The following is a 131,212-nucleotide window of genomic DNA, read 5'->3' on the forward strand; positions in this document are numbered from 1 at the left end:
CCACCAGAGCCCACCATGTCTTTTTCTTAATTAAAATGAGGATGTCAGCGTAGCGTTTAAAGTTGTCACTAGTAATAGATATGTATATTTATGCTATACTATTATGCTTAGACTAATTGATAGATTGGCAATACGTAGACGTGCAACTGAAGCTAAAATAAACCATTACGTTTGTATACCAAAAACAACGGACACAAAATACACGAACGCATCATACGTCGAAACAATAGCACATTAACAAATTAGTTGGTAAGCAGCCTCATTATCTTATACGTCGTCATACGTATACGAACAGAATAAACAGCCTCGGTGAAGCGGGCTCACTATTCCAAAGGTACAAAACTTTATTTTACCAGAAAAACATACTAATCCCCGCTTCATCGAGGCTGTTTAGAGCAGAATACAAACAAAACAAATTTTACAAAGAGGGCGGCGAGGTCCAGGGGGCGACAGTTTGCGACTGATGTCATAGTAGTTATTTTTTCTTGGTGTGAAAGTTAAACCGAAACTAGTTGTGTCAAAATTTGGTGGCGTTTTCATGTCTGATATACTATATGCTATTATCCTGTTAGAAGATTATAGATGTTGGAATGGCGTATAATATCTAATAAGATTTGTAATTGCATTCTGCTGTCTAACGTTACGTACATGTTAAATCATCACTTATTGGTTTAATATATAGCACAGAAAATAAGAATTTCAAACAAATGGTTTGAATTTAATGGAAAGGAAATCCTGCAACAAAATATTACTGACAATATTATACGGAACCTTTTCAATTCACCAACCATTCACATTATATCACCTTTTACCTTTTTCTTGGATACCAAAGTGATTTTCATAAAAACCGTATAAAACGTCGTTTTCTTTATATTTCTCGTACGTTTTCCTACATACACACATCTAGCCACACATGATATCCGGAAGAAGCGCTTCGGGTAGGAAATTTATATCTGATGGGTGCTTTATAGTAATCCTATCTAATGCGATAGCAGCTGTTTATGTCCATATAAGGGATTTTCATGTATAATAGGCTATATCGGTCTATGATATGTGAAATATGGTTGGTAATGTGAATGTATCCAATGAAAAGTCGACGTGAGATTGACTATTAGAGCATTCCGAGTGGCGTCTTTCAGTGTATAGCCGTGCTTTCATGTTTATTATACCATTAGCTGTGGCATATAGCTTGAATATCAATGGAACAATAACTTTGCCAATTTAATTGTGAGACTTTACTTGTTCAGATTTAAATATGAGACTTGTGGTTAATCTGTCAGAATAACGGCTAGTAATTTGTTATTGAGATGAGACGATTATGAAGACAGTTTAAGCAACAGAAGTTACAGAGTTAATAGTTAAATTCTCAGTAGAAAATAAATTTAGAAATTCCCTGCGTCTGGGGAATATAAAGCTGGACATGATAACAGGGATCGTTGTTGCCGTATTTTTGTTTATCTGAAGAACTATCAATTTGCCATATAATCGATTCGAAAGTTAATTTGGAAGAGAGGAATGACAGTGTTACAGACGACTGTCATATGTTATCGACAACGACAGCAATAATAAACGACAAACTTTGACTAATCGGTTATGATATGACGCGAAATCTGCTACTTACCTGCTACTGTGATAGTTGACTATCATGCATACAAAATTTCATCAAAGTAATCTTTTTCGATTGATTGAATTTCCAACAGTGTAAAATGACTTCCAGATCCTTAATCCCACATAGCCCATCTTCGAACTTAACATCAGGAATTTAATTCTGCGTCGATTAAGAAAAAAGTAATTGGTTGCTAACTACTCAAGTTATCGTGTTTACAAGCAAAAAGTTGGGACAAACAATTCCGTTTTTCATAACATTTTATACAACCTACAGGGAAAACATTTCAGGGTATTTTCTGCCATAAGACCCTGACTTACAGTCAAGGGAATAGTCATCTTTTCTACCTCTTTACACATTTGTTCCTGGACCCAATACCACATATGGGTTCAGATGGGCTACAGTTCATTCTTCATTCATCGGCGTCAGTTCTCTTAAGCCTCCAACACAACTCTTTTTACAGCATTCTAAATTCACGCAAACAACATCTTGGTATGATTGGGACTAAAACTATCTTGTTTCCCGTTTCTTTTCTATTTACTCATTGAAGAGTAAAGAGTATAACCTGAAAGTGAATCATAACTCACCAATCCATAAAATAATCGTCTTTTTTACCTCTTTCCTTTAATTAAGGTGATACTCTTCATTGAGAAACGGACAAGATAAGAGTAGCGTAAACATACCAAGATTCTCGACGGATTCTCGACCGGTGCAAATTTTCAGGTATAACTGAAACCTGACCTGACAGGTTTCAGAAATTCATGTTCAGGTCAGGTCAGTTAATCTTGAAGAAAATTACCTGACCTGATCTGAATTTTCAGATCGCTACAATTTTTGAATTTTTGCTTTGTTTGCTTGAGAGCTCGCTCTCTCACGGCTCTCACACGGAGTACTTTTTGTTGAGTGGAAACCATACTTAATTCCACACACTTTTCAAACATTTTTCAGCCAGTGGACCGTATGTTATTTTTCAGTCATTTTTCAACGATTTTTTAGGAACTGTGCACTCATCAAAAGGCAAGTTCTTCAGCCTCTCTGTCAATTTACTCATTAATGAAACATTTTTGAGTTTAACGGAATTTTTGCATATAATTCAGTGATATAATTCAAGTTTCAGTATAACAACGTGCAACAACTCGTACATATGTCTACCGAGTGTTTGTAAATAATTTTTGCTTATTATTAATCGTCTAGGAAATTGCAAAATGTAATTTCAATACATTTTAAACGTTAAAAACGTACCCCAGACAAGCTCCATAAACTGTTCGAGAAAAAGTTCGCAGAATTTGACGCACTCTGCAAATTATTTTCGAATAAGTGTAAGAGATCCTCTACTGTTATATTGCCATCGACGAACGATGACACTTTTTTGTTGTTGTCCATTCTGACAAGTTTTTCTTCAATCGTATCGGCCACCTGTTTATTTCATAAAAGAATTTAGCAAACCGGACATTATTGAGTGGTGGCATCACACTACTTACGTAAAATTTGTGCACAAATGTCTCTTTCCGTTGTCCCAACCGATGAATTCGTCCGATTGCCTGCTCCTCCATCGCCAGATTAAGATTGGGTTCAACCAATAATATGTGATTTGCTTGCGTCAAATTGAGACCCGTTGACGCGACGGCCAACGGCATTAGCAAAACCTGAGTGGTGTCAGTCTGTGAATGTTGAAAGCAGAAAAACATTTACAAAATTCTCGATTGTGATCACAGAGCGTTTACCCGGTATCGATGCCATGTGCCTGTCTTTGTTTTTCCTTTGTCTTTAGAATTGTACAAAATGTACGAAATGCCATTTTGCACAAACTCTGCAGCAAATACTTGTAACATTGCAGCACACTACCAAAACAAACAAGAAAAGGACATTAAAAAAGGACGACTGCAGAAATATACTCACGCTGCAAATGACCAGCGCCTTGTCGTTGGGATGATTTCGTTTAATTGTTAGCAAAGTGCGGACAACGCCTTCAACCTTTGTGAATGGATTTCTCCAGATCACCTCGTTTGTAATTTTCAATGATGGAATATTCGTTACACTGTGTCTGGAATTGCTAGAGATAAGAAATTATTGGTTTGAGTTTCGCATTTTCTCCAAGCAAAGTAATAATGTAACCGACCTCTGTATATCCACATTGATGGACAATCGCTTTTCTGTTTTTCTGTTGCAAATAGAACAGCTGAATTCGTCACTATCATTTTCGGCACAGCAGTTGGCGCAGAAAAAATGATTGCATGGAAGGAAGATCCACTTCTGCTGAGAATGTTTTACACGGCATTTTTGTTGATTTGAATCAACGATGGTCGAATTGGTACTGTAGCCATATGTCTTTAGCCCTTTCAGATACATAAGATCTCGAAGGCAATCTTTGAAATCCTGACTGGATTGGTCAATCGATCCCATGTGAGTACGAGTTGAAATCGGCAGTGATTGCACAACATTAGGTTTTGCTTCCTGAAGATATTTGTGCATTGCGCTCGTTCGTCTATCGATTTTGTTGAGCCATTCCCAAATGTCCTGGGCGAAAGATTGCATGCGAAGGGAGTGAAAATGGAACGAAACAAGAATCGAGATCGAGCTTACCCGGACTTCATTTTGTAGATCACAAAACTGTCCAATGTGCTGCTTACCATCATCCAGTATGGTCGCAGGGAATCCACTTTTTTGAGCAAAGCGACAGATCACGTTTAGTATACTCTCCGTCCATGATTTCATCCAGACTTCTTCAATCACAAAATCCGATTCCTGTGGTGGACGACTCAGTAGCGATTCGTACTCCGTGAGACTACTTTCAAAGAAGCATAGTCTACACGATGGTGAGCTGACCAAACCGTCATTCGGTGCTGGTTGGGAAAGGTGACCGCATTCCAACAGTGACCAGTTCAAATACGTCGGGATAGAGTTCATTGAACCGAGGTCTTGCCAGTTCGAAAATATTTCTTCTCGCTTGGTTGAAATCGCCAAAAGATTTTTCTTCAAAGTTTCTTGCAGGTTGGTTATCAAGGCATTTCTTGAAGTAATTCAAGAAAAAATTGAAATCCATGTCGATTGATCGATATAATGTACTTACAATGGTTCGATAGCAGGTTTCTTCAAGGTCATGTATTCAATGGGAATGGTTTTTTTCAGCGCGACGACGAGATTTTGGAATAGTTCTGTTGCATTTTCGTTGCACTTTATGTACTCAATCGTACGTTTCCACCATGTCCCCTCGTTGACGTCAAAATTTACCGTGCGATGTTTGTGTAAAATACCATTCGAAGTGGCAGTAATGTCATTGGTTCTGATTTGCATCAAATTTGCGAGCAGTTCATTGACTCTAGTGTCGTACGGTGTCAGTCTTAGTTTTTTGTGAATATCGCTTAAATTAATGAGAGCGTGCAGCAGCTGTAACAACAAGATTTTTGCTCAAATTCCATATAAATTCTGTGAATTCCTTACGTGAATATCTTCAGTTTTCAATAGATTTCTGTTTTGATCGGCAAGATCGATCGCATGTCTGTATCGTCTGGCTGCAATTTCCAACTCATTTTTCATCAAATGCAATCCGGCAAGATCTTGAACGTTTGATTTCAGTTACATCAATGGTATAACTACCAGAATTCAGTCAATACTGTACCATTCAATGCAACCATTTGCGTCTTAAACGCCTTCTGGCATTTCATCAGTGCTTGCTTGATGAGCCAGTCAACCAATTCGAAGACATTGAAAGTCAATTTTGCGCCTCGTTCGATAAATATGTCAACTGCCGCGAACGCTTCCTCATCTAATTGTGGATGAGTGCAAATCTCACGTAGTCTCCGGAATGGCAACAGTTGCTAGAGAAGACATTATTCGATTTTTACACGTTGGATCATTGGATCGTGACGAATGTTTATGTTCAGAAAATAGTTTGCAGTATTGGATATTGTTGTTAACGTTACGTCATACTTACACTGGTACTCAGCGTATGAATTGATTGATCGGGTTCAATATTACACACAGCTGCTTTGAACTTTTCAATCCAATACACAGCACGTTGATCGTAGAAATATCTTTCGGCCGGTGAGAATTCCAAACGATGAATCACCTCCGTTTGCCTCGGCAATCGCAACTAAATCAATGAAAATGAATTTAATTTGACAGACCGATCACACCGTAGCCTTCTCCATTACCTGGTCCTGAACGAATTCTTTCTCAGTTCGCCAAAATATTTTCCCAAACAGATTGGTAGTGATAGCGACCTGGCTGTTGTTTAGTCTAAATGGTTCCATGATTAAGGAATCCCACAATTTGATGTCGGTGATCGGATCGATGTCAAGGAAACAAACGATTCCATACAAATCTAAAAGTTCACATGGATCGTGTGTTTGTCAATGCAATCCAAATTATTATTTGATGCATACCTTGTAAGCCATCCTTAATCGGAGTTCCAGATACACACCAGCGATTGATAGCCGATACCATGCGAGCCAGTTTTGCATAATTCCAATTAACGTTTTCCACCATTTGAGCCTCATCAAGACATACTCTCCACCATTCAATCAGTATCAGTGGACATGGCAGGGCTGCATATCGTTTGCGATCACGGAGTCTGGCCAGAAGATAAGACAGAAAATTAGGAAATTAAAACTATCTTCAATGTCGTAAAGTCGTACCGTGTCTCTTCGGCTACATCGGCGAAATGGATTTCTTGTCGCAAAATTTCGTACGTTGTGAGAACAATATCGTGTTCAGACAACACAGCAGGGTGCACATACTTTTTTCCATTATTGAAACCACTTAAACATTTATTTAAATCAATCAATGGGACAAGGCTCAATGGATGGTGAAGGTTTTATCTCACCCGTAAATATGAATTTTCAATGAATCGTCCGAGACATTATTTCCTATTTCCTCTTCCCACTGCATTAGCAGACTGTTCGGCACTATAATAAGTGTCGACTTCGATGGTTTCGGAGGCTGTCGGTGCCAGTACAGTTAAGCGAAAAACGACTGAATTTACAAAGAAAAATCTTACCGATTTCGCAATGCAATGTGGACACAAATACTTGTTCCCTGGTTGAACGTCACTCGTTTCATCAAAGCCCAGGCAGCGACGATGCTGAGAATTGCCACAATCAGAGCACATGACACTCTACATTTAGTATTCAAATTAGAATTGTTCCAATTAGTTATAATCACGAGCCTTACGTTTCCTTTTTTTGGATCCAAAGTCCCACACGTACATTCGACCGATCCAATCTTAACACCACTGTCATCACCAACCTCTGTTTCGTTTTTCGGATCAGTCATAGCCGCTCTTGGATTCAAAAGAATTAGTGAGAGCAATTCAATCGTTTTGCCCAAACCCATCTCGTCCGTCAGTATGCCTCCAGTGCTGGGCAGTTTTTCAATTGATTGTTTCTGCCACGACAAGCAACCAGATGTTTTCGAATAATATGCGTCACGAACACATTTATTGCCGAACGCTTTCAAATTCACGCGCTTGTTGATATTCATCGACAGCATTTTTTGCAGCTGTTCAGTCGAGTGATTGTCGTCATTGCAGAATTCCAGCACACCTTCTCTAGCCAGCATCCAACCAACGGCCTCCTTCTGGTAGTCCAGAAGTTGTGACATCATCCGAGGATCCTGAACTGTATCCGGAGGATTCGGTCGACTTTCGTATAAATGATACTCCCGCATCATCGCAAAGAAACGCTGTGCATCTTCAGCTACTGAATGGCTTATTCCTGTGGATGAGCTGCATTCGCGTCTGTTCAAAAAATAATAATCGAAAAGTGGAATGCCATCCGTCATGTCGGGTGCAGTCTCTTCCACATAACTGATATCGCCTTTTATGGCCGACGAGTACACCTTGACTTGAAGGATAATTTCCTTGTAAATGGCGTCGTATTTTTCGAACTCGATTTTGAATATTTTTCGAGTGTCAAGTTTTCCTGGAAGCAGAAAATGTTACAGACACTCATTGAGACGAAACTTCTTTTGTTTACTTTTACAGTAGGAATTTTAGGACTTTCATGTCAACACTTACCTGGTTTGCCAAACAAAGCAGCAGGTATATTTAGCTGTTGAAAAGCGAAAACAAAATGTTTCACCTCAATATACTTTTGTTCGTGCTGCGATAGACGCTTGATGGTTTTAGATGACTTCAATATCAGCGAAGCATCTTCCTCCGAAATCTCTCTGCGAGTCTGCAATTCGATGACCTGCTATTAGGCCTTCGACTTGAATTTGAAACTTATCGAGTCCAGGAAAGCGTTGAACAATGTTCCCGTTGTCGAAATTGGTTTCGAATTTTTCCGAACCATTTGCTCCGTCCAATGTCAGCTTTAACACAATTTTGCCAAGATTGTAACCGTCGCCTTCATTTGAATGTCTGAAGAAAATTTTACACCAACGCTCATTGATTCGATTTGACTGCAAATGTCTGTCGTCGGAATCAACACGTATTATGGTTTCTCTCTGCGTTGTCTTTTCTGGAATGCAATGTAAACGTGCAGCGTCGGTAACAATAATATCTCATTGCGCACAATCTTGTTCTACGCGAACTTTCTTATTTGGTGGTTGAGACATTTTTTTTGTCGAGCACTCAGAACTGCAACTATTTGCGCAATAAATTTTTCACACGTGATCACTTGTAGAACACACTTGAGAATATGTCACGACTCACGACCTTTTGTCTTTTTTACGTCCTTATCCGAGCATGTAGACAGTACCCTGAGCCGCTGAGTCACTAACCCGCAGCTGCGCACATATTTAAACACTGAAAGCATGCCATGTTGTGTAGTCGGTTGCCCCTCGTATATCTTAACGGCATAAACACGAACGTTTTGTTAAATAAAGCTTTATCTCAACAAATTTGTAAAGTAAAAACAAAGTTAATACATAGCACTCTCAAGCGAAGATAACTTTGACATCACTCAAATAGAGGGCTTTCAGTGCTTGAAATTTTTGTTAGAAAATTTTCAAGCAGATCGACATCGGAGGTAAAATATTGGCTATGTTAGTCTCCTACGTTGGCTAGTCTTTGGCATACAGAACTCGCTAAGAATCGATTAGGACGAATTCCAAATAAAATGGACAGTCACGGTAGGTCAAAGTTCCCGAACAAAGACACTACTTACTTACTTACTTAGGCGGGCACTAAAACCTTCTATTGGTTTTGGCCCCCTCCAGCAATCTTCTCCAATCGAACCTATTCCGCGCCAACGTTCTCCAGTCGCTCACTCTTAGTACTTTCAGATCAGACTCTATTGCATCTTTACAACGCACTGACAGTGCGACTACCATCCAGATATGTATTTAGAAGTTTCGGTGGTACATGTTCCTCATTCATTCTTTGTTACATGATCTTAAACGAATGACTTTGATGAATTTGACTATATCGGGCTCATTGAAAAGCTGATACAGCTCATGGTTGTGTCTCCAATTGCCGTTCGCATTGACACCTCCCAAAATTGATCGAAGAATTCTCCTTTCAAAAACCGAAAGTGTCTGTTCGTCTTTTTGTGTCATGCACAATCTGGTCGAATCAGCGACCTGTACAATTCGCAATTAAGGTTGCGGGTGAGTGTTTTTGACCGGATGAGTTTGACTCGAACTGAAAATTTCACAATTCCATTCAAATTTTGTATCGGAAAAAACGTGACCTCTGCCTAATTTGTAGCTCTTGACAACATCTGTTATTTCCGATAATAATCACAACCGCATCACCCTCAAATTTTTAGGCTCAGAAGTTTTCCTCCGAAAAAAATTCCTGACTTTGGAATGTCGTAGCGAGTGATTTATATCCACAATAGATTATTAAGATTGGCTTGTTCGGTATGTGTTTTGTATGTAGATGGTAGCCGAAGCACAGGGTTTCGTTGGGTTTTGAAATTCTGTCTCTCAACACATTTCAATTTCAAACATATGTACTAGGTCTTTAATTTGTGCTAGGTGAAGTCGTTTTTCACCAAGCGATCAGCGTAACTTCTCAAATAATAGTAGATTATTCACCTCTGTCCACATGTTTATTTAGACACTTGGGGAGTTGTTGCATGAGCCGAAGGCGAATGTTATAACCTAAAGTGTCTAAATAAACTATAGTAGCTCTTTTGAATTGTTTAGTGCAAACTAGAGTTACGCAGGTCATGTAAACAGAACTTTTTTTAAAATGAAATAAATGAAATTAAATTAAATGAAACATTTGGACAGAGGTGAATACGCTATTTTATCTACCAACGGCGAAATAATAGCACTTTTTCACTGCTATTATTTCACCTAGGATAAAATATATTAAAATTATCAGTAACGTGTGGCAACGTGGAAAAAACAAAAACCAAAACACGCCAGAAACCAAGGTTCTGAAAGAACAGATTGAGACACCTCTGAGTTGATCACGAAGGCGGTGACACACAAATTCTGACAAATAGATGCTTTTTATTGAACAGACTCATTACAGATTGTTTGAAATGTGAACTTAATAAAATGGTTATTTGGATCACAAGGGACGAAAGTAAAAAAATTCAACCGTGTGCGAAGTTTGCAGCCCGTGGCCGAAGGCCAGGGCGGCAATCGCACAGGTTGAATTTTTTTACGTCGTGCCATGTGATCCATACAACTTTTCATTACAATAACTACGAAAATTGTAATTTGAGCTTCCTAAACACGTTCCAACTGATGAAATTTACCGAAATATGCTGAAATATGCGGGGGTCCAGGGGGCGGCAGCCCCCTGGTATAAGAAAAAATATTAAATTATTGACAACGTTCTTTTCTATCACAACAATCACAGCGATCACAACGACACCAGACTGAACACATGTTGTTGCTGTCATTTACTTTCGCATCTTCGTTTGAGAGCCGAAAGTACTTTCGCTCCTCTGTTGTTGCTGTCATTTGCTTTTTTTTGATACCAACATCGAAAGTTGATACTTTCGCCCTCGAAATCCGGGGCGAAAGTAAAAAAATGCAAGTTATGTGTTTTAGCGGGGAGAAAGAAAGAATACATAAAGCGAAAGTCAATATACATAATGCGAAAGTCGACTACATAATGTAATAGTCGACTCTTGTCAATAAGTGTACTGCGATCAAAATTGAAATAAAGCGTGCGCCAGTGCTCTTATTGAAATTAACATACGAAGTTGATACTTTTTGTTGCTGAATGATTTGTTAATTTTTGTGTGTGTTGTTGTTGTGATGGCTAAATAATTAAATTTTTGATATACCAGGGGGCTGCCGCCCCTGGACCCCCGCATTTTCTGGCTAAATGCCTTCATATTTCAACATTTTGTTCTGCTGTTTGCGATACGTATCAACTTTCGATGTTGGTATCAAAAAAAATAGTATGAACGACTCGGGGCAAAAGTAAAAAAATTCAACCTGTGCGATTGAGGCCCTTGCCTTCGGCGCGGGCATCAACTCTCGCACACGGTTGAATTTTTTTACTTTCGCTCCTTGTCATTCAATGTACTATTGCATCCTCGTTTGGGGGGCGAAAGTACTTTCGCACCTCTTGTGATGTCGTGGCTTACTGAGAGTTGAATTTTTAAACTTTCGCATCTCATTCGGGAAGCGAAAATTACAATTTTCGTAGTTAGTGTAATGAAAACTTCTTTTTTTTTTCTTTTCTTCAAGTTGACATTTCAAACAGTCTGTAATGAGTCTGTTCAACAAAATGTATATATTTGTCAAAAAGTGCCTTCGTGGGTTTCTTAATCTGTTCTTTCAGAACCTTGTCAGAAACCAGTGGCGATCCACTTGTCAACGGACAATACGTAAAAAAATTCCTTAAACTATTGGACTCATGATACTTATTTCATTCGTTGGACTCTCGGGCATCATTTGATTTTGCGCTATACCAACAAGCGGCTTATCCCGACTTTTTCATGCCGATCTTAGTTCCTCTCCATGGCCTTTCATAATTGCTTGAGGACCCAAATAAGCCATTAACAAAAACATTTCATACAAATTATGGGTGAGAATACCTAATGTAATCTCGATTTTTACTCGATCGTGAACCATTCAAATGCAGAAATTGGGTTTTACTAGATTTATCGATCAACGAGAAGTAACAGGTAAACATAGCTTGAGAGAAATTTTAATGGAATTAATTTGTCATTGAATGACGCTCAGTATGAATTCAACTAGAACAGTTGTGTTCTTGAACATTTATTATTGAAGCATCAACATTTCGGCATATCGTGCCAATCGTCAGTCAAGTCATTCAACTTGATATGTTGATATCGGTACTGAATCGAAAGTTGTAAGTTGTAATTTCATACAAATTTGGACCACCCTAATTAATCGTCATCTGCAAAGAATTCAACTCAACCTCTTTTTGAAGTTCTTCTTGCGAAAGAATTTGTTAGAGCGAGTTCACCTTTTGAAAAGAGCGTTGTCTTGGCACCAGATTACGAAAGAACTTTTGGACAAACATATTCACCAACTAAATTAAAGATTGTCCAATCATATTTTATCCATTAATTCACACCGCGGACTTACGGCGTCAATATAAGTACATTGCAAGTCGTTTTGAAACTTAAATCTGTTGTCACACCACTTCTTCTTTTACAGCTAAAAACGCAAGTAAAAGATAAATTTTTCGAAAAAAGACACAACTAACCATACAATTCAATGCGAACAATTCATCAAAATACTTTTCAATTTAAAGTTTTCCAATTATTATAATTTTCGCTCATTCATTCATCAGTTTTCTTGTCTATTTCATGCACCTCTACGATAAAATATATGAAATTAATTGTCTTCGCTTTTGTCTGGAAAATTAAGGATTCAAAAGTTATATATAGAGAAGCATGCCAAAGGAATCGAAACGTTGTGCAAATTAAGTCGTATTGTATTATTTCTGAAGCCATTCCCATTTTAGATATATCATGCCAAATATTTTCGGCAAAGTTTAAATCGAATAGTTGTACGAGTTTTGTACGTTCGGATTGTGTAGGTGAATATTTAACGACTGAGAAATACCTTTTCGATCAATCAAAATTCAAAAATTTTCCTCGTAGATTGATTTACGAAGCATGGGAATATAAAATAATTTTAAAAATAAATCTTCAAGCAGCGCGTACTTATTATACACCCATCGTTGTGTACATTTTAAAATAAGTCCAATTAACGAATTATCAATTTATCTAAGATCAAAGGAAATTAGCTTCGTTTAAAAATTAAAACGATGAGGATGAATTGAATTTGTTTACATGAAATTTCTCACAGTTACATGCTTTTGGATATAAATTTAATTTATGATGCACGAGACAAATTTGACTTGTCTCAAAAGACTTTCGTTTCATTTAGTCATATTCTACTCCATTCACAAACAGACGAAATGAATGAGTGGTAGTCGCTGTACTCTCCCAATGATTTACTTTAATTACCTGTAGGATGGTGCATCGTAAACATAAAATAATAAAACATAAAATGCCGTCAGTTATGCCGGTATGCTTCCGGAATCTTAAATGTTTTCATGTACGCTCAGTGTTTAAAGGTAACTTTATTTAATGCTTGAGTCAAAACCGAGTTGTGATCAGATGCACTCCTTTCGCTTGCATGCTGAAAACATTCTGAAACCTCAGGGTTTTCGCTTGCTTGATTAATAAATTCAAGCTTCAAATATTTGCACAACCAAACAACTGAATGAATCTATTGTGAGTATCAAGCTCACATACTCAGTGTGTGGCAGTATGCATCATTTATGCATTATATGCCAAAATGTACGGGTTATCGCAGCGGGACTCTGTTGAGTAATAAGTTTTGCAAATGTATACTTGAAACGGATATATCACATAACACCATAGGACATGTATTTTCATTAAATATTTGATATGTTCGTAAAACCACGTAAGTCTGCTGAGTAAAAGGGCACATATATTTGTTGTTTACGTCTGTACAGTGACACAGCGGAAGTAGCAGGCAAACATGTTTTATATACAGAGAGTCCAATGATCTCTCGAAACAAAAATAAAGCGAAACGAATGTGTGATTTTTTTCTTAATTATAAAATAATACAATTCATTTGTTACTGCCTTTGTTCAATAAGTGACCATACCAAGCACCAGTAATTAATTTTATCTCATACACACAATCAATTATATATACTCGGTAGTTGGTGTAATCACACACGATAACCATCATTCACCTTCGTTATATTTGCTTGGATCTTGGAAGGGATAGTTGTATACAATATGTTAGCCGGTGTGTATTAAGTTATATCTCGATTTGCTGTCTGAAGCGAAATTCTCCATTTCCAAAGGAATAATGAGAAAGCATTCATTCCGGTAGATAAAAGCTCGGATAAAAGTGATTGAAAGAGCTGTACTCGAAGTTCTGTTTTAACAAAAAAAAAGAAGAAAGAAAGTTATTCTCTTCAAGTGGCTATTATACGAGACTGACCTAACGAATGTAGCTAAATCTAATTAATATTTTGCTGATCTTTTGTGTCTTTATTTGAAGTTTGGAGAATTAGATAAAGAAGATTGTATTGATATTGAGATCAATTCATAGTTGACTAAACAGTTCGTGTAAATAAATATTACGCAAATTCACGAAACTAGTCCATTTGCTCGTCCACAATTCACCTCAATTTAGAAACCTACGGGTCATTCTCTAAATTTTCTAAATTAATCACAAAATTCTCAAAAAATTGTACAGTGGACGACTTTCAATTTTGTGCACTTTATTTCGATATAGATGTTTGGTCAGCTGGTCCACGTAAACAAAGAAGTATTATAAACAAACCTTTGTTGCCATTTTTATCTACTCCTGATTCTAAAATTAATTGACTTTGTTTTTTTTTCCATGGACCAGCTGGTCAAACAGCTGAATCGAAATAGTGCACAAAATTAAAAGTCGGTCACTGCGACAAATAAAAAAAAAATCAGAATTTCGAGAATTTTCCAATAATTTTGATCGTTTGTTTTGTTTGTATGATTGGACCACCTAGAAAACAGCTGAAGAAAATTCATGTCTTAGTTTCACTGACGTAGACTGTAATTTAGAGAGTTTAAATATTTTCAGTAATTTAAACTCTCTAAATTAAAAAATAGGCCCTGCGTATATATGTGTCGAATGATGTATGCGATTGTAAGCTAAGTACTCAAATTATCCGTTAATTTTACAACACAAGTTTCAAAATGTGTTTGCAAATCAAAAGGATTTTATCGCAAACTAAAACCATATGGTTTACGGTACACTTGCTACGCGCATTCAATTGCACTACGATACAAATGCATTCAGTCACAAATTTTCTACTTCCTGAACTAGATTGACCTGTCTCCTGTCTGTAACGTGATGGCGTTGGTGTCATTATATTAAATTTAAATTTATTTTCTATATTTTATACTGTTGAACAGTGATGGCGAATTTATATAAAATGTCCGCATTTCGGACGACAAACCGGCATCCCTATATCATGTCAGATTTATTGTTGTTTCACTCAATAAGTATATTACAAATTCGGTTTCTACTGATATAATTTAGATAAGGTATGGTTTTGACATGCATATATAACGAGAATTGAATAGTGATTGTTAAAACATTATTTATATATCACGATTCACCAGATCCACTAGATATAAATTACAGTTGAGAGAGCTTGAATTGAAATTACATAAATACACTTGAATGTGTACGTATGCCATGCCTGCAACACACGAATATTGTACGTAATTTATCGCAAAATCAATTTTTTATAATTGAATTTCGAGAATTAATCATATAAATTTGTATGATACGAGAACAAATCACATATAATTTTTAGCAATCTTTGATAGTGAAAGTAATAAATTATTTTTTAATAGCTGGTACGCTTTAATTGTCCAATTACGATTATATGTCCTTGGCACAGCACAATTTAAATAAATATATAATGGAGAAATGAAAATATTATCACTTATACCTTTTAACGAAATCAGAGGAGAAGAAGCGACGAGGTATTTTATCAGCAACAAATTTGACAGCAATCCATTGAAAAAATCTAAGAACGAGTGGAGCCAATATTTATGGGGTAAAACATCTAAATATGAGCCTCGCACAATTACGAGCCCTTCATTGCTAGCAATACACTTTTTGGGTATACTCTGCGAGAACTTTTTTTTGTTTGATGCGATTACCGTGAAAACCATATAAAATTCAGAACAAAATTGCAATTTTAAAAACATTCTATCGGGAGCAGTTCAGATATCCTGGAACAGTTTTTCTGTGTCGTCTCCTACTAAGGTTAACATGAATACTCCTAAAGTGCCTAAAATCAATCGTCCAAAAAAGATACTCAAAAAATTTTTCCTGTAAGGGGTCGAAAACCAGAGAAAAATCTCAAAACTCCCTCACTTTCGGCCCCGACACATGAAAATAGCTATTCTCGCTTCAGGGCTACCATGATTATGATTTCAAGTCTCCTGAACGAAAGAATTTGAAGGCTCTACTCGTAAAAAATAGGCTATCGTATTTAGAGAATGATTATGATTACTTATGATTATGATATGTTTGCGGTCTGTGAGGGGTAAATCGTAAAAGTTATGGTAATTGAGTGCTTTAGCATCAATTTCACTTAAATTTCATTTTTAGTCGGAAGTTCCAAATTTGTGTAAAATCCAACGGACGAACAAATTTCAACATTTGCATATTTCATCCCAGAATCACGTAGATTCATACTTTCTATCCCGAGCGAAAAAAGTTTTTGAAGTGAAGTATCCGAAAGTCTAAATCTGTCGAAATCAGATAAATCACGCCTCAAAATCTATTGTCTTCCTAGACTCAATGAGATTTGAGATATCTGATTTCGACAGATTTAGACATTAGTCACTTTAAACGAGACATGCAAAAAAAAAGTATCCTTCACTCTGTTGGACTGACTATTTAAAAACTGTAGGTAAATTCTTCATCCAAAATATATGGAGATAAAGAGTAGTTCTTCTAATTTGCAATTATTATGTCGACTCTAATAATAAGTTAAAATCGAGATCAATCTTAATATAGATCGATAATCTTTGTAGGCGTGTTCTTTTGGACGCACAATCGATTTAACAGGAAAATGGTTTTATCTTGTCACGGAGGAAGTACATTATCTATTAACAGGATTCAATCATCCCTCGCCTCAATCTAACAAATCCTTTTATCTAAATGATATTGCACTGTGGTAAACGGAGGATTTTTTTAAAATTATTCTCTCCCCTACACATAATGATTGTTGTGCATTTGTATCATGCGATCGATAATTGTCTATCTGTATAAATGCAGAAAAATAATGTTTTGTTTGGTCCTATCAAAAGCTTAATGGGTACGAAAGATTATTATTTAGGCTTTTATTGTTCACAATGTCGGTTTCAATGGACGGCATGCAATGACATTTTCCATTTCCTGTTTAGTTTTGAGGGATTTGCATTATATTTGCATTTGTATTTATTCCGTGTGTAGTGAAACCTATGCGTAATATCATGTACAGCGTATACGGATTCGGATTGTTTGATGATGTTTCATTGATTGGATGTGTCGGATATGTGTAAAAAAAGTTAATTTTAGATTTTTGTTGATTACCATTGTTTGTCTGTACACTATTGGAAGGCGCTCCCGTTAAATATTTAATAATTTTTATTTCAAATTTTGTTTTCTTTCGTTATATATCTGAAAGTCAACTCGCAAGATTGCACTGAAAAATCAACTGACAACACGAAAAACGACGACTTTTTGAAGAAACGGAGATTTCCTGAAAAAGAGGTGAGTAGTCGACGATTCTTCATTAATTCACCTTTACTTCAGGAAGTCGTCATTTCTACTCGCCCTTTTAACATTTCGTCCAAGGAATATTCCATTCTACAAAATGTTAAAAAAACGACAATTTCCTGATGAAGAGGTGGCTACTCACGGCTTCTTCAGGAACTCGTTCAGAAAGTCGTAGTTTCCTCGTGTCGTCATTTTTTCAGTGCAATACTTGCAAGACGAGAAGATTTCTTGATTTTCTAGAATTTTCTTGAATTCATTCAAATTTGAGAAAACTAAAAATTTTTCTCCATTTTCTTTTTATTTTCGTGAAATGTTCTCGAAAAGTTTTTACAAAGATGATAAGTTGGTATGCCAATTTTTTCGACATGCTCCTTCTATCTCGCCACAGGCGTACCAACTTATCATTTTTCTAGCAGTAGTATGATGAATGAATATACTTTATCTCACATGTCTCACATACATAGCGATAGGTAAAGTAGATTCATCACACCACTGCAGAGAGATGCTAATATGACGACTGGGTCGTCTCGACGGAAAGAGGGAGTATGTCGAATTCGTCATATTAGCAACTCTCTCCACCTCTGCGGTGCGACTAAACGTGTGTCACTGAAGAATTTATAACAATAAAACCGGTGAAAGTTCTGATTTCAGGAGAAAAGCATTCGTCTTTAATACTTCCATTTTGCAAAAATACTCTACGCCGTTGACTTTATTTACATAAAATATCTTTACTCTTTTCCCTATTCCTTATCTAACCAATTGATACCGATGCACAACACACTTGACAACACATCAAATTCAATTTTGAAACTCAAAAATCTTTTTGTTGATTTAATGGTATTTTTCAGATATTTCCATTTCATATGCACCTTAGTTCGAATGAGGGTACGTTGTGTGTATAGGAATATTGTGGGAGCAGTTTCTTTGTAATGCTTTTCATTTTTGCCGGTAGTTTTATGGTCTAATGGGAATATTTACGTACATCAATCGACAAAATGATGAAAAAGGAAATCCTTCTTACTTTAAAGCACAGCAAAGATTCTTCTGTATATTGCCAAGTCTTTTTAATTTACATCAAAGCCCCTCAACTTGCATAATCCGTAAAATATATAAAATGTACAATGACGGTCATGCAGAAAGTTGCTGAAAAATTTACAAAAGCATGGAGAGAAAAAAATTATGAAAAAAAGCTATTTACTTTCACAATGTTTAATGAAAAAAAGATCTCATTGTTGTATACTTTATAATAGGTGTGTTTTGTGCTTCAAATTCTATATCCCAATTAACCAAATTCTTCCTTTCCGAAAATTCGGAATTCCTTCGGAAAAGAACAAAAGCGACATCTATTGTTCTTTTTCCGAAGGAATTCCGAATTTTCGGAAAGGAAGAATTTGGTTAATTGGGTATGCAGATTGAAATGGAACAAAAGATCCCCCTTTTTCCCGGTCTTTTGTATGCGATTTTTTTTTTATTATTTTCGAAAGCAACAATTCGCTATGCTTTTTTAACAATATAACCATGCACTCTCAGATACATGAAACAAATCTCGAATTGAAGTTCCTGTGTAAATGACGGAGAAAACCCGTTGGTGAACAAAAGCCATGCAATGAACACGAGCAATTTACCAACTGAGCCATTATGTGCATATCCATGTTAGAAAATTGTTGAAACTCGACACATAACATACGACGACAAACTCTGTACTCTGTACAGATTTGATATGTAACAGGCAGAGTCGAGATGTGTCTTTTTTTGACATTCGTATAGGCACGCATTGTTCCGAACTGAATTAAAGGATTTTCCATGGAAAAGTTGTTGTGTCAACAGAGGAAAATATGAAATAATACAAATGTGTTTGGACTACGGATTAGATGATGTTGATGAAAGTGGCAAAAGAGGACAATTTATACGCCATGAAAATGTTGAGTATCATTTTGTACCGTTCTGCGAAGCAAAGATTAGCTGGAAAAAGTTTTAGTTTTTCGCGTTGTGGACATGGTCGGTCGATTAATTATATTTTCCTTAAATATTAGCTAGAACATGTTCCGTTTCGTTTTGTAGACATCGTCGGTCGATTAATCACTTCTATCATTGTAAAGCCTTAACCTGTTACAAACGGCTGTCATCTGCTATCGACAAAGCAATAATAAACAACAAGCATCTTCAAATGAGGTCTTATATAGCAAAAAGCGTGGTCAAAACAAATGAAGTAAAAGATTTCTGAAATCAATCTTAGAAAATCTTCGATCAAATGAGGTAATAGATCAGATAGTAAAACTGTTAATATGTCGTCTGTGACAGGTTAAGATAATTTTCCTGCCTTATAGAGCTGATGTCAGTGTAAGTTAGATAAGAAATAGCTTCATATCAGCTGATTTTTAGCTGTTTCAACTGAACAAAACTGTTTTACGTCTTTATACGCTTTTACCACGCGTGTCAGGCGCGCCGACTTCTAGGTAGCGTTGGGTGCCGAAGCACCCAACACCAGAATTTGGTAATGGAAATGGTAGACTTTATCCAGAACTGATATTCTAATTTAAAAAAAAAATGTCATATCTTAGGCAATTCTATGTATTTCTCTTTCAAAGCTATTCATTTTTTCTTTGAAATGACTTCTTCTACTCTAAACCGACAAATCAAACCAAGAGTACAGACTACAATTCGAATTTCTGTAGAAAGTAGAAAGCAATGACAAGAATTTTTCGACACAATCAACAATTTTAACTCCTAGAATATGCAGGTAGTATACTTATAGGTTGGCTATGTTTTGCGGTAACAATCAGTCTATTATTTTTCTTCATATTTTCATGCAAACGTGAATTTGAAGATGTAGACTACTGCTTCCGCTGAGTGCTTCATAATATACGATATTTCTAACTAACTTGAGAATGTCCCATATATTTATGTTTCCAATTCTATGCTGAGATTTTTGGGATATTCAATTACACTTTGTTCCATAAGTTTTCTAAAAAGCATCTAAAGATGTCAAAGGAGAAGAAGAGCGATTATTCTCACGATTCATGAAAAAAGCCAAACTAAAAAAGCATTTGAGTCACCATTCCTGACGTAATTTCAGTGAAAACTTTATTCACATTGAGAATGGTGACTCCTTTTCCATTGAGGTTTCCATTAAAGTTAAGTTATAGAACAAAGCATAAGTGAATGAATCCGAAAATCTCAGCATCGAAATGGTAAAATATAAGAGTAGTTGATTTTTGTTACAAACAGACTTGGACATACAGACCCAGGAACGTTTCTAGTGGCCTAAAACACGAAACAGACTTAAAAATTTCTCATTATTAGAGCTCAGCAATACAGTGGGTTCTTTTTAGTTCGGTACATATTTGAGATTTATTAGAGTCTTAAAAGTCATCGATGTTACCAGTCAACAAAGTGTTTCCAGTCTATGATATTTGGCACAAAATTTGAGAATACCTTAGCGAATTCAAATTTCACGAAAAGGTATCATAGACTGGGAAGGACTTAATTGAATAGGACCATCGATGACTTTTAAAACTCTAAAAAATCTAACATGGTGTTTTTTAAAGATGAACATATTGTATAACTCAAAATAACTTTAGGTCATTTCTGGAAAAGATAAAACAATTTCATCCTTTGTGATCTTGTGTTAGCTCGAGATTGTAAAAAATCTTGGTTGTGCTAACTTCAGCCACATAGAAAATCAGACCTACGCGATGGCACGCGAAAACTCAGCCAGCCCTATTTTTCTCTTCATTATCTTTTCTATAATAGATTAAGGATCGGAAGGAAAACAAACATAAAATCGAGTGATGGGTGTTCAATTTAAGAATTGGGGAAAGAATACTCAGACTCGCAGATTTTCGAATTTTAATTTTTCGCTGGTTGGTCCATTTAATGCTCGTAGTTCATATCGTGACGAGCTAGTAAATGGAAAAGTGATCATTTGCTACACGGTGTATGTTAGCAAAAACGCTTCAAGAGTTCTAGAAGAAAATCTAAGATTTTGTTAATCTTTATCAAGATTTTGTCATCCTAACAATTCGTCCTACAAAGAACGGATATAAAACCGCTAGCTCAAATAAATTGGAATAGGTCTGGTGACATCTTAATGTCATCATTGTATGTCACTATTCTCCGTGTAGGAAAAGTTCTAAATTTCCATTGTAAAAAATTCGCCTTCGGCGCTAAAGTATTCAATTTTATATCACTCATTTATCGGCTTTTATAATATTCAGAATATGCTATTATTGATGCGACGGTATGCCGTAATAGGAACACCTGTGTGTGTTGAAGTTTTAACTGACCATCGTTCTGCGCTTTCTAAGCGGCTTTGCAATGAAAATTTATCTTGGAGCATTAGCACCCAACACCCAAAACAAAAGTCGGCGCGCCTGACGCGTGTACGTGTAACTGTTCCACCATAGCGCTCGACAGTGCTATGGTTCCACCCGTATAAAAAAGTATTAGGATTTTTGTTTGTATAAGTCTAAAAAAACAGCTGGAGAGAAATCCTATCTAAATTTCAATGACGTCCACTGTAGTTTGTATATATGAAAGAAAAAGTCAGATCGTCTTTTTAGGCCAAACAAACAACGTTTCCGATTGACAAATGATCGATTGTATTCAATCGATAACCTTTATTGACCTGAATGAATCCGATTTTCTATTACATTTAGAAATGTAATGAAAACTTCTATTATCTTTATACTATTCTCGTGGTTATATCTCCTTAAGATCGTCAATGTTTTGAATCTCTCCCAGTTAAAGTGTGAACCTTATCGTCCAAGTGTGTAGTAATGTAATCAGTTGAGCATCGAAGATTTCAAAACATGTACGAAATTCAAATGGCATGATTAGATTAGCTTTAAATAAAAAAAACTCAAACTTTGCAAAAGTAAACCGCCTGTTTATTAAACTCTTATAACATTCCCATTCATTTCCATTTTAAAAAGGTATTTTGAACGGATAGTAAGGATGAGCTTCGTCTCTCAGAAGCGGAACCAAACGACCATTGCAATCGAATCCATTAATTGTTTGAACATCTTCCTCCGATAGCTCGAATCCGAATACATCAAAGTTGCTGACAATACGGTTCTTTGTCGTCGATTTTGGTATAACCACAACACCGCGTTGAATCTGGTATCTGATTAGAATTTGGGCAGGTGATCGGTTGTATTTGGTTGCGATGGCAACAATTTTTGGATCTTCCATCAGTTGTGGATCGCCCGGTTGTGCCCAGGGACGATTTGGAGAACCTAACGGTGAATAGCCTGTAACTGCAACATTCTTTGCTCGGCAGTGTTCAATCAAGCGGCTTTGATTGAGGTAGGGATGGCATTCGACCTGATTCATAACTGGCTTTATGCGAGAGTTGTTGTAAACGCGATCCAGTTGCCTGTAAAAGGTAATCAAGGTGCTACAAGTCCATTAATTTCTTCATTTTGCCGGTTCCTTACTCTGAATTAAAGTTTGAAATTCCGATCGAACGAATTAAGCCTTCATCGACAAGCACTTCCAGCGCACCCCACGTATCCAAATAATCGGTGTAATCATAAATCATGCTACCGTCAGCATTCTTGGGGAAATTTTCAGCACCTGAATACTTAAAACTGTGCGGCCAATGAATCAAATAGAGGTCGAGATAGTCCACTTTCAGATTCTTCAACGACTGTTCCACACACAATCGTACATGCTGGGGTTCGTGATAAGTGTTCCACAATTTCGAAGTGATAAATAAATCTTCACGCTTGACAACACCTTCAGCGATTTTCGCTTGAATAGCATTTCCAACTTCATTTTCGTTACCGTATCCAAATGCACAATCTAGGTGACGATAGCCGGCATCAATGGCATCTCTGACCGCACGATCTACTTCACCAGGAGGTGACTGTTAGAGTTACGTATCACATTAGACCAAAATCACGAATAATTGAATGCTCAAACAATGTACATACTTGCCACGTTCCCAACCCGACAATCGGAATACTGAAACCGTTTGATAGTTTTACTGATGGCACTGACATTATAAAACTTATCAATTTAACTCGAAAATGGAATACAAATGGTTCGAACGAAATGGACGATAGCACAATCTAGACTGAATTGTGGTATAAGAGACGAGAAAGAATTTATATAAAAAACAAAGATTGTTGTTGCTTTTTCGCTGTGGTGATAATCCCCGACTTGTTATTTCTTGAATGAGATTTATATTCTCAAAATTTTAGGGATATGAAAGGTTTCATGGTACTTTTGTGAAAATGGTCCAAGACTTTCCTTCATACTGGAAACCTGTTACTAATAATATTTTAAAATAGGGACAAAAAGGTGCAGAGAATAATACAGTCGGTTCCATTGTGGTATTTTAAGAGCCATTCATAAAGAACGCACACTTCTCCGCACGCACTTGATTACAAATTTTAACAAATTTCGAACTGCGATCTAACTTCAAACAATTGGCCAACTCGACGTACACTACACCAGAGGACTTGCTTGTCGACGAACGAATGACGCGTCCAACTATAAATTTCCTCAATGGTTATCATGCAGCTTCGATGCTACCATACACACAAGCTATGAAGTACATCATCGTGATCGGTTAGTGGCTGAGTGACGTTATTTGAGTATAAAAAACTCGTAGGGTGCGTTCAGCGACAACAAAATCATAAGCAGAGAAGAGATTATTTGTCTTTCGATATTTACATGAAGTTTAACAACAAATGGCCTGTGAAACTGTTTAATATTAACACGGCCTTACTCAGAAAACGTGTGAGGTTTTGAGTTATTCAAAATAATTGTTCCCAATTGTTTGAAAAGTGCTTACTATTTCAATTGATAGTAGCTGTCTTCAAGCATTGTTTGACTACAAATTGAATTAACTGTTGGGTGCACCGCAGAACGCAATCTATTTAGATCACATATATAATCAAAAATAATTTCGAGTATATGTTTTATTAGTGCACTGATAACACTATCTACCATAATCAAACATCGTGACGATTTATTCCAATGTTATCGCAATCGAGTTATGTAAGACTTATGTGTGGAAAATAAGTATAGACGCATTGACCACTTCCTTTTTTGTTTTAGTATTAATAGACCACGGTCATTTTAGAATTTTATTCTTATTCGATGAATAATACCAAAATATCATTATTTATACGTACAGTAGCGAGAACACATAATAATTTCAAGACAATCAATTTATCATGGCCACCGGTCAATTCAGAGTTTTAGGGCTTAATTCCCTTAAAACTTATTTTTAAACGAAAGAAGTACTAGATCTAGTGTCAAACACTATGTGATGCTTTGAACAGAAGAATTATGACTTGATCATAATCGTCATAATGACGAAAATCTTACCGTTTCTGCAGGGGAATTCTTTTAAAAAACAATCTACTGAAGTCGGACCAATTTTAGACTAAAATATGTGAGCTGCGGACCGTGCTGTAGATCTACTAATATGATAGTTTCGATTAAAAAAAAATGTCTGCCCTTACAGTACTCTGCCTCGACTTTCTAATGAGACCCCCCAGAATGAGTGGTAGTAGTTCCCGCTACTCATCAGTGGAACGAGTCAGATTTGTTTTTATCTGTGTACGTGTGCACCTAATCACCGACAATTGTTTTAGCAGAGCCACATCATCCTCCAAAATTCACCCATTTTAGTCTAAAATCGTCATTTTTTCTAAGTGATATTGACTAACCATATGACTCTCAACATGACCTCAGTTGTCAAATGGTCAGTCATGTTCCTTGTGGCTTGTGGTGTGTTTGGGACTAAACCTGCCTTGCCCGTTTCTCTTCTATATACTCACTGAAGAGTAACACCGAGAAAAGGTAACTTTCTCTAACTTTCCAGATTTCGGACTGACTGACTCAGGGGCCAGAAAAAATTGTAAGAGAGGTTTTGGATTCTAGGGTTCAATTCCTGCCCATTAGAATGAGTCCACTAAAAAAAATCGGCCCGATTTCAAGGTTGTTTTTCAAAAGAATCCCTCCCTCGTCGGTTGTAAGACCTGTAAAATTATACTCATCGAATCCATGATATCATCTATAAGGGAAAGAGTTAAGAGAAAGTTCCTACATTACATCATTATATGATCCCGACCCGAAAACATTTCAAAATACACTGAATCATGACAGTTCAATATTTCTGTACTTCTAATCTATAACGCAAATAGTTTCCACATTCAAATATTTTATTACATTTGAGCTAGACTTCTGCGAGCAGAATTAGAGAAATATGAATCGTTTTTTGTGTGTTTATCGATTATCGTTCACAAATTTACGATGAAAATCGTTTTTATTTATTTGTATCTTCCATGACAAACACAAAGCAGAAAAATAAAAGGAAAACTGTTTTCCATCACATAAAATACACATTCATAAACGAGAAACAATAATTTCTATCCGAAAAACTTTTTACCGAAAAATATTATAGGACGAGAAAATCATAGTCGTCGTGCATATACAACAATAAATTACATCACCCACTGTTCTGCGATTTATAAGTTTGTTATGGAACCAAGGGTGAAACGTGTGTACGGCAGAGGGATGTGCGGATAGGATATTTTCAATGATTCATAATATTTTTATTTGACATCAAAAATGCCAGCACACACACACACACTAACGCAGATGAAAACACTGGAAAACACAGGAACAAAGTGAGATTTAGGGTAACTGTTTATGGATATGATTTATATTTCGAAAATCAATGAGGGTGGCGAATCGTTATGAAAAGCTTTTTAATCCCCAAGTATTGTATGTTGTATGTACGCGAATATTTATATGTATCCTATGCATATTACGGGCGCAAAATTTGCATAATTTCTTAAAGAATTTGTCATCTATAAAGGTTTATTGAAACATCGTCAAAAATCTTTATAGATGTGAAGAGCGTAAAGAATAAGATTGGTGGTTAAAAAGCCGTTAGCTCATGCCATTTTCTTACGTTATCCGTTGTCGAAAATATTTTTCAATTGAGCAATAAAACGCAGGCCTGTGCCCGTATTGACATTTATCACGGTTTCTTTTTATGGTAGTATATAGGCGATAAGTCGAGTGGTACCAAGTGATTTCAATTGAAAATTTCGTAAAAAAATCTTCTCTCTAAATGAAAAAATAGTTTCTAAGAAATGTTCGGTAAAAAAATGCCATTAAAAAACCATATGTTTAAATGGTTTGACACAACAAGATAGTTTCCTTCATGCGCACATAAAAAAAAACTGTCACTGGTTTGAATAACGAACATGAATGAAGGCGAAATTATATAAATAAAATGTCATACTCCATTAAAATTTTAGCTTCGTTAACGCTGACGAATATTCCTCTTTTACGCATATAGAAGAAAATGAAAGTAAAAGAAAAAAAATTTGAAATATTTTCCAAGATCTGCAGTTAATTAAAGTGATGCTGCGGTTTAGAAAATATTAAATTGAATGACTGCATTAATCAAATGCGATGACACTTTTAATGTTTCTTTTGAGTCGATCGGTGTACCATCTTTCAAACAACATTTGATTTATTCGAATTTAAAGCAGAAAATAATAAAAATAAAAATCGCCGCATCAGTTCAAAATATGATTTAATTATGTTTATAGATCTGAAAGACAAATGGCAATTAATTACAGTTTACATTGAGCAGCGAGACAGGACTGTGAACTGATATTTTATCTTTCCACTTATCAAATAAAGAAACACTTACGTATTGGCGTTGGTCCAACTTCGGCTTACAAGTGAATAAATTAAAATGCTTACTTTTCCAACCGCATACATAACTGTGGAAGCGGAATAAGAATAGGTATAAATGGGAAAATGTGCGGTGCATAAAAGTGTGTAATTTTTTACTTGTTATCGGATGTGTGATTTATGATTGTCTTCCGGACTATAGTTACTCGTTTATGTGGACGTCAGACTGACTAGACGATTTTCTTTTTCGTGGAAATTACTAATGAAAATTCTTATTTTACACGTATACTCCGTCTCCAGCTTGGATTTAAAATTTATTAGTTTTTTCAAATGATTTGCTCAGTGGATAGCAAATTATAAATCAATTCCGATGTTAGCACGCACTGGGGCGTTAATATTACGAAAGTTTTAATTTTATTCGACTTCCTCATACGCATAATATTAAGGCTTTTAGGCAAAAAAACGAGCCCAGACATTGGAGTGGTAGACCAGGCGGAAGTTTTTATTTTAAAATTATAAGTTAACATTTGTACTGGAGTTGGAAAGTGGCTGTTAGAGATTTTTGCCTATAATTTATATGCACATGCACAGTGTTTTGCGATATCTCTTCAGAGAATCAGAACACTTAAAATGTGTTAATTTCCGACCTGCGAAACGTGGATTTAATGTAGTCTTTACAATATGAAGTTTATGAGTTTACCTGGCTAAACAATTTTAAAGACGTCTTGTCCCTTTATACTGCAAATGTACTAACTGCGACCTGAACTTTTTATGAGGAATTGGAATGATTTTAGGCACAATAATGTCACTTCAAAAGAACTGGCCATATTGAACGATGGTGTCGACGGACCGAGAGATTTTTTGGATCCAGTTCGAGCCTTTAAAATTTATTTTTGTTTTCAGCTTCTGAGATCGTCCGATAGACCGTCAGGTAGCTAGCACGACCCTGCTTGAGACACTCGTGTTGTATTTTCATAATTCAGAACAAAGAAAATGTCCTCAAAGATTTCGTAGCTTTTGTTATGCTTTCGAAGCAGAAAATCTTAAATTATTGGGACCATTTGAAGGTTGCATTTTTTACGTTACAATTTGGCAACGGGCTACCCACATATACGTGTTGCTCGGACTGGCACAACTACGAATAAAACACATCTTTTCCAACAAATTTATTGAAGAACTAAAACAGCAGCTCCTTTCTTTTAATTTATTAGGGAAAGCACAGATGAGACAGTAAAACAAAACGCTCCTTTGCCTTGTATTATTTACTGAAGATCCCGTGTAGATCAAATCGTTGCGTCCTTATCCAGGACGTTTGGAATTCCTTAAATAACCTCCCAGCTGAAATACCTATAGAAGAAAAGCTAAAATAAAAGACAAAACTTCAAGAACAAACAAAGCTTTTTGCTTTTCCCTTTCCCATGGTTCACGTTTAGTGAATAAACTTGAGGCAAAGACGCTGTTTCGACCTCCGAATGTGATGGTGGTCACAGAACAGTACAGAACTGATCATCTTCAGTTGATTCCATCACATTCGTTCACAAGACAGCGTAAAATCGCAACGTTGAACAAGTAGTTGACGATTTTACTGAAAAATTGCCATCGCTGATGGAAAACGGATGATAAGTGGAAAGCTGCTTGAAACCCACACAACAGAGCACAGCAAAAACTCACTCAAAAACACAACCAATCAAAGAAATTCATTCAAAAATCAAGCCAAAATCAACTCACTAACAACGAAAAACCAGACTGCGACTGCACACTCGTGTCCACAGCAAAACAAATCACTCAGGTACGCACTGTAATCACAAAACCACTCTGAAGATGAGCAGTTCTGTACTGTTCTGTGACCACCATCACATTCGGAGGTCGAAACAGCGTCTTTGCCTCAAGTTTATTCACTAAACGTGAACCATGGGAAAGGGAAAAGCAAAAAGCTTTGTTTGTTCTTGAAGTTTTGTCTTTTATTTTAGCTTTTCTTCTATAGGTATTTCAGCTGGGAGGTTATTTAAGGAATTCCAAACGTCCTGGATAAGGACGCAACGATTTGATCTACACGGGATCTTCAGTAAATAATATAAGGCAAAGGAGCGTTTTGTTTTACTGTCTCATCTGTGCTTTCCCAAATAAATTAAAAGAAAGGAGCTGCTGTTTTAGTTCTTCAATAAATTTGTTGGAAAAGATGTGTTTTATTCGTAGTTGTGCCAGTCCGAGCAACTCGTATATGTGGGTAGCCCGTTGCCAAATTGTAACGTAAAAAATACAACCTTCAAATGGTCCCAATAATTAATTAAAATCATTTGAATTTATTGCACACTTGTCCTACAAATGTAGAATCACATAATTTTACACACAGCAATTTCATCGAGCACCAGAAAAAGTTAATCCTTTGCAAATGATTTCCAGTTGGAAATTTTCTTAATTATTTCCGAAGGATTATTTTGACGTTTCGAGGGACCTTTCTACAACGATGTGCGTCTTTTCTTTCATATAATAATTTTCGTGATTTTATCAAGTTTATCAGTCAAAACACCCTTAAAGGGTAAATGTGACGCAAGTCTTTATCATAATTACAAACTAACTGATATCGCTGATGGTAACGCATTTTGTGCATGTACGCAACCAAAAATCGACCCAAAAAATTTTTGAAAGAAAATTTTACAAAAAGAAATTTACGGCACAAGTGGCAGATGTTGAGGAAACTATTGTTAGGAAAATGGTTAAAAAATGTACTGAAACGAAAGAAAGACGATATCAGTTGATTAGTAAGTAAGATAAAGGACTTGCGTCACATTTACCCTTTAAGGGTTTTTTTGACTGATCTCAATTTTTTACTAATTTTTCAGAATTCTACTATTGATTGAACTATTTTTGAACTATCTACGTCTAATTCAAACATAGATAAAAAAAATAATTGTTTTTATATAGCGGCTTTTAGTTATCGACGCCATATTTGATTAAAGGCATCACCTTGAATTCTGCAACTTGATAACATTGCGGGTTTTTCTTCAGTCTTACAGTCAAAGGCAGTCAATTTTCAGCATAAATTTGCTTCAGCTGTTTTTCAGCTGATCCACACATACAATCAAAACTGGTTTTCCTTGTTAATACGGTTGAAGCTGCTACACGCACGCGCATGATAGTGGTAAAACCGTATAAAGACGTATAAACGGTTGTGATTGTTTGTATGGATCAGCTGAAAAACAGCTGAAGCTAATTTATGCTGAAAATTGACTGCCTTCGACTGTATACAAGATAAAGTAAAAAAAAAAACATGAAAATAGCAGTTTAGACCAGACTAAAGTCGGAAACGAAAAAAAACAATTACAAATTTCGTAGTCAACTTAGCATTTTTTTAAAAACTTTTCAGCCGTTTAAAATATTTCTGTGGACTCCTTAAAAAATGTTTCATTTCCTTCATGGAACAAAGGTTCTACTATTCCACAATGCAACTGCTGGTGTGTTGGCTGTGTTATAAATAACTAGATTTCGATCTTCTTGAAAAACTAGCAAGCTTGCACCCATGTTCGAAGATGCACTGTTCCATACTTGTGAGCCAGTACTGGAGTACATTGCCAAATTTCCGTTAGTTTCGAACACAAAAGAGTGTCCAATGCCAGATGTTGCTGTATTCCAAAGGGGCACGTTATTTACATCGTAGATCACTGCGTTTCCGTCCAATTGAAACACAAAGAATCCATGCTGCCCAACACAGCGAGTTCCAATTGCTATTTCCTGACCAGCTTCCCACTGACATAGTTTTGGAGGCGTTGTTGTTGTTGTACTTGTTACAGTCGGCATACAATTCTCGTCAGACACTCCGGGGTTGTAAATGTGAAGGTACTCTATAGCCAAAGTATTTCTTGAATCAATTACTCCAGACAAACGTACCTGCAACCGATTTTTAATTTTATTAGCTTTGAAAAAAAGTTTTACTTACTCTTCCAGAAAGACGAAATCGGCCTTCGTATACAGTCCATCGGTTGGTAACAAGGAGAATAGAGACGATTCTATTGAAAGCAATATTATCTACAGCCATAACTTCAATAAAACTTGTGTTGACAATTGTGCCTTGGAGAAAGTATGCCATTTTGATTACAGAAGTAGAAGTTGCCTCAGTACTCGCTGCCCTCGACAAACAAAATGGAAGGCTACCAATTGCTGACAAAAAATATCGAGACGATGAATGCAATGGAGTTATCGATGAGTCATTGTAAGATCTCATAACCATTCGACTAACATTCGATCCACAATATTCGTCTGGAAATGAGCGGAATTCGTTTATAGTTAAAGGATCGCTAAAGTCGAATTTGTTGCAGGTCGGATGTTGCGTTCGAATCGACGTTATTTCCATTAGAATTAAAACGATTAAAGTGAAGCGTGTTTTCATTTTTGCAAAATGTTGTGATAAACGTTCACCGTTCGACTGACTTATATGAGCACCGAGTGGTTGCAGTGTAACGGTTAGACTTTCATTTATAGCAACAAAAATTAATTAAAATTATCGAAAGTCTTATCAGCCAATTACTAATTTTGGTGGCAGGTTGTGGATCCTCACGATGATATAAAATACCAATGATCGCACTGATTTTGTTTGTTTGTTTGATTTTGTTTGACTATCATAGAACTGCAGTGAGTGACTCAAAACACACAGCGAAAAGTAGGATTTTGTTTGGCAAAATGACATTTTTTACAAACACACATTCAAGAGCAAAATATCTGCAGTTGATGTTCCTTCTTGTTTTAGTAACTAGAGACAATTGACTTATCAATTTTTTGTTGATAAAACTTATCCGTATAGGAGCAGAATGCGTCAACCTCAGTGATATCAGTTATTGTTTTAAATATACATAAGGACCTGTGTCTTTTCACCCTTTATGGTTTTTCGTCATAAGCAATGCTAATTTAGCATAAAAAACCTACATCTTTTCGAAAAATTCCAGAAGATACTTTTAAGTTTTTTAAGAGTCAACGACGACTTAGTTCCATTTTGAGAAATGTGTGTGAAGTAGAGTTTAACTCATTTCTGTACTCTTGGCTTAAATTAGCCTTCCTAGGCTACCAGTTTTTTACTTGATTAAATTTACGTTTTTTACTTTTTTAATGTAGCTCCATAGAATTGTCAAAATTGCGTAGTGGAGCTACGCGGTCTTAATTTCCTCTTAACAATTCGTAAAATGATTTGTTTTTTGTTGTTGAATTTTTAATTACCTAACCTGACGACAAAAATAATGAGAATCTCTAGGTAAATGTAACATGGTTTTTTTGATAGCAAAATACATGTTAAAAAAATTGAAGTACAAGATTTGAAATCAACAGATTAAAAATACTTTGATTGATGGAGTAATAGAGCCGATAATAATTCTGGTTATATGCTTGCCGTCTGTAACAGGTTAAGAGAAGCTACATATAAAAAGCATATTTTTGTTGGAAATAAAAGAAATAAGTGCGTAAGAATTTTGAAATTCAATATCTCAGTCAAATCGTAACCTACTTTGACGTGAGATAGCTCGTTGAACTCGTATGGATGCCTTAGATATATGTAAGTCCTAATATGTGAGTTTGGAGGTCGTTGAAGTGGGCTTGCTAACGTGCTGCCCGCTGGTGATGATCAAAAGAATTTTATTTTAATATTTAGAAACATGTGGAAAATATTTGTTGCATTTACATTACAGAGGACATTTACCATTGTGATAATTCTATAATTCTAAATCGCCCAAAACCACTTACAGTGGAGGTGTGACGCAAGTCCTGTTATCCACTTACAAAAAAACTGAAATCGGTGTAGGTGACGCTTACAGATTCGACACGCAAAAAGATATGCGTCTCAAATGGCAGCTGATGAGGAAAGCACGCAAAAGTTTGATCAACAAAAATTTTCGCCGAAAATTTTTAGAAAGAAAATTATAAAAAAAAATTGCGTCAACAAGTGGCAGGTAATAAATAAATAAGGGACTTTTTAGGGAAACCATGAAACACGAATCGACTAGAATCTGAAACTCTATAAATTTGTATTTTACTCGAGGTTTCCATCTGCCGTATTTTCCGAGTTATTGCTGACATAGCTCGCACTTAAAACGCTCATAGCTCCCAAATAAACGACGTTTTAGGAAAACCATGAAACACGTGTCGACTAGAATGTGAAATAAATTCTATAAATTTGTCTTTTAAACGAACTTTCTATCTGCCATATTTTCTGAGTTATGGGTCCTATAGTTCATTAGCTTAAAACGCTCATAGCTCCGAAATTAGAAGCTTTTATGAAAATTCCTTCAAATTAGTTTCTTACAACTACGTCCTTGACATACCATGAAAATTTCAGCCAAATCCACCGGTAAATTCAAACGTTTCGTTGTAACAAAGTGACAACGGGACAACAAAGGTTGGTAAAATTCATCTATTTCAAAATGTATGAAAATCGATTTCTTCATAAAAATTTTCACGTTTTGAAATTTAATATCTCGGCCAAATCTTAACCTTATGAGGCGTGTGATAGCTCGTTGAACTCGTATGGACGCCTAGATTACGAATAAAATAAGTGGGGGTAGGAAGAGCGGAGAGGGAAAAGTCAAAAAAGTTGTATATCTCAGTCCTACGGAAAAACTGTTTTTTTTTTGTCAAATTTTTCAGTGTGAACGGACCTGCGTCACGGCCCTTCACTAACGTAGGGCCATGATATATTTTACATTTTTAACTGTCCGAGCGAGTTGGTTTTAATTGCAAATGTTGTATTTTTGTAATGTTTGGTAATTTGAAATGAAAATATTAAAAAAATAAAGTAAAGTGCTACTAAACCGTGGCACCTTTTTCTCTGAGACAAGCTCGTGTAAAGCTTACTCTGGTCTTAGTTTCGTTGAGCAAAGAAACATTTTTCGAAATGTTTTTTATTGTTCAAGACGTCGGATGTTGTAAAGACTGACAAAAGTTACTTTATTTTCTCGCATTCGTACGTTCTCTTAGTGTAAAATGTTTAGACTTGAATGTGATTTGCATGCATGAAGGATGATATGTATTATACTCATTAATAATACATTTAACTACAGACAATTCAAGCAATTCAAGATGAAAATAATTTTTAAGCGAGTTGATAAGTTTGTTTTAATTGGATTTTCGAGATGGATTCAAAAAGACACGTTGTATACAGCCATACAGCACACAATTTTATATATGTGCCGTATGTAAACTAAATTAAAATTTCTTGTTACTTACTTCTCACAGATGATATCATATTTCTTTCCAAGTTGGAAAGGAACATATATTTTAAATTCAGAATGAATAAGAAAAGCTCTTAATTTTCAAAGTTTATTTTGTTGTTACATTAACAGAATAACACACAGAGAGAGACTAGCATAAAGCATTAAAGATAATTTAACTTCATATTTTCTTTATTTATTCTCCTGCATATAAAGGTTTCAGTTTCGTATATGTCAGTTCAAATGTATGCATAATGCGACTTTCCTTCGAATTAGGAACTGTGAATCTGCCTTTATGTAGTCGCGATATATCACTCAGGTATTTACGTGGCATTAAAATTTAAATGAATGTTAAACATTGTTGAAGAAGACTTTATCGCTTGCAGCTATTTCATTTTTTGGTAAAAGATACCAGCAATTCGTAGAAGTGTACTTGTTGTACTCGGTCTGATAAAATAACGGTTCATCTCCTCCAAAGTTGACCCAATCACTACAGACTTTAATCTATAAACATACCATGAATGAATGTTCAATCACTTAAAATTATGTTGAACAATCATTCAAAGTAACGTTTGGAAACAGTCGATTGAAAATGAACTTTCGACGGATAATTCAAGTGATTTGCTGAAAATGTATGTTTTGGTGCCAAAAGAAAGATTTTCGTTTTCAGAAAGCAATCATTTAGCACCAACATGTGAAGTCTCGTAAAGCACGGAAAATGATGGAAATTTCAGAGTTATAAACAGTTGAGCACAAAATACACATCAGTCTCACTTTTTGTACACACGTTAGCTAACCATTCACCAGTTGACTTGACATGTCACATGAAAAAGTATATTTTTTATTTGTTCAGACATCAAAAGAAAATGAAATTAATGTCGGAAAATAGAAATGATGTGAAATGACAAATTGGAATTATAATAGATGAGGGGTATGTATGTATGTACATTATTTAGAGGTATGTGTATCGGATATAGAATGTATACCACACGGGACTTTTAAACACAAGGTTGTAGCGATAACTGAGTTTTAAAATTTAGTTTTTATTGATTTATACTATCCATTGAACAGTTTTGGATTCTGTAAAGAACACAAACCTGTGTCTAAGTACGTAAAAAGTACCTGTTTAAATTAATCCATGCAGTTTCAATGTATACAACATTACAAGTTAAATTAACATTTTGCAGGCGGCTATGTCATCTAATATCAACAAAGAAAAAATTAGCGAAGTGAGACACAATCAACTCGAAAGGAAAATCTCTTTCTCTAGTTCTAAACAACTAGTCATTTGTTATCGATAACGACGTCAAGTATATGCGATGTACTCTGGCTATTGTTCTCTTATATAGCGAAATGTACTATCAAAATATTGAAGTGATAGATTTCTTATCAAAATCACTTTACTTTTTTCTACACAAATGAAGTAACAGATTTAATGATTTCGTAGTAATATGCTTACCCCGCCTGTTAAAGGTGTATTTCGACATTAAACCATGTCACATCGAACTTTTAATTGCATTACGTTCGTTGCAATGCAATATAAGCCCTCTACAACGAGAGCATATAACTTTCATTGTTGAAATCACAATCCATTTATATATCGAATGAATGGTCAGGAAAATATAATGCCATGAAGAGGAAATTATTAATGGACTACTTTATTATTATTGTTATTGTTTGATAAATTAATAAATTTGGATAAAAATAGCGACAGAACTGAAATCCATTAAAATAAATAAATCAAAGATATTTTTTGTTATTGCGTCAACACCAGAAGATAATAAATTATGAACAGAATACACTTTTATACCTCACTTTATTTTTACAATGAAAAACCATTCACAATGGGATTTTATGTTGTTTTTTTTTTACTTGCAGAGCCAATACTGCTTTATAGATTCGACACGTGTCGAAAGTATTAACGAATATTATAGTTTTTTTTTGTAATTATTTATAGTAAGTGCTTGCAGATATATACGTACGGTTTAATTGACGGAATAAAATAGCACGCCATTCATTTGTCTGATATTAAAGTTCACTTTTAATTATGATCTTTATAAAACGAGTTTATATTTTTCCAAATTTTCTTACGTTTTCTCTAAATTAAAAAAAAAGGAAAACAGTTGACAACTTAGAGGAAATTTTGGAAAATATGGAATAATGTTGTCCCAAAAAATAGTGAATAATGAATTTCAGGGGCCGAACCTACGTAAAGGCGAAGGTGAGCTGAACTCAACCTGGCAATTGTGAAAAACCGTGTTTTCTTTAATTTTACCAAACAAAAACATTTTTGCAATCTTTCAGCTTACCCTGAGAGAACCGGCTAGTTACGCCTCTGGTGTCTTGACTAAAAAAATGCCTTACCTCATGCTCGAGCTGTGAAGTTTACACTACTTCATGTCGAATATGTCTCTTAAATCTCGAGGAAATTTATTTGAATTAACTTGAGATCATACCTCTGCGTCTTTTTCGTAATAATATAAAATTGACTGAATCAGATATTTCCAACAATCAGTTGAAAGAGATTCATATCGAACAACTTCGAAATCTCCCATTTCTGCGGTTAGACAATAATATGCTGGAATCCTATCCCGCAGATGTAATTAATACCAACATTGCGATCTTCTATGCTTTACCAAAATAATCTCAAAGAACTTCATGTCGATCTTTTTTAAACTCTCATCCACCTGGAAAGCCTAAATACTAATAGGCTAAATGTTGCTACCTGCAGACATTTCCCAAAATAACCAGAAGTTGCAAAATCTCAGCCTTTCCAAGAATAAGTTGGGAGAATTTCCTCAAAACTGATTGAAAGAAGTGCAATAGAGTAATCTGCAGTTTTTATCGGACCAGAGCCCGCCGTAGGTAGGTATGCTGGTCTGATCAAATCTTTGGTGAAGGACAGGACGAAACGATACCATCAGGAGAGATGGGATTCGCTTACAACCTGTAGACAGTCAAAAGAATTTTTGGCGGGATACAACGCAAATCACACCAAATTTCTTTTAAGTCTCGGTAGAGAGAAGTTGCGAGGGCTGATTGGAATCCTAACAGGACACAAGAGCCTGGGATATCACCTCAACAAGACAGGTATCATAAATGATCCAACTTGTAGAGGGTGTGGTCTAGAACCGGAAACTGCAAGACATTTCATATGCACTTGCCCAGCTCTAAAAAAATTGAGGACTAAACATCTAGGAGACTTTTATTTGACTCCTGAAGAACAGTTAAAGCTAGACTTGGCTAACTTGCTTTCTTTTATTACAGGAAGCAAGTGGCTACTCGGACCTGAAAGGGGAATATGAAAACATAAGAAAACGGAGATATAACACAATGGGCCCAACGAAGACTGGCCTCGGTGTTTTTTGATCAAATTTTTTTTTCAATTTTGCTTATCGGTATTTGAATTTTGTTAGTTTTTAATAATTGTAAAAGGTTAAATCAAAGTTTCCCAAATAAACCAACAAACCAACCGCAGTAGAGTAATTATTCGAAATGGCATGAGGAGGCTGCTGTCGAGCTTATGTCGTAAGTAAATGCCAGATCTAATGCATCGAAAAGTTCACTACTGTGATCGACAGATTTGTTAAATACAAAAAGGGAACCAAAGTTCCTGACGTAATTCTGTTATGGGCGATGCTATGCATGTAATTTCGAGTCTATAATAACTGGTTGAACAGTATTGGACGTTTGTAATTAGACGTTTTCACTTTGATTGAAATAATTGCATTTTTAGTCAGGGTATAATTGCTTGAATTGTATAAAAAGGGTTGTGCATCGATTTAACTAGATTACAGTATTCATAGGCATAGACTGAACTGAATAAAGATTTGTTTATTGTTAACGTTAAATTATCTTCCTATAGCGAAAACAAACTGTCGACCTATGGCCATAGCAGCAATTTTCGAATTTCAACTAAGCAGAAGAAAAAGAATACAGACAGGAAGATCTAAATGATTCCGCACAAAATTTAAACAAATGAGATTCCTTTCATGTGGTGGCAAGCCCTACTCAGAAAATTAAAATCTTGATTATTATTTGCTAAACAAATTTTGAGTCGATTCATTTACATTCCACAACAACTTCCGAACAGAAATGACATGTCGGATTTCAAAATTTTTTTCCAGTATCCGAAATTTTAAAACCCGAAAACCGATTATTTTTTTCAAAATCAGGTCGAAAGCCGAACCGACTCACAGTAGCCATTTGTATGACGCTATTTTTTGGAAGCTGAAAGAGTCGTCACCTTATCCAATAGCATTTATACCGATCAACCGATTCAATCTCGAATAACAACGGCAAAACAGTTGATTAAGTACTTTTGTCTTTATTTTAGTCATTTATTGCCCATGCTCTTGGTCGTCGTATTACACCTGACTGTTTTTTAATTGAAGAGACATTTAATTACTTTTACGGAGCGAAAGACAAACTTAAATAATGCGATTATAGTTTTACATAGTGTTCTGCTATTAACCTTAAGCTAGCGACAAGTAAAACTCAATCACAAAAACTATGGAAATTCAAGCAGTTCTCAGCTTGATGACACTTGCTTCACAAGAATTCACATTCATTAATGATTTAAACAATTGCTTCAACTTCGATCACAATTTCTATTTGCTGGCCTCATCATCAGCAGATATCAGCAACCACTTTGTGGGAAAAGGACCTCAACCAAAAAGTGTATTCATTTTCGAGGATGCTAACAGAAGTGCCATCGGTTTGCAAATTCTGCAGAAGATACAGAGTAAAAATAGCTTCATGATTGTGGTTCCGGGGAGTTCATCACTCAACACGAACTTAAACATGTTGATACTGATCAGGAATATTCAACGCATCGATATTAATATGAAAATTGGAATTTTCTTTCAAACTATCGCTACGATGGACGATGTACGAATTCATTTTCTGTGGTTCAGATACCAGTCGATTGTTAACGTATTTGCTGCGACTCACACAAATTCCAGAGAATCACTTAACATTTTCACCTTTCATTCGTTTGGAAAGTTTAAAGTGTTAAACGTGACCAGTCGAAACACGTGCGACGAGCTCTATCCCACCTTAGACTCAAATTATCATCGACAAAAACTGCGAATCTCTCAGTTTGTAAGTACCCCGGACAAAAAATTTTGGCTGTCGGCGTTTCGAGTGATGAATGCGACTTTTACAGTTGAAAAAGTTTTTTATAGAAAAGTCTCGGAGTATTTCGAGAATGGAATCGACATTATTCCTGAACACGCTTCGCTAATTGCAAAATCACACAGATTTCCAATGTTTCCAATTCTGATGATGCAAGAAAATATTATTGTTCCTGAAACAGAACCATATTCCGGTTTCTACGCCTATCTTCGAACGTTGGCGTCCAACGAATTGTCCGCTTATTGTGGAGGTACAATCGTTGCAACCGTATTGATGTTAACCGCGTGCCGTTATATTAAACGAAGAAAAATTTTATTTTTTCAAAGTTTCACCGATGTTATGAATCTTCTCGTCAATGATAACGATCACATAAAGTATCAGCTACTCTATCGCGCTGAAGCCTTTCTAATTGGTGCACTCACATTCGTAGGATTTATTGTCGTTAATGGATATCTTTCCGGTCTGCAAAGCTTTCTGACCAAGCCGGCTCTACAGCCACAGATTAAAACGGTTGACGATATTTACCATTCTCCGTTAGTTATTGCGCCTCAATCGCAATTGGTAGGTCTAGTTCTTGACAGGCTAACTTATAGATCAAATCATACAGACTGGAGCAAAAAAGTAGTCCCGGGCAGTAGTCTTGAAATTCATCCTGTCAATAACGGCTCCTCAACTGCATTTGTGATAAGTGATCTCTACTTCAAAATGATGTTAGGAATTGCAAGGAGGTCGAATGGAGGAGGAAAAAGTTACTATGATACCGGTTTGACAGTCTCAAATTCGGTATGCGTGTTTCCGGTATCAGAAAAGTTTGTGTTTTTTGAAAAATTAAATGAAATTATTCATTGGTCGCACAGTTCAGGAATGCTTCATAAATGGTTGAATGAATATTTTGATTCATTATCAAAACTGTTTCCAACTGTCCATGTCGAAACACAACATACAGCTGATGACTTTGAATTTCCAATATTAATTGTTTATGGCTGGATTGGCAGCACAATTGTATTTATAATTGAAATTATGTGGTCAAGGGCAAGATTGTGGTATAGTGGCAGATAAAATGCCACATTTTCATGAAAGAGTGAAAGGTTATTTTGGACTCATACCCGGCTGGCGCTAATTACTTTCTCGTTGCCATTGATCACAGGACTAAGTATCACGGAGCCAAACATGTACATCAAATTTAACCGTTTTTCGCAACTATGTTTTCAGGGCATCCCTCAAAGGATCATTATCTTTTCATCTTTTTTGTGTTGTTAGTGTGCCATTCACTAAAGAAATGGTTACATTGTTTGATCGGGTCTCACAACTCTGAAGTTAACTTCAGGTTACCTAAACTGTGTAAACCTTTGCTAGTCTACAGTCGACTAGCTCTAACTAACCCATCTTTTTCAGGTAACTCACTGATCTCAAATGTCATGGTCGAGACATGTTCGATGTAGACATTGTTTTGTAATTGTGTGAATTCAACGCTCTCCAAAACAGGCACAAGAACAGATTTTAAATGTGCAGTTGTCAGAATTTTTCATATAAATTTAGTTTTTTATGTTGGTATAATACCACTGCGAAGAGGCATTTCGACCGTTAAAGAAATCTGTTCTTGTGCCGGTTCTTGGAGTGCGTTGGTGAATTAAATTGGAAACTGTATTGTAATCGTCAGATGTATCTTTGTTTTTGTTTTTTCAAAAGTCTCATTGTAATAATGCAAGTAGTCAGAGGCTTCGGCCATTGATGAAGTAAATTAATAAATGTAGAAAGTATTCGGAATAAGTGTTTTGAATTCTGGCCTAGCACATGGTACACGCGACAGTGGTCGATACATTCGAAAACTCAAGAAATTGTGTGCGATCCGATGCAGTATACCATTTTTTTCTGATGTTGCATGGTACCTTCCACGGATTCATTGAGGCTCAATCTGGTTGGAGGTACGTCAATTATCATAGCTGCCAAATTGCAACGTAAAAAATGCAGCCTGCAAGTGACCCCACGAATGATTGCAAAACCAGTGTGCGCATCTACGACACTTCATCGAGACGTCGATTTTTTTTTTGACGGAATTCCAAAATTGACATTTATTACCGAGATCAAAATTAGTAGAGAATCCGATGTCATCCCCGAATTGTCGGATGGTGTAGCGAAGTTTGAAAATTTGCTCAGCAGATCAGCTTCGTGTTTGTGAGATATTACTTCAAAGTGGTTGAAAGAGTTCGACTCATCTCGTTCAAGAACATTAATAGTTTGGATTTAATTTTAAATAGCATTTGAATGACAGTACTTTCGATGATTTAAATAATCTTCAAATAGTTAACCTCAATTCTAATAAGATGACAGAACTTCAACCCAAACTTTTCAAACATTTGAGACCTTGCATGCAGACATCATCTGAAACATAAGTTGCTGGAAATCATCTTTTCCCAAAATCAGTTGAGAGAACTTCACGCTGACCTTTTCGAAGAACTCATTTATCTGGAAACGATTTATATACACACAAATAGGTTCGAGGTAGTACCTGCAGACAGCAGACTTATTTCGAAATAATATTGTAAGGTTTTAATCTTTCCCTTAATCAGCTGAACCTTTTCGAACGGCTCTTAAATCTCGAGCCAAAAGAATTTTAATGATTTCAGTGTAGTTGTTTGTATAAAAGAATTAACAGATTGTGAATTTTGTATCCAGAGCGAGGCAGGTGCTGTAACTCACACGAGTTTCATTTTTATGCAAGACATAACAAGCAAGAAATCTCTTCAACTTCGTTTATAGCAGGAGAGGGATTACGGCGTCAGTTCTCTTTTCTCTATTCAATCAAAACTCTTCTGATAGAGAACGATTCACTCATCTTTCAGTGAAAGAGTGAATCGTTCTCTATCAGAAGAGTTTTGATTGAATAGAGAAAAGAGAACTGACGCCGTAATCCCTCTCCAGGCAAAAGAACGTACTATCGTTTGAAAATGAAAGAGATTATAGTTCGCTTTGTTTATTCTGAAAATTTGTTTTGAATAAAATAAAAGGAATGCGCAATTTATGAGAAAGCAAGTCAGAGTTTTATGATATATGCATAAAAATCGCAAAAATTGATTAAGAAAAACAGTCAGTCAAGGGACCTGACCCACCCGAAAAGTGTGGCCTAGTTTTTTCCTCAAAATTTAACAGTGTAAGGCTTGATTTCCACTTAAATTCTGTTAAATTTTTGTTGAGTGCTCTCACACTAAGTACTTTTTGTTGAGTGGACCATACTTAAGCATTCATCTTCTTAATAGTGACCGTTTTTATCAGAATACAAAAAGTCTATGAATTATTCGGAATTCATCTCGAAATATTTTATTTAAATTATTGTTAGCTGAACTAATTACGTTAATAATGTGTCCCTTGAATGACTAACTCTATTTTAAAACAGGTGAATGCTTAATCGAAGTCCCTGTGTACAACAAAAGTTGTTGTTTTAGCGTGGCTGCCACAAATTGAAGTATCATTTCTGTAACTTAGGAACGAGACAGTTTTTGTGATTATCCATAGTAATTAGTATAATGTTGCCTTATAGTCTAAATAATAGTCTAATTCATAGGTTAGACATAGAAATGTTACGCAGGGAACACATGAAACTTCCCATATAACTGACTAGCACAGCAATTTCTAAAGTGTAAATTATTCATCCAGAAAATGACTAACATTGCTTTAAAATCTTTATTCCAATCAAGAAAATATCTTTCCTGTACCAAGTTGTATATTTATATAATGGAATACAGAAGCCATTTCGGCTCTTATAAAATAAAAGTGTAAAATTCGAATTAGCGAGGTATAATTCTATTATTTCATGAAAATTTTCTACCAATTCAAACAAATTTTCCATCAAAACTTTAAAGAATTTATTCATTTGAGTTAATAGAATTCGTTTATGACATACATCTACAGATAAACGAACCAGAAGGCTCACAGGCCATACTGTGAGCTTTTTGTTTATAAAAACTTTAAACATTTCCATAATAAACAAACTTGTATTATTACACACAAATCTGGCGACCAAAAGACGAAATAATCTTCAGTCACATTCACATAAAATAGTAGAAATTTTACATAAAACACGATCGTTTCTTCGAAAATTATACATTTTTATGGTTTGAAGTTTTGCGGTTTGCGTTTTTAAGTTTGAATATGCTAATTTGTATGTTTGCAGTGAAAAGTTTGACTAACGACGATATAAAATTATTTTAATAGACTTTCAGATGGTTTGAAAAATTCCACCATTTCATCACTATGTGTTGAAAAGTGAATAACAAACTTTGTCACATGACGACAATGTTATAAACTGAGAGACAATAATCTTTTGATATAACAGTGGATCAAAATGTATGTATACGAACAATAATGTTGTACAACTAAACTTCTTTACCAGAATTGAAAAAAGTTCTTTTGCTAGGACGGTTCTACCAAGGTAAACCTTATATATATCACAGTCATCTAGTCGCTAGGGTGTGTCGTGTGTCGATTTCAATTTTTTTAGTCATTCCTGGTTCCGCCCTACCGCGATTCACCCTCGCACTAGCAATAATAATCAGCAATTTTTTTTTATAAGTCAATATAAGCTTGCACCGTCACTTTTTCAAAAATTTTCGAGCTACACGAGATACTTGGATTATAGGTCCGAACCAAAAAAATCTACAGATGCTTTTGCAGAACAAAATGAGCTATCACAACAATAGCTTGAAAACCATTCACCCAAAAGAGATGATTTTTTCACATACAAAATTCTTGAAAATTCCACCTCGGTGAAACTTGGTGCTACACCAAAATGACGGTAAAACATTTTTTTAACTTTTTTTAATTTTTGTATGTTCTAGTAGACCCTCTAGATGCCGTACAGAGTGAAAACTCTGCAAAAGCATCTGTAGATTTTTTTTCGGACCCATAATCCAAGTATCTCGTGTAGCTCGAAAATTTTTGAAAAAGTGACGGTGCAAGCTTATATTGACTTATAAAAAAAAATTGCTGATTATTATTGCTAGTGCGAGGGTGAATCGCGGTAGGGCGGAACCAGGAATGACTAAAAAAAAATTGAAATCGACACACCCTACTAGTCGCCTCAAATCGAATATGATCAAAATTGATGTGAAATTAAAGTCTATAGTGGCATGGTGCGAACAGACGGCTGTCATCTGTTATCGACAATGACAGCAATAACAAACGACAAGCTCCGCCTAATTAGGTCTAAAATAGCAAAAAGCATGTTCAAAACAAATGAAGTAAAAGATTTCTGAAATCAATCTATGAAAATCTTTGATCAAATGAAGTAATAGTTTAAATAGTAAAACTGTTAATATGTTTGCCGTCTGCGACAGGTTAGTCTTTCGATATCACCTAATGGATCTATGCTTCTTCCATGGATCAAACGGTTAACGTACGACTCCTTACTTTTTCAAAATAATTTCCATAATCTCAGAATTTTCACTATTTTAAACGACCGAACTACGATCCGAACCGAAGTATAAAAACTCCGAATTTATTTTGTTCTTTATTCTTTTTTGATCCCTGTGACTCCTTCACTAACATCCCATAACCATGTTGCTGTTTCATCGCATTGAGCTGCTGTACTTTCTTTAGAAATTGCACAATCAGCAAAGTATTTACCTGTAACACTCTTCAAATCTGGGTCTACAGCTAACATAATAGATGTTTGTGCACCAGATTTCGGTGATTTTGTAAACGGATGCAATGGTAACGCAGCATATTGTAATATAGCCAAATTCCTTGACAATTCAGTTCGTACCACGCCTGGGTGTAATGAATTAGCTGTAACATTGGAATCTTTCAATCGTTTTGCCAATTCTCGTGTGAATAAAATGTTCGCCAATTTCGACTGACAGTAAGCTGGCCATTTCGAATAAGATTTTTCGGATTGCAGGTCCTTACGATTTATCGTTCCACATTTATGGACAATACTAGAAACATTTATAATTCGAGCCGGAGCGGATATTTTGATTGTGTCTAACAGAAGATTGGTCAATAAGAAATGTCCAAAATGATTCGTTCCGATTTGCATTTCCAGGCCGTCCTGTGTCGTTTGGCGATTATTAATAGCCATTACACCGGCGTTGTTGATCAATACGTGCAGTTTGGTTTCACATTTCTTAAATCTAAATTTTAACAAAATATCAAATTCAATTAAATGTGAAATTATCATCGAAATTGTAGAAACTTACTCTTCCACGAACATCCGAACGGATTCAAGTGAAGCTAGGTCCAACTTTTTCACAAAAACATTTTGGTTGCCCGTTTTTAGAATGATATCCTCTCTGGTCGCATCAGCCCTATTTAAATCCCGACACGCTAGATATACTTTTGCTCCTCTATTTGCTAAATCCAATGCAGTCTCACGACCTATTCCCGTGTTTGCTCCAGTAATAATCACAATTTTTCCATCAATTCTAACGTCTTTATTGAATTGACCACCTCGCGCCCATCGATTTATCAAAAAGAATACTGGCACTGCAACTGCTGCAGTTGCAATAACATACGATTTTGTATCCATTTTTTCACGATTTATCGATAACACACAATGATTTCTGATAACTTATTTAATTTTCAGTCACTTCCTCTATCAACACGATAAGTGAATTACTTATCCTGGAGAATTCTTTATCGATTCTATCAATGAAACAAAATCAATGGAAAGAATGCTAATATGAACCAACATACGTCGGTGGCAGGTTTAAATGAAATGTGGGGTTTCTTTTTTCATAATACCTACCTACAGTTTTGTAGACACATGAATGTGTTAGTAAAACCGACTATCTCACGAGCACATGAAAATATTCACGTTGAAATCGATTGTTGTACAGCGAACAATTTTAAATTCGTACGTATAAAGCATACTAATTACAGAATTCACAGTTATTGAATTAGAAATTCCAAGCGCCTCCAATTCAATTACATTTTAGTGGCAATCAGGGACTATTTTTGGGCTAGCATTTTCCCATATTTAAAAAAAAAATTTTTAAACTTTTCAAATTTTACCCTTAAATAAAAAAAAATTTGGAAAAAAAAATTAAAATAAAGGAAAATGTTTTCCCAAAAGTAGTCCCTGCATGTATTCCATGTCTAAAGCAGATTTTAAACTATATTTTTAAACAATTTTCTGAAAATCCATCCTGAATTACCCGTGTTATCGTGTAACCTGTAACATCTGTTATCGATAACGACGACAAAAATGACGGTGACAAGCGCTGGGTAATATGGTTCTTTATATAGTAAAATGAATGTTAAAAGAATTGAAGTACAAGATTTGAAATCAACAGATTAAAAATACTTTCATCGATGGAAGTAATTGACCAAAAAATAATAATTATTGTCATATGTTTGATGTCTGTAACAGGTTAATTTTCGGTGTTAAGGAATCTCGCGCCGCGTCATTCACAATAATTCACAAAGTGACATCTTCCTTATACAAAATGTGTCAAAATGTGAATTATTGTGAATGACGCGGCGCGAGATTCCTAGCAACCTAATTTTCATGTCCGGAGCGATAGCGGAGGACTTGACGCAGTCTAACCCCCAAAAAAAGAACGAAGAATTTTTTTTGACACGCGGCAACTAATTATATGCGAGAATTCTACTTTCGCCAAAATGTCCGATATCTGGAGCGATAGCGGAGGACTTGACGCAGTCTAACCCCCCAAAAAAGAATGAAGAAAATTTTTTGACACGCGAGAACTCGTGAAATTCACGTGAAACGCACGTCAAATAATGAATAACTCTCGAACATTAATGATATAAGTGTGATAAAAGCAACAACTGTTGATCATTATGCTGAGGCTAGTTTAATGTGTTGCTTTATTTAAAATAACTTCCAAATTAATTCAGGGACTGCCATTGACGGTATACTATGCATCGCCCAAAACCACTTACAGTGCAGGTGTGACGCAAGTCCTGTTATCCACTTACAAAAGAACTGATATCGGTGTAGGTGACACTTACAGATTCGACACGCAAAAAGATATGCGTCACAAACGGCAGGTGATGACGAAAATACTAAAGAGTCATAGATTGTTACTATCCATGCTGTAATAAAAAATAAATTGAATTAAATATTTTTTTTATCGGACAACTGAAATACCGGCTAGAGAGCTGCCTTGTTTCCGATAAATGTCTGATCAATATGAAAGAGATTTTATCACCGAAACGTAACCAACGGTATCAGCAAGTTAACACAGTTGATCGAAACGATTAAAGTTATATTTAAAGTCAGTGACGTGGATTTTCTATAGTACAATATAACTACGATCGACGATATTTGATTTAATTTCAAATCCATTTTAATAATCATTTGTAACTTTCGGTGATATGGACACAGAATAAAAATTGTTTTGTGACTCTTATATCTCGCCCAATTTCGAAAGAAGGTTTGTGTAAACATGTATACCAGCCAAGTATTCATCAGCATGAACGAATTCATTGTGATCGTGTAGCAATAGTGGTGTATTTATCAATGGCGAAAATCCAAATGAGGGAATGTTTAACTAAAAAGGAAAACTCAATTATTTTGCTCGTTCTTCATGTAAAAATAAATTTACTCTTCGTAGGAATCTCGCATCGGTGGCTCCTGCCAATACAGTTGGAACGACTTCCATGCCCCTATTATATGGTAATGGAATGCATTTTGAATGATCTGTTAATTAGTTGATTTCACTTCGCGTTGACTTACAGCTCCCTTGTTGTACTTTGAAGTACCATCCAAACTGGATTTGTTGAGTCGGCAACCGAAGCTGGTGCTTTCGGTGTTTTTAATAAATAATTTTTTGCAATATCACCACCAGCTTCTTCGCACCATTGGTCAATCTTGAACAACAAAGAACATTTTCATTGAGGTCCCATCCAAAGGGAAGTTCTGAATTATTTCTTAAAATTTACTTTAGCTTCAAATTCTGCATGATCTATATCGACATCCAAACGAATGTCGAAAGTAGCTGTGAAGTCTGGAGGAACTACGTTGCTTTGAACACCTCCTTTCAAAATGGTTAGATTAATGGTTGTTACTTTTCCGTAAGGAAGGCTGTTGGTTTTCATTCGCTCCACTTCTGATTTTCGCATTTCCATAAGTTTGCTAATTAAATACGAGAGTTTTTCACCAGCAGTATTTTCGTACAGAAACGATCCATGGCCTGCCGGTCCATTACTCACAAATTCAATTTGCCACGGACATCTCTCATCATTATATACACTTATTTCATTAGTAGGTGAAACACCTGCTTCATCTAAAGCATATCCAACGTTCATAGCTTTAAATTCGTCGGTCTCGACAAATCCAGCCATTCCTAGAGCTCCGCCAGTTTCTTCGTCAGGTACAAATGTCACATGAATCGTTCGTCTCAATGATGTCACGTTCTCGTGTTTAAGTGCTCGAATAGCTGCTAAATATATCATTCCAAGCGACTTTGTATCTTGAGTTCCTCTTGCAAAGATTTTTCCCTCTTCATCAATATCAGCAGCAAACGGTGGATGAGTCCACATTTCCTCGTATACCGGAACTACATCAGTATGTGAATTTAACATAATTGATGGAAGATTTGGCTCTGATCCAATCCACGAAATTATAACAACCGGGTTTCTGTCATTAACGGGATAGACTACGGAGACGGGCAAATCTAAACTTTCCGCTTGGCGTTTGAGAAATTGAACACACGGCTCTATTTAGTTAGAAAAGTTAGTTTTTGCGATGAAGTTTATAGAAATGGATTTATTTTTTACCATAATCAATGTCCGGATGAACTGTTGGTATTCGTAAATATTGACGGAATATTCGAATCTCTTCATTACCGTACCATGGCGATGTTTCTGGTAGCTCCGGTAGTTCAAATGAGAATACGTCAGTAGCTTTTGCTCTTCGGGGTAAGTAAATTCCCAACAAAACACCCACAATTATTATGCTTTGTTGGGATGAGGTAGTTAATGTAAAGTTCACGATTCAATTAAAATGCCTACCATGCAGCTACGAACACCAATAATCCTATTAGAAATTTTTTGTTCATTTTAACAACGTTTATGTACGGAAACAGCAATGGATCTGACAATCCACACACGATTTAGAATACAAGTTACTATCTTAATAAGTTTTGAAGGCAGTTAACATTATTAGCATTATTAGCTTTATCAAACATAGTAAATACTTTATCCATTAATAACCAATTTACCGACATCGAAAAGAAATCTTTATGACGATTGTAATTGATTGAAAAATTGCAGGTAGTCATGAAAACAGTCTTAAAAAGAAATACCGCCGTATGAAACAAAGCAAAACTCGAAATTTCTGAAGTTTAGCATTAGTCACTTATCGCTTCGTAGATATTGAGTGGAAGACTTTCCACAATGATTTGCAATGAACAAAAAACAAATCAGCGTCACGGACCTTCTAAGGCCAGGGAAATCGATTTTTTTCAACGAGGTGGATATATGGTAAGGCAGTAAGAGCCTTACTTAGCCATCAATAATTTTGACCCAACGCCGATTGGTCAACGGAAAGAGAAAAGTGGTCGCGCTAAAGGAGCCTTAACCTGTAACATACGCCTATTGTTATAGCCAGCAATTGTTATTGATCAGTGTCAAATAACGGTCAATTTCACAATGCTAACCTCAAACAATGACAGCTCCATATATGTAACATTGTGGTTAGCTTTGTGACATCTCAAACGACATTGACAACGATGTATTGTAACTAAGAAATATACAAGGGACGAAAGTAAAAACAAGTCGATCTTGTACGAAACTAAGATGGTGTCGGGGAATCTCGCACACGCGATCATAGTATGCGTCCTTTTACGACATGTAACGAAAAGTCATGACTGTGCGAGATTCACCACTAAGATGTGAATCTCGCACACCATGAATTTGTGTGGTGTGCGAGATTACCCTACCCCACTAAGATCCCTTAAGTCGTCCCGTGAGAAGAAAAACATTACTCTCTTGGCAATATAACCCAGAGAAATTACAACAAATAACGCCTGTAGGATAATGACAACGCCATCTGTTATAATTTATATGACTTAACAAAGAAAAAAATTCTTAATTAACTGTATAGTCCATGGCAAGATATAAATGGGCTGTTGTAATGCGCGGTCTAGCACAATAGTTCGATGCTAATGATACCTTTTTATAAAATGGTTGACTATGATTTACTTGTGTTTCACAAAATGTTGTGCCTATCACAAAACAGATGGCCCAGGTTTCGAAGCATTTTTGAGTTGTTAAAGAAAGGAAGAGTTGGCATTTATAGCGAATTTTCGTGCCACTACACATCTGATTCGGTTATATATTACTGTCTTACGAAGTGAGTAACTGATGATAAACATTCCTACAATATCCTCAGGCCACCGTAGTATCCTGAGGCCAAAATAAAGCTCTGTTAAGTTAGTGTTTCAACAACGCGATTGTCTGTTATGAGAGAAGTGATGTTATTCTGAATGACGTGAAACGTTTGTATGTGCCCGGATCATGTTCCGTATCCATACCTCCGCCCATATATTTACCTTGGTCCAGGTAACTTTATTTCTCAACAAATCGGTTTACAATTGTTGTTTTCAGAACGCATTTATATTTGTTATAATGGTTGTACAATTGGGAAGCAAAGTTAGTTAGTTAGAGTAATATAAAGACAATTTCGCACGAATAAACTAAATTGAAATTTGTTTTACTGAAAATTGATGAAAAAGATAAGTAATGAAATAACTAGAAGTTGCGGGAAATCGCTATTGTATTGAAGATATACACACAAAGAAAACAACAATGAAAATTAAATTGCTGCAACGGCGCTGCGAAATGTGAACTTTCTCATGTCTTATCTGGGTGATGTATTAAGGGTATTTTTTCACTGGTGGCTTTACTGTTCGTAAATTATTACTTTTACTAATTAGTGCCCAATTTGTGCTGACGATTGACATCAGCTCAAAGATTTTGTAGTTGATGGGTCTTCAGTCTTGTCATCAGTACAGAGAAAAGCAGTTTCTAAATTCACGCCGTAAATCCGCTGAAATTTATTTTACAATTTAATTGGTAGTCCACTGATTCACACAAAATTCAAATTCTGAAGCGCACTTATTGCGTGAATTCATTTTTGCACGTGAGCGAATACAATTTTATCTCGAAGACGTGACCATTTTATTTCGAAAACCTGCTATACGACCATAGCGGAGTAATTTGAGGATTAAATTTTGATTGATTCCATACAAAATTGAATCGTAAATTTTGAACAAAAATGAATTAAATCCTCCTTCATTTCTAATCTTTCTCAATAGTAACATAAATTCAACTTATCTACCAAACCAAATTGTATAAAAACACAATTAATGTGCAATATTTAGCAGAAGTGCGAGTTGGATTGAAGGAATTAGATTGTCGTAGAGAATTACGTTTGAAGCAATCATGAATTTGGCAGCATTTCTATTCAGTACTGTAACAGTACTGATGCATGCGTATATGGAAAGTGATAGACAAAGTGATCTTAGTAAAACCTTAAGCGAAATTAAAGACGATATTAATTTTCCAAGACCAGAGCGATTTGATTTTATTATTGGTAAGACACACCCACAAACACAATTCTATTTTGTACCTAGAATATCTTTCTTGTTATTTTAGTTGGTGGTGGTGCAGCAGGATGTACTTTAGCTGGCATGTTAGCAGAACATTTTACTGTTTTACTACTCGAAAAAGGAGGCAGTGCACCACCGACAGCTCGCAACTTATTTTTGCAACGTTTTGTAGCTCGTGATCCCGTGGTTAACGACTTCTTTTATTCGTCTCCGCAAAGTAATATGAGCTTAGGGAATGGCTGGGGCGGGCAACCTGGTGTCCATCGAATGGTCATTGGAAAGATGTTGGGTGGCTCCCAATCACATAATGCGTTCAAATACAGTAGAGGATCACAACATGATTACAATTATTATGCGACTGTGACCGGGGTAAAAGAGGATATCCAATAGTCATGTCCGAACAGAATAAATTATTATTTTAACGTTAGGATGATTCATGGTCATGGGAAAACATGAAAAAATATTTTCTTTCCATAGAAAATTTTGATTCGTCACAGAAATTTGTTAACGAGTCGAATCGCGCCCATATGGGTACGAGTGGTCCGGTTCTACTTGATTCGTCTTATGAGACAAATGCGGCAGGACTTGTGGAAGCGTGGTTCGAAGCCGGAAGAAATCTTGGCTATGAGCCAGGTAACGTTCGCTAGAAAATGAACTCTCACACTAATACAAACGGAAGTATTTTTCCTAATACGCAGGAGATCCCAACGGTGAAAGACAACATATCGGTTTTACTGCATTACATCGAACAATTCGCAATGGTGAAAGACAAACTGCGTACAATGCATTTGTGGAACCATTAGAAAGAGCCAATAATCCTAATCTTGTAATAAGGCGGTACTCATTCGTCGAAGAAATTCTTTTTAATTCGTCTACATCTCTTGTCGCGGAAGGAGTTCGCTATAAAAGACACGGATTCGCACAAATTGCTTTAGCTAGAAGAGAAGTTATTGTTTCATCAGGTGCGCACGCTTCACCGCTACTATTGATGAGATCCGGAATTGGGCCTGCAGATGTTTTAAATGAAGCCAATATACCCGTACGGTAAGAAAATAGAATCAGAATTTCTTTTTGAAAGTGCAAATCGAATGACAAATGAACAATGCCTTTAGCGCAAATCTTGCAGTCGGAAAAAATTTGAAAGCACACGTCTGTGTGGAACCATTCTTTACAGTGTGGAATCCACCTACTGGAGTCTTTCTTAGGATACAACAATCAGAGTATCTCGATGAACTTGATACATATTTACAGACAGAAAGGACAGGTGCTTTCAGTCAGGCTAATACAACAGCAGGTAATTTTATAGCGACCGCATTCGAGCCTCAAAAATCTCACTGATCTAAACAAACAAACCTACATTTTTCATGAACTATATGTTTGCAGGGAACGCATTCCTTGTGACTAGCATAGCCCGCGAGAGAAACGAGTCAGACTGGTCTGACCTACAAATTGTAATCACACCTCGAATACCTTTAGAAGATGAAACACCAATATGGGTAGGACTACCAATAATCTTAAATAGAATTGATAGCGTTGGCGAATTACGATTCAACACTGCTGCGTATCAGCAACCAACGTGGGATGATTCGGATTTGGCTATTGTCGACTACAAAATGTACTCTGCTCCTATCGATATGGAAAAACATTTGGAAGGCCTCAAGTTGGGTAAAGCTGAAAAACGTTTTCGTTGTGATTGTCTTCTATATATCGATTTGTATAGACAAGTACGAATTACACAGGGTTACAGTGGCTTACTGTTGTATTTTCAACATTGTATCTTTGAATGCCTGAATGTGTTGATAGGTGAAACGTTATCACAGACCTATTACTTCCATCGATCAAAGTATTTTTTATCTGTTGTTTTAAAATCTTCTACTTCAATTTTTTTAAACATACATTTTACTATATAACGGACCATATTGCTCAGAGCTTGTCATTATTTTTGTCGTCGTTATTAATAACAGATGAACAGCCGTATAGGAGCCGTCTGTCCTCAATGCTTTGATTGGTACTGATCGGTAATCGAACACGGAAGGTTCAGTTCGATATTAAAAAATCAGACACGGTCTCTTCATCAAAAAAATTGGCAAAATTTTGAGTTTCAACTTCTCCACGGTCACCGAAAGAAGTACTTTTTGCATAATTCCATACTCTACTCGAAATTCGAAATTCAAAGGACTGAACCTGAACCCGTGAGTCATGCCCTGTTGAAAAGTATGTTTTCGTCTTCTTAGCCTTCCCGTAAAACCAAGAAGAATGGTCCCAGGTTTATTTAAGTTTTTTTTTTCTTCAGTCGCACACTGCTCTCTTTTTATGTTTTTCTTCTTTTCACATCATAGGATTCACACTGCTAGAAGAAACAGAGCCATTCAAAAGTATGAATTTCACTTGGCGCAATCCACAATTCCCCGCATGTGACGAGTTTCCATACAGATCCGATGATTATTGGCGGTGTTACATTCAACACGATACAATTTCTTATTACCATGATGTAGGAACTTGTAAAATGGGCAATGATGATGAAGCTATTGTGGATTCAAAATTCAGAGTGAGAGGTGGAATTCAAAAATTGAGAGTAGTCGATGCTAGCATTTTTCCGCAACCAATGTAAGTTCAGAATTGGAGTTTTGCCGGAAATTTGAAATTTGATAAATTTAATTTGTAGTAATTCCAATATTCAAGCATCTGTAATGGTAATAGCGGCTAAAGCTAGCGATGAAATTATTCAACAGTACAACGGACAAGGAAGTGGTGCAAATATGAATTTGCTCAAAGGACGCAATTTCTTTATTATTTTGGTAGTGATATCGATTCTGCGTTGGTTAACTGTATAACTAAATAAATTCTATTTGCCATATAAGAGCATGGTTCTTACTCAAGAAGTTAGGCGCAGATTTTTATGTTAATAATGCTTATAGCACTAAGTTCTATTCCATAATTTCGGTCGAGTCTATAATATAATATATAATATATATATTAACCTTTCAGAAACGACAGGCGTATCACCCTATCATAAGGGTTCCCATTCGTCCTCTTTTTAGAGGACATGTCCTCTTTTTTCGTCTCGTTCTTCTTTTTTACAAAAGTTCTAAGAACATCACTTTTATGATGAAAACGTCCTCTTTGTCCTCTTTTTTTCAGGTCTTCTTCTTTTTTAAGTAAATTTAATACCTAAAAAACGAAAAATTTTCGCTGCGCGGCATTAAATAATGATCTTCTCTGTCAGAGAATCTCTAAAAGGAAATACAACAAACTCTTCACATCAAAAAAAAATTTCGCTCGCTCCGCTCGCATTCTTTACCTAATCCTTTCCTTACATTAAAACAAAAGTTAGTAATTTTACAAGAAAGAAAATAGTGTAGCGTTGTGTGAAATACCAATGATCACGCAATGATAAGGTAAAACGAATTCTGTATTCAGATAATATGGAGTGGATGTTATCACTGAGAAGGAATCCAAAAGAATATCAGGACTATTTCAGAGCATTTTTGAATTTTTTGTTTTCAGCATGAACTGTGGCGTAAATTACACAATAGTTGCACAAAGGGAATGTACAGATGTACAGTCGTTGTAATTCCGCGTCAGAAATTCACTTTTCGTCCTCTTTTTTGAATGTGAAGGCGTCCTCTTTTCGTCCTCTTTTTTGACGCCGAAATGTCCTCTTTTTCAAAATTGAAAAATGGGAACCCTAATCATAATACACAATCTGTTACTTCTATTGTTTACAGCATCGCATAGAGTTCAACACAAAATCTTGTGCTTGATTCATTCAAACGTACGTTTTAAAACACTTGACTGAGCATTTCGTTTATTTTTGTCATCTCTGTCGATGGCATATGACGCGCCGTTTTGTAGATTGTGCCGTGTTCCGTGCACTGTGTTTTAGCGCTGTTTAGGACATTCGATATTTCTAACGTAGCGAATTGGCAACGGACTATTAGAATATCTATGAGTAAGTGTTACATAGAAAGCGAATGAAGGAAAAATCATCTTGCCCAGCCGCGGTTTTGAAGTGTTTTTTTTTACTGAAACGGGCAACTCCGGGTTTTTTTACGTTGAGATTTAGCAACTGACTAAATACAACAGTAGAACTCACCCACAGCGGCTATTCGACTAAAAACATTGAAAGTATTTTTTGAAAAGAGTTGAAAAGAACAAAATAACAGAGCTGAAATGCCTACAAAGAGGGACTGAAAGGAGCTCAAATGCCTACAAATTTAAGCGACTTAAACTGAAATGCTTACTAATAAAGTCTTAAGAATTCACAGTCAAAATGCTTACAACAAAAAAGTGAAACAGGCAAACAAGAATTCACAGGTAAAATGTCTACAAAAATTCACAGGTAAAATGTCTACAAACTCAAAGAGTCAACAGTCAACCGTTTTCAAGAATTGAAGTATAAGATTTGAAATTAACAGATTTAAAATATTTTGATCGATGGAAGTAACAGACCCGATAATAATGCTGGTCATATGTTTGCCGTCGGATCAGAGTAAAGCTTTACTATCAACAAAAAAAAACAAATTTTCTTAGTTGTTCCCAGTAGTGGTTCGATCCAGGGGCTATTTTTTGGCGAATTTGGAGAATTTGACGAATTTTGGCGAATTTTTTACGAATTTTGGCGAATTTTGACGAATTTTGGCGATTTTTTGTGAATTTATACATGATTTTAAGAAATTTCAAAGAATCTTAGAACTTAGTTACATATTTTTGGCCAAGACATTCCAGAAATCTATTTTTAACCGGGAAGTCATGATGGCTTTTTTTTGGAAAAACGATGAAAAATGTCCTAATTTTGTGAATTTTACATATATTTGTGAATTTGGTAGATTCTTGCATATTTTTGTTATGCTATATCACAAAACTAGCAAAATATTTCAAAAAACATAAATTTGGAAGAAAATTTTCAAAATTTGAATTTTTTAATTTGGGAGAATTTCGGCGAATTTCGACGAATTTTGGCGAATTTCGGCAAATTAATTCAACTTAATAGCCCCTGGTTCGATCCCACTAAGCCAGGTCAAGTCCTATAAATTACGTTTGTGTTCTTCATCATAAATATCAAAACTCACTAGTTACTGCAGATGAAAAACAGTGTAGTGGGTCTAGAATCACGTATCAGGTCCGTTTTTCCACATAAACGTCTAGTTTCATTTTTATGGTTTCCTATTGTTTCATTCTATTTATGCATATAATCCAACAAGCTTTCATTCCAGCTGAACAATCACAGAATTTAATTACAGTCAACAACATAAGCAAGGTTTCTGTCATTGTAATTCTTCCGGTGATGCTTCCGAATCGCGTAGTATTGGTATGACGGCATTTAGTGAATCAGAAAACTCATGTTTTAAATCTTAGGAATATAATTTATTTTTTCTTATAAAATAGGCCAAATCAATGTGACGCTTCGAAGTCACATAATTTTTTGTTTTTCGTTAATTTTGTTTTGTGTTTCTATTCACACTAAAAATTGAATTTTTGTTATTTAGAACTTCTTTTTACAGCTTCATTAGTTCCTAGATTGAACGACAAAGATGTCCCCTTAGCTATTTGATGTACGCGGACACGCATCCTACCTTAAGCGTTTCACTTGAATATTATACTCAGTTTTTTTTGGCATTCGATCCACAATTCGGATTAAAATAAAATGAAATAACCGAAGAAGTTATTATTCTTAATAACACTAGATAAGCTGCGTTCACATCACAATCGTTACGAAAACACTAAAAATGTTCAATCTAGAAACTGTCACTGTATTAAGAAGCAATGACGTACAGTTTTCGATTGAACTGGGTGCACCCAATTTGATTAAATATTTCAGTTAATTTAGTACCAGATGGATTAAGTGTTGAGACTACTGACGATAATTTCGGTAAATTTGTGTTATTGACATCACGACTTGTGTTGTACGATAGAAAACTTGGTGTAAATTCGATTCAATGATTAAATGAGCCTGCCAGCGATGTAGCCACTCGTTTTTCTCAATTATTGAAAGGGCAAATAGAAAATTTCAAGTAACTCTTGGAAATTATGAGTGACGTTAGATGACAGTTAACTTCATTTCAGTTAAGATTCACTAGACCCAGTTTTACCGAAGATTGTGCTAATATAACTACCAACATTCGGTTCATCCGCCTGAAGTAGTTGCAAAATGAGTTGCAAAATTCGTAAAAGGAAAATGTTTTCAGCAACAACTTTTGCAACTACTTCAACTACTACGTCTGAAGTAGCTGCAAAAGTAGTTGCAAAATTTGTAAAAGGAATGGTTCTTGCAACTTCCTTAGCAACTACTTCAAAAGGCTATTCGGTTCAACACCCATATCAATACCAAGTTGAATGACTTGACTGAAGATTGGCACGATATGCCGAAATGTTGATGCTTCAACAATGTGTTCAAGAACTCAACTGTTCTGATTGAGTTCGTACTAAGCGCCATTCAATGACAAAATAATTCCATTAAAATTTTTCTCAAGCCTGTTTTTTGTCATTGATCCAAAAATCTAGTAAAGTCCAATTCCTTAATTATGAGTAACTTTCACTGTCAATCAGAATGAATCAGAAGCTTCACGCCGACTTAAGAGCGCTCAACCCTTGGCAAAATTCTAGCCTACATTTGTGCGCAAAAATATTCGTTTTTTGATGATTTCTCTGAACGAAAATCGTTTTTTGAAAAAGTAATGGTTACATGCGTGCAAAAATATGTTACTTTTAAAGGGAAAATTGGTTTGCAAGTCATAACTTTACCCACTTGAAGAAACCCTTGCAAAATATGTAATTTACACATTTTGCAAAGGTTTCTCCAAGTGGGATAGCTTATCACCCACAAAACCATTTTTTCTTTACAAGTAACACAGTTTCGCATGCTTTAATGGTTTTACTTTAAAAAAAAAACTTTCGTTCAGAGAAATCATCAAAAAACGAATATTTTTCCGCCTAAATGTTGGCTACAAATTTACAAAGGGTGCATTGCTCACAACTGAGGATGGAAAGATCGATATTATCACAAAACAATACGTCAACAAATAACTCACTGGTGAAAATAAATGTCTCAAATGTTCGAAAAACGTATACTCATCAAATCTTGACTTGTGTCATGACCTGATCTGTTTTCAATTTTTGGATTTTAAACTTCAAACCTATCAAGGTCTACCTGAGTAAGAATTTGTAATTAATTTTCGAAGTACTAGAGGTAAGACAAATCCAAGTATTTGAGCAATATCGGCTTGTGTCCATTGTAAGAAGAGTTTGAGGTCGACCTGATATCAGGTCAATATATGAGGTTTCATAACAAAATGTTTGACGACCAGACCTTATATTTTCTGGTTGACCTGACCCGATTACTTTTTAGTATGTGGTGACGGTATGACCTAAAATTCTACTTAGTTGGACCATCCTTGAGCAAAGTTAGGATACGTTAAAGTTCTAAACTATTCGCAAAGTTTGGATAGAATTTTTTCTTGGCATACAGTTCATAGGCTCTGCTCGATAGAAATTCTGTGAATCGAAACACATTACGGTGGTTTTTAACACAATTTTGGTGTGGTTATATGTGTCATGACTTCCTTATACTGTAGGCCGAAATTATCAAAAAAAAAAATCTTTTTTTTCTGTTGTCTTAGAGTGTTTTTAAAAAATGGCCATGATATGGTCCGTGTTACAGAGTGGATCTCTTACACTATGTTCTATGTATAAAAAAGAATATTTTAAAATTACAACACAAATGTAATACTATAACTGATCACTTGGACTCTGTCTATCCTTTTGTGTGATATTTTGATTGGTTCTATCCGTTTCATATTCCACAAAATCGTCGAATAAACTCGGCCACGCTTCGGTATCATCGTACGACGTTATATCACAAGTTTCAGCAAAATTTAAAAACATATTCCATGTGTCTTTCGGTACGCCACGTATGTCGGAACGTTGCTCTAAATAATTTAACCATTTATCTAATATGCTAGGTGTGTGCACGGAAAATACCAGCCGCCATAATATAATTGCCATTTCCAGTGAAACGATGCGATGGCCCTCCTCCAATCCGAACCGAAACGTAAATCTGTACAATTTCTTAAACATTTCGGAATTTGTTTTCAATTTTTCTATGGTCTGTTTCAGTCGTATCCGAATGTCGCCGACATTGTCGCAATTCATTTGCTGCAGTCCTTGGATGAATTCAGTTTTGGTGAAGCGGCACATTTGAGATGCGTCCAGGCGCCATGCTAGTACCAGTATTGCAAAGTCGTCCGGTTTATAGCCGAGATCAGAGCACAATCGCTCGATGCCCTCCGATAAAATGGCATCTTCTTCGTCGTCTTTGTATTCTTCGAACAGGGCATTCAATGTGTTGTCGGAGACGGAATGTTCTTTTCCTGAAACAGAAATTCGAATGAAAAATGTGACTGGGAATCGGTTATCTGGTGATGATTAACATTTGAAAATGATATGAACGGAAGGAATTAAAGTGAAATTCAGACATTGATAGTGATAAACAAAGAAAATTGGAGACTGCAGCGTAATAAGAGTTAATCTCCGAGTTCATCGACCGATTTGTATGAAGGTGAAATGGTAAAATACATCGGATATCTGAATGGTTGGTCATTAGTCAGCTATAGATAATCTGAGTAGAAGTATTAGAACAACTTCTGGCCCTTCTCAGTCGTTTCGCTACTGAAGACTGAAAGTACGTTCTCAAATTGTAAAAACTTCGCCGTCAAATCAACTTGTTCAAAAATGAGCAACCCAATTATTGATATTTTGATAGAGCTTCACTTGGGGAGAGCTACAACGAAACTTTCTGAATTTACTGGACAAATTCAAGAGAAACATATGACATCCCAGAATCGATGTACATATATCGATTGATCGATGAATTCGTATATTCAGTCAAAGGGGTTCGTAGTGCTCGTGTAGAGAAAAGAATTCCAAATTTTGACAACCTTCGGGGAAGAACATTTGGAAAATTTTTGATTGGTCTTGTGATTGGCCCTAATTTTCACAGTTAGGAAAAACTGCTAGGTAACTAGCTATGTCCTTCAACAGTCGTACTTCATTTCTCATTGAACCCAACTGGGTTGCAAACGAGCCATCAGAACAGTCGGAGCGTTTGCTGCGACTGAGCCCCGTACAAACCCGTATATCTATTGCGTACGTGACCCTAGTGCGTCTGTCACCCTACTTTGACCGTAAGCCTATTGCGCCGGTTAATGTAGTTAAAGTAAAATTATTATGTAATATGTCCATCTTACAAATTGCGCATAGCGCAATTACGAAGCCCCGTACGACGTTCCTTTCAAATGAAACAAAAATTTCAAATCGCCCTAAAATTTTATTTTTTTGAAGGGCCTAGTATCGGCCTCAGTCCGAGGACCCAAATTTAAATTTTTTTTTCAACTACATTCTATTCGCCCTTTGATTATCTTTCAAATGAAACAAAAATTACGAAAAACGGATGAAATTTGCTCGAGTTATATGTAAAATACACATAGCCCTAGTAGCATTTCACTTCTAAGGCCCTAACTCACGGTCCACTCAGCCGATTTTAAAAAACTTTTTTTTCCTGGATTGCCGTGTCATTTACGTTTCCATCGTTTATTTTGCCATAAATATCACCAAAAGACCTTAAATCACTTAGGTCGTACGAAGGGCCGACCCGAATATGCCCATCTTCGAACTTAGCCTCACTATTTCGACTATCTTTCAGGGAAAAAAAAAAATTTTGAAATCGGATTTGATTTACTCAAGATATTGACGTGACAGACGGACAGACGGACAGACAAAATTTTTATTGCAGATTCGTCATCTATGAACATAGGCAAACACTTTGCCCTTACCGTCTGCTTCGAATTCCATCAATTACACACGGCATCGTAATCCTATAAGCCCCTTTGTACTTCGTACGGGGCTAAAAATGTGTTCCCGCAGTATCTAAGATAGTAACTTGGAAATGTAGTTTCTGGAGATGGAAAAACGTTCGTTTTCCACTTTTCGACCTACCGGGAAGCCGACGTTGTACCGGAAAATTTTGTCTAATTTTAACTGCTAGGAGATGCGTCCGGGAGTTAGATTTGGAGAGCGAGAAGAAAACATTTTTTTGTGAACCTCGGTACCCCATAACCCTTAAATGAAGTTTACATTCCGACTCCGCCAGAGACTCACCCGCTGCGAATACATCTCCGACAGCATTTATGTTTCCATTTAAGCCAACCGACGATTTTTTGAAACTGCCATTTCGAATGTCCGTCGATAAAGATGTTATATGCGCCGGAGACTCCGATAACAATTCGTCTGTTTCTGCAAAACACGCATCATAATAAAGTAATTTGCTGTGAATATCGCAAAATTCGAATCTTACCACCGCGATCAACCGTATTGTTTGTCGTTCGAGGCTCAACAGTTGGTTCAACAGTCGGTTTATTATCGTTATTATTTGTTGTCGTTTGAAAGCACGTCAAACAGTTACCCATCTTTTCAATTACTAAAAGACTCGCACAATTTCAATAAATATTTTCGGAATTAAAAACAAAATTTCGTCGAACAAAATTTAAAAGAAAGAGAGTCACATTAGTCCCGCGTAACACTTTACATTTTATGATCGCAATAAAAATTAACGTAAATTTGATTTAAACTAAACGAACTTCTATTTTACATTGGCACAATTGTTGAGTAATTCGTTTGAATGGATTTTTCATTTATGTATCATGTAGGTTCTCATTGTATTAATGTCGTTTAAATTAGCTTCGCTGGACTGTAGGTGACTGTAGGTGTTGACCTGAAACAACAATTTAATATATTGATTTGTATACATTTCAAATAGCACACCATGTAGCCTCCAATGTTCTGTCTGTATAATGGAAAGATGGAAGTGTATTGGAAGGATTAACCTTATGAAAATTTGCACAACAAAGACCACATAGGGAAGAAGAAGTTACAATATTGAATGTCGAGACTCAGTCAAAATAAAATGGCCGAATCGACTAATAACAAAGAAACTGCATTCAAAACACTACACTACGCACTAAAAGTTCTAGCAATTTGTTGATTTAATCCAAATATGTGATTACCGAAATGAAGTGTGGCATTAATCACCATGAGATAACGATTTAATTAAACAAAGCGACAGACGAAAACATTATTTTCCATAAACAAACTTTGAATGACGACAAAGTGTGGAATATTACCTTTATTAATGCAGTATACATTAGGCACTAGATTTTTTTTATAAAATTGGAAGATGGTTCGCTCATTCCGGTGTCAATATTTATTTCGTCTATGGATTGTTGATGAGGTTACAGTGAGTGTAGTTTTAATTAAATTTTAAAACTACAACATTTTGTTCGGACGAAACTTTGCCTTCAGAACAAGTGACATTTAAGACATTATCTTGCAGGATTTGACATTTATGTGGAATCTAAGTTGAAATAATTTTGTAATATCCACTGGGTATGAGAAGTATGGAAAAAGCGCCAAAAGAAAATAAATTTAAATTATTACACTGGCTCAGCTTCACTGGCACCATAATTATCTTTCTCAACCTGAATTGTTTCAAGTGACTGTACGCATGAAGATGATACAATTAAAAAAAAAATCAAAATCAGGGCTACGGTAGGTATAGGTATGTTCCAAATAATTGTAAACACAGTAAACGGACTTTGACAACCCGAACCCATCTCATCCATAGAGTCCATAGACGTCATAACCTTTGCTTTTTGCTGAAATTTTGAGGCGCTGTATACTTATAGTGACAGCTTTCAAAAAAAATTTACGTATTGAAGGTATTGAAACTGCTTCGCTCTAATTTTGGCAGCTCTTTTTCAATGAGTAATTGTTTAGGTTATGTTGTTTATGGTTGAAATTTGACAATTTCATTTATTCTTTTACTATGCTTATTCTTTGAATTTTCTCAAAAGGGATAAAGCATGAAGTAAAACTCTATAAGGCAAGTGCAGAGAGCAAAATAGAATAATCAATACAATCAAACTAACGCCATATACCTTACAGTAGAGACTTTGAGCCAATCAGATGAAAGTATTCGCCTTACAGTAGAGAAATTTCCCGTTGTTTGTACTTGTCTTGTTAGGAAAAAGGTAAGTTCGATGCGTAACTCTTGGACATCCAACGAAGTGTGAATGCTACACATCTAAGGAAAGTGAAATGGATTGGTAATTGAATTCTGTTTTTAACACGTTGCCGGTTATTGGGACTTGTCAACTTTAGGCACACCGGAAAGTGCTAAGGGAGTCGAGTAATACCTCCAAATAAATTTCTAAAAATCAAAAATTTGACTTTTGATTTTTAGAAATTTATTTGGAGGTATTCCTCGACCCCCTTAGCACTTTCCGGCGTGCCATTCCACTCAACAAAAAGTACTCCGTGAGAGAGCCGTGTGAGAGCGAGCTATCAAATAAACAAAGAAAAAATTGAAAAAAAATCAATTTTGTCTCTCACACGGAGTACCTTTTTGGTAAGAGGAAACTAAGCATTAAGATTGAATCCTTAACCTGAATTTTTACATAAATATTTTAACTGAATTATATTTCCTTCTCAATCATCATAACACTATACTGACGTGAATTTAATCTAACTAAATTTTTCTTTGGTTCTCCTGTCAAAGTTGACAGTAGTATGAGTAGTATACAAAAGATAAATTTAAATTGGGTCTCTATCGCGTGGCTGTGTTCAGCTAGAGTATGTCGATGAGAAAAATTTTGCTGCCAAAGGCTGTAAATTTTGTTTAAATCGAAATTTCATACAACAAAATGATCATAATTTATGTCAATTTGGTAAGAATGGGAAAAGCTATCGCACAATTCGATTATTCACAGCTCTTTGAATTCACAAATCGACTCGCTCGACTAGAGCAAGTCTTACGTGTGACAGCTGGACAAAATTACGCTAACATTATGTGATCAATGTCAACAACTAAGCGTTAAAATGACCCGCTATTCAATATGCCTTGAGCACCTATTATGAAGCCATTAAATATCTGTCTATGTCTGTATCTGCGTGAGCTCTCCAAAGTAAATAGCCGCTACAGCCTTGATTATTACCATTTCCAACTCGCAGTCTTTGAGCACCCAGACTCTCTATATTAGTGATCTAATGCAGTTGTTTCGGTTGTTTCACTTGTACAAAATCATTTTGTCAAAGTTATTTTGCTTGGGAATTTCGCGGATCGTTTCAACTGTTCTCATATCCAAAAAAAATATTCCACAACTGACAGTTCCGCAGTCGATCTTTACATTGCAAGTTGTTCCGTAGCAAAAATAGTGATGATAAAATTAAGAAAACTTTAAATCAATTTTATCATTTCGAATGACAATCAGACAAAAAATTCGTCCGTTTGGTTGTTATCGCAGTAATTATTTAGTGAAAGTGATAAATAATAGTTAATGAATTGTGTTCGTTTGACGGTAGTTCTTGTCTGGAAAAACAAACAGAAGTTTGTCTATTTTGCGAAAAAGAAAAGAAACGAAACACTTTTTTTTAGTGTCAGCTGATGATTCTCGCATAAAATGCGTTTTCTGCAATGACGTGTTGAAATTACAATTATTATACAAGCAAATTATGATACATAAAGGATTAAGTGTGTGGTTTTTTAGGAAATAACAACGTGAAATATTTTGATTGAAACGGAAACTGTTGTGTTGCTACTGTTGAATTATGTTCGATGGAGATACTTGAAGGGGAATTTCAGAAATAAAAGGTCATCACTTTCGTCATTCTGCTGTGAATCGAATAATAAAAAAGGTAAATGGAGGTGTACGGTATGGGAATTTTATGTAAATTTTTCAATTCAAACAATGATGAGTTGAAAGTGGGTAAAGTTGCAAGAGTTTTTTTGTTCTTCATTCGTTGAAAGTGAGCAAATGCGACTGATATATTAGGCAATCGAAAATAAATGTTCTAATTGTTTCGATCGACTATCATATCATTCTTCTAGGTCACAGTGAGGGCGTCGATGATTTTTACTATTATTATTTACGCTAACCATTGATGCATTGAAGACAATGTTGTTGGAGGCAGTACATTTCAATTAAAATAAATAAATTTAATCAACACAGCTTGCACAAAATTTATACCAATTTACTCATGACCAACCATGGACTAAGTATACCACATTCAAACAATATTGTATGACCGCAATATTTACGTTGAATTCATTCTGTAAAATAATTGAAATTAACGTCCCGAGCACTTTGCAAACGATTGGCAATCATTACCTAAATACAATTCGATTGAGTAAATCGGAATTGTATGGTTGTTGGTTAACTGCACCCGTGTGTGATTGAGAAAAAAATAACACAAACTTCGTACTTCTATTTTTAACTTTCCTTTCTCCTTGATTTGCCGCTGAATCGGATGACTCTACTGACGAAAAATTCAGTTAGGCAAATTTATAAATATTTGCTTGCTGAAGTGTGCTCAAGATTAACGTTTAAAAAGAAAATCAGCGCATTGTTTATCCAGATTAATACGAAACTGTAACGGTGGAGACACTTTAATTAGCATTGTTGTATCATGGATATACTCTCATAATCAGACCGCCGTATCTATATTGATAAATCTCATGTTTCAAGATTTCTATTGACTCAACAGTCTTAAGAGCCGCATATCTATAGGGTGATAACATTTTGTTCGGTATGACAAATTCGTGACTGATATCCGAAACGTTAGCAAGTATCTACCTAATCTATTAACCATTACTGCAACGTTTGCTAATTATTTTAAGACAAAATCAAATTAGCTTGGGAAAAGAAAACAATTCTAAAACTCGGGGTTCAACTGGATTTTGACTAAGTTGAATAAAGTCAAGAGATAAGATTCAGTCATTTTATTCGACCAACTTTTTTCTTGATATTAGACGATATCTTTCATGTTTCAACTATTCAAAGTTATCCGATTTGTCTGAACTGGGAACTGGAAACAATTAGCTCATGTTTCGGTCAATATACTAACTCGATTATCCACTGTTATGATTCGATTACACCATACAGGGAAGGTACTATTTGAATTATAGATACCAAATATCAATACTGATTAGGCAGTGACTAACAAAGAGAGTATTTGTTAAGACACAGTTAAACCTACGTAATTGTTACTTCTTAAAATGTTGGTGTAACAAGCTATACAATTATTCAGAATGTGTATCGTGAGTCTCTCAATTTACCCGTTTTAACAATCAATAAAATCTTCAAACGTTTTTATTAACAAATTTGGTTTATGACCAGGCTTTTTATGAAGTTGCGTATTAAGATTAGTTTCTTTACAGTAAAAACAAAACTTTTTTTATCGCTTTACGGTTTCCGTACCTAAATACTTACCGCGATTATATAAGCCGTACATTTTCTCTCTAATGAAATGTGGATGAGATGAATCCTACGTAATTGAAAACAGGTGTTTCATTGTTTGTCGAGTTACACATTTGATTCTTTTATTTTGCGTTGAAAGATAAACATTCGTCTATTGTCTTTGTGGTTATGGGGAAAAGGTATATTCAATCATATAAACGAATTGACACATAGAAACTCTCTTTATTACTCTTCTCTCTCGTTTCATAATTTGAGCCAGAGATTCTACTTGCAGTGTATTTGGTTGTATTTGAACCTTTTCCTCCATAATATGAATTATACTTTTTATTTATAACATTAATTTTCTTACTTAATTGACTTCATTTCGTAACTGTAATAAAAAAAAAACTTTTAGCGTCGCGCCAACCAAATTATTTCATAACTTCAATTAAAACTGGTCTTTCGTCTTTGCTTCATCAATGTACTTTGTTTGTAAGAAAAATTAGGTTTTATTATGATTTATCGACGAGGAAAAACTTTTTGTTTTACGTTTGTCTTTTGGGTCTTTTATGAAAACGGTTACTGTCTTACAGCATATTTTGTGTGTTGATTGGTTTGCTTTTCTTCATTCAATCTTCTAGATGAACGCTTATCCCGTATCGCCTTGCAGATTTAATTATCAAATCTTTCAATTATTATGTTTGAAATTTCAATACAAATCTTTTACTTCATTTTGTTTGAACATACATTTTGCTATATAATGGAACACTACCCGTCGCAACTCATTGTTCGTTTTTGCTGTCGTTATCGAAAACAGATTGCTTCTATTGTTAAGTCGTATGTAAAGTGTTCTGTTTTTGACATTTAAAGAGATAAATCTGTATAGTATATATACACTACGCATTTTTCTTTGGCCTGTATTTTTTTAAATTTCAGTAAAATGCTCAATTTTCATGTTCTTTATGACTTCTTTACAGCCTTCGCTTCAGTTCATTGTTTCTCAATCAAGCAAGTTTGAATTGCTTCGAATTTGTTCAGTAATTTTATGTACTCATTCACATTTTCTATTTCGGTATGCAAACACACTAAATCGATAAGTGCATACCCATGACTAAATTGTCTGAATAATTCAATTGCAAATATTTATTTTCGAATTTACAGAATATGTGTTACTAAAACGTCAGTACTATTGGTACTATAAAGGCTTGGTGCTTATCAGTAAGTGTAGATACTGCACAAGAATTTGTTATCAGTTCTGATTGCACATCGTATAAAATTTAGTAATATTCAAAACGTTTACCCAAAAGTCCGAACAGATAAGATAGACTTATTGTAGTAATGCGTTAGTTAATATGTGAAACTCGTGATAATATTTAAATTTGCATCAAATGAAAAATCATAAAAATATTTTCACATGCGTTGCAAACACTTTTATGACATCGAGTGCGAAGTACTAGGCTTTAGATGCGTAATGATGACATGAGGCCGCAGGCCGTATGTCATAATACACATCGTGAGTCTAATCAAGTACTTCGCCCCGAGATTCATACAACGTTTTATGCAACAGAGCGATCTAAAGTTCACAGTTTTCGAACATTATGATCTCGAGTTGCATAAATAACTATTTCGATCCCTTCATTATTGTTTCGTCCAAAGCCAATTTTTCGCATTTGCGGTCGCATGCAGGAAAATACTTTTCCAGGAAAGGTAAACACATCGTTTTTCATAACAAAGACTTCGGAAGTTTCAGCGGAGGGGAGAAAGTAACTATCATCTCGTCCGCGTTGTGAAAATAATGTTTTCTTCCCGGTAACCAGGGCCTATTGCCAATATATTTTAAAAACTGCGAACATCCAAAACCCCAATTTTTCCATAATTTTGAACGGTTATGGCAACTCCTGAAGCCTTGCGTTTTAGCTGACTTTCAATTATTTTGTTTCATTCTTGACACTATCAGCTTTCAAATGAAGTCGACCATGATTAATTTGTAAGATGAGAGCGTCAATAATCAAACAAAATCATTGAGAACCGGCTAAAACACAAAGCTGAGCTCAGTAGTTGCCAAAACCGTTCGAAATGATGGAAAAATTCAGTTTTTTTAGGTTCGGAGTTTTTGGAAATGTTTGGCAGTTTTTTGGAAATTTTGGAAAAAATTTCCAAAAATAGGCCTTGCCGGTAACCGAGTCAAAATTTTCCAGCGACCAAAAACTTAAAACTGTCCATACATTTCCCGGTGATTTTTTTTGATTTCTATACTAGGTTATCAGGATACCGCATTCATTATTTCCCCACACCCTTGTAAGAATACTCGAAATAAATATGGAAAATCGCAATTTCGAGTGTCAATTAACCTCGGCATCGCCTCTACTCTTCTAAGTTGTATCTCTAATTATGTAAAACGATTGCCTCATAAAATTTGTTTTGCAGGATTGGAGCGATTGAATGTAAATTTGAAGCAGTGACTAAGTCATTGCTATTTCGATTAATTCTTTCAATATTTTCATTGTCCTTAATGAGAACGACCTTATACAAGTCATCTATATTTGCTATAGGTCAAACGAAATGTCTCTCCCGATTTCTTTGTTTATCAAATATTGTGTTTCATTATCTTAACAACATTCGAGACTACTTTGGATATTGTCGATTGTACAAACACAATTCTTTGTATTAACTCATTGATTTATCATAATGTTATTAAGCTGAATTTGGGATTGTTTACTGATAAGAATGTCACAAGCTAAGTTGGTATAATAAAATGAAAACAATAATGTTAACATAAGCTAATTGATACAATAGCAAGCAACAGTTCCACACATTCGTTGTATTCTTATTGTTGGCCCCACAGCTAATTGAAAAGTCAAAAGTAAAAATAGAAATTGAGTTTTTTTTTTGCTTCTGCAAAATGTGAGTCTCTTCACAACAAGTTCTAAAAATTCCACAACAAAATAGCAATATTTTTTTACAATTTATGATGCAAAATTTATCGCCAGTTCATACTTCATACGGTCTTTATGATTGAATAAAACGTAAAAGTTCAGTGGGCCTCCCATAACAAGATAATGTTAATATAATTGAACGCTACAGAGTTCTAAATCATTTAATTTTGTGCCAGTAACAATTCTACTTTCGTAAGTAGCCAATACATCAAAATTAAATTTGAAAACACGATAAGCCTGCAAACCGTAACTTGTAACTTGTGCTGGATACAGGTTTTCTTATTTCTACCGTGATAATACGATGATGACTCATCTGCCTTCACTTTTAATAGCAATAAATTAACAAACAAAATGTATTCGTGTTATGCTGGTGTCTCGCCGGCAATAGTTACTCTACGTGTTTGTAGGTGTGATAAATAGATGTTTAAATGAACCGCACAAAAAGCGAGAATATTGTGACATTTTGATAAAATAAGTTCATTGTTCATTGCAGAACCGCAAAAATGGATTCGTCTGGAGTGATGATTGAAGAACAAAAGCTTATGGCAGAACCGAAATACCGTGTTTATATGTCAAACATAGATAAGGCACTTAAGAACTTCGAGTATTCCAGCGAATGGGCTGATTTAATTTCGGCTCTGGGAAAACTAAATAAGGTGAGTTGTCATTTAATTTACGGATTTTTTGTCGTTTTTAATGTATTGACCTGTTACATACAGCTATTCATCTGTTATCGATAACGATGCATTTATATTGTAAAATGCATGTTAAAAAAATTGAATTACAAGATTTGAAATCAAACGATTGAAGATACTTTGATCGATGGAAGTAATAGACCCGATAATAATACTGATCATAATATGCTTGCCGTCTGTAACAGGTTAATCATGTTGAATGTCAGAATTATTCAAGTGGTAACATTAACCAACTATACTCATAATCGTGAGACAGTAATATCAATATCAATATTTCGCTGCATTTACTTGTGCATTTCAATCAACAATTAGTTTTTACTCAGTAAGCACCCGGAAAATGAGTCTTGGCGTTAGCGCTAAAATTCATTTCCCGGAGCTTAGTGAGTAAAATAACTTACGTAATTGTTTGGAAACAAAGGATCATTGATCTGGGTTTCCGCCTCTACAGAGAAATTCACAGACCTAAAATATAATCTAATCTTTGTTGGTATTTTTACTTGGGTCTAATCTAATCTTTAAACTTTGTATTTTACCTTGTGCGGTCGCATCCTCTGCCTTCGGCTGGATCCGCAAACGCCACACTTAGTAAAATTAAAAAATTCCTAACAAAGACGCAAGCTACTATTTTTGTACGACAAACTCTTGGCTATTCCTTAAAACCAGTGACACTATATCCACAGTGAGAAACCCCCGGAATTTCTAATGACACGAAATGTGCCAAAATTATCTTAAAATTTTTTTTTATGCCAAATACTGCGAAAGTTTGTATTTTCGGTCCTCAAATGGTGACCGAAAGTAAAAAAATGCAGGCCTTGGGCCGAAAGTAAATGTCACTGTCATCATTTTACTTTCGCCCCGTGGACTTGCGTATTTGCGGGCCGAAAATAAATGTCACTGTCATCATTTTACTTTCGGTCCTTATATGTCTCGAAAACACATGTTCACTTGATTGAAAGTACGCATTGAGTGTAGTGTTGTGTTGACGATAGCCAAACGTTTTGTGAGTAAGTGAATGTATGTTGACAGTAATTTCATTTGTTAAATTGTTTTTATTTTTATACCAGGGGGCTGCCGCCCCCTGGACCCCCGCGCTTTTCGGCATTTTGGTGTTTCTACAGCAAATTTTCTTGATAACTCAACAGTTTAATTAAAATTATGTTTTGTTTCGGACCGAAAATACAAATCTTCCGCAGTATTTGGCATAAAAAATAGTATGCATCACTCGGGGCAAAAGTAAAAAAATTCAAATCGTGTGATTGCCGCCCTTGCCTGCGGCGCGGGCTGCAAACTTCACACGTTTGAATTTTTTTACTTTCGCCCCTTGTTATGCAAAATACTATTCTTTAGTTTTTTTTACAGTCAATGATAATAATCATAGTCACCACTAGAACATATGTTTACTAAGTGAATGTGTATTGGCTAAATGATAACAACACCGCGGTTGAGTCATCAGTTTTACAGATAGTAACCGACAATCATTTATATACATTATTGTGTGTCGAAATCGCCATCATAACACATGGAATATATAATATTTACGGGGAAACGCGAACGAACCCTGATAATTCATGTTTAAATTTAGTAGCACACATCGTTAGCTTGAATGTTTGAGCAAAACCTGGTTGTAATACGTTTTTATAAATATAATTCGAATATGTTTTGTAATCGATATATTGAAATGCTGCTATTTACACACCAAAAAAAACTCTTTCATAGTTTCGTTTCGTCACGCCGTATAGAATAAACACATGTGTGCGCGAAATGTACGGCAATTTGAAATCGAACAGTTGTACGTTTATAATGAAATGAAATTATATTTTGGTCAAACAGTCTTCAAATGTATCAGCTTAACGGCATTGCGGTTACAATGTTATAATAGCCGAAAACGAAATTGCGAAGTAATTAAAATCCTACTCGATTCTGCTCGTTTGTTTTTTTTTCTGATTTAATGATCTTACAAGGGACTTTCTGTTTTGAACTTCACTTCTGTGAAGTTAAAGAATCTACGCGTTTTTCAACAACAAACATGTGTGGCGTTTCATATTTAACATTTATTTTTTGTCAACTTTGCTATCAGTCAGCAAACCTACGAACAAAAACTCTGACAATTTTTTTTTGCTTATCGCTTCTTTATCAGAACGATACAATATTTATTAATAATGGTAGTAACAAGTTTGTTTTTGTTGGAAAGGCATGACGAATTCGTATATACAATGTACATGAAGTGTATGTTTATGTAGTACCAACAATGTAATTAAATAAAAACGCAAGCGCATTTGACTGTTGGTTTAGTAGTTATGTGTACTATGTGCACACTTTGCAGATCCAATCAGAAACTGCATGCACTGTCTTTTCGTTTTCAGCGCCCCTTTGTATAAATTTTAATTACTAAAACGTGCACATATCTTTAATGCCGCTTAAGGCTTGATTTCCACTTACAAAAAACCCACTCAGTTTTGCCTCCGAGAAATCTAGCGAGCCTTACCACTTAAATGTCAGTTTTTGGCCTTCACATTCGTAAAATCGATTTTTAACCGTGAAGCCGTACCAAACGGGGAAAATGAAAAAGACAGCATTATCTACATTTTTCTCCATTTAGCCAAAAATGTGCCATCATGGATTCACTGTTAAAAATCGATTGTAAGAATGTGTAGGCCAAAAATTGACATTTAGAAGAACATTTAGAAATTAAAACTTAGACGATTAAACACACAGATTTCACATTAGAATCTCTAAAATGACAACGCGAGGAAAGTATCCTCCAGTTAAAAAAATGTTCTGCACCATACCTATTGTCGCGTCTGCGTTTCCAAAGATTTTTTAATATGAATACGAATTGAGAGACCTAGGCTTCAAATGTACGAATGAAGAATTATTGAGTTCCTGAACATATGTTTAGTGTCCCCAAAACTGTAATGGTAGACCGATAGAATATCCATGATAGGGTCATCTTCACAAAATATATAGGTCCATCGACCCTATCTGTTCTTGTGGTTCGACTACTGAGGGATGTTTTTGTGGTCTGACTCCTGGTGGTTGTTCTTGTGGTCTGACTCCTGGGGGATCCACTTTACAGGTTTCGCACCTTTGGGTATTATGAATTCCAAGATGAGGATCTGACATCAATAGATGGTCAATGCCTTAACGACTTCTTATCGAAAACTATGAAATTTCACTAATAGAAGTAGTAAGGTCTGGGAGTAAGGAACAGTAGTAAGGTCAGGAAGTAGGGAACACTATTAAGGTCAGGGAGTAGGGAACAAAGGATCTTTGATCTGGGTTCTTGGTTCTCAATTTAAGAAAACTCTCGAATCTAATCTAATTTCTACGTTTGAGTTGCAATTTGTCGTTGCCTTATAAGGAACTGACTTACATAAAGGCTTTCGGTCTGTATGTCTGTAAACCTAAGCTCTTATAACGGAATATAAATAAATTATTTTGACAGACATCTGACGTTGGTTCATAAATTCCTCTTCACTGACTCTCAGTTCCTCTGTTAATTAATATAGTTACTTCTAGCAGACTAGTTAAATGAATATAGATACGACCAATGCTTTATCTTGATTGTCAGTTCCAATTTTCATTCATAATCAGATGATCTGTTGTCTGTTTTAATTAAAAAGAATACCAGCGAAGCAAATCAATGACTAAAAGTTTTCGATTTCAGAATATCTGCAACTATTTGCTTCATGACTGTGCTTCATGGTCACATATAGAAATGGTCAGAGTGTATGTTCTTCTTTGATTTTTTTAAATCCTTATATTAAAGCTGCTTTACTAAAGCATCATCAGCGTAAATAAGGGTGTTTCAGTATCAGCAACATAACTGTCAAATCTACTACTTCGTTTGATCTAAGTTTTCAACTGATTCAAAATATTCTTTTGATGTACATAGTAGCTAAGCAGACATCAGCCAGAGTTCATTGCTTATTTTTGTCAATGACACCGATAATAGATAAATAACAGTTTAAAAAAGGATGAATTCTGTTGAATGTTAGACTTTTCTAAAAGCTCATTCCGTAAATGTCTTTATTGGCTAACGGGGTACATAGATGTAACAATCGAAATGGAGTCCCAAATACCTATAGAATCATTCTAATTACGTTTTGTGCTCTTTTTTTATCTTTTGATTTAATTATTATGAGAAACCGTACCAGACATTCTTTATTTGATGTAGAAATTCAGTCTTTCATTGTTAGTTTTCTTATTAAATTAAACAAAACTATTTACACATTTACGTTCACGTTATGTATTTAATGTTTTCATGTCGGCGTATTGTTTGCGCTTTACTGAGTATGGAAACGAAGTTTATGGTTTAACAAAAAAAAAAAAATGGTTACAGACATTTTTTGTTTGGTATTTTATGAATTACGATGGATTGTTTTGAATAAAATTTTTGATAAGGAATTGGCATTAACTGTTGTTCATTCTTATCGTTCCATTCCATCTATATATATACGTTTTCACTTTGGATATACGAAACTTTTAACGTGATGAAATTTACTGTTGGAATATTTTAGATTACAAATTTCTGATCCGATTTTATCACACCGGCACTGATAACAACGTTAGCTCAGATTATTTGTATTCTTTGAATTTGCTATCACATTTTTAGAACAAATCGTTTACTGCTGCACATTACAAATTCAATGATTTGTAGAGGTATTTACTAGTGAAAGAAAGGTTTACGTCATCGTTTATCAATGCAACTTCAGTATTTGGCGCAATTTTTAATAAGTTGTTACAATTTTTCATTCTCTTGAAGAATCACATGGTTAACCAGCTGTATAAATCTGTGTTAACCGTGACGATAAAATTTAAATTTCATTCGGTTTTTGTATTATATAGTTAAATTAACCCATGAAGTCTCGATTTTTGCCAGCCAAAACGATACTCAAAGTTGTCTGTCTTTTTATTCGTGTATTTTCATTTATCTTCAAAAAGTAGGTACAAGACTTTCAGATGTGTTCGCATTAAAGTTTTGTTTTGTCTGTAACATCTATGTGTTATATTTGCACATTCAGTAATTGTACATAAGATACAATTTAACAGAGGTTTGAAGAGCTTGCGTATATTTACAATTACATTGTTCGACTCTAGATTCTAGATTTACACTGTTGCTTGCTATATTTGTTTTTGTTATTTTTATACGAATTATTTTTTTCTTATACACTGGAGATAGAAGATGTTTTTCCAATTCGTAAGCATAGGGCAATTATTTATTTTTGGTTGAGCACAGATTATTTAATGAAACTCAGCAGTACCTACCTACAAGGCTTTTAATAATACAAGTATGAGATTACACTATGGAAAGTGTCAACACTAAAAACAAGGCATCAGAACAGTCGGAGCGTTTGCTGCGACTTAGCCCCGTACGACCCGTAATCCTATTTCGTCCGTAACCATAATACGTCCGTAGCCGTAATACGCCCGGAACCCTAATACGTCTACAACCCTCTAATACGTCTGTTACCAAAATGCATGGTCAAATTTACTGAAAGTGTTCATTTTTAAAATTGCGCATAGCGCAATTACGAAAGCCCGTAAGAAGTACCTCTCAAATAAAACCAACAATTTACGACATTATTTTAGAAACCCAAAATTTTTTGCCAACTTTCCATTGGGTATACAATTACCCCTCAAATAAAACAAAAATTAGCAAGATCGGATGATATTTACTCGATTTATGTGCAAAAAACACTTAGGGCCGAGTAGCGGCCTTAAACCAAGGGCCCAAATTTAAAACTTTTTTTGCCACCATTCTATTCGGCATTCAATTATCTCTCAAATGAAACAAAAACTAGCAAAATCGGATGAGATTTACTCGATTTATGTGCAAAAAACACTTAGGGCCGAGTAGCGGCCTTAGTCCAAGGGACCAAATTTGAAACTTTTTTCGTCATCATTCTATTCGGCATTCAATTATCTCTCAAATGAAACAAAATCTAGCAAAATCGGATGAGATTTACTCGATTTATGTGCAAAAAACACTTAGGGCCGAGTAGCGGCCTTAGTCCAAGGGCCCAAATTTGAAACTTTTTTCGACACGTTCTTTTCGGCATTCAATTATCTCTCAAATGAAACAAAATCTAGCAAAATCGGATGAGATTATTCGATTTATGTGCAAAAAACACTTAGGGCCGAGTAACGACCTTTGAGCCCTCCCAACAAGCCCGCGTTGCATCTTACCCAAAAAAAATGTTCAGCAACTTGGTTCTACTCGTCAATACCTTTCATTTGATATATCACAAGCAGCTATTGCGTGCGTATTTCGGTAGATATCGTCGAAAGACTGAAAAACACCTATAGGGCCCTAGCTCTGGAAGGGCCGACCCTACCATGCTCATTTTCGAACTTGACCTTACTTTTGTCGATACCAATCGGGGAAAAAAAGAATTTTGAAAAAAGGTTGTGATCTCTAGCTAGAGGGGTCACGGACAGACGGACATTTTTTTTATTGCGGATTCGTTATCTATGAACATAGACAAATGCTTTGCCCTTACCGTCTGCTTCCAATTCAACATGTTACAAACGGCATATTAATCTTATAAGCCCCCAGTACTTCGTACGGGGCTAAAAACTGGCCTCAAGTAACCTTGTTGGAAATTTTTATTGTAAATTTAGTACTCTTGAGTTTTGATGACGTTTGGAATTAGAGCAAAGGATCTTTGCTGATATAACGGAAGGACATGGTAAAAGATTAGTTTAGCACGGCAGAGTAATAAGAAAACGTCCAGCAAGGGATGTAAACATGCAATTGCTTGAGCTGTTTATCAGTTGGTCCACTCTATAAAAACAAAACTACTTTTACTGCTTATATGGGTGAAATAGTTAAGCGTACGCGCTTGGTATGGTAATGGTAAAACGGTAGAAAGACGTATAAGCGATTTTGTTTGTATTAGTGAACCAGCTGACAAATTCATGTCTAAATATCACTGACGTTCCCTGTAACTGTGATTTGTAACTTAAGGGTCCGTTTAGTTACATTTTTTTTCTGTAATATAACAGTGATATTTACTCATCACAATCTATTGTTGATCAACTCTTAGTGAAATTCTCTCACTGTTATTGTTGGTAAATACATGACGAAAATCTAGCTCTTATTTAAAAGGTAAGAAATATGAACCACGTGAGACAGAAAAACGGTCAATATATACAAAGCCAAGTGCGCAATACAATAAAGTAACAAAGTTATCGAAGCTTTATTATGAGTTGTGTTAGTGTTTTCTTTCGCTCTCATTCTTGGGATAGTCTTGTCAGTGATTTGATTCGCATAATATTACGCTGAAGCCAATTTATCAGTCCCTTTTTTATGGGATTTATTTTATATACCCATTTAGCCTTGCATAGTTCTCTGTGATGATATATTGAAGACGAAAACACATTGAAGATGAAAAACAAAAAAAGTTTAGGGTCAATCAGGGTACCGACAACCGGGATTTTTCAAAAGAAAACAATTTTCAAAAATCGACTTTACAGATAATCTCAATTCCCAACTTCAGCTGAATGTTGTAAAGGTGTCGGGGAATCTCGCACACGCGATCATAGTATGCGTCCTTTTACGACATGTAACGAAAAGTCATGACTTTCACACTTAGAGGTGAATCTCGCACACCATGAATTTGTGTGGTGTGCGAGATTACCCTACCCCGTTGTAAAGGCATGTCGCAAAATATTCTGAATTCCAGTCGTATGGGTTTCTCAAAGTCAAAACTGAAAATATTCGTCAACGTCTTCATTATATGTTAAAATATCTTAAATATCTTTATTTTGGTGATGTCACGAGCTCTTCATGAAGTAGCGTGTAGTTGAATATAGAAACGACTAAAGAAACCATCGATGACATCATGCAAGTTGATGTAACATGTAAATTGTAAACATAATGAGATCTACAGTAAACCATGTTCGGTTGAGTATACAATAACATCTTAAAACGTTTTTTCTGACCTCAGTGATGAACAGTAAAAAATGTTGTGCGCAAAGTATTCTGAATCACTCTTGTCCTTACATCACTCATGTTCATGTGATGGACGACCTCTAATAGTTTAAGTTAATGACCGTAATTATTTCCAGACTTGCACCCTTCAGAAGGGTCCCTTCTCTCTAAGCAAAATAATTTGTCCAGCTAAATTTCACATCCTTTTCTAGGCAATATCGGGAAATACACAATACCACGTTATACCTAGGCGAATAAAAATATCGAAACGATTAGCACAATGCATGCATCCCGCTTTACCGTCTGGTGTACACTTAAAGGCACTCGACACATACGATGTGATATTCAGTAAAACAGGACCAGAACGATTAGCGACAGAGTTATTTATTTACAGGTGAGTGAAAGTGATACATAACCAGATCATTTCAATGACGCCAATTATTATTACAGTTCTGGTCTCTTCCCGTTACTCGGCTATGCAGCAATGAATGTTCGGCCTTCGCTTTTAAAGATTTACGAAACATACTTTGTTCCATTAGGTGATAAATTGCGTCCGGCGCTGAGCGGATTCTTAAGTGGAGTTATTCCCGGCTACGAGTCAGGTCTGGATCATTTCGAAAGAACCAATTCGTTGCTCAGTCAGGTATGTCTTGTGGAAATGAGGCTAATTCACTGACTAGCATTAATTTAACATTTTAATCTAGGTTTGTTCTGCCGTAAATCCTGCCTACTTTTACACATGCCTTTGGGAGTGCGTGGCTACCAATGCTTCGATTCGGTTACCTGCTATTTCGTATTTGCTAGATCATTTTAACAAACGGGTCGGTATGCAAGAGCAAATGAGTATTATGGGGCGAAATCATGACGTACTTGTAAGTGGATTTTTGAGGTCGTTGAAAATGTACAGAGAATTTATGAAAAATAATAATTTTGAAGATGTCTGGTCTTGTGGCCTGTTTGAATGACCCCGTCATACTGGTGCAGCGGAACACATTGGAATTTCTTCTACTTGGTTTCCCCATGCACACCAATCTTCTGACCAAACCTGACCTGATAAAATTAGTTACCAATGGCTTAAACACCATATTAAGACGTGATATGTCGCTGAACCGACGATTGTACTCGTGGCTGCTGGGAAGTGAAGTGTCAAACCAACAGAAACGTTTAGCACCCGCAGTGACGACCGATTCACCAGAAGTATCGAACAAATCGTATTTCGATCAATATTCCAAGGATGTTTTAATCGAAGCGATCAAATGCACCTTGAAAATCAGCCTCCAGTACACACCAGTTGACTTGAAGCCATATAGAATAATGGTGTCATTGTTGGACAAGGGTAAATTTTCGACTCATATTCAACACGGCTAGACGTGACAAACAATTTTCGTATTTTTTAGTTGAAATCGGACCGGTTATTTTGGATCATGTGATGTGCGACGTTATTCGAACCATGTCACTATCGCACGGCAACATTGAGGTGACGAAATCAGCAAATCTTCTGTTCGCCACATTTGATCCATCCTACATCTGGAATTTCATGACAACAACGTACGAAAAGTCATGCAAAACCGTTTCCGAAGCATCAAATCTGGCTAAGAATCTAAACGCTTCGAACGCGGCACAAGAAACGCTTTCTAGAGTCGGTTCCGGCGATCCCAGTCTGTGCGAGGTGTGTCACCTTACCGAATTTTTGTTGGAAACGATATCGCTGGAAATGTACAATGAAACGACGCGAGTCTATCTTCCACGGGTGTTTCTGTCGGTGGTGAAGATCCTTACCGCATATTCAGATTGTTTGACATCCGACGAAGTAGCAGCGTCTTTGAAGTTGTGCATTAAAATAGTTTCTCGTGTGCAGCCGACAATAACGTAAGTCATTTTTGTTTCGATTTGACTCCGAAGGTTTGACGATGTCAAATATTTTCGTGAACATTTCAGTAGTCCGACAAAATTGAAGTTGTCCTCTTCTTCGAAAAGGCCGTGTTCGGAAGACGTAACAAAGACAACCAATTCTGAAGGACTGACATCGTTGGAGAAAAGCAAATCTGATTCGAAATTAAATCAGGTGAGAGTGTTGAAGACTCGCTACGTTCGACGATGTCCTCTTACCATCGAAATATATGTTTTTCAGGCCACTCACGACGACGAACCAATCCGTAGATCCAATTCCAATCAAAATATCATCAAAAGGAGTCCAAAGAAAACGAAAAAGTCCAAATCTTATTCGAAATTGTTGGAATTGGATAAAGATGTGAGTATACGTCGCCAAGTAAATGGCTGTTCCATCACTTAGCACATTCTCTTCATTTCCAGATATCGGATAGCATTGAAAATATTCCATCAGCCGGATCGACACCAGACCTCGATAGTCGAAATAAAAAGTCAAAAACCAAACGATTCTCGCCGAGCATGAAGCTACGCAATCTGAAGGGCAAAAGTGCATCCGATTTGAAAATAGAAGAGGACAACTTTGAGTCATTGGATTCGGTTCACCAGGACAAGGATCACGTTGACAAGAATGCCGACCCGAATGCTGCCGAGTTTCAAGAGACCAGCATCCAGGAATATTCGATCATCGAAAAATGCATCAAGCAGTACGAGGCATTTTTCCAGATTTATTTTTCCCGACAAATCCTGCACATACATTCAAATACCACAACCAAACCGTCCTGTTCGGTGACGATAAATTTAACGAACGGTTCTAGTCAAAATGGTTCGATAACATCCAATGAAGATATAATCGAGGACAATTGCCAGAGTGATAAAATTGATAAAATGTTCGACACACTGAAAGTGAACGATTTGAGCCGAACGACAATGTTGCACAATCTGTTGCATAAGACAATATCGAAACCGGCGGCTGCGTCCAGTGACACAAGTGATTACGACTATAAAGAATGTATGTCGGACAGTGATAAATATGGAAGTGCTGAGAGTGTACAGTCGAGGAAGACCATCGACGAGAATACCGAAGCATCAATCAAACAGTTAATGAATCTACGATTAGGTCATTCCTTAAGAAGTGCTGTGAAACTGGCGTCCAGTTTACTGATGGAGATGTCTACCTTCCCTAGTTATAATCAGAATTTGGGAATTGACGATTCGGGTAAGTGGTTCAATTTTGGGTCGCAATCAGAACAGTTTACTAACGGCTAGGTATTACAGTATTACTGCCACCCGTTTGGTTGAAAGTGTTGGTTTTGATAGCATGCTACTGTAAGTCTGACAGAGAACTACAACTGGCAACTGTATCAACATTGTTCGAATTGATTAGCTTACTGAAGTCACAATTGGAACATTCGTCGAGTCCAGGTGTGACCTATGTGGTGATGATACCTTTATTGAAATTCGGACACATCAACTATCTGGAATTGAAAACAAGGGTTGTTCAGGTGAGTTTGAAGAAAATAATTAAAATTATGAAAATGTCATCCGCGCCAAGTAAACCGTTCGCTTAGTCTACCCTGTTCAGAATTTATATTGAGCATATGGACAACAGTAGGCCGGGAATCTGCGAAATATTTCAAATCTAAATTTTTTCTCGCCGAAGAAAGAGGTTCTGCCATATATTTTTGAAAATGTTACAATTGTTTAAAACAACCCTTAAATCCGCCGTCATAGTGGCCCAACATAAGAAATTTGCTAGTTATACACGGGTGTGCCGAGCGCGAAATTATTCTACTCAAACAGATCCGACTTGCGCAAGAGTTTCGAAAGGCCTGGTGATCGGTTTGTATGAAAAATGTGACTCAGGAGATCCATTCACTCTTTCGACAATCGGACGACAAATCAATGAACACTGCCACGGTCAATTAACGGAAGCGATTCAAACGTTTGGTTTAAGTGGCGTCGTCGGTCAGTTTGCAACTTTCAACAATATTTATCCGGATTATTCGACGATTTGTGTGGTCGGACTCGGGCCGAGTGGTCAGGGATTGAATACAGCCGAGTCCATAGTTGAACCATTGGAAAATGTACGAATTGCAGCCGGAAGAGGGTTTAAAGCATTGGAGGAACAGGGCTGTACGCATATTTATCTGGATTCAATGAACCATCCAGAACAAGCGGCCGAAGGAGCAAGCTTGGCCAGTTTTAAATTCCAAATGAACAAAATTCAGTCTGAGAAAAAGCCCGTCCCGAAACTGGAACTGTTCGATCAAAGTGATATTGAGGCATGGACATGCGGAATGATCAAAGCAGAAGCACAAAATCGTTCGCGTTACATGTGTGAGGTGCCAGCATGTCAGATGACACCAATTGATTTTGCTGACGCAACAGTTGATATGCTCGATCCATGTGGTGTAACAGTCAATGTGAGAAACATGGAGTGGCTGGAATCAATGCAATTTGGAGCGATGTTAGCCGTTGCGAAGACTTCATGTGAGCCGCCAGTGTTTCTGGAAATATTTTACAGAGGTGGACACTCTGACCAAAAACCCGTATGTCTGATTGGAGAAGGACTGACATTCAACAGCGGAGGATTGAGCATTAAAAGTACCAAGGAACTAGAGAAAACTGGAAAATGTTCAATGTCTGGTGCTGCGACAGTAGTGTCCGTGATAAGGGCAGCTTCAATTTTAGGTCTACCGATAAACGTTGTCGGTCTGGTTCCTTTATGCGAGAACATGCCATCAGGGATGGCCTTTAAGCCTCGCGACATAGTACGATGTGCGAATGGATTGACTTTGGCAATAAGCGATCCCCGAAATGCTGGCGTTTTATTGCTGGCTGATTCAATGGTGCACGCCAATAAAACTTACAAGCCCAAATTCATTATGACATTGTCTACCTCAACTTGCCACATCGAAAACGTTTTGGGTGGTGCAGCTGCTGGAGTATTTTGTAATCAATCGTGTCTGTGGGAAGAGATTCAGAAAGCTGGACAAATAACTGGCGACCGAGTGTGGCAATTGCCATTCTGGAAATACTACAATCGTCAAGTGGTAGACCATCATAACGCTAACATTTCGAACGAAGGCATGGGTCGGGGACGGAGTTGCATAAATGCAGCATTTTTGACCAATTTCAACAAACAAACCGATTTTGCTCACTTGGATCTGGGAGGAAATGGCTTTGCAGTCAACAATAACTTGATTGGATATTTGGAGAAGAATCGTATGTCTGGTCGACCGACTCGAACAATCTTGCAGTTGTTGTGCCAAGTGGCCGGTAATCGAACCGAAAAATCTGAATAAATGCGATTGTCCCTGAAGTGTATGCGTTTCAATTCTGTCACCGAACAATACCTATTGGGTGTTCCTCTGCTGTACCTCTTTCATTCAGTAGGGAAGCTAAAGTAAAGACATAAGTTAAGGAAGGCAAACAGTCTCGTTAACTCTCCTAAAGCATTGTATCCCGCTAAAATTTAAATGTTTTTCTCATTATAGGTCATAACATCAACACTTTGGGACATCCTTGGGGACCAAACAATAGATCCGTATCAGACCACATCACTTCTGTATCAGCTACACAATTGCTTATCAAGCGGTATCGTCGAAACTATCGTCAGTCATCGCATTGGTAACTCGCACGTTGAATGGTCGGATGTTGAGTATGTCGATTTGAACAGCAGCAGCCCTACCGTAATTAACCTAGAGCCTCGAAGAGTTGATCGCATCTCACGATATAAGATGGAGCGACTGAGTGATATGAAAATAATGTGTACTCCACCGCCGCAAACCATATTCGACTGTAACGAATCGCTAACCGAATGTGAATCCGATCGATTCAAGAAATTCGAACTACTGTGGGAACATGGACGAGAAACACACAATGCAAAGGGCTTCGAAGGCATATTGTTGAAAGTGTTGGACCAGCTGGCATTACCATACCATTTGTCAATTCGAACGTTTGTGACGAAATGGTTACAAGAGTCACTGTTGCATGGCGATTTGAGTCGTTTGATTCGCCCGTTGCTTAAGATAATGTTGGGTGCAAGCACCAAACGGATCAGTGTCGTCCATGCACATTTAATCAAACGTGACACGGACGACAATGTCAGCGATTCACTGTATGATCGGTCGGATGAAATGGATGGTGAAAACGTAGCTGATAAGGATGTGTACGCAATTAGTTCGGAAGATGGCAACATTAAGTATCACATCGAGATGGCTCGTTCGAAAAAGCGTAGCCCAATCAGATCGTTGCAGAAGAAATTCTTTGGCGTCACGATTGGAAACAAAAACAAAACGTCGAACTACATCAGCGACAAGTCATCATTACCATCGGAAAGTGCTAGGTGAGTGTCGGAAAATGTCTTACAATTGTTTATCGTTACTTATCTTCAAATCTTCCGTTGATAGCAACATCTCGTTGATCGTTAATCCCCTTGACAACTCAACCGATTTTGATGCTGTGTTCGAAGCTGGTGATTCAGAGAACTGTTCTCTAACGTGCAGTGGAAGTGCCTCTACTAAAGTCGAATTGAACAGCAACGAGGCATGCCAGAATCAACCACCGGCCCTGAAAGAAGGTTACTATTCGTCGTGCGAAGAAGAAACGGATGAAAGTTATAGTGAGACCGAGTCGGACCGCCATGAAGAAAGTGTGGAACGAGATAATCCCATTCAAACGTCATCTGATATCAAACGATTTTCAGGAGACTGCGACCGAGTGGTAGACCAACTTACCGAACATGATCGAACGAAGAACAGAAAGACATACCAGGTGAGGATAATTTTCAGTGAAATCATTCTCGGTGATGTTAATTCCGTCTTTCCAACTTAAAGGTAACAAAGAGTGGCTCACGGGTAATCGAAAAAATCGAAATGTCGCTGGCGGAAGTTAGTGAAGGCATTGACATATGTTTGGAAGAATCAACTCCGGCTGAGGATTATTTCAGCCACTCATCATCTAGTGCTGGCGGTGTGGAACACTTAGCGATCGACATACTTGATCACGCAACTGATAAATGTGATGACGACGATTACGTTAGGCAATCGAAATCGTTGCCGAACATCGAGGAAACGAAATCAATTTTGCGTGATTCGTCCAAACGGTACAGTTGCACGTCGAAGACGTCGAGCGATAGTACACAGAGCCGAGAGAAAAGTCAAAGTGTTGAACCGGAATCGTTGAGTTTATGTGATAGTGAATTAACAGAAGAGAAAATGGGACAGCTGGACAGCATTGATGGAGCGAGAGAAGAAAATCGACAGAGTGAAGAAATCTCTCAGCAGAAACTGAATTGGCAGAAGGCGGAGGGAACGTTTGAAATCAGCAAGAAAAATGTCGAAATATTGCGGAAGAATGCTGAGATGCAGGGAAATGTCAAATTTCTTCCGCGTAAGATCTCACAAGACCGCAAAAGACATTTCGATCGATTGCATCCATTTCATACGCACATGCTTTTGTATTACGGTGTCTATGACACCAAGCAAGTACTGTATGCATTCCAGACGCTACGGAATGTAATTGCGAGCGACTGTAGAACGTTTCTGTGTCTGTCGATAACGTCATCAATGTCGAGTAGTCCAATGAAACAGTTGTTGGTTCGTCATCGTAAAAGTATTTTCGGGAAAGGATTCTCCGGTAGCATTCTCAACAGCGAATTCAACAATGTGTATCGTGGTTGTATGTACCTGGAAGTGTTAGTCACAGTTTGCCTCTACTACGCTCGAAGCTTCTTTCAAAAGGAAGCGGCCGACATCAGTAAATTGCCCACATCCGATGACATAAATGGAAATTGCAAGATTCAACTAGCCAGCATTGAACTGCTGACAATGATTTGCACTGAACTCATATCGATTGTCAAGGATATGGGAAAAGGATTGGCTTGCTATATTTCCGACTTGATGGGAAAGTGTAAATTGCAGAAAATTCTATTGCACTGCCTCATCTCATGCGTGCATTCATTTCATAGTAAAAGTGACCTAACATTCACAGAGAGCATACTATCGTTCAACGAGCAAGGTGATGATAAGATGCATGTAGAATCCGTTCAAGTGCAATTGCTCCGGCTGCTTCTGAGTGTGATAAAGTTGGAATTCGAGGTGACCTGTCAAAAGGGCGAGGAGTCCATCAAGTCTGTGATGACTCAAGATGGAAGTTCCAGTTCACCGACTCGTGTGAGTCCCAGCACTCCGACAAATGTCAAATATCTACCTAACTGTCCAATAAGTCAACAACCTATGTTCCTGTCGGCCGTACTAAAAGCGTTGCAATCGGATCACTTACGTCATTTGCATAGAAATTGGACCGATGTGATTACATCCTCACTTAATTGCTTCGCCTTTGGCAGCTTAACAAACATTGTGATCAGTGTGATTCATCAAATTTGTGCGAATATCGACCAAATTGCCCGCTCACAACAGACTTCTTACATTCCACCTGAATATGCGGTCACACAACTCGAAGCGGTCACAGTTCTTTCACATTATTGCCTTTTGGATAACACTCAACAGACGTCGCTTACACATCTTTTCAATCAAACGTACCCGCAGATAAGCACATCCGCTCAAAGTTCCAACACTGGACAACTTTTGAATAACATCGTGCACGCTATACTCTCCACACCCCAATCAAACGAGATCCAGAGCAGAAACGCTCAAATTATGGCCGCAAGGAATGCCGTTCTTAGTCATTTACCAGTCATTGTAGCTAGTGTTGCTCGATTGTGGGATACCCAAATTGGTCAAACGAGGCAAGTGAAGCAACAGCTTTTGGAGTTTTTGAGTCCAATCTCACTACACCACGGCATCAATTTTCTGGCCGCTGTTTCCGTTACATGGCAAGAAAGGGCAGATAATACACGACGAGATAGCGATCCCATTTTGATGGCATCTCGACAGAACTCCGGAACTGACATCACCAACATGTACTTGCCTCAAGCCTGTGCAAATCAACTTAGCCTCGTTAAATTGGTATCGAATATCCGTGTGATGCCGATGGATTCATTTGTTCAGACACTTCATAGCGTTGTCAAATCACCTCCCAACATCCATCATCCACCAATCGGCCTCAGCATCGAAGTGAGTGCATTGGAATTGTTCTACTTCTATATGAAGCAAGCCCCCGGTGCGCAACTTAGTGATTGTTGGAGCTCATTGCTGGCACTACTTCGTGATGGAATCAGCCTCATAGCACCAGCACAATTTGTGATATTAGTGATTTTGAACGAATTCGTTCAACGGTGTCCGCAGATGCCCTTCCAAGATCGTAAAGATTTGCGAGATTTGCACGACGTAACATCACGTTTGGTTGAAGCGTTGTCAAATGTTGCCGGTGCTAGACTGGAACAAACGACTTGGTTGCGCCGAAATTTTACCGTCAAAGAAGACATTCCGCACTCGTTTGTAGACGGATTTAAAGAGACCACACCCAACGTGGGAAATCAGCAGTATTCGGTGCAGGCACAGTCGGTGATGGCAGCAGTTCTGGCCAATTTACTGGACGTGGCCTACGGTTCACAGGAAAAAGATAAAGTGGTGACTATTGTAACCACTCTGATGGGCAACATCACGCCGTATTTGAAAAACCACACCGTCAGAAATATTCCGTCGTTCTACGCATGCTCTCAATTGCTTGCTAGTCTCAGCGGTTTTCAGGTGAGAACATCTCAATTTGTTAGATTAGTGTTCCAACGTTAAAGTTTCACTTCCTTAGTATACGCGGAAAGCTTGGCGCAAGGACATGTTTGATTTGGTGCTCGATCCGACATTTTTCCAAATGGACGTCTCATGTTTGCCATTTTGGAAGTCCATATTAGATAGCTTAATGACCTATGACAATACAACATTCCGCGAATTGATGGGAAGAGTATCACTAACACAAGCTGGTGGTCTCAACATATTCACGTCACGCGAACAGGAATACGAACAACGGGCATTGCTGCTGAAACGTTTAGCTTTTGTGATATTTTGTAGTGAATTGGATCAGTACCACAAATATATGCCCGAAATTCAAGGTAACCGTTATCCGAAAGAGAGTTTCCTACAATTTTCTCAATTGCATTTCTATCTTCCAGAACAACTAGCCAACAGTTTAAGACTGCCATCTGTTGCTCCTGCGGTTCAAGCGTCTGTATTTTTATGTTTTCGTGTATTATTGCTGAGAATGTCTCCAGACCATGTAACATCTTTGTGGCCGACAATCATTGCTGAGATGGTTCAGGTGTTTTTGGCCATGGAACAGGAGTTAAAGGCCGACAGTGAGGAATTAAGGTACAGCTATTTTGCGTTGATTTGATGAGGAACAATTTGATTAAATTCTCTTCACATTTCCGATACATCTTTGGACCGCACAGAACCCAAACTCAAAGGTAGCTGACCAATTATTCTGTTTGTCCTCAGTTAATCGTTGCGCCTTGTATGTTCTGTGTAAAAATTTCGTTTATTCATTTCAAAGTGGAATTGGTGACTGTTGTCATTCATATCTTGTTTCTGTTGCCCAATCATCTGCTTCTTCTATCAATCAATTCAATATTTTAATCTGAAAATTCCTCAACCAATTTAGTCAACAAATTCGCGTACTGGCTGGTATCGATGCGCCCTGGGCTAACGGTGTATTGAATCAACATCACCTTCTCAATTGGCGATCCGTTCAATTGGAAACGGCAAAATTATTGGAGCTTGGATGCGTGTTGCCGGCTACAAATCTGCCACATTTTCAAATGTAAGTCGGTTGGCTTTCTTGTCGACTGTCGTTGATGTACGGTTTATAATTGATTCGATTCTAGGTACCGTTGGGCATTCGTTGGAAGTCAAAATGATTGTCCAGTCGGCGATTCAATAAATGGTATCCAAGATATTCAATTGTCGTCATCCATTTTTATACCGCACGTGCGAAGAATTTCCTGTTTAATGGACCTTCGATTCACCTCTCACTCACCGGTTAGTATTTTGTCAATATGTTGCAACAATAGGACACTAGATTTAATTGCATTGACTTCTTCTGTTACACAGGCTGCTAACGCAAACAAGGGTCATTATCTGACACTGACTTGTCAAAGCATAAACAATCTTCAAGATTTGTACAGCTTCTTTTCAACGTTGGGTGCTATTTGGCCACCACACAATTTCGATACGGCCGAAAAGGAGGTGACAAATTGTCTAGCCGAAATTGAACAGGTTCTGGCCAATGACTTTCTGGAAAAGATGCCATCAAACATATCAGCAAGATGAAAAATAGTCGATAATAAACAGTCTCCATATTTTGTGTAACTAACGATTTGTGTTCGGGGTTGTTCAATGTTTATTATCTCGATCCCGATTAATTTGAATTGTTTCTTCCTGTGTAAGCGTATTGATAATGGACAGTTCAAATTAATGTTAATGCAGAAAAATTGAAAAAGTAAGAGGCAAAAAAACGAACTTCGTTCATGAATATATTCATAAAAATTGATTGCGTTGCACTCACAATTAATAAATTTAGTCTGATTTAAGTTGCAATTATTTTACAAGCAGATGACACTCCTACTGATAAAGTGAATTTAATTTAAATAAAAGAAAAATCAACTTTGTAAATAAAACAAATTATCTCTTAACTGAAAACATTATATTTAGACAAATTTTATTATTTTGAAGATATGGATATCAATCAAAAAATCGTTATTTTAATAAATTATTTTACTAATTATTGAAAGTGGATGGTTGTTTTAATCATACACACAGACAGAAAACTGGATCGACGAACTCGCCAAAAGAAGTGAACACTTTGATATCAAATCGAAGTATGTATCTTTATCGCCACGAATTTCTATGACACACAGTCAGTGTGAGGGATTCTTTTGAACAACGACCTGTCGAAATCGGATGCATTTTGCAGTGGGCTTTCTTATATAGCGGTGCAGCAGTCTTTACATAACATTTCAGTTTTTCTTAAAGCTCAAGCGGAAATCTACTCAGCTGGTCCGTCTGATCATTTTATGGAAGAAAACAAATTTTCACACTTTAGTTTTGTGCTGCCGTCGGATCAATTTTTGAAAATTTCGTCGCCTTCGGTCTTTGGTACATAAAAAGCTAGGTCCATATGGTAATCACTGTTGGAAGTCACAGTAATCCTGCAATCAATCTAGTTACTTGGTTGACAAAATGAAGTTGTTCATTCTGTTTCGATATGTTTACAACAAAACATCTAAATTATTCAATTCTGTTCTCAATAAAGCCAATATTCGGATTCAGATCAAGTTATTTTGTTCGTTCTGCCACGCATATCCTTAACTTCCTACAGGTTATGGGCCCAGTAGTCAGAAGAATAAATAACGAAAAGAAGAATTTGGTCTTATTTTGAAATTGGGATATCGTACAGAATCAATTCGCGTACGGAGAACGAAGCAACTTCAATGTTCCAATTCTGAAGTTGTAGGGGAATGGCAGCCAATGGGTAATACCAGTCACGACCATATTTTGAAATTGTCGCGGTTTTCCCATAATTTTTTTTTTTTCATTTCATTTACTTTCATCATGCAACACTATTTTCAAACAGTTTCTATTGTAGTAAGCATAGCCGTTTTAGTGTCATAACCGAAAAACCAAATTGCATGATTTTTGCTAAGAAATTTGTGTCCGGTATTTTACGACGGTAAGTCTCGTGTACTCTTAAGTTTTGGCATTTTCTTTTACCACTTCATAAAATGAAATCTGCCGAACGTTTTTTATAAGTTTTATTAACGATATTCGTTCCATTTCTGGTTAAAATTCAATTTTTCTCTCGGCTTGCATGGTCGGGTAAAAGCGACCGACACAGTGGTGGAATTGTAGCCACCATTTCTATCAAAGAGTTTAAGCTCGTTTGTCTCTTACCCAATTAAATCTTTTTCTAGATGCCGAGAAATCATGTCAGAAAAAGGACAAGAGGACAGTGGTCCATCGAACAGCTTCAGAACGCCATTTTAAAAGTTCGTGATGGAATGTCGTTAAGAAAAGCCGCAGAAAGATTTGACATTCCATATTCAACTCTACGAGAACGATTCACAGAAAAACAACTCAAGCCCCCAGATTGGGTACGAAACCGGTTTTCTCTCCAGAAACAGAAAATGAGATCGCCGGACACTGCATCAAGATGACAAATTTATTTTTCGGACTCACAAAATTGGAGCTCAGAAAAGCTGTGTTCGATTACGCTGAAAAGAAAGGGATTCCCCATCGGTTCAGCAAGGTAAACAAGCTGGCAGGGAAAGACTGGCTAGAAGGATTCATGAAACGACATCACGGAATAAGTATTCGGAAACCAGAAGCCACGAGTATCAACCGCATAAAGGCCTTCAATAAGGTGGAAGTGCACCGATTTTACAAGAACCTCGAGGAAGTCATGTCTCAGTACAACTTCCAAGCCGACCGCATATTCAATTTCGATGAAACTGGAAAAAACATCGTGCACAAACCGAAAACGATTATCGCAAAGAAAGGAATGAAGCGAGTCGTATCTGCGACGAGTGGAGAACGCGGAAGGAATCATACTGTTGCCTGTGCAGTAAGTGCCGCTGGATATTACATACCGCCGATGATCATATTCCCCCGAGTTCGTATGACAGCAAGTCTAATGATTGATGGACCGCCTGGAGCGATTTACAAAGCACACAAATCGGGATGGATAACCGAAGAACTATTCGTCGAATGGCTCGCCCATTTCAAAGACAAAACCAATGCTTCCTGCGCAAATCCGGTTCTGCTGATATTGGACAATCATTCCACTCATTGCTCGGTTGAAGCATTTGATTTCTGCGTGGACAATGGCATCGTGATGCTTTCGATACCGCCGCATACATCTCATCGCCTCCAACCCTTGGATTTAACTATTTTTGGTCCACTCAGCACAGCTTTCAACGACGCTTGCGATAACCAAATGAAGGCAAACGGATACATGTTCTACTGAAAAGGCAGTTAATGGCTTCCAGTCGGCAGGAATTTATCCATACAATCCGAACATATTTTCCGACGATGATTTTTATGTTGAACCAGAGGCTATCCGAACCGAAGAGAATGAGCAAACACTTCCATCCACCATTGAAACGTCAGACGATTGTCTTTCGGAGATTGAATTTGAAGATGCTGAAATCGAGCATTTGGAAATGGGAGACGCGACTGAAGAACAATTGATAAATGACGGATTCGTGGTTGTAGAGCCTGTCGTTCCTGTGCTACCAAACGATTCAATCGACACCAAGTTCTGTGATATAGTTCCTGTCCCCACCGCAAGCAGTCAAAAGAAATCCAAGAGAAAGCGGAGAGAAAAACAACATTCGGAAATAATAACATCCGCAGAGTTTAAGAAGGTGTTGGATGAAAAAAGGAAACGGCGTGACATGAAGGAGCAGAGAAAACAGTTGAATGTACAGGCCACAGCAGTTCCGAAAAAAAGAGGACGCCCAAAGAAGTCGGGGACCAGCAGCGATGAAGGAAAGATAAAGAAAATCAGAAAAAACGTGCCTGCCAAAACTATTGGTAGAAAGCGTGAACCTGTAAAGAAGACCGCTGCGGGAGTCAACGCGTCCAATCAGCTCGACATTTTTGAGCAATTCTTCACTGCCAATATTTCATCTATGAACAACTATGGTCCGGAATTGACTTCCGATGATTAAAAATGGTGCAATTTCTGTGCGTAGCACAAGAGAAGTGCAGTGAATGCACTTCACTAAAAACGGCTGTTATCAAGAGCTTATTAAATATTGTTGTTGAAAATACGGTTTTTACATAACAGAGCATGTCTAGTGAACTACGAAGGTATGATGTAAGTATCTACACACCAATGTCGACACTCATTTGACCATTCTCTAATCCTTAGTACTCTGTACTTTTGTTCGAATGATCTTCAGGGAGATCTATGTTGACTAGGATCAGCCTAATCAATTGAAATTCATTAAAAAAGAATAAATCAGCTTCCCAACTTTCAGTCACCACTTCGTCACAATGTTAAAAAATGTTGAGCGCAATTACTCTACGCCAGGCTGTAATTACCCAAGAAATTGCAAATCTGTCATTTAGGTACGGTTTAGATGTAGCCTGTTTTTTTCAATATTTTTCTACTATTTTCGGAAAAAATGTTTTTGTTAAAAATGGTATTAAATTTATTTAATCCACTTTACACCAAAAACTCCCAAAAGTGGATTTTTTCGCTCTTTAACATTGTAGTATGAGTTGTAGTACGTGGTTCGATCAAAATCAACAATTTTTAAGACTTTTACAGTATTTGGTAAAATGAACTTTTTTCCTATTTAATCCATTTAATCAATTTGTATTCCATTTAATCCATTTAATCTAGAAGTGAGTCACCCCTCGTTTGGGATACTTATTCTACAGGTCTATACACAAGTATTAAGGCACTTTTTCCCCTTTATCTCATTTCTATTCAAGAATTAGGAAATTCTGGATTTAACTGTTCACTTTGATTATTCAAACATTGCTGAATATTGATACTTGAATGGAAATGAGAGGATTACTGCAATAGATTGTGGAAATTGTTATAGTCACTACCGCAAAAATCAGCGATGGCACTGCCTTCGAGTCGGGTCTTTTGAGATACGAAGTTTAAAAATCAAAATCATTTGTTAGGAAATTTAATTTTCGTTCATATTGTTCGGTGAAGTGACAAATGTGACCGACTTGCCGACAGCGTCAATCATTGAGAGTCCTGTGAAATATTGCTCAAATCCACAATCCATACTTGTGTAGAGATCTCTTGAATAAGTATGCCATACCATCTACCTTCTATCGATGTACAGTGAACGACATCTCAAATGTCTCACTGTCAAATTTTTCTGAGAATTTTATTGTGTCATTGCAAATTCACAACGACATTCTCTGAAAAAAATGACAGTGAGACATTTGAGATGTCGTTCACTGTAGAAAAAACGTTATAAATTGTGTTTGTTAATCAAAAGAATTGGTACGTACGTTTCTTGATGTTGGCAATGAGAAATTACTGGTTGAAAGTTACTCAATTTATCGATCCAAATGCGACTAAAAAGCGGTTATGTCTTCTGTCGAACGTTTCGTAATTTTATTATTACATCATCAGCGATGAATGGCTAAAAAGATTATTAACAAAATATGCTTTAGAACACTTGTCTTTTTTGATGAAATATTTGAGAACGAAAATCGAATCAAACGGATAAAACTTACAAAATGAAAATCGGTGAACAAAAACGATTTTCACTGTTTAGGTTTTCGCTGTACTTGACAATAATTGACTAATATAATGAACAAACAACGTAACGATGTGGAGAAAAAACCAAACAATTGCGAAATGAATTCTCCGAGGGGTAACCGACTGGCCAAAATGGTGGCAAATCAATTCCTAATTCCTTTCAATTCCGTTCAATTACCTCAATTACCGGACCAACTCGTCTAATTGCCGGATTCGCTCTATTTCCTTTCAATTCCGTTCAATTCCGTTCAATTCCTTTCAATTTCTTTCAATTCCCTTTCAATTCCCTTTCCACTCCCTTTCAATTTCTAAAGGTACTTCCTGTCAATATTTTTCAATTCCTTTTAATTGCTCTTAATTCCTTTTATTTCTTTAATTGCCGGATTAACACCACTATTTGCCGGATTCGCCCTTCAATTACTATAATTCCAATCAATTCCTTCAATTCCACGAATTTTCGAAATAATTGCTCGATATTTTCAAATAGATATAAATTTAAAGTCAAAGTTAAACCCTTAAGCATTTTGGAAAAAGAATCGTCAGACTATATCAAACTAAAATTTGGAACAACCATATTGTCCTACATTTGTGACTCATTTTGTCAGAATCTTTACTTTTTACTCATACTTTTTAGAAGAGATTTTTCAATTTAGATTAAACCGTACAATTGAATTCAGTTTTGTTAAAAATGATTTCACATCGCACATCATTGTTTATTTTAGATAGATAGTATTTTTTGTACCAATGCAGGAAATGACGAAAAACTTTTGTGCATCTGACAACTGAAATGCGACTTTATATATCGTGCGGGAATAGTTATTTACGTATTACTTCGCTCGGGCTACAACCCGCGAAATTTCCAAAAGTATACCGTCCACAACAGATGCGTATACATCTTTTCATGCTGAAGGCCTAAGTTACGAGAAAAATTCCGTAATTTATGCCCAAGACATGAAAAAAACTTCATTTCTTTGCGATTTATGTATTGTGAATGTAAAGTATCTATGTTCAGCACACGTCAGCAAAAGCCAAAGCACTCAATTTTTTGTTTCGTTCAAGTGATCGACATCGTAAGATTTTACGCTTTTGAAAAGTTGATGGAATAGATGATATTGTCGGTGATGCACTTTTTTGTAAATTTGGTTTGAAACTGGAGCATTTCGCATCGGCAATGCCCCAGCCTAACATTCCACCGACGAATATTCACTTGTTTGTTGCGGCTCAAACTCTCCCGTATCTGACTCACAAGAATCCTCTGAAGAAGAAACGTTCAATGTGCATTTTTTTGAACATAAAAGAAAGTTGGACTTGTTCTAAAATGGAACTGATCAACACTGTACACTGTTATTTATTGCGCGGGAGATTATAAAATTAAAACAAAAAGGAAATAATGTGGTTTTGCATTCGCTGGTACTTCTTTCCGATAATCACACTTATCACCATTTACTCTCATTTACTTTCAATTCCTTAAAATTGCACATATTTCCAGTCAATTCCGATCAATTCCAGTCAATTCCGGTCAATTCCAGTCAATTCCGGTCAATTCCAGTCAATTCCAGTCAATTCCAGTCAATTCCGGTCAATTACAATTATTTACCGGATACTCCGGCAATTCCTTTGAGGGTGTGTAGTCAATTACCCGAGTCGGTTACCCCTCGGAATTCTCGTAAAAAAGTGGAAGAAACCGGCAGCTTTTAACTTAGTGGAACAGAGTATATGCTTGGGATTTTGCTTAGAGATAAAATGACGAATCAGTGAATTAGGCAACAAAGGCGTAATTTCTTCTAATCATTTCTTTTGTAATAAAATTCTGATTTAATTTTATTTAATTTTTGAAGAAATGAAATACGTTTCAAGGAAATAAGTGTACGTGTTCAGCTTTTAATTCATCATATATATCGTTAGTTGCCTCGCCTGAAAGATCTTACCTCATCAAGAGTTCCTCTTTAATAAACCAACGCAACACGCTTCAAGTCAATCCAAAATGGCGACTAAATCATTGGAAATTATGAAACCAATTCTACTTTTCAGTGTCATATTATTTGCTAATTCCTAACACCTAACAAGATACAGAAGATATCCTCGCGAGAGAAAAAATACACAGAGACCTAACGAGAAAAGATCCTACACAGACACCTAACGAGAAATGAACCTACACCGAGACCTAACTAGAGAAATCAACAATAATGTGAAAGCGATAAGTAGAATTTGTTTCATGAATTTACTAATGATTCAATTTAAAATGTTAAGGTGAATATTGCTCTTACCTCGTAAAATTCATTACCTCGGCTCATCATAGACTGATTGTTACATTAGTAAGTACACAAACGTATTTGATTAAATACTGGTCACAGTATAAAACCGTATATATTTAAATATTGATAGCAGTATATAAACGTATATATCATATGCTGAATGCTAACAGTATATCAACATATCCTTACATATACTGACAAAATACATATATGCTTATACGTTTTGAGTCATTTTTTTCGCTCGGGTATCTCTTAAGTGAAATTGGGCAGTACACATTACGAGAATGGCATACGAACATTGAACCAAAACCATAATGAATAGGAGACCACCAATGATACGACAGAAAGATGGAAGAACTCGATCAAGCGAATGGTGGGGACAAACTGGCAATGGATCGTTCAGAATGAAAGACAAAAGGGGAGATTATGAAGAAGAAGAAGAAGAATATACCTTAAGCTAGCTATGACTCAGGGCGATACATCATAGGTTATTTTTGTCGTCTCTAACGATAAGAGTTTAAGGAGCTTGGCTCCTGACCTATCATTCAACACACACATACATACAGTCACCCTCACGCTGGTATCATACGTAATTCGTGAGTTCATATTGAGATCTTGTACAACTAAAATATCGCTCTTCAATAAATTACTTTGTTAAGTTATCCGAGTCGCCTATCATTTATTCGCACAAACATCCATTCGCCACAAGTCGTCCATGGAAGGTTCAGTAGCACCTACTTGTAAATCATTAAATTGTAGAGAATAAAATCAAAATTCTGGAATAATAAAGAAAAATTCCTTTGTATTTAGATTTCAATTTTTATTTCATTCTGGGACACGGTGTATTTTATGGGAATTAATTTCTACAAAATTGTGAAATTTTAAGAATTTAATTCCTTAAAATATGCATGTAAAATTTTGAGTGTGTATGGCATCCCCAAGTATACAGCCTTGAGATATGGGGCAGCATGGTTTGCAATATAGACTGAATTGTTATTGGGCTCTGGCCTGTTATTTGGTTCACCGATTCGGATTTTCTATAATACCCTCGAAGGATTTGAGTCTTCTAGAATCAATAAAGAGTTATGAGCCTTCCAGAGTTACAAATTCTTAAGGGCTGTCAACACTCAACATATTATGTCAATCTCAATCATCAAAAGATAGAAATCCTGAAGACTTACGGATGCGCGAGAGGAATGAATCTTCTTCGCTTTAAGTTTTGCTTCATAAAATTATCCTATATTTGTATCTGTATATGACACAACTTCCACCCATGGAGTTGCCTCTACTATTAATAAAAATTACCCTTTTTTGTTCATCCAGAACCATGGAAACTTACATGATTTACGAGAAACACAGGAAAAACTTAAGTCTTTTTGTTTTTAATTCGAAAGAAGACAATAAAGTTCATCCAATTCTTGGGATTATTGGATTGTACCGAGCACAGAAGCTGCATTTCCACGTTGAATGTCTATGGATAGTATTTGAAGAAGGCGTGGGGTAATCTGGCACACCATACAAATACAAATTGATGGTGTGCCAGATTTCCCTCTAAGGGGCGAATCTGACACAGTCATGACTTTTCGTTAAATGTCGTAAAAGGGCACATACTATGATCGAGTGTGCCAGATTCCCCGATGCCCTGCCGAAGGACTCTCTTTTCGTTAGTGACATTCGAAATTCTCTTGCCCGAATCGGAAATAAATTGCTTTGCATGAGAACCCCATGGACCTAACGTTTCAAAACCTGAAGGAACAAAGAATTATTAGGCAATTAAATGTCGTTTTTGCAACCCAGCCAACATGTTTTGAACTGTTCTTCTAATATGACTTTACAACTGTGGTGTTTCGGTACGTTGCTTCCCATAGCAAACATTAAATAAAATAAGTAAGTAGTGGTAGGAGCGGAGGGGGAAAAGTGAAAAAAGTTGTGTATATAATATGTTCCTCAGTTATACGTTTTTTTTTCAAAATTTTAATGTGAACGGACATCCGTCACGGCCCTTCACTAACGGACGCCATGATCCGGCCATGATAACTCTTCTCAGGAAACCCCTGACAATAATAAAAACGACAAAAAGTGAAACTCTTGCGTTATGAAAGACAAACAAATATTCATGAACATATCTTTGCAATTTTCGTAATTTTACGAAATTTTGCGATTCGTGAAAATCAAGATATTCGTAGAAAGCTTTATACAAATATAAAGGGCTAGCTAATGGTCTGTAGTACCTTCGAAAAAATGACGTCGTCAAGTTATAATCAACAAAACAGTTAGCAATTGGAAACCAAGATTCCAATGTTTTTGCATTCAATTGCAAAACGGGAAAAAACCAAGAACGAAATATATGGATTTAAACCACTGTAATCTAAAAAAAATGACGGTATGATCACTTTTAATCGAGTAGCAACAGTATATAGCAACTATCTACGCTAACGATTGAATTTCCAAAATTGTGACTGTATTGATGAGCAAATGGAAATGTCTTTTTAAAAAAGATAAGAGCTTTGTCATTGACGTGCATACATTTTTAATTATAAACAATGACGACCCGTGTAAATTACATGCAACACCAAACGTACACCAAATTTTGGCTGTTAAAGAAGCGATTTTATTTTTTTGATGAAATTGTTTAATCTATATCAAACATCCGATCGACATAACAAGCAAACAATATTCAATTCACAAAACTGCATTACTCATCGTGAATATTATATAGCTGTCGTGTAATACGCACTCTGATACTTTTGTTAATTGTTTATAAATATTGCATCGCCTAGAAATGCCAGTTGCGTTTCATGTATGGCTAAGCAGATATGTTTGGATTATAAAGCATGTGCTGTTAAAGTTCTAAATCAAACATGTGGAACAAATAAGCGGTAGTCTAACTCTATGTAAGCTGCTATATACTCGCTTACATCATAAGAATCCATGCATATATATACACCATTTCATAAAAGTATGGGTAACAATACTATATGCAGACTGCAGACGTTTACCCCCTGTACATGTTTAACATAACAACCAAACGAAGGGAATATGAAACAGGTGAATGATACATAGTTTCTAATCGTAAAATGAATGTTATATGTATTAAATATTGCATCATTCCATGCGCAGGTATTATAGAAGTAGTAGAGTTGCTCGTTCATATTGTGAAAAATGTTTGGAAAGTAAAAGAAAAAGATGTAGCAGATTGCGATTAAATAAACGCAGCGCATTATTACTTTTTACGTTCAACATATTTGTAAATATTTGTTTGGTCCACATATTTAACATATAGAAATGCATATGGAACGAGTGGAACGAAGGAATGAAGCGAAACGAATGAGAACGTAAAAACTTAAAGTGTGGTACGTTTATGTTCCTCTTTTGTTTTGAGTATTGGCCAGTGTTTTATACAATATCTGTTACTTCATTCGTTATAACGAACATATCATTTTAAAATGTTTTAGATGGCAAGCATATGACCAGTATTATTATCGGGTCTATTACTTCCATCAATTAAAGTATTTTTAATCGGTTGATTTCAAATCTTGTACTTCCATTTTTTTAACGTGCATTTTACTAAATGTAAAGAACCATTTTACGCAGAGCTTGTCATTATTTTTGTCGTCGTTATGGATAACAGATGAATAATGTGACAGGTTACAAATATTTCGAAACATTATAATAATATACTTAATACGTGAGTCATGAAGAAATTGACTGAAGCAGAGCTTTTTGGTGACTCTCGGTAATACATCCACTGATATAAAACCCTGTAAAACCCGTATTTCAGTCCTAAAAGAATGATTGTGTTGTTTAAAAAAAAGGTTAAAATGGACAAACAATCAACTTCTCGCGGAATGCATCAAAATTCCATGTATAGCCTTGTTAATATACTCTGTGAGTCTGTCTGTGATACATTTTTAATTAAAAAAAAAATCACCTACAAAAAGTTACTCGTCTAACCAATGATTACTGTTCCACATATACAATTTCATTCACAAAACATTGTGCCCGTGTACGTACAGATATAAACGTAGAGCATTCATTATATTCATATATATATATACGTAGCAACGTAACACAACAACTCTCAACAGAATTTCAACTCTCTATAAAATAGTCGGTTTTTTGTTTTTTGCGCTTTCGTTTCTTATTTAGTACAAGAAGTAACATTTCGCTGTGCAAATGTGTCGGATATCGGTGTGCTGCGCTGGTTCTTGTATAAAAGTTTAAATAAATTGTAAATAAAATTTTTCTTCATCTCTTATACCATGTTGGGTTGAGTTGAGTGTTATACTTCATGAATTAAGAAGATAATAATTGATTGATTAAATTACACACGGAAAGAGTGTATTTCGAAATTGTTAATTAATTTTCGCGTTAATGAGACAAGAAACCATAATTAGGCTTTATATTGTGATTCTTCAAACGGAATGAACATACATTATTGTAACCAATTCTCGATTTATTAAACAACACACATTGTTTTAACGTATACTTACCATACATGATTTTATGTTTCACTAAAAAAAGAGCGTTTTGTGATGGTTTTTGACCTTTTTGTGAAATAGCTTTGTTGAGGTTTCATTGCAAATTGTTTCTTTTTTTTAATGTATTTTATAGATGGTTCCATCCAAGACAATTCATTCCATTTTATTGTGCAATACGTTAATGATTTATTGTTGTTTGTTGATCTTTTTAGTTTGGTTTATACCAAACAAGCTGCACAAATATTATTGCCGTGTTGTGTGTACCTGACGGTTGAGTTGTTGTTTTTTTGGCTAGCAAAATATCAACCGGAAATGATGATTTCATCAAAAATTAATCCACTCTTTATCACTTAGACATTCTTTTGTCACATAACGACATTGGACGACACACTCGATAAACAATTAATAATTTATCAGCTTTCTTCGGCAAGATTAACCTAGTAACTCCAATTGGTTGATTGTTTAAGTCACTTAAATTTTAACAGCCAAGAGAGTGTTGCGATTATTATTCAAATTGGAATCGTATTCGGTTCAGTAAATTTTACCACTGCTTTTAATGTAAACAAGTCTCTGTCTATTCAGTGAGTGTTAGAGGTATGACCCCTACAGTCGTAGTTAATGGAGAATTTACGAGTGACTCTTACATTACAGCAGCAAAAAAAATGCCCTTTTTATCTCTCACCTGTATCGAAAGAACGATAGAAATGAACCACACACTCTAACTAATGTGGTTTCATACAGCAAAAGACATGACGATTCTAACGAAGTAATAGATTTTGCATCAATCTGTTGATTAAACTTAAATAAAATGAAGTAGGAGAAGTGATAATTATAGTAGTTCGCTAAACCGAACTGGTGTGCATACGTTATTTTGAACCAGCTGGTCACATACAATTCCAAATGGGACCAGCTGGTGCAAAATAACGTATGCACACCAGTTCGGTTTAGAAATTGTATATTTGAAAATCTCAAAGATTCAAGGGGCAAAATCACCTTTTAGCAATTGGTTCTCAATGTCTTCTATTACACAAAAGAAGTATCCAACAGTAAAATTCAAATTATTCCCTAGATTGGAAGTGACTCCGAAAACCTGTACAGATCAACCGAATACAATATTAATGAACCCGTCAATAAAAACGTGATCAGCTGCCAATATTCTAAATCGAAACAATGTCGTCGGATAGATTTCATAAGTGAGTATTTAATTGACATTTTTCTTTATTGTACTCGAGCAATTTTTGAAAATAAAAATATTTTTACAAACATTTTCGGTTACAAAATGAACGTTATCTATGGCGAATTGATAACACCTGTTATCATTCATTGTATATTGAGCAGTTTAGGTAAAAAAAACTGATAAGCGCAATATATAAGGTTTTTGAGAACAGTTTGATTGATATTGAGGGTCTATTTATTGTAAATTTAATCGATCGAAACACTTAGCAAGGGTCACGCTGAATTCTTTGCGTTAAATTCCACATTTTTTCCGAATTGTTTGCAAATAGTTCCGCGTGACAATTATGATTACAATGATAGTAAAACATTGGAAGTTTCAATTTATTCCAAATTTTCAACACAATTTTTTCATGTTTCAATGTCTCTTTCCTCTAACCTTAGACTTCCTCTAACAAAAGACACACGCACATTCACCATAAAAAGACTTACTTACTTACTTAGGCGGGCACTGCAACCTCCTATTGGTTTTGGCCTCTTCCAGCAATCTTCTCCAATCGGACCTATTCCGTGCCAACGTTCTCCAATCGCTCACTCTCAGTACTTTCAGATCAGACTCAATTGCATCTTTCCATCTCGCTCTCGGTCTTCCTGGTCTGCGGCTTCCATTGGGATACCATTGGGTATTTAGCAGTTTCAGTGGTAGACGTTCCTCGTTCATTCTTTGTACATGACCGAGCCATCTTAATCGATTGATTTTGATGAATTTGACTATATCGAGCTCCTTGTAAAGCTGATATTCTCATGGTTGTATCTTCTTCTCCAGTTGCCGTTCACATTGACACCTCCAAAAATTGATCGAAGAATTCTCCTTTCAAAAACCAAAAGTGTCTGTTCGTCACTTTGTGTCATGCACTAAGTTTCCGATCCATATGGTACAACTGGTCGAATCAGCGATCTGAACAATTACAAGTCCATAAAAAGACTATAGGGGTTCAATTACGATTAGGAAACTATTTTTCCACATGGAACTCAGTTTGTATTTTAACGTAAATAACGTACATAACATCACAGCAAGAGGATACTTTAAATGAATTGATTAAAAATTGCTGAAGTTTTTAATTCCATAACCGTAAACTGATAAATTGATCCCATTTAACAAATCATATGTCATTTCTTAATTTCGTACAATTCCTAAGGCAATTCGAATTCCTTTTAACTAAAAGTATATCCTAGAGTTTATACAAATTCTTAAATGTTTGAAGGTTACTGACAGTCCTTGTACCTTGTTCTTTACGCTCATCTTATTTTTCTAAAAAAAACATATTTTCAGAGCCGCTAAGGATGGGTTGCTTGACGTGTTAAGAGAAGCTAATAAACGCGAAGTTAACCATAAAGATGTAGATGGTATGACACCAGTATTGTGGGCTGCCTTTGAGGGCCGACTGGATGCATTGCGATTATTAGTTGGAAGAGGGTAAGGCGAACGACAGTACTTTGTACAGACACAAAAAATTAAAATTTTAATTTTGAAGAGGTGAACCAGATAAATCAGATCAATTCGGTAACACCGCCTTGCATCTAGCTGCTGCAAAGGTATCTTTTTCAAGTAATTACAATTTTAGGCCAGTCAAAATTATCAAAATGAATATTTTTAAGGGGCATCTGCAATGCGTTGACTTTCTAGTTAAATTTGGTGTCAATTTGTATTCGCTAGACATCGACCGACACAGTGCAAAGGACCTTGCAGCAATTAATAATCGAGATGACATTTTAAGGTATTTGGATTCTGCAACGGCACAATTGGAACTGAAAGACAGGTATATACGGGATACGAGAGAAGTGTAGTTTAGAATGAAAGTACAAAAGAATTTGAATTTTCAGAAAAAAGGCGAAAATCTTCAAAGAAAACGCCGAAAAGCAATGTGAAAAGCGTACAAAAGAATATGCGAAAAAACAACAAAAACTTGACCAAACTCAAGAAAATGATGTACGACCGATGCCACACCGCCCTTCAACGGTGTTAGCTGATTGGAAACATCGATTATGGTCGACCAGCCAAGGAAATCTTAAGCAAACACAACGAGAACAAATAACTGCCAATGGAACGAAATTTAGTGCTTTGGTTGGAGGTACAATCGCTGGACGGGGCGCTGTTGAACGAAAAGCAAATGCCATTAAAGCTAAACAAAACAGTCTCCTACAAACGGATTTTAAAGTTGGCGAAATCGAACCAAGCGGTAAAAGAAGTGTTCGTTCGTTACAAGGTGTACGCAGAGACTCGGAGGTAATTTATGTCGGGACCTTTAGTGCAAATGGCGATATTGGAAAACGTGGAAAAATCGCAGATGTGTTTGAAGTTGAAGACAACGAAATTGGCGGTGAAATTGAAAATGAAACCGAGAAGAAGCGTGCAAATGGAACGTACGGCACAATGGCTAGATCCTTCAGTCAACCGGATTTGTTAGAAGCGAATGAAGGTGAAGTAAGTGAAGAGGTGATTTTACAACGTCCATCTGGCTTGTTCGATCGGCCAATGCTAGGCAGTTTGGCTTTTAGGTAATTAACTTTCGAACTACAATGTGCTAACAAAAGTATATTCGTTTAACTTTTATAGGAGGTCAGTCACAGCTGCTTTAAGCGATTTAAATGCTGATTCATCCTCCGTTGGATCAAGTAATACATCAACTCATAAGGAACATATTAAGCCAAGAAGCTTCAAACCTAGAACGCACCTTGTAGTATCAGATAGTGAGTCTGATGATGATGATGGTTCCACAGACGCCGACGAACAAGAAGATGGTCTAACGCCATTGGAAAGGTTCTTAACCGCATGGGGTTTAGAGGAACACATTCACATGTAATACTTTCAGCGAAAATATTTTTTCTCGTTTATGAGACGGTGACGTGACCTTTTTTGCTGATTACAGATTCCAAAAACAGCAGATCGACCTCGACACATTAATGCTACTAACCGAAAGTGATTTGAAGTCATTGCAATTGCCACTGGGGCCGTTTAGAAAACTGGCTACAGCTATACAAGAACGTAAAAGTGCGTTATTAAATCCTGGGACGATCCAGGACAGTAGATTGTAATTAATTCGAGAAAATAAACGAAATTCGAAGTTTCTATCCTTTACATCGATTGTCTAATATGAACGAATACTTGCCCATTCTATTATTATCCGGCCGGGCGATGTTATGTTGTGACATTAGATTGTTTAAAAAATTGAATTGATTTAACGGGTTCAATTGATTTACCTGATCCAACAAATACTGTGAAGCTCTGGTCGGTATCTCCCTTGTACCTATCCGTTCCAAAGACTTCGTAAAATTTGGATTTTGTTATTCGCTATCGTAATGTTACTTTTGGATAACCTTACTAAAATAAGGACGTTTTCGGAATTACTCATTAAAATTAATGAATCTGCGATTTCCTTTTTTGAAGATTGTAGTATTGAAACTAAAATGGCTTTAATTGATCTAAAGAATGTCTTTGCAATCATATCTCACAAGTATGTACTAATAAATGATATTTTACGATTCTGATTGCAGAACGGCAGAGTACAGTAAACCAGACAGGAGCGCCTGATTTGACCAATGACCTCAATGATCCAGTAGCTCTATAGTTTGCAAATGAAAATAATTCAACTTATGTCAAAGTTCATTTGAGTTCATTTGACTAGGGTGGGTCGATTTTAACAACTTGAAAATCCACACCTAGTGGCATGTGTACCTTGCCAAAACTAGTCAAACTGCATCATTACTTTTTCTTTTCCGAATACTTTTGAGTACCGCACAATAGATTGAATGGGTCTGTCAGGCTTCTTTGAAATTTTTTTGAAAGAAGCTTTGGAAAGCCTTGTAGAGGCTGAAATAGACGAAAACAAACAAAATCAACTTAATTTAAAAAAATCGGTGCATTCGAAGTGAAAAAATGTACATTTTCCATATAATATTGGGGGTCTGTCAACTTTGAACCACCATAATGTACAATAAACTTCCTCAAATTTGATTAAATCTTTCTGTTAGAGTTAGAATAGGTAAAAATGATAATGATGTATATTGTCGGAATGTCTCATTTTGATTATTACCGAAGTAATAGTTCCAGAGGTCTATTTAAAAAAAATTCATGTTAAAAACGTCATTTTTCGAAGTAGTAGATTCTGACGCTAGAATGAAATATGTCCCTTCGAATCTACTACTACTACAACACTACATAAATGCATTTCAGATTAGTTTGATATTTCCAAAGATCTTTTACACAAGTTGAGCAAACATTGAAAATCATGTCCGACCACGAAATAGAATGGGAACAAAGTGAGCAATCAACGTCTCGCGGAGCGTTATCATCTGAAGGCCGATTTGGCTTTATCAAGTCAAGCATTTTAAGTAAAGAAAGAAAGCCAACAAAATTTGACATCATAAGGAGTGTATGTCTGGGTTACGACGATAAACTTGCTGATGAAAACAAAAGCAAACTGTTGGAGTTTTTTGTTCCTGAGGTTATTCTAATTTGGAAAAAGACACAAGAAAAAGAAAAGAAACAAGAATCGACACGGCTTTAAAATGTTCTATGACTATAGCGAAAAACTTTTTGATATTGATCGCTGTCAATGTGTCAGAAATAGTTGCAAATGCGATGATGGTGATAGAATCCCGATCGATTTCATTTTTGATCAACGTGGTGACCGACAATTACGTTTAACTGAACTTCCTGAGCCAACAACGGAAATTTCTACAGATTTCCTTGCGACAACTGAAACTGAATCGGGAATAACTGGCAATAAATACATTCCAGGAATAGAATCTGTAGAATGTTTTACAATTGAACACGCTCCGAAACGTTTCCCATTCTGTTTCGTGATCGTACATGATTTTCAATGTTTGCTCAACTTGTGTATGAGATCGTTGGAAATATCAAACTAATCTGAAATGCATTTATCTAGCGTTGTAGTAGTAGTAGTAGATTCGAAGGAATATATTTCGTTCTAACATCAGTATCTACTACTTCGAAAAATGACGTTTTTAGCATGCAATTTTTTTATAGATCTCTGGAACTATTACTTCGGTAATAATCAATCTGAGCCATTCCGACAATATACATCATTGTCGTTTTTACCTATCCTAACTCTAACAGAAAGATTTAATCAAATTTGAGGAAGTTTATTGTACATTATATGGTGGTGAGACCCCCAATATTGTATGGAAAATGTACATTTTTTCACTTCGAATGCACCGATTTTTTTAAATTAAGTTGATTTTGTTTGTTTTCGTCTATTTCAGCCTCTACAAGGCTTTCCAAAGCTTTTTTCAAAAAAAATTCTATGAAAATTTCAAAGAAGCCGGACAGACCCATTCAATCTATTGTGCGGTACTCAAAAGTATTCGGAAAAGAAAAAGTAATGATGCAGTTCGACTAGTTTTGGCAAGCTACACATGCCACTAGGTGTGGATTTTCAAGTTGTTAAAATCGACCCACCCTATTTGACAGTGTATTAGGTCCCAAAAATGAACCGCTACTGCCTGGTTTATTTTACTCTGCCGTGCTTCCATGGATTCTCCTCTGGTGCCCTATTCTAACACTGATTACAGCCATGTTTGATTATATTCATTGCTTTTGTAAATTGGCATTGGAAATAAAAAAAAACTCATTACAATGTCACTATAGTGATTGTACTGTTTGCATTGTACTGTGATATCGAGCAGGAAATTTCCACTCTTCAAATAGTTCGAAGTGCCGCTTTACTCGCTGCTATTATACCAACGTTGGTTTCTTTTTGAAGTAGATAGTTTATATAGTATGGGGCATGGGGGCATCCTTTCAAAAAATTTATTTCGTGCAAGCAGAGTCAAAAGCGAGTGGCTATATTTACAAGATTTTTACCAGGCTGTTTTCTGTTTAGAACTTCTATGATAGAAAATGCTACCTCTAAATTTATATTTAACATACTTTGACTAAAAATCAGATATAAATATCTTCCAAATGCACATAAAAGAAGTTTTTAATTGGGAAGAATTTATATTGATAATTCTAAAAATAAGATTTGATTTTTTCAAAATTATCACAACAAAATAAGATTCTACAGACCAAAAATAAGAAGTGATCCCATGTACCACTTAACATCCGAAAAATAAAATTCGATCCCCAAAAATAAAGAATTTGATCGCAAAAAATAAAGAATTTGATCGCAAGAAATAACGAAAATGATCGCAAGAAATAAAGAATATGATCACAAGAGCACACTATGATTGAAAAGTGTAGGAAATTTTATGTTAAATGTAACCATCATTCTTTGTAAGCAATATAAGATAAGTCATTCTCAACTAATTTCTGAATATTTTTTTTAAATTCAATATTCCAACAATCAAACAAAATATTTTACAACTCCCATACGAGTGTGAAGTTTGCGGCCAGAGCGAAACGAGGGCCGTAATTCTCACGAGTCGTGATAATTTTATGGGACATATATTCGACCGATAGAAAAATTCAATTTTACCGATAGAAAATAATAAAATACCGATAGAAATGTGGTACATGTCGCTGGCACCTCTTCAGTAAATCAGTAAAAAAAAGGCTTTCCTTCGCACTTTGTCGATTTTGGAAATATAAAGCAAAGGCGGTTTGTTCCTAGTGAAAAAAAATCGACAAAAGTGAAGAAACGACAAAAAAAAATTAAATTAATTTATCGGTCGTTTATTACCATCCAAATTTTATTCACGATTGAAGGTTTTGTAAATTTAGTAAGTACCGGGGGACTTCCTTTTTTGTACAAAACTGTAAGAGAAGAACATCTATCGCGTTTTTTATTTTTTACCAAAGTGAAAGAGTCCTCTCATCGTTCCACATTCGTAAAACTTCGCATCTACTCTGATTAAATTTGACAAAATGGCAATCAAACAGAATAATAGATGGCATATCCTTATTTCTTGCAATCAAATTAATATATTTTTTGTGATCAATTCATTACTTTCTTCTGTCAAGCTCCTTATTTTTTACTATCAATTATTTGTTTTCTGCTTTCAAGTTCTATTTTTTTGTGATCAATTCCTTATTTCTTGTAATCATTTCATATTTTGAGGCAATCATATGTTAGTTGTAAAACTGCATAAATTTAGCGATCAAATTCTTATTTTCTTGTGATCAAATTTTATTTTTATTGAGATCACGAAGACATTGCGATCAATTCTTTATTTTTTGCGATCAATTCTTTATTTTTTGCGATCGTTTCTTATTAAATATAGATCACTTTAATTACATGCCTTTTTAATTCGGATTCTGTACAGTTGGAGACAGTGAAATTTTAGCATGAATTTGATTCAGCTGTTTTTCAGCTGATTCACACAAACAATCAAAACTGTTCACACGTCTTTATACGGTTTTACCACTACCACGCGTGTGTGTAACAGCTTCAACCGTATAAACAAGTAGAAACAGTGTTACTTGTATGTGTGGATCAGCTGAAGCAAATTCATTCTGAAATTTCACTGCTTCTAACTGTATGGAAATCTACCAAAAATTCGTGACATTTTTCACAAGAACTTTTAATTAGTTATAAAACCATATCAATTCATTTGGAAACCATTTTCACTGATTTAAAAACAATTCGCGAAAAATATTTATGGAATTTTCTTTGAGTCGGCCATTTTTCAGCGCGTGAGCAAATTTTAGACATGTGAAAAGTTATATCGTAAAAATTTGGTGACACACTCTTTCGATATGGCGGTATAAAGTAAAAGTTTGGTTTCGTGAAAGTCGATAGTTTCATGAAATTTTGACTTTGGGGTATCTGGAATAAGAAAAAACAATTTTTGCAGAAAATTTTTGAAAACTCAGCTTTTGGTCGAACAACGAAGAAGTGCTTACACTCAATTTTTTCGTTTTTTCTCGATTTTCTCAAGTCACTAAAAAATTTTTGAAAGGGACTTTTAGGACATTGTAGAGGACCTCAAGGCCTATCGAACACCGTCGAGTTCGTTTTTGTTCTAATTTTTGCGATGTTAGAATCTGATTGCCCCATACTAATAATTGTGTCTTATCTGTAATTTGCTTGATGTTATCGTAAAACTAACGATGTTTTATCGTGAGCTAAACATTATTAAATATAGAATGTATTTCTATTCAATTAACGAGCAACTGCAGTTCAATTGATCGTGTGTTAGCAGAAACATAAGATCGTTTCAGTATTTTTTTAACTAAAATTTTTCATAAATTGTCAGGATAAAAATATATCAGTGACCAGTGACTTTAGGATGGCAACGGCATATCGGCCAAATGATACTCAATATGATATCATTTGTGTAAATGCTCAGAGCGTTCTAGCGAAAGACAAAAAATCGAAAGAGACAAAGATTCAAAAATTGGAAAAGATGTGTAAACGTTTTAATGTTTCCATTTTGTGTTGTACGGAAGCTCGAATTACAGAAGTCGAAAAGGACGAATTGTATACAATTGATGGATATTATGGCGTTGTTTGTCATTCTTTATCCAGACATACCGGAGGAGTTGTGATGTATATAAAAAATGATCTAAATTATAAAAGTTTTCCTTACACATCTACTCCACATATTTGGTGTTTGGCAATTGAAATCACTAATTCAGATATTGATGGTATATATGGTGGAATATATCGATATCAGGATCAGACCATTAAGAATGTTGATGCTGGTTTGAAAATTTTAGATGATTTCTTGAATAATCATTTGAAAACGGATTCACACAATGCGAATAAAAGGCAATTATTTATGGGTGATATGAACATTGATTTTAGAAACCCCAAAAAGGTAACTTTATCCGGAAAGGCGAATGAAATATTCAAAAAACACAATTTGATTCATGCTCTAGATGTCAATATAATTACAAGAACAGGAAGGAATAGTGAGACACATATCGATGTTGTAGTTTCGAATTGTAAAGAGGGTGATGTAATATGTGAAATTTTAAAAGATGTTCAAATTTCTGATCATGAAACAATAGGAATACGTATAAAGCGTTCCGAATCCGTGAAAGTGGAAAATCAGGTAGAAAAGACAATGATTTGCACAATTAGTCAAACTTATGATTTCCACCTAGTTGGAAAGATCAGTTCAATTGAAGACTCGATTTGGTCGAACTTATTTATATTTTACTCAAATATGGGGGTCCAAAAAATAAGAGTGTCGATAAAGTTGGCAAACCCGGCGGAAAGCAAACCTTTATGGCATCCTGAAAATGTATATGGGCCTGATGCTATCCGAGTTGGTGTAACGATCGCTCGAGGACGAAATATGTGAAAAAACGCTATGATTTTTCGTACATTATTTCCTATTCAAGGAACCTTTTTTAGAATAAACTCTCGTTTCTATTCGGCTGAAGAGCTATTATAGTGTGAGAGTCCTACGGCAGGAACTAAGGATGAACACAACAGCTTGGGATTAGGCGTATAATCTTTAAATCTCTAACGAACAAACGAGAAACTTTAAGAACGCGTGGGGGCTCTGTTTTAATCACCATGAGACTCTCTGTCGATACAACTGATATTACAAAGTAGATGGTCACTAGTTTCTGGACATGCAAATTTTTAAAGCCATTCTGAATCATTACGTTTTTGGCTAAACTTTCGATACAACTCCCGTTAGCTAAGAATGGGAGAGTCTTTCCTGGCAGAAGAGTGAGAACGCAGAAAAGAGAGATTAGTTTTTTTACTGGACAATATACTCGTCGAATCGTAAAAGCAACAAAATATAGCTGACGGGAGGTTCGGATGTAGATTCTTTTATTTCAATTCCAATATTTAAAAAAAAATCAAGAAACAATAGAAATTTCCTTTTTTTTGAAATCGAAGGCTTCGAAAATGTTGCTCACTCCGCTCGCGATGCATTCTTCATAACTATGTTTCTAGGAATGAACCTAAACCAAAAATAAAATGAAAACATTTCAGGGTCAGGATTTGTTAAAAGTCATTCTTCAAGGCAGTTGGTGGTCCCACATGGAAGTATGGAAGTGTCTGTGTGTGTCGCCACAGTTTGTAATACCAACTTTGATGAAAGTATTATTTAGCGCCCCTAATCTAGCTATTTTGCGCCTTTTTCCCGACAACTTAGATAAGATGCAAGAGTAACAAAAATGCATTGTTTTCATTTTTTGGAATTTTTATATCGTATGGGCACACGTAACAATGTTGGTATAGACAAAAATCCACGGATAATTTCCAAGTGATACAAGGATATGCTGATTGACTCATCCGTTAAGTGTTAGGTGTTATTGTAAAGGTAATGCCAGAGGCTTTCGAGTTTCGAGTTGGCATCTTGTCGTAAGTCGTATATTCATTTGAAATTTGCCTGACCTCCCGACCCGGGCGTTTAATTTTTTTTTTTCTGCCAAAAGCTCTCGTTACATGCATCCAATGTACGTCCCATGAATGTTTTGAAAAAACCCAAAGACTGGGTGAACCGATTGGACTACTTTGACTGACTTGACAGATCCTAATGAACTTTAAAATCGTTTAATCGGTCTCTTCGGACTACTCTAGAGTGAAATCAAGCAACTCAACTTAACAAGTCACCTCAGCATCTGGAACCTACGTTCAATTCTTCTTAAACTCATGTTAAGTCCCTTCCCTATACCAACTCCATACCATATACATTTTTTATCAGGGTTTCTTTTCAGCCAGGTACGCCAACTTTATCGACACTTTTATTTCCCCATACGATTTTGCACCCTCATAATAACACAATCACTCGAATTTATTGGTTCTATTTAGAAAGAGAAAACTACAAACGCCGGAATTCGTTTGAGCCCTCAGAGAGCACAACTCTCATCATCTCCAATCCCATCGCGGTCATCTTCTACCTCATCGCTTTCACGTACATTCAATTCGGCGATGAGACTTGAAAGCACTTCTAGCTGCCCTTCAAGTCAACCTACTTCACTAAACTTTTGTCCCACACCTTCAACCTCATCTACCAGCGTAAGGATCACTTCTATTTACCTAAAATAGAAGAACAATAACGATAATATACTGAAGGTTTGCGATGAGTAATGTAAAATTGTAATTTAATTTTCCAGAATTTAAACAATAAGCAGAGGCGCCGACGCTCATTCTAGACAACAGAGGTTAAAGAAAGTTGCATATTTTTTTGAGTTTACTTAAATTCCATGTATTTATCCGATACTTTTCATTTTAAGTCAAAGTATTTATCAGAGAAAATTAAAAAAATATTTGTAAATTAGAATAAACTAATTATGCGAGCGAATTTTATTTCTATTTTCTATGTCTCAGTTCAATAAATCTTCACCAGCCTTGTATTTCCGATACATGGTTCCTTTGATTTCCTCAGAATATCTACCCGCTCATTATCTCCTTTGTCTGTTGCACTTTAGTTGCAGTTATTGAAAGACTCATTTAATTGATGGAATACCATTTTCTATTTACGTATAATTTACATTCTTTTCAATGAGGATTGATAATTAATTTTCAGTCAAAATTTCATAAGATTTATGGGGAACTTCTGCTCCATTGAATGGTATATAGAGACTTGCATGTGATGGATGCACTTTTCCTGGTGTCAAACTACCCATATAATGCGTTCTGCCGATGTACAGTGTTTCACCACTTGCCGTATTGCCACCAACGACAGCATTATGTGGAATGTGTCCATGGCCAGATGGCACCCAAGAAACATTACCATTGCATAACACTTCATATTGATGTTTTGCAATTTCAACTCCGGCATACGATACATATGCAACGTTCTTGCTGGGAATAACTTTAGCAGGAATTAGATCTCCTTCGTGGAAGGCTTTTCCAACATAAATTGGCGTTCCGTCAACATCGTTTCCGGCTAAAATAGCTCCATCTGGAAGTGGTACATAGGCTGATGTCGACACCCAGTTGGCTAAGGGATTCCAAAGTTTTAATATTTTAGTTTCATATATTAAACCATTGTAATGGTATTAAGAGTAGCGGTAAACGTAAACTCCGACGTCAGAACTGTGACGTGAGATATCATAGGAGTGACGTCAGAGCTGTAAATTCAGAAAGGTGCACAAACACTGTTTCTCAAACAGACACCCACACTGTATAACGTGTAGCTACTGCTACTTAATAGGTAGCATTTCTCATAACTTACATCTCTGGGATCCAACCAATACTTCGTATGACTTAACGGAATGCTGTTAAAGACAAATGTAATCAGTCAATATTGTTCCGTTAATATTTCTTTCATTTTTTCAAACCTCACTTCCTCCATATGGAATGTAAAGACAGGCATGAGATCTGTGAACTTTACCAGGAGTTAAGCTTCCTTGGAAATGAGCTCTGCCGATGTGAAGTGGTTCACCATTGTCGTTACCAGCAAGTACAGCACCGGGTGGAACGTGACCATGACCAGACGCAACCCACGAAAATCCATGACCAGACAATCCCTGAAATTGTTGTTGTTATTACACTCTATCCGATACGTTGTCAGGTCAAGTTCGATCAATTACTTCATAGTTCGAAACGAAGTGTTCTTTGCCAGCGTAACTGACATACGCTGCATTTTTACTGGGCATTACTTTACAGGGTAGTTGTTGTCCTTCGAAGAATGCACGTCCAACATAAATTGGAGTGCCATCGGAATCATTTCCGGCGTAAACAGCGCTGGGTGGTAGACCTGCGTACACTGTTGTTGGAATCCACGTATAGCCTAAAATATTTGGATATTTCGTTCATAATTTCTCATTTTTTATCGCATCGAACATGAATTATTGTTTTAACGAATTGAGACAGCGAGGATTATAACAAGATTATTACGTAATTGATATCATTGCTGAACTGGACGTTCGGTTGCTATGCTTAGCTTATTTCATTACACTTTCGCGGAATGAAGCTCGCAAAGAATTTGTCCCCAAAGATACAGAATACAACGTAGCACTTACGGTAAGTGGTTTATGGTATAGTTGCTTTGAAAAAACATCCTAATCAATCGTTGACTCGATACAAGTTTGATAACAAGTTGAAGTGTAACTTTAATATGTGGCTTTTGAAGAAAAGGTAATTCGTATTTCATCATTTTTGAATATGCGATGTGCATCAAAATGGAAGTATTGATCACTTTATGTGTAAACTTCTTAGAAATGTGATTCGTCTGATTGATCACATACGACATACTGTGAAGTAATGAAAAAAAGATACCCAAGGCGACGCAATTACATTTTTGGCTGATAAATATCATAAAACTTAACATTAAAAATTGTTGATAATAAATTCCGGCAAATTGAAGAGCCATACACCAGTTCCTCAAACGATAAAAAAATATTGGCAACGCCCTACTCTACGATTTACTCACGACGTAACAATAGTTATCTGTTCAACAAGGAAAAAATGTTGGAAATTGCATTTTCTCTGGTGACTCATATACCTCTGTACGCTCTGATCACAAACACCACCCTCAAAATGCAATTTCCAACATTTTCCGTAGGTTTCCGTAGTTTCAGCGTTTCAGCGGAGGGGAAAAAAGTGCTATTTCCTCGCCTCCGTTACGCTGTGAAAATTTGTTTTCATTCACCTAATCACAATTTTATCGATAAATTGCATTTGGAAACGATAAGACTCAACGAACAATTTGTTCAACATAAAAATGATTTTGAGTGTTGAAAGTCGGTGACTTCATTACCTTCCGTTTTTATTGGAATATTCCACATTTATCGCGAGAAAGTTGTATACAATAACGAAATTAAATTATAACGTTGAACCGTCGCTAATACAATTAATACTAAATTCAGACGAGCCATAAACATTTTAATTTAGATTTTTTATCTCGGCAACAACAATAAAAATGAAAACAAAGAGAAGTTAGTTGATTCATACACTTGGGCTGTACAGAATCATACACTTGTTCAATTAAATTATTCACTGCTACTTACTCATATTGAATTATTTTCTTTTTCGAAAATTATTTTCAACTGTTTCGGGAGATGATCTGACCACTCTAGCGGCACCTTACAAATTGAATTGCACAAACTCCAGCATATAACAATTTATTCAGTAAAACAATTTGCTGATTACATTTTATCAACTGACTCATCATAAATTATCGAAATATTCTTGGTAGTGGTAGATTACAAGTGGAAATCAGACTTTACTTCAGCTTCGAGTGTTATTTTTATCGGAACAAAACGTATTATGACGAATCCCTCACTAGATAAAAAGCCGTGCATGTATTGCAATACCGAGAAACAGCTTAAAGTTTTAGCATGAACCATTCGTTGAAAGTTGATTGACAATCGCGGGTTTTTTTTTGAGTATAAATTCGACGAGCGGGCATTTCTATCTTACTAATTATTTTATTAACACAGTGTCATTCTATATTCATGCTATATTCCACTGTTTCCACTACATTCCAATAAATGTGTGGAATAATAGGTTCTAATTTACATAATTACCATCTATAGTAGACATCGTACTCGGACTGATTGTGTAATTCTAAGTTAGTACTAACCGGTAACGGTAACGAGGGGTCTCGCGCAGCGCCGATCGATTCACAAGATGACATTTTTCTTTAACAAAATGTTATTTTGTGGATCATGTTATCACTAGATTCCTTTTTGGAATAAACGTAGGTACGGACACGAGATCCCTAGCAGTCTCATCGATCAGTTTTTAATTTAAAAAGTACATGCGCTTCGCCATACACGAAGAAGTCGAAGCTTGCCGAGACTGATAGTGACAAGTGTGTACTCTATTTTATTACATAAGCGAAAACGAGACAACAACATAGACCTGAAGTGTAATTTTTGAATTATTCTTCTAGTTAAGTAATTTTGACATCGGAACACCGTGCGTATGTGATAAAATCTGTTACTTCGTTTGTTTAAAATATCTACCGATGTTGGGTATAAATACAAAGTCTTTTAAATATTTCATTAACATGTTAACTTTCGTCGTTACTAAAAGCTGGAAAAATAGAATTAAGGTAAAGTATCGCGGTTCGACATGTCAAAAAAACGTTTCGTTTTCCGACACTTCGTGTTGAGCATCTTTAGTATGTGAAAAAGTTAATCAAAATTCAATAATTTAACGGAAAATCTAGTTTTTCTAATAAATTTAAATGTTTTTCGAGGTGAATCAGTAAAATCTAATCAAAATTGAATGTGTTTTCATATTTTAAATAGCCCGAAATGTTGACACAAGAAAGTGACTTTTTCGCATGAATTTTCGTGATTTTTGGCTGAAGATTGTTCAACAACTAATTAACATAAGAACCTGCAAATCACATTACTAGCATTAATAATGTTTACTTTTATGAATTTAATCTAAAACAAGTGTAGAAAGTGATTATTTATGTGAAATTATGTGTAATAAATATGGTTCGTGGTTCGACACGGAAAAAATTGCGGTTCCACAGTGATTGTTGTGACTCAACTTCGACGATTTTATCTGAAAATTTTAGTTTCTTTGCATTATTAGAGTCGATATTAGTGAAATTATTGATACTGAACAGTTTAATCAAGGAAGATTTAGTTTGTGCATACAAAATTCATCGAAATTTTAAGCGATTTAAGTGAGTTTTCAGCCTATAAAACGCAATAGTAAATGTTTTTGAGCCCAAACTAAGTGATAACTAGCATTTTCCATACCAATTTGTGATTTTGATATTTTGTTTTGAAACCTCTAAAAACTAGACGTGTCGAACCGCGATTTTTGCCATACTGTCGAACCGCGATCCAAAACGTCGAAGCCAGAATTCGATTAAAACCTTAATAATTAACTGAAATTAACATTAAAATTAACATATTTAGGCTAGTTTCTAAAACAATCTAAAACAATTTCCGCGTACATATCTCTTATAAGAAACGAAAACAATCGAGATGAAACTCAAATTTTCAAAATTCTGTCGAACCGCGATACCTTACCTTATATTGGATGAGTTAAATCTGAGATAAATCATTACGTCCGTGTTCCAAATGATTATTTTGACGAGTGGGGACGTTTATATGTAGCCCGATTCGAAGTGGTGGGTGGTATTTCCACTCGTCAAAATAACAATTTAGAAACAAGTAATATGTATACTAAACGCACTTCTGGTCAGTTAATGAGAAAAATGAATTTTCCGTGCAGAAGCACGTAAACTCAATTTTTATAGTATAAGTATAAATAACAACATTTCCATACGACAAAACCGGTCTTAGTGATTGTAGTTCCATCTATAAAGCGATAACAAAAACGCTGTTATAAATACCGAGCGAACGATGGCGCACATAGTACCGAATAATCGATTTGGGTGTGTACGATGTTATGTTTATGTATTTTATTCATATCTTTTTTATGTACTTTTCCAATCAAATAAAAAATGGTTTTATTCGGGTATTAATTTTGTCTGAGCCGTTTTGTGGATTCGATGGCAATGCAATTTACAATTCACAAAGTCTTGGTCCATCCGCTTTTATGATAGTATTCTGCGGTACTTTCAAATGAAAAATAAAACATTCAATTATTTATTAAGTCTGGAAAAGACGAACAGCCTTGCCAACAGCGGCCTGGAGTCATGTGAGCGGTCAATTTTTTTACGTCTACGTTGTTACGTATGAGAAATGCTCGGATGAATGATGGATGCAATATATCATCTCTCTTTATTACATTGCTTCGTTGATTTAGTATTGTATCCCATTCAAGATTGCGTGTTGAATGGAAAGTGGTTTCGACATCAATATATAAAAATTTGACATCTAACTAAGTCCAAGTCCACAAACAATTTGCTAAGAACGATGCTAAAACGCTATTACATAACTTATTAAGACACCACTGGCGCAATATTGGCGAAATGATTTTGCGGAAATAATATACGTCTTTAGATATAGAATCGAATGAGTGTTCAACCTGGTTCGGGACATTATCGCTCATGAAAGCGAAATCATTCAACCATCAAAAACACGAACACTTGCATTTACAAGAAAGTTAATGAAATAAACCGTGAAAACTGTTTGATTGTGATTAATCCTATAAATTTGGAGGAGATTATGAATGCTTCAGCTTTAGTCTTTGAATATCAACCCACCATAATATTGTATCCACATGGTTTGAGCGGAGATTGTATTGTAAGCAATTAACCTGTCACATTCTGTTATCGATAACGACGACAAAAATAATTACAGGCTCTGGGTAATATGGTCGTTTATATACAGTAAAATACATGTTAAAAAAATTGAAGTACAAGATTTCTATTTTCAGCATATTAAAAATACTTTGTTCGATGAATAATTGAATTGAATTGTGAGAGTTCACCTATTTTTTTCTATGTCGAAAACAAATGACGCAACCACCTGGGAAAAGGTAAATTATAAATTTATGCCACAGCCACATTGAAGAATCTAAAATGAGAGACGAAAGTTCCGAGTAGTGAGATAATCTCCACTTGACTTAATCTAGTATACATTTGAAGATCACTCTACACAGAGATAGGTTTCATAGTTGAATCTTCACCTATCACATAGTTTATTACGGAATTCGTAATTATCCATACAAAGTGGGTATCATAATCGAATAACAATTATGTATGAATAAGATAACCAGCTCTGTATGGAAACATGTGTAAGATATTTATTCTATTCATTGGCAGCAACCAGCAGCTCCGATCGGAGTCGCAAAATGCGCCTTTGTGTAAATGAATAAATTTATTACAGCTCTCCCTGCTTTTCCTGCTGTCTTGGTGCTGTCGTTCCAATTGCTGGGAGCGTAGTACGTGTTGTTGCAAGTGGTATCCCACAAAAGTGTCTTGCCTGTGTGCCAAGGGATCAAAATTATTTCGTCAACCCGTTTTCTGTCTTCTCGAAATAGCCCCAGTGGTTCTAATTTGGCCGGCACGTCAACTGTGGTGAGAGCTCGTTTTATCATGTTTCATGTTGTTTTGTGTCTTTGTGCAATGGCTTATTTCGCAGGCATCCCATGTAATCTACTATTGCTGAGATAGTATTTTTTGCGTGAGGGAAGATTTAGTTATTTATGACATCGAGTGCAAAGTACTTTATTAGGCTTACGATGTGGATTATGGTGACAAAATGTGGCAAAAATAGAGATAATTTTTGAAATCCCAACAAATTGTCCGGTTATTATTAAGAGTTTCTGTTTCTCAGAAATTTTATGTGGTAAGATGCAATTACAAGATGATGTCTTTGGAAATAACATAATAAAACAGACTGATTTTTCACTTTCACCAAAACGAAATTTTTGCATACAATAGAGTAGACCATGCGTAAAATTCGTAATTAAAGGGACGCTAAATTACTCGACACTTACGAAGTTGACCGAAATTGAGTGAAGTTGAACTTATTGGTAATTTGTGTCAGAAATTTTGGTAATTTTTTGCAATAATATCTGTGGCTTCAGTATTTTTGTCAGTAATTAATTACCGATAATGGGCCCTGGTTATGAAAATAATTATCACTGTATTTCTTTCTATAAACGAATCTTCACTTTGTTTCTAAAATTGTTTACGTCTGTTTTGCTATTCACGTAATTATAACACACTTCCATTCACAGATACAACATGCGGAACGACGTGGAACAAGTAGATCTGTAGGGCGTTATACACATAAAACGTTCAATTGATATGTACCTTACAATTTAAAACTTTCTTCCATGATAATAGGATCATGCCCGTGGACATGATGCTTGAATTGGTGTTGTTTTGGATGGGCAAAGAAATTGGTTATTTGAACTTTTGTATGAGTCGGGAATTATCATTATCCATTTTCTTTGTACTTTTATGACTTCGAATAACAGCTAACAAAATTGCGAAAAAAACGCTTTATACGAAAGTGTACATACCTAGTGATGAAAAATCTTTATAAAAGTTTTGTCTGTCTATGTCATAAAGCACACACATCGCAAATACGATGCCAAACTTTTCCATACTTTATAAGATAAAGCGAAAACCTGAAAATGGAAATATGCTTCCACATCCACATTTATAAGTAGTCAATGTAGATAGACTACCATTGAAATTCACTAACTTTTATTTTTATATTTTCGAGATAAAAGTAACAGTAAAAATTGAAACAGAATTCTAGTGAATCAGCAGATTTTACGTAATTAATACTTTTCATTATTACAATTCTAATCTTCTAGAAACGGCAGGGGCGACATCATTCTATCAATAAATCTAGTATATCTTTTGTTTAAAGTATCGCCTAGTGCTTAACTCAAAATATTTTACTGATTTTTGTTACCATTCTTTTTGCTGTATCGCTTATGTTTGCAGTTGCTAATGTTACCAGATGATTAGCAAGATGCAAGAAATTTCGAATTTTTTATTTTTTAAGTTTTCAATTCAATCTTTATTGCAGCTGAAAATATTTGAATATTTTCACGATTCGAATGTTCTCAATTTTGTGCTGATGGTTGCACGCGGACTCTTGAAAAATCCTTTAAAAATTTGGGATGTTTATGGTCATACGAACTTTCGAGAAATCTTTAAAAGTTCGTATTACCACAGACACATGAAAAATTAAATATTTCTAAAAGGTTCGTACGACCATAGATATCCCAAAAATTTAGATATTTTTTCAATATTGACACATATTCTACATATTCCACAAGTTTAAAGAAGTTTTACCTGCTTTTATTTTCCCCAGGGTCGAAATTGTCTTATTACACACCTAGGGAAAACAAAAAATTTGGTTTTAAAAGCATGTCATAAATATTATGTCCAAATGTTCATTTTGACGAGCCGAGGGCGCGGATCATAATCTAGCTCGTCAAAATAAGCATTCCGACATAAGTCCATATCATTTTTTATGTGTCGATGCAAATATTAACCCGAACCCCCTCTCCGAGCTGATGCATGATGTTAGTCTTACCACACACGCAAGGGCTATTTAGTCGAATTAATTTGCCGAAATTCGCCAAAATTCGCCGAAATTCGTCGAAATTCGCCAAAATTCTCCCAAATTAAAAAATTCAAATTTTGAAAATTTTCTTCCAAATTTATGTTTTTTGGAATATTTTGCTAGTTTTGTGATATAGCATAACAAAAATATGCAAGAATCTACCAAATTCACAAATATATGTAAAATTCACAAAATTAGGACATTTTTCATCGTTTGGCCAAAAAAAAACCTTCATGGCTTCCCGGTTAAAAATAGATTTTTAGAATGTCTTGGTCAAAAATATGTAACTAAGTTCTACGATTCTTTGAAATTTCTTAAAATCATGTATAAATTCACAAAAATTCGCAAAAATTCGTCAAAGTTCGCCAAAATTCGTCAAAATTCGCCAAAATTCGTCAAATTCGCCAAAATTCGCTAATAATTCAACTAAATAGCCCCTACCACACAGAGACATTTAAAATCCATTACATAACAAGGGATAAAAAGTTGAAAAGTCTTCGTGTGTTTATTGACTTTGGCCTCGCGTCGGATCAACAAAATTCACAAAGTTTGTACGACCATAGACATACAATTATTAAACGTAAGACTTGTGCAGAATCAGCAACAGCTGAGCAACTCCAGCTGGTCGACAAAGACAATACCTTTGAATCGAAAACAATTCAAAGGGAAGCTACATACAGTGCATACATACGTTAAGTTCATCTATGTGCGCACATAACACGTATGACTGTAGTAGTAGTAAACTCGTTGTTTAGAATGTGTTTTGATTGTATATTATGCAAGTAGAGTATGTTTGTTGATCAGCTGGTGAAGTTCAGCTGTTGCAGATTCTGCACAAGCCTTACGTTTAGTAATTGTACATTCAAAACAAATTGAATCTTTGATAGCTTTTGTTATATCATTAACCGAGAATGCAGCCGTATCACCACATAACGATTCAAATTGCTATACTTTTTTTTCATCTTACTATGTTTCCTACCAAATCTTGTACTTCTTTAATTTTACCATACGTTTTCCCATATAACATGACGCAAGGTACAGACTAACATTCATTCATTGTGAAAGCCGCTTTCATTAACAGATGCTTAGCAGTTTACAAATGTTTTTTTTTTTGGATCAGCTGTCGTTAACATTGATGACAAGAAACAGTAAGTTCTGACTCTTGACCAATTAAAGTGTGTTATAGTCCTCGGTCGCAACTATTTACCTCCAGTAGGAAAGTTAAACGATTCTTAAAGAAGTCCATGTGAAAAATGTGATTTTTCAGGACTATTCAACGGAAAAATATGTGTAATGAATTGTTGAAATTAAGTCATCCACAGCATCCTAAAAAATTGTACAAGGTACACAAAGGAAAAAGCAGTGGCACAACAAAGGTTGTAGCTTGTAGTTTGTAAAACAAATTTCTTTCAACTTCACAGTGGTACAAAACTCTGTAAATTCATAAAAATACCAATTCAAGCTATTACAGACAAATTTCCGAATGGTTTTAATGGTAACAAGTGTTCCTAATCAAACTAGGAGCTAGCTGATGTTATCGGCTGGTTCTTCAAATAAACCACTTAGAGGGGTCCACTTTTAGAGCTCATTATTATACATTCTAATGGGGTCATTGTTAGTTTATGTACTATTCGTTTTTGTTTGAATGTCATTGAAATCACAAAGTCTCGAGCATACAGTAATATAACTCGTTGGCACTTCATGGAGAACGATTCAAACAACAAGAGTAACCAATGCCAAAGCCTATAGCGTCTGAACATATGTTAAATGAATGAAAAGTACGAATAAGCACCAAATATTCATTCATCCGTTCATCGGAGATTGTCGTAAGTTCATAAACTTTCCGTCTATATAAATGTATCGACAGTGTTCACATTTCGGTCTATGTTTGATATATATGTTGCTATGCCATATGCGTTGTAGAAAAAAATGAATGTATTTTTGGAGATCTTGCGCAGATAAAACCAGTCTTGTATTGATTTTCTAACACCAATGAAATAATTGAAGTTAATTTCTCGAATTGATGGGACACAATGTCGTATGAAGCATACGTGTGCGTATGGTATAAATATAGCAAGGCATATACAAATTTAGTATCTGTGAATGGAGAGTGTTGGTTTGCGTACGTTTAATATTTAACTGTCTTATGTGCTCATTTCGAGTAGAATATAAAAGGATGAGGAATTGTATAGATCATAGTCACAGTATGTCCGTAGATTAGAATACACATCGCACGTATATTTAGGTGTCCCACTGGGCTTTTATTGCATAGACATTTGAAACTCTGAAACGGACTATAATTTTTTGTTATCAAAATCTATATACAATATCTGAAGCCTTTTTCGAAACGGCTAGTCATTTTAGCGACAACGATGACAAAGATTGTCTTCATTCTTCATAGGTTCAAACTTTTGTTAGACACTAAGCGATATTATGTGGAGCGGAAGAAGAGTTATTTAGTCTTGGCGCCTAGTTGCCCACTTCCCACTTATGAAGGAGTAAATAATAATTTGGTCCGCTTTTACTTTCTTGACAATTCAGTAATTTTACGATGTTTCATCCCAAGCGTAGCTGCCAGATCTCCAACCAGATTTCGGAGCTTTAAGGCACATTTAAAGCTGATTTCAGATACAAAGATCTAAGAGTGAAAAAAGTATTTTTTTTTGTGCATATTCTCTTCATATAAAACCATGGTCTTCTGTTTAAATCGATCAAAACAAAACCATGTGGGTGAACATCCAATAACTCTTCTTCATATCTTAGAAATTTAGAAATACAGATGGCTATAGCCGATGCGAAAAAGAGACTGTAGATTCCAACTACCTATTAATTCACATAGAGAAACTAAGCACCTACAAAAGTATGAATTGCGAGATACTGACGAGCAAATTTCTAAAATGATAATGATTTACACGAAGTTTCTAGTCAATTGTGTACCTGTTTTGGACGATTTTAGGCAATTTCGCGGATTGTAGGCCGAACGAAGTGAGGCTTACAAGGGAAAGTGCCTTAAATCAACCGTCCCAAACATGTGCACATGCAGAGGGCCGGAAACCCGAGAAAATTCGAAAAATTGCCCTCATTTTTGGCCCCGAAGCATGAAAAATATAGTGACTAAAGGGTAAGACGACAACGTGGAATTCAACTTACGTAATCATTTGTTATCGACTGCAGGAATAAACAAAAAGGTCAGACAAAAACGGTCGTATATGCTGAGAGAAGAAATGAATATTCTGAAAATATTTTGATGAAATAAAGTAATAGATCATCCAATAGTAAAACTGATGGTATACTTGCTGTCTGTGAAAGGGCAACATGGTATTTCAGGCTTGGCATTTTAGTAATCCTGAAAATTTATAGCCCATTTTGATCATGCTTTTCCTACTCACTGCATAGAGGTATTGCTTCACTGAAATGAGGGTTAAACGTTTTTTTACCTAAAACTCTTTTCCTGGGACTTCTAGCGAGTAAAATTACTTCCGTAATTAATAAAGTAAAATAAAAAGTTCTAAACAAGGATTACTCGACCATTAACATTCTAAAGGTTTCTTTGTATGATTCGATTCAAGACAAATATCTTTTGTACTTTTATATACTGACAATATTAATTGTACATCTGTTGGAAGAAACTAACAATTTTTCTGCGTCAACATTGTAATTTACCAATTTTTTTGCTTACACAAACACAAACTGAAAGAAGCGGCGTCTGCAATTTTCGCAATTTTCTGTACACTGAACATATTGCATGACAACAATCTGGTTCGTTATTCGTTAAAAATATTTATCTTCAATCCATAATAGCTGCATAAAAAGTATTCATCATTCCAATACATGCTAATGTTTTTATGAATTTTTAATACAAAACGAATACCTACATCACCAACAATATTATCACGAAATAAACTCGTGCAATAAACTCACTGAATGTGAAATAAAACCTCGTTGCTGATTATTTCAAGTAAAATATGTACAAAAATGTGTTTCAAGTGTTGGCAATAACAAAATAAATTCTGTTTGGTGGCATACAATACAAACCGGATCAAGCGGGCACAACCTAATGAGGTGCAAAATTCATGGAATCTCTAGCTTGTTTGTCTTGTAACTTGAAAAGTGAGGAAAGGAACAACCTTCTTATCTTTTTGAACGGCAGAATGGGTTATGTTACTACGAGAAGTATTCTTATGCATTACAATCTATATTAGGTAAAAAATTGACTCTATCTCGAACGACGACGAAGCTAATGAAAAGCTCTTCTATATTGTAATTAAGTTCTCATACTTTTGTTCTAAAATAGTCGAAATAAAATCCTTTTGACATCTAAACTTAAGTAGTAGGTACAATTAAACCCCTTTTTTATTCTTCTAAACCCCCTGAAGCCCCAAAAATTTATAATCGTACCGATTTATCCATGGAGATTAGTCGTTCCTACGATAGTCTAGAATCAGCGGTTACATCCCTAAATTTGTTTGTTTTGCATAGGATGATTCTCATAGATAAACGTTCGAAATTTATGGGGATCAACCAAAAACATTCAGAAGAATAAATCGTTATAGACTGCGACATTAATGTTAAACTAATCTGATGGTATTTATAACAAACTAAAAGTTTTCAAAAATATTGAAGCAAAAGACTATGTTTTAAGCTGAAAAGAATATTCGAAAGCGACCCTTATTGCCTGGATTTGTTACGTTGCGATTTGCCAACTGACAAAATGCAACAATAGAACTCACTCACAGCGCAAGGCTATTAGACTACGTAGCTGAGAGCTGGGAGCTGAAATGCCTACAGATAAAACGCTGAAAAATCAGAAAATCGAAACGAAAAAAGCCATTCCTTTTCTATTTCCGAGGGTTAACGTGAAGTGAATTACATTGAGGTAAAGAAGCTGTTCGACCTCGGTCAGAGGCTAGCGTGGTCAAGCCATCTTCACTTGTTTTCACTGATTTCTTCCCAAGACAGCAGTAAATTTTCGGTTTAATAAATATTTAAATATTTGAATTACATAGACCTTCTTCTGATGGAAAGTCGGAGGAATGCGACTTCGAAAAAACCAGAGTGTAGCAGAGTCACATTCATCGCGAAAAAAATCAGTCAAAACAGTCAATAGCATTCTACTTACTCATTCGTCATCACAGAAAATAACTCACAGCCAATTCATTCATTCATTCGTTCGTTCGGATACAGTTAGAGGCAGTGAATTTTCAGCATAAATTTCCTTCAGCTGTTTTTCAGCTGATCCACACAAACCTTCACAACTGTTTATAAGTCTTTATAGGGTTTTGTCACTACCACGCGCGTGCGTGTAGCAGCTTCAACCGTATAAACAAATATAAACAGTTTTGATTGTATATGTGGATTAGCTGAAAAACAGCTGAAGGAAATTTATGCTGAAAATTCACTGCTTCTAACTGTACGAAAATTGATCAAGAATTCTAAATTCTAAATCCGATTTCAAATTTGCTGACGCAAAATGCTATTTCTCCGTCAACCAAGAACTCATTCGTACCAAAGTTTGGTCCAAAAAGTAACACAACTGAATTCACAGCAAACAGAAAAGAACGTTGGATTCAGTCCATACACGGTTGAAGGAAAAGTGATCGAAAAACAATGAGAAAATTAAAATTTTGTCCGACTTTGAAATTGTTCTTTGACACATGCAACTATTCTGAATTTTCTTGAGTTAACAGGAAAATGAAAGTTTCGTCCTTTTTCGAAATTGTTCTTTACGGTTTTTGATTTCGATTTCTGAAAAGACTATTTTTTAAACTGAAAACACTTAGGTCAAAAGAAATGACATATTCGTAGCTTCTTTGAATCGTTAAAATTGCGAATTGAAGCTACGCAGGCTAATTTTTCCTTTTTTGACTTATTCTTTTTGTTAACGTTTGCTTTAATGTTTTTTTAATGTAATAATTAGAGAAAGGAAACTGTGACCTTTATATTTTTTTTTTCTTGAAATAAATGGATAATAATAATATTCGATAGCTACGAAGGATACTCTGAAATTGAATATGTACACTGCATTTACACGACTTTACTTGTTACGGAAGGCTATCATAAAACTACAGTAATAAACGACGAGCTATGACTTCATCCGTTTTATGTAACGAAAAGCATGTTCAAAAAATGAAGTAAAAGATTTGAAATCAATCTATGAAAAATGTTGTTTTAAAAATCTCAATATGCCCTGACTATGATTTGAAAGGATAAGACAAAAATGAAGTAATAGATTCAATAGTTAAACTGCTGTCTGTGAAAGGTTGAATCGTTTTTATCGAGCTTGAAATATTAGAGGACATTGTAAATAAATCATTCAAATATTTCCGGGAAAAAATTCCAAATGTCGCCGCAGATTAGGTTCTACTAAATACCAATTTATTATCTTAAGATTTAGGTTGGGAACTAAATGGCGCTAAGTTGAAGAAAACAGAAAAAGTGGCGAAAAAGTTTAACTGCTGTCACATCATCCTACACCGGCATCACAAATACTCCGTTCTGCGGATGGTAATGGAAAGAGATAATATGAACTTGTAGATGTTGTAGATGCAGCTATTTTTTGACTACAATGTTTTCTTCTTTAATCTTGGTTGAAATTGAGAAACTAAACATTGCTCGAATCTTAAACTTGACTTCCTTTCACAACTTTTCTCACATTACAAAGTCCCCAGGTAGTTTATTTTCATTGAAAGTCCTGCGAGTTAAATTACTACCTCCAGAAAAATCACAAATAATGTACGCTTTTTCCTTTTCGCAATAATTTTCTTTTTATTATTTTGCTCTGGCTCAACTGACCGAGTCGTACGGATAATTTTAATATTGAAAATATTCTAAAGTATCTGAGTCGGATTATTTTTTTACTTTATATAACTTTATTCCACTGTTCCACTAAATCGATGCTATACGCTCTTTTGCTAATATATTACCGAATTCACGTTTCCTGTACCTATACGTATAGTTTTAAGTTTTTTTTATGCCTTATACATCATCATTGCCAATAGGTCACGGAACTTTCAACAATTTAAATTTTAGAAACTGTTTCTTGCGCTGTAAAATGAATTCCATTAATTTAAGAAGAAAGTTAGAAATCGAATACTTTCAAAATTCAGGCAATACATGGTCTGGAAAGGGATCGGAAAACATTGATCGTTTTCCAGTCTCTGCAATACTCATTTTTACTGACGAAATAGTCCAAAGTACACTTGTTTCTAGCTGCAAGACAGCCATAATACATATTGATTGGAGTTTAACTATAGATTCTATGTGTAAGGCATACAATTATGGCTCAAATAACCAGTTACCTGTTATCGACAACGACAGCAATAATAAACGACAAGCTCTGACTAATCAGCTCTTATATAGCAAAAAGCATGTTCAAAACAAATGAAGTAAAAGATTTCTGAAATCAATCTCTGAAAATCATCGATCAAATGAAGTAATAGATCAGATAGTAAAACTGCTAATATGCTTGCCGTTTGTGACAGGTTAAGGTCACAAGCTGTGTATTTTAGAGGCATAATGAACAAAAATTTTATACTCAGAGTAGTGTTTACGTCGAAGTTGCTAAATAGCCATGGTTCATTAAAGTTCTTTGACCTATTCGTATTTATGAAAATACAGCGATTAACATTTACAAGACAGCCACTGACAGTGGTTTGTTTATTGGTTTTCGTATAGATTGTCTTAGATTGGCTGGTTTTAGAATGTTAAAAATTTAGAATGTTTGGAATGTTGAAGACAAAACATTGTACAAATAAGGATTTAAGCCGCACCCTTTACTTATGTACGTTATTCGCCGCTTTCTAAATCTTATGAGTACAAAGATTTTTTTTTTATAAAGTCTCGAGTACATTCAGATTGAGTTGGATGAATCTATTGTATAGACGAGGCACAACTATTCATTTCAATTTACTCATCAACTAATCAATCCAGCAAAAAAACATAATCGACGAAAAGGTCAAAATACCGCTAACAGCTAATTAGATATGAGAATCAGTAGAGGATGTAAAAATAATAACCTCCATTGTTTATTGCTTGAAATTCATTCATATTTCATTTTCTATTGTTCCATTGAATACGTCAATTTATTAATCAATTTATATGAAGAGAAAAAAAATCGTTCCTTATATCCGGAGCTCACCTTACCGTTTTGTAGTATACTAAGTATGTATACTGAAAGAAAGAAAGAAAAAAAATAATTGTAAAATGCTACCAGTTTCAACATTTATAACCGAATGTAGATGATTATTATATGGGAAAAATATATTCGTAATAACATCGTTGAAACGAACACAAGAATACGATGAAAAGTCAAGTTATTTATTTCACATTAAATGGAGAGAACTCATCTCTATATTCAGAGAGTTCAAATGGAAATTGCTGGCTGTATGAATACATCGACTCAATTGACGACGTTTGTATGTGTTTGTAGGTATATGTAAACCCATTCATATACCATAATATAGCCGCAGCAAACGGAACATAAAATTTTCATCTTCATGCGAAGCATTTATATGAACTTGTGTGTAGAATCTAGACTGTACTGTAGATACCGTCATACAAGGTTTTTCGTTTATATTCTTTCCACAAAGTTATAAATAATGTCGGAGGCAAGCATTGTCTGAAAAGTTTTGACTTTGGAT

The 131,212-nt window shown here is 35.8% G+C and overlaps 13 protein-coding genes and 1 long non-coding RNA gene across 24 annotated transcripts; 6 read left to right on the top strand and 8 right to left on the bottom strand.

Annotated features, from left to right (window-relative positions):
• Positions 1–2,697: 2,697 nt before the first annotated feature.
• On the bottom strand, positions 2,698–8,243 carry LOC119075542 (E3 ubiquitin-protein ligase SHPRH-like). Its single transcript, XM_037182015.1, has 17 exons — positions 7,623–8,243; positions 6,779–7,527; positions 6,606–6,722; positions 6,432–6,547; positions 6,244–6,366; positions 5,992–6,179; positions 5,761–5,930; positions 5,541–5,699; positions 5,226–5,424; positions 5,048–5,163; positions 4,677–4,993; positions 4,190–4,616; positions 3,726–4,123; positions 3,506–3,659; positions 3,331–3,447; positions 3,088–3,267; positions 2,698–3,022 (listed from the first exon to the last, which is right to left on the bottom strand). The coding sequence occupies exons 2-17, from the start codon at positions 7,385–7,387 to the stop codon at positions 2,837–2,839; spliced, it is 3,576 nt and encodes a 1,191-aa protein (XP_037037910.1). The 5' UTR covers positions 7,388–7,527; positions 7,623–8,243; the 3' UTR covers positions 2,698–2,836.
• A 13,936-nt stretch (positions 8,244–22,179) lies between these two features.
• Positions 22,180–23,410, bottom strand: LOC119077211 (aldo-keto reductase family 1 member B1-like). The gene is made up of 3 exons (XM_037184396.1): positions 23,245–23,410; positions 22,747–23,177; positions 22,180–22,685 (listed from the first exon to the last, which is right to left on the bottom strand). Exons 1-3 carry the CDS (start codon positions 23,311–23,313, stop codon positions 22,235–22,237), a joined length of 951 nt encoding a protein of 316 aa, XP_037040291.1. The 5' UTR covers positions 23,314–23,410; the 3' UTR covers positions 22,180–22,234.
• Positions 23,411–30,355: 6,945 nt separating this feature from the next.
• Positions 30,356–31,403, bottom strand: LOC119077261. Its single transcript, XM_037184411.1, has 2 exons — positions 30,918–31,403; positions 30,356–30,868 (listed from the first exon to the last, which is right to left on the bottom strand). The coding sequence occupies exons 1-2, from the start codon at positions 31,365–31,367 to the stop codon at positions 30,395–30,397; spliced, it is 924 nt and encodes a 307-aa protein (XP_037040306.1). The 5' UTR covers positions 31,368–31,403; the 3' UTR covers positions 30,356–30,394.
• Positions 31,404–44,199: 12,796 nt separating this feature from the next.
• Positions 44,200–45,997, bottom strand: LOC119077221 (retinol dehydrogenase 12-like). The gene is made up of 2 exons (XM_037184405.1): positions 45,501–45,997; positions 44,200–45,434 (listed from the first exon to the last, which is right to left on the bottom strand). Exons 1-2 carry the CDS (start codon positions 45,827–45,829, stop codon positions 44,813–44,815), a joined length of 951 nt encoding a protein of 316 aa, XP_037040300.1. The 5' UTR covers positions 45,830–45,997; the 3' UTR covers positions 44,200–44,812.
• A 1,511-nt stretch (positions 45,998–47,508) lies between these two features.
• On the bottom strand, positions 47,509–49,377 carry LOC119076770 (aminoacylase-1-like). Its single transcript, XM_037183725.1, has 6 exons — positions 49,279–49,377; positions 49,045–49,223; positions 48,208–48,983; positions 48,002–48,135; positions 47,871–47,931; positions 47,509–47,816 (listed from the first exon to the last, which is right to left on the bottom strand). Exons 1-6 carry the CDS (start codon positions 49,323–49,325, stop codon positions 47,673–47,675), a joined length of 1,341 nt encoding a protein of 446 aa, XP_037039620.1. The 5' UTR covers positions 49,326–49,377; the 3' UTR covers positions 47,509–47,672.
• A 2,277-nt stretch (positions 49,378–51,654) lies between these two features.
• On the top strand, positions 51,655–54,743 carry LOC119076337 (oxygen-dependent choline dehydrogenase-like). The gene is made up of 8 exons (XM_037183031.1): positions 51,655–51,862; positions 51,925–52,247; positions 52,307–52,511; positions 52,577–52,922; positions 52,991–53,172; positions 53,262–53,543; positions 54,218–54,485; positions 54,544–54,743. The coding sequence occupies exons 1-8, from the start codon at positions 51,712–51,714 to the stop codon at positions 54,710–54,712; spliced, it is 1,926 nt and encodes a 641-aa protein (XP_037038926.1). The 5' UTR covers positions 51,655–51,711; the 3' UTR covers positions 54,713–54,743.
• Positions 54,744–57,223: 2,480 nt separating this feature from the next.
• On the bottom strand, positions 57,224–63,259 carry LOC119077347 (DCN1-like protein 3). Of its 4 annotated transcripts, none has more exons than XM_037184557.1 (4): positions 63,056–63,259; positions 62,230–62,646; positions 62,034–62,162; positions 57,224–60,247 (listed from the first exon to the last, which is right to left on the bottom strand). In XM_037184557.1, exons 2-4 carry the CDS (start codon positions 62,339–62,341, stop codon positions 59,607–59,609), a joined length of 882 nt encoding a protein of 293 aa, XP_037040452.1. In that variant the 5' UTR covers positions 62,342–62,646; positions 63,056–63,259; the 3' UTR covers positions 57,224–59,606. The 4 variants fall into 4 exon arrangements, with proteins under 4 accessions (XP_037040452.1, XP_037040431.1, XP_037040433.1 ...); XM_037184536.1 differs by having other exon boundaries at positions 62,034–62,168; positions 63,056–63,258; XM_037184538.1 differs by lacking the exon at positions 63,056–63,259 and adding an exon at positions 62,759–62,906 and having other exon boundaries at positions 62,034–62,168.
• A 1,842-nt stretch (positions 63,260–65,101) lies between these two features.
• On the top strand, positions 65,102–90,171 carry LOC119075404 (protein dopey-1 homolog). 4 transcript variants are annotated; one of them, XM_037181863.1, is made up of 22 exons: positions 70,276–70,374; positions 70,434–70,508; positions 70,595–70,757; positions 78,945–79,126; positions 79,183–79,375; positions 79,437–79,604; positions 79,669–80,068; positions 80,130–80,601; positions 80,671–80,797; positions 80,864–80,983; positions 81,046–81,838; positions 81,898–82,124; positions 84,120–84,970; positions 85,035–85,276; positions 85,331–85,398; positions 85,461–88,277; positions 88,336–88,636; positions 88,697–88,892; positions 88,976–88,990; positions 89,185–89,343; positions 89,408–89,561; positions 89,634–90,171. In XM_037181863.1, exons 2-22 carry the CDS (start codon positions 70,453–70,455, stop codon positions 89,850–89,852), a joined length of 7,923 nt encoding a protein of 2,640 aa, XP_037037758.1. In that variant the 5' UTR covers positions 70,276–70,374; positions 70,434–70,452; the 3' UTR covers positions 89,853–90,171. The 4 variants fall into 4 exon arrangements, with proteins under 4 accessions (XP_037037761.1, XP_037037758.1, XP_037037746.1 ...); XM_037181851.1 differs by having other exon boundaries at positions 85,035–85,398; XM_037181866.1 differs by lacking the exons at positions 70,276–70,374; positions 70,434–70,508 and adding an exon at positions 65,102–65,624 and having other exon boundaries at positions 85,035–85,398.
• Positions 82,222–83,944, top strand: LOC119076447 (cytosol aminopeptidase-like). The gene has a single exon (XM_037183216.1). It carries the CDS (start codon positions 82,311–82,313, stop codon positions 83,925–83,927), a length of 1,617 nt encoding a protein of 538 aa, XP_037039111.1. The 5' UTR covers positions 82,222–82,310; the 3' UTR covers positions 83,928–83,944.
• A 998-nt stretch (positions 90,172–91,169) lies between the features above and the next one.
• LOC119077528 (tigger transposable element-derived protein 6-like) lies at positions 91,170–92,561 on the top strand. Its single transcript, XM_037184754.1, has 2 exons — positions 91,170–91,251; positions 91,493–92,561. The coding sequence occupies exon 2, from the start codon at positions 91,732–91,734 to the stop codon at positions 92,542–92,544; it is 813 nt and encodes a 270-aa protein (XP_037040649.1). The 5' UTR covers positions 91,170–91,251; positions 91,493–91,731; the 3' UTR covers positions 92,545–92,561.
• A 2,093-nt stretch (positions 92,562–94,654) lies between these two features.
• Positions 94,655–94,852, bottom strand: LOC119078323. Its single transcript, XR_005087986.1, has 2 exons — positions 94,791–94,852; positions 94,655–94,696 (listed from the first exon to the last, which is right to left on the bottom strand). It is a non-coding gene; the product is annotated as an uncharacterized LOC119078323 (long non-coding RNA).
• Positions 94,853–101,156: 6,304 nt separating this feature from the next.
• LOC119076611 (Usher syndrome type-1G protein homolog) lies at positions 101,157–105,893 on the top strand. Its single transcript, XM_037183471.1, has 8 exons — positions 101,157–101,301; positions 102,621–102,744; positions 104,058–104,201; positions 104,260–104,320; positions 104,384–104,544; positions 104,609–105,283; positions 105,342–105,584; positions 105,655–105,893. Exons 2-8 carry the CDS (start codon positions 102,722–102,724, stop codon positions 105,818–105,820), a joined length of 1,473 nt encoding a protein of 490 aa, XP_037039366.1. The 5' UTR covers positions 101,157–101,301; positions 102,621–102,721; the 3' UTR covers positions 105,821–105,893.
• A 4,967-nt stretch (positions 105,894–110,860) lies between these two features.
• On the top strand, positions 110,861–113,953 carry LOC119077112. 4 transcript variants are annotated; one of them, XR_005087749.1, is made up of 3 exons: positions 110,861–111,237; positions 111,327–113,673; positions 113,772–113,953. XR_005087749.1 is itself a non-coding variant. In XM_037184287.1 (3 exons), exons 1-3 carry the CDS (start codon positions 110,978–110,980, stop codon positions 113,808–113,810), a joined length of 1,014 nt encoding a protein of 337 aa, XP_037040182.1. In that variant the 5' UTR covers positions 110,861–110,977; the 3' UTR covers positions 113,811–113,953. The 4 variants fall into 4 exon arrangements, 2 of the variants coding, with proteins under 2 accessions (XP_037040182.1, XP_037040190.1); XM_037184287.1 differs by having other exon boundaries at positions 110,861–111,745; positions 113,467–113,673; XM_037184295.1 differs by having other exon boundaries at positions 110,861–111,508; positions 113,467–113,673.
• Positions 113,954–114,107: 154 nt separating this feature from the next.
• Positions 114,108–116,771, bottom strand: LOC119077332. Of its 2 annotated transcripts, none has more exons than XM_037184526.1 (5): positions 116,613–116,771; positions 115,194–115,393; positions 114,942–115,130; positions 114,836–114,878; positions 114,108–114,601 (listed from the first exon to the last, which is right to left on the bottom strand). In XM_037184526.1, exons 1-5 carry the CDS (start codon positions 116,614–116,616, stop codon positions 114,174–114,176), a joined length of 864 nt encoding a protein of 287 aa, XP_037040421.1. In that variant the 5' UTR covers positions 116,617–116,771; the 3' UTR covers positions 114,108–114,173. The 2 variants fall into 2 exon arrangements, with proteins under 2 accessions (XP_037040421.1, XP_037040413.1); XM_037184518.1 differs by lacking the exon at positions 116,613–116,771 and adding an exon at positions 116,363–116,504.
• Positions 116,772–131,212: the final 14,441 nt, after the last annotated feature.

Source organism: Bradysia coprophila, chromosome III (genome assembly GCF_014529535.1).
Source record: "Bradysia coprophila strain Holo2 chromosome III, BU_Bcop_v1, whole genome shotgun sequence".
Lineage (NCBI taxonomy): Eukaryota > Metazoa > Arthropoda > Insecta > Diptera > Sciaridae > Bradysia > Bradysia coprophila.

Bases quoted from the DNA above. Each gene is read 5' to 3' on its own strand.
- LOC119076337 (XM_037183031.1), top strand. From the start codon at position 51,712: ATGAATTTGGCAGCATTTCTATTCAGTACTGTAACAGTACTGATGCAT. The intron at 51,863-51,924 runs GTAAGACACACC...TTGTTATTTTAG, and splicing joins GCGATTTGATTTTATTATTG to TTGGTGGTGGTGCAGCAGGA. The intron at 53,173-53,261 runs GTAATTTTATAG...ATATGTTTGCAG, and splicing joins TCAGGCTAATACAACAGCAG to GGAACGCATTCCTTGTGACT.
- LOC119076770 (XM_037183725.1), bottom strand. From the start codon at position 49,325: ATGAACAAAAAATTTCTAATAGGATTATTGGTGTTCGTAGCTGCATG. The intron at 49,224-49,278 runs GTAGGCATTTTA...ATCCCAACAAAG, and splicing joins TTGGTGTTCGTAGCTGCATG to CATAATAATTGTGGGTGTTT. The intron at 48,136-48,207 runs GTAAATTTTAAG...TTGTTGTTCAAG, and splicing joins ATGCAGAATTTGAAGCTAAA to ATTGACCAATGGTGCGAAGA.
- LOC119077221 (XM_037184405.1), bottom strand. From the start codon at position 45,829: ATGGATACAAAATCGTATGTTATTGCAACTGCAGCAGTTGCAGTGCCA. The intron at 45,435-45,500 runs GTAAGTTTCTAC...GTTAAAATTTAG, and splicing joins GTTCGGATGTTCGTGGAAGA to ATTTAAGAAATGTGAAACCA.
- LOC119077528 (XM_037184754.1), top strand. From the start codon at position 91,732: ATGACAAATTTATTTTTCGGACTCACAAAATTGGAGCTCAGAAAAGCT.
- LOC119077332 (XM_037184518.1), bottom strand. From the start codon at position 116,390: ATGTGGAATATTCCAATAAAAACGGAAG. The intron at 115,394-116,362 runs GTAATGAAGTCA...CAAATATTTTAG, and splicing joins TATTCCAATAAAAACGGAAG to GCTATACGTGGATTCCAACA. The intron at 115,131-115,193 runs GTAATTGATCGA...CAACAATTTCAG, and splicing joins ACTTCGTTTCGAACTATGAA to GGATTGTCTGGTCATGGATT.
- LOC119077112 (XM_037184287.1), top strand. From the start codon at position 110,978: ATGGCAACGGCATATCGGCCAAATGATACTCAATATGATATCATTTGT. The intron at 111,746-113,466 runs GTAGAAAAGACA...GGTTCTATTTAG, and splicing joins CCGTGAAAGTGGAAAATCAG to AAAGAGAAAACTACAAACGC. The intron at 113,674-113,771 runs GTAAGGATCACT...TTAATTTTCCAG, and splicing joins CTTCAACCTCATCTACCAGC to AATTTAAACAATAAGCAGAG.
- LOC119076611 (XM_037183471.1), top strand. From the start codon at position 102,722: ATGTCGTCGGATAGATTTCATAA. The intron at 104,545-104,608 runs GTATATACGGGA...TTGAATTTTCAG, and splicing joins CAATTGGAACTGAAAGACAG to AAAAAAGGCGAAAATCTTCA. The intron at 105,585-105,654 runs GTAATACTTTCA...TGCTGATTACAG, and splicing joins TTAGAGGAACACATTCACAT to ATTCCAAAAACAGCAGATCG.
- LOC119076447 (XM_037183216.1), top strand. From the start codon at position 82,311: ATGTTACAATTGTTTAAAACAACCCTTAAATCCGCCGTCATAGTGGCC.
- LOC119077211 (XM_037184396.1), bottom strand. From the start codon at position 23,313: ATGTCAGTGCCATCAGTAAAACTATCAAACGGTTTCAGTATTCCGATT. The intron at 23,178-23,244 runs GTATGTACATTG...TAACTCTAACAG, and splicing joins TCGGGTTGGGAACGTGGCAA to TCACCTCCTGGTGAAGTAGA. The intron at 22,686-22,746 runs GTAAGGAACCGG...TACCTTTTACAG, and splicing joins ATTTCAAACTTTAATTCAGA to GCAACTGGATCGCGTTTACA.
- LOC119077261 (XM_037184411.1), bottom strand. From the start codon at position 31,367: ATGAAAACACGCTTCACTTTAATCGTTTTAATTCTAATGGAAATAACG. The intron at 30,869-30,917 runs GTAAGTAAAACT...AATCGGTTGCAG, and splicing joins GATTTCGTCTTTCTGGAAGA to GTACGTTTGTCTGGAGTAAT.
- LOC119077347 (XM_037184536.1), bottom strand. From the start codon at position 62,341: ATGGGTAACTGTTTGACGTGCTTTCAAACGACAACAAATAATAACGAT. The intron at 62,169-62,229 runs GTAAGATTCGAA...CGTGTTTTGCAG, and splicing joins CAATACGGTTGATCGCGGTG to AAACAGACGAATTGTTATCG. The intron at 60,248-62,033 runs GTGAGTCTCTGG...TTTCTGTTTCAG, and splicing joins CGGAGATGTATTCGCAGCGG to GAAAAGAACATTCCGTCTCC.
- LOC119075404 (XM_037181851.1), top strand. From the start codon at position 70,453: ATGTATTCGTGTTATGCTGGTGTCTCGCCGGCAATAGTTACTCTACGT. The intron at 70,509-70,594 runs GTGTGATAAATA...TGTTCATTGCAG, and splicing joins GTTACTCTACGTGTTTGTAG to AACCGCAAAAATGGATTCGT. The intron at 82,125-84,119 runs GTGAGTTTGAAG...TTCTCATTATAG, and splicing joins TGAAAACAAGGGTTGTTCAG to GTCATAACATCAACACTTTG.
- LOC119075542 (XM_037182015.1), bottom strand. From the start codon at position 7,387: ATGACGGATGGCATTCCACTTTTCGATTATTATTTTTTGAACAGACGC. The intron at 5,700-5,760 runs GTAATGGAGAAG...TCATTGATTTAG, and splicing joins AAGAATTCGTTCAGGACCAG to TTGCGATTGCCGAGGCAAAC. The intron at 4,617-4,676 runs GTAAGTACATTA...AATTACTTCAAG, and splicing joins AAACCTGCTATCGAACCATT to AAATGCCTTGATAACCAACC.